The sequence below is a fragment of the Phocoena sinus genome, chromosome 10 (genome assembly GCF_008692025.1).
Source record: "Phocoena sinus isolate mPhoSin1 chromosome 10, mPhoSin1.pri, whole genome shotgun sequence".
In the NCBI taxonomy this organism is placed as follows: Eukaryota; Metazoa; Chordata; class Mammalia; order Artiodactyla; family Phocoenidae; genus Phocoena; species Phocoena sinus.
Window position 1 is genome coordinate 96,246,737 of NC_045772.1, and position 140,663 is coordinate 96,387,399.

Sequence of the window (140,663 nt, forward strand, 5' to 3'; positions counted from 1 at the left end):
CGGGGTTGGATGAAGCAGGAAGGTGCAAGGTTTCATCACCCTACTCAGGATGGCACACAATTTGGGAATTCCCTGGAGGTCCAGCTGTTGAGGCTCCACGCTTCCACTGCAGGGGGTGTAGGTTCCATCCTTGGTAGGGCAACTAAGATCCCGCAAGCCGTGTAGCATGGCCCCTCCCCCAAAAAAAGAATGGCTCACAATTTAAAACTTAAGAATTATTTATTTATGGAATTTTCCATTTAGTATTTTCAGACCAAAGTTGACCATGGGTAACTGAAACTCGGGAAAGCAAGACTGCAGATAACAGGGGACTACTGAATGTATATGTTGCAAAAGGATCGCCATGAGTCTAGTTAACATCCACCACACTGTAGTTACAATTTTTTTTCTTGTTTGTTTATTTAATTCATTGGCCGAACTGCAAGGCATGTGGGATCTTAGTTCCCCTACCAGGGATTGAACTACCAGGGATTCCCCTACCAGGGACTGAAGCGCAGAGTCCTAAACACTGGACTGCCAGGGAAGTCCCCAGTTTTTTTTCTTGTGATGAGAACTTTTAAGATCTACTCTCTTAGCAACTTTCCAAATACACAATACAGTGTCATTAACTATAGTCACCATTCAAATCCATGGGGTCCTCAGCCCTCTTGAGCAGCCTGACTTAGCCCAGCGAAGCCTCAATACCCAGGATCTCCATATCCAGAAGCTTCTGCCCCTCCCAATATAACATTTCCCCACCCTAAAAAAAACCAGGAACTCTTTTTTTCCAGCTTTTTAGACATATAATTGACATATTTGTAAGTTTAAGGTATAAAATATGATAACTTGATACATGTAAATATTGCAAAACGATTAGTACAATAACTACCATTTTTCATTTTGTGGTTATAACTTTCAAGATCTACACTATTAGAGCAGCTTTCAAGTGTATAATACAGTATTGTTACTATAATCACCATACTGTCCACTAGATTCCCAGAACTTATTCATCTTATAAAGGGAAGCTTCTATCCTTTTACCAACATCTCCACATTTCCCCCAACCCCAGCTCCTGTCAACTAATATTCTACTCTCTGTTTCTACAAGTTTGGCTTTTTTAGATTCCACATATAAGTGAGATGGTACAGTATTTGTCTTTCTCTATCTGACTTATTGCATTAGCATAACGCCCTCCAAGTCCCACCATGTTGTCTCAAATAGCAAGATTTCCTTTTTTATGGCTGAGTAATAGTCCACTCTGTGTGTGTATACACATATACATATATATACACATATATGTATATATAGTCCTTCCAATCCTTCCAATGATGGACACTCAGGTTGTTTCCATGTCTTGGCTATTATGAATTATGCTGCAATGAACATGGAGTTGCAGATGTTGCTGCAAAATAATAATTTCGTTTCCTTTGAACATATACCCAGAAGTGAGATTACTGGATATGATCATTCTATTTTTATTTTTTTGAGGAACCCCCATACTGTTTTCCACAGTGACTGCAACAGATTACTTTCCCACCAAAAGTGCTTAAGGGTCCCCTGTCTCCAAATCCTCACCAACACTTATCTCTCATCTATTTTTTCTGTGTTTTTGATGATAGCTATTCTAACAATGTGAGATGATATCTCATTGTGATTTAATGTACATTTCCCTGATGATTAGTGATGTTGAGCATCTTTTCATGTACCTGTTGGTTATTTGTATGTCTTTTTCTGGAAAAATGTCTATTCAGGTCCTCTGACTCAGTTTTTTTTTTTTTTTTTTTTTTTTTTTGGCTATGTTGGGTCTTTGTTGCTGTGCACAGGGTTTCTCTAGTTGTGGTGAGTGGGGGCTACTCTTCGTTGCGGTGCGCGGGCTTCCCATTGTGGTGGCTTCTCTTGTTGCGGAGCACAGGCTCTAGGTGCACAGGGTTCAGTAGTTGTGGCTCGCAGGTTCTAGAGTGCAGGCTCAGTAGTTGTGGTGCACGGGCTTAGTTGCTCCGTGGCATGTGGGATCTTCCAGGACCAGGGCTCGAACTCGTGTCCCCTGCATTGGCAGGTGGATTCCCAACCACCGTGCCACCAGGGAAGCCCTTTGCCTGTTTCTTTTTTGTTTGTTCTTTTTGTTTTTGTTTTTGCGGTACGCGGGCCTCTCACTGTTGTGGCCTCTCCCGTTGCGGAGCACAGGCTCCAGACGTGCAGGCTCAGCGGCCAGGGCTCACGGGCCTAGCCGCTCTGAGGCATGTGGGATCCTCCCGGACCGGGGCACAAACCCGTGTCCCCTGCATCGGCAGGTGGACTCTCAACCACTGCGCCACCAGGGAAGCCCCCTTTGCCTGTTTTTTAATCAGGTTATTTGTTTTTGTTTTTGCCATTCAGTTGTATTAGCTCCTTATATATTTTGGACATTAACCTGTTGCCAGATATATGGTCTGAAAATATACTCCTCCATCACAGAAGTTGCCTTTTCATTTTGTTAATAGCTCTTTTGCTGTGCAGAAGCTTTTTAGTTGGATGCAGTCCCACTTGATTTATGCTTTTGTGCTTCTGCTTTTGTATCACTTCCAGAAAATCATTGCCAAGACCAAAGTTATGGAGTTTTTCCCTATGTTTTCTTTTAGGATTTTACAGTTTCAGGTCTTACATTTAAGCCTTTAATACATTTCAAGTCAATGTGTGTGGATTGAGTAAGACAGGGCTGCAGTTTCATTCTTTTACATGTGATTATCCAGTTTTCCCAACGACATTTGTTGAAGAGATTATCCTTTCCCCATTGACTATTCCTGGCTTCCTGATTATAGTGCAATCTATTTCTCCCTTTAGAGGTGCGAGTACTTGCTTTTATATTTAGGTGCTCTGATGTTGGGTGCATTTATGTTATTGTTACATCCTCTTGATAAACGGAACCCTTTATCATTATATAATGACCATCTCTGTCTGCTTTTACAGCTTTTGAATTAAAGCCTATTTTGTCTCATATAAATATAAGACCCCTGCTCTCTTTTGGTTTCTATTTCCACGGAATATCATTTTCCATCTATTTAATGAGCCTATATGTATCCTTAAAGCTGAAGGGAATCTCTTGTAGCCAACATATAGCTGGGTTTTATTTTTTTTATTCATTCAGCCACTCTGCTTTTTTTGTTGAAGAATTGAATCCATTCACATTTAAAATAATTATTGATAGGTAAGGAATTACTGATGCCGTCCTATTGGTTTCTCGCCTTTTTCTTTTTTTTTAGTTCCCTTGTTTCTTTCTTCCTCTATTGTGATCTTCGTTTGTGAATTGATAATTTTGGATAATGGTGTGCTTTGATTTCCTCCTCATTACCTTTTGTGTATCTACTGTAGGTTGTTACTTTTTGGTTATCATGAGGCTTACAAAACACACTTATAACTAACAGTCAATTTTATTCTGATAACAACTTAATTTCAATCCTATACGAAAGCTTAACCTTTTGCTCTCCCTCCTAAATATTATGCTTTTGATGTCACAGCAGTACTTTTTTTATATTACGTATTCACTAACAAATAACACTTTGAAAGATTATTATGTACAAGAAACTACTGCCTGTGATTACATGTAAGAATTCATGTAATCTTCACAACAATCCTGTGAGATAGAGTCTTTATTAACATCCTTATTCTACAAAGAAGAAAACCAAGTTCAAAACTCATTCAAGGGGGCTTCCCTGGTGGCGCAGTGGTTGAGAGTCCGCCTGCCGATGCAGGGGACACGGGTTCGTGCCCTGGTCCGGGAAGATCCCACATGCCGCGGAGCGGCTGGGCCCGTGAGCCATGGCCGCTGAGCCTGCACGTCCGGAGCCTGTGCTCCGCAGGGGGAGAGGCTGCAACAGTGAGAGGCCCGCATACCACAAAAACAAAAAAAAACAAAAAAAAACTCATTCAAGGTCACCCAGCGAGCAAATGCAGTATTGTGAAGACAGGCAGTCTGACTCTGGAGTCTGCTCTTAACCTCCACTCCTTAGCAATCCTGGGTGAATGGTTTGGGAAGCAGAAGGCAACCTTGGAGCTGGTAGCAGAGCTGTTACTAAGGTTCTTTGGCGCCATCTGCTGTTGATCCAGGGTTGGCAGTAGCAAAGGGTCTGGATTCTCTCTAGCTGTTTTTTATTCCTCTTACTGGATCATCTGCATATGATGTTTTCTTCTTCTGTTGGATCATTTATTCAAACGAAGAGACTGAGATTAATTTGTTCTCACTTAAACTATCATCCCTTGAACTGGTTGATTAAACTGGGAAGAATTAAAAGGCAGAGGATGACGACTCCAAAATGAGCTCACCTTTCTTTGAGTTTTGGAGCTGGTCTGACCTCTGCTTACCTTTAACCTGATCCAGAAAACTTGGAATTACTTTGGCTTTGACAACCATCAGCAAGTAAGAGAACTTCAAATATATAACAGTGGTGGTAGTCATAGTTTTTTCTGCATAGTGGCGGTTCCCAGATGTTGTCAGTGGCATCAGCACATATATTTTTTGAACCAATGAAGACTGTGTAATCAAATTCAGAGGAAAAGTGATCTAAGCTCTGTCCTCTTCAAATTTTTCAAAATTATTTGAAAATGTTATCAAGTTAGATACACATTAATTCAACTTGAAACAAACAGTTTCTTTCTTTGTGACATTTGAGATTAAGCCAGCCAGCAGGCATCAGGCGTAGGTGTCCTCAAACTGCTAGGAAAGTTTTACTAGAATAGAACTTAGAGGAGAACAAAAGATACAGCCCTAGGTGGCAGCCTTTCGTCAAGACAAGGGGCCCACTGCCTTAAAGTGTAGGATAAATGTGTGATTTGCTAGAAATCCTAGGACAAGCTGTTTAAGTGTTTCATCCTGAGATTGTGGGTGGGGATTTTCCCCCTGACTGAACTATTTCTTTTCTCTTCTTTGAAACACAAGGCTGCCTGTAATGGCTAATGTGACCAAACTTTAATTATTTTCATCTATTGTTTGAACAACTGGGATTTTGTTTCCCTACATGAGGGCCCAAGAACATTGAAAGAAATGAGTGAGTAGAGAATCTATGATTTCGGGACCCCAAGGGAACTCCAGCCTTTGGATTCAGAAGCAGCATCTGCAGTGACTCTGTATTTCTGGAGGAAGAAATGGGTACATTGAGAATAGAAACTGAATCACAGGTACCAAAACCAAGATAATGGTACCAGATTGAGATAAAACTACTAGGTATAAAATAGATAAGCAACAAGGATATATTGTACAACACAGGGAAATATAGCTATTATTTTGGAATAACTTTAAATGGAGTACAATCTATAAAAATATTGAATCACTGTGTTGTACTCCTGAAACTAATAATATTGTAAAGCAACTACACTTCAATTTAAATTTTGTTTCTAATTTTAAAAAAAGAAATGATAAATTGAACAAAACCCATTTGGGCATTTACCACTAGAGGAAACTTTGATCTAGATTAGTTTGCCTGTCTCTAGAATATTCTTAAATTTAAAGGCCGGAAAGTGTCTCAATTGCTACGGATTCCTATTTAAGTTGATGTAAGAAAGACCATCAAGCAGTCTACATAAATCCTGGAAGAAATCTCAAAGTCTACTGTGGTAGATCACTGTAATATTGTCCTCAAAGAAACCATACTTCCTATATCCACATCTCTGTAATGTGTCACTTCTTCTCATCAAGAGACAAAGTCTATTTCTTCACACGCTTGAATGTGCATTTCACTTATAAGTTTGTAAAATACATGATTTGCCTTGACCAATAAAATGTGGCAAAAGTGAGATTGTGTGAGCCCCAGAGACTGGGTCATAAAAGGTCCTATAACTCCTGTTGGTTCTCTTTTGATACCCTGACACCACCAACCTGTGAAGCCCAGTCTAGTCTACTGGAGAACATGAAACCACCTGGAGGAGAATTGAGGACCTGTAGCCAACAGCCAGACATGTTATGCAGATACCTGGGACACTGCAGTCCTAGATGGAACATCAGATGAAGCTGGCAGTCCCATGAGGGGGCCCAGGTAAGTACAGCAGAATCACTCAGACTGCCAACTCACAGAATCATAAGAAATAATCAAGCATTGTTGTTGTTTTAAGCTACTGAGTTTTGGGGTGTTTTTTTTGCAGCCAAAGAAAATTAATACATCTCCCAAGAAAATCCAAATATCCAACCAAACTCTGAATGCTTTAAGTACACTAGCTCTTTAAGAAAAACTTTCCTATTTGGAAAACGAAAGTATAATCTTCATTGTCACCACTCTAATTTGCCCAAATATATTAATATCTCCTATGAACTAATAGTTCATAGGACTAAATATTAAAATGATGAGATTTTCTACTTGCAAAAGGATTTTTCAAATGAAACATTGACTTTCTTTGAATTACAAACCCCTTGGTTAAAAGTAAATGCCACACTGACAAAAAGGAAAAAAAATTAAATACATATGGATGTGTATAAAATAATAAATTCTTAATAAAAAATTAAACATTCTTATTCCCTAAAAAAAATTTTATCTAAAGTGTTTTTGGATGAGAATAAAAGAAATATTCCTTTGGTTTAATCACCTCAGGGTCCCTGCACTGTTACCAGAAAAACTACAGAAGAAAGGCAAATGGACAATAGGCTAATGATGAGGGATCACGAAAAGGCTGAAGAGAAACTAAAAATAAATACAAAAGATTCCAGGTCTAAATTCCTTTCAAATATATTGTTGCAAATTGAAAGATATCTTAAAACCTTCTTGTCCTAAAATTTAAAAACCAAAAAAATAGAAGTTATGATGGTAAAAATAAATATGAGAATTAAATTTTAATCCGAGTTCACTCTAATCAAAGTAAATTGATATGTGAATTTTAGACATACAGGATTTCTACATAGGTCTTTTTTTTTTTTTTTTGCGGTACGCGGGCCTCTCCCGTTGCGGAGCACAGGCTCCGGACGCGCAGGCTCAGCGGCCACGGCTCACGGGCCCAGCCGCTCCGCGGCATGTGGGATCTTCCCGGACTGGGGCACGAACCCGTGTCCCCTGCATCGGCAGGCGGACTCTCAACCACTGCGCCACCAGGGAAGCCCTGTTTTTTATCTATTATTTGTGTGAAAACTATTAAAACCTATTACAGTACAGTACTATACAGCCGACTGTGTTAGCTGGGTACCTAGGCTAACTCTGTTGGACTTACGAACACACTCTCAGAATGGAACTCATTCATATGCAGGGGACTTACAGTATTTGGTTCATTCAACAGGCATTGACTGAACTTTCATCTGTTGTGCAAACTGTGAGAAGTCAGAGGGAAGAGACAGCACGTCATGTCTAAGGAAGTGTATCAGTTTCATGATGAGGAGTTGGGGGTAAACGAAATGAGAAAAAAACAAGAAGCTATCACAGTAATTCACGAGAGGATGAACCCCTAAACAGAAGTAATAGCAAAAGTACAAAAACCAGGGCTTCCCTGGTGGTGCAGTGGTTGAGAGTCTGCCTGCCGATGCAGGGGACACGGGTTCGTGCCCCCGTCCGGGAAGATCCCACATGGCGCGTAGTGGTTGCGCCCATGAGCCATGGCCGCTAGGCCTGCGCGTCTGCAATGGGGGAGGCCACAGCAGTGAGAGGCCCGCGTACCACAAAAAAAAAAAAAAAAAAAGTACAAAAACCAGAAGACACTTGTGGGCTTTACTGAGGGGGCAGACCCTGAAGAGCTGGGTGACTAAGGAGTGTTACAGGAAAATGAGGAGGAGGAATCCAGACCCACTCATAGCTTTCTCCTAATAAGTCTCCAGGAGTGCACAAAATGAGGAGCCATGTTGGGGATGAAGTTCCTGTTTTGAATTTGTTGAATTTAGGGTAGCAGGGAAACATCAAAGCATAGGAGAAAGAAGATAAGTGTGCGATGTATCCAAAGCTGGGGCAGAGATCTAGGCTGGTCTGTTATCACCATTTAAATGGTAGTTACAGCCACAGGTGTGGATCAGGTCGTCAAAGAACCGTGCAAAGCAAGGAAAGGCCAAGAACAGAGCCTCAGGAACATCAGCACCTCAGGAGCAGGTAGACAGAGAGACACTTAAAGGAGACTGGGAAGCAGCTTAGGAGAGAAAATATCACAGAAGCAGGGGAGAGGATTTAAAGAAGAGAGTGGGAGACTTCTCTGGTGACGCAGTGGTTAAGAATCCGCCTGCCAATTCAGGGGACATGGGTTCGAGCCCTGCTCTGGGAAGATGCCACCTGCCGCAGAGCAACTAAGCCCGCGAGCCACAACCACTGAGCCTGCGCTCTAGAGCCCGCGAGCCACAACCACTGAGCCTGCGCTCTAGAGCCCGCGAGCCACAACCACTGAGCCTGCGCTCTAGAGCCCGCGAGCCACAACCACTGAGCCTGCGCTCTGGAGCCCGCGAGCCACAACCACTGAGCCTGCGCTCTAGAGCCCGCGAGCCACAACTACTGAACCCACATGCCACAACCACTGACGCCTATGCGCCTAGAGCCATGCTCTGCAACGAGAAGCCACCGCACCACAACGAAAAGCAGCCCCCGCCGGCCCCTCCCACTCTGACCAGCTCACGACAAAGGCCTTGCCTGACCACACTAACTGAAGGTGCTTATTTACTTATTTATTCCGTTGCTCCTTCAACTAGTACGTCAGCCGTGAGAGCAGGGACCTTGTCTGCCTTCTGAACTGCATCCCTGGTACCCGACAGCACCTGGCACGTGATAGGGGCTCAGTAAATACTGGCTGAATGTGATGTGGATTCAAGAGGTGCTTGGACCTGACCATGCAAGGAAAGCATCCTCTTGGACACCTTCACGCCACCAAACACAGACAAAGCAGATCAACCTGGAGATTTTGCTTAAACCAGAAGTTAGCTCAACTCCTAAGCCACTTACCCAGCCAGACTTTTTTCCTTCTTGTATCTCCACTCCAGAAACTGCTGCATCAGCCTGCCCAGCCCACTCCCAGGCCCGCGGGCCCTGCACCACTGGCCTTCAGAGCCCCAGGTGGTGGCAACGGATGCCCTCCTCCCTGTGATGTTTTCTTTTCTCTTCTTTTCTATGAAAGTATTACACACAAAGAAAATTTGTAAATTACAGAGAAGTATGACAAAGAAGGGGGGAAATCGCTCATAATCCTGATACATTTAACATACTGGGAACTTCCTTATTCTCTTTTCAAGGCACTTTCTTCTTGGGATAAAAACTGTAAAAAGTTTGCTAAACTTTTCTTCTCATTATATTGCTAGTATTTATTGTCATTGGAAATTGTTCCATAAATATAATTAAATAGCTTAATAATATTTCACTGTCTGGATAATTACTGAACCAGTTCTCCTTTAGACATTTTAAATTCTAACATGGCCATGGACATTTATCTCCAAACATAAATATTCATATTTTTAAATTTTTCCCCAGGGTACAGACCCATCTTGATATGTCTCTTGAGAGCTCCTGATAGAAACCAGGTAGAGCCAGCACTGAAATGCTGGCCTCTCAATGCCCTAAGCATTGAAGAAACTACAGAAGTCCTCCCATGTAATAATTCGTAATAAAAAATAGCAAACAATTACATCACACCCCATATTTTCCTGTATAGAAGTAACACAAATGTAAAAAATGCATGACTGTCAAACACCTGTCTCCTGCTAAACCATCAGTCCCATGAACACAGGGACCTTGACCACCTTATTCACAGACCTCGCATATAGTAGGTGCTGAGTAATTACTTGGTAGACAGATGGGTAATCAATGTACCAATGAGATTTGAAAGATAAATCGAGAAAAACTGTTGAACACCAACCTCCAAACAGCAATTCCCCTCCCACCATCCCAACTGCACACCCAGTAGCAGGACTCAAAGCCATGTCTGTTCCATTTATTCCTCATACAAATATTTTACAGTTTTATTTTTTAAATCATTTACACATATTCATACAAAGAAAAATAAATTTTAGGATGGAAACTTGGGACCACGGTAGTTTTAAAAAAAATCTGACCATTAACTACCTAAGACAAGGCAAGAGGCTTCACGGCCACTTCAGTCATTTCTGGGCTTGGTGCATCTCCCCAGCAGAATCCAAGCTGCTCACTCACTTACCCTCAGCCTTCACCTTGTGGAGGTGATATGGAGGAAGGGGATTTTTCGACCCTCCCCCCTACAAACATTTCAAGGACAGCAAAGGCTCAAGGTAACACTGAACCCTCTCTCTGCCAGGAATTTGGCAAGACTGCAATTTCTGAACCAACTTTCCAGAAGAGCTAGCTCAATTCCTACTCGCAGGTCTTTCTAAGAGGAGGGGGATGGCTGCACTCAGGACATTCCTCGTCCCACCCGCTCTGTCCTCCCTCCACAGGCCCCCAAGCCAGAGCCTTTGACCTGAGCCCATGTGGTCCCTTCGAGGCTCATTCCACAACGAGGCTTCCTCTCCCCACACCCAAACACTCTGTAGCAACTTAACCCCGGCAGCCCCTGAGGACCCCTATGGTAATGACGCCCATTACTGCGTGCAGCATTATCCAGGGACTCTGAGCTATAGCCAGGAGAGGTCCAAGAATGACAGAACTACGAGCACCCCTAAAACCTCAGCTCCGCTGAGCCAAACCAACATTTAAATCACACAGGCCAACTCCTAACACGTCCCACCCTAGATACAGTCATCACAGAGGTGCCTGATAGAACCTGCCACATACCACTGCGCGAGGAGGCTGGACTCTCATCAAGTCCCAGTAAAAGGAGAAAGGAGGGGGAGGACAGACGCTACAAATGTGGTAGACCCAATCAGAAATGGCAGCAGATGACAACCTGTATCTTTGGGTCCTTCCCAAAAAGCAGCACCAAGAAAGGGCGTGATGAGCAGAGCGATCTGGAGCTGCATGGACAGCCCCTGAATTACCAAGGGACTCCAACAACACAGCTCATCTTCCTACAATTATGCAGGAACTAGAACCCAGACTACCCACCCTACACTGAGGCAGCTCCTGAGAGGCAGTACCGCTTGTGGCCATCAGCCCACCCCCTTGGTAGGCCCATTTGGGGAGAGGGGATCACATCCAGAGCAGGCACCCCTCCAGGCAAACACTCGCAGGGCAGCCCATCCCACTGTCATTGGGGCAGGCCGAACATCGCTAGGAGGGTGGACAGATCCCGGGCATCAGCCGCCCCATAGGCGTTGCTCTGGCCTAACATAGACAAGGCTAAACGCAGGGTGCTCCAGATGTTCTCCGACATGGCACCCCCTTCGCCCCGAGGGCCCCGGCTTTTCCTCTGCATGTTCAGGGCCTCCAAAAAGTGTTCCACCGCCTCCCTGCAAGGGAGAAGAATGAGAGCTGGTGAGCAGAACACCAGTGGAAGGAGGTAGGTCAGCTGGCATGGGGAGAAAGAAAGCTGCAGCTCGCGGTCAAATAACAGGATCAGAGAATGAGGAGCCAGGGCCAAAGGCAGGGAGTTCGTTCATTCATTCATTCATTCATTCATTCATTCCTCAGTAGATACTCTCACCGGTGGGCCCCAAGGTTGATGCAGCTGATGCCCAGGTTGTAGCGGGACCGTATATAGCCAGGCTGGAGCTCAAGGGCCCGACGGTATGCAGCTACTGCTTCTTCGCTCTGGTTTCCATTGGCCAGGGTGGCCCCTAGCTTATTCCACAGCAAATAGTCCTAAGATAGGGATGGACAAGGGTTAGAAACAGGAGCCAGGCTCAGATCAAATTCTGCCTGATCTCCCCCTGGCTCCCCACTCTGTTTCTCTAACGCATGTTACGATTCCACTCCTGTCTCCACAGGTCACCGTGTGGCCACGACGTTGTGACCACGACATAACCACTCACCCCCTGCAGACTCCCCTAAGCCCAGACGACCCTAGACTCCCGCTCTTCTTTTCCCAATTCTCCCAAGGCAACCAGTACATGGAACACTGGAATGAAATATCCCATGACTCCAAAGGTCCCAACAAACGATTCCTCCATAATGTATAGAGTCCTGTCCCATCTCCCTTCCTCCCCTGAGGCTCACATTGGGACGAACGCTGAGGGCGGCTGTGAAACAGTCCACTGCCTTGTCATACTCCCCACTCAGGTTGAAGAGGACTCCCAAGCCACACTGCACATCAGGGTCAATGGATGTCGGGTCCAGGCGCACAGCTGCCAGGAAGAGCTCTTTCACTTCGAGAAACAGGGAGCTGGACAAGGAAGAAAAAAAAAAAATGCAAAAAAGCAGGTGGATGGATACGTCTATATTCCTACCCCTCCCAAATAATCCTTTCACTAACCAATCATACCCCCAAGATGCGTCCATCTATCCTCCTTCCAATCCTGAGTCTTCCATCCCACTCTTAGACCCTGAGCCTCAATCTATCCAAAATTCTACAAGCCAGGTCCTCCTTCTACTCGGGTTGCCACTCGTCATCCCAGGAGGTGCCCACACTCACTCGGACAACAGAGAGCCCAGGATGCGCTTGCTGGGGCCCAGTCCTGCCCCGCTGGCCCCTTCTTCCCCGGCTGCCACCAGGTGGGCATAGGCTGGTGTGTAGCGCAGCCAGTCTCGCAGGGTCTCACAGGCCTGCCGCTGCAGGGACTCGTTGGTGAAGCTTACAGCCAGCGCCATCAGTGCCGTCCGGTTGTCTGGCTTTAGCTCTAGGCACCTGCTTGGACAGAGACGGGCAGAGCTGGTCTCTGAGGTTGACACTGCGCCCATCAGCACCCCGGGAGCCAAGCCAAGCTTCAGAACGCAGAGGTACGTGCCAACTCCCTCAGTTAAGGTGCGAGGAATCCTCTACGGGTGGGTTATTAATAAAGTTACAGTCCTGAGAAAACGGAACATTTCAGCAGCCAAGGAACCAGCCAGGGTCCCACAAATAAAACCAAAAGCCGAGGAACGAATGGAGCCAGTTATCTCCAGGCTCACCCCAAACCTTAGAGTTTCATCATGAGAAAACACTCGTGTTAGCAGGCAGAAAGCAGAGTGGGCTCTGTCATTCTAAAGGTTACTCGTCGAGCCCTGGAACCATCCTGCCCGCCCCCCCAGTGTACTCACCGCCGCAGCGCGCTGGGACCAGCCTGCCCCCCCCCCAGTGTACTCACCGCCGCAGCGCGCTGGGACCAGCCTGCCCCCCCCCCGCCCCCCCCCAGTGTACTCACCGCCGCAGCGCGCTGATGGCTAAGAGCTCCTGCTCGTTCTCCGCCTGGGTGGTCCCCAGGTACTGCCAGGCCTAGAGAGGAGTTGCCAGGTTTCGTCACCCCGGTATTCACCTTCCCACCGCTGCTTCCTCTGCTCGCCCCACCCACCACCTCACTCTCAGAACCCGACCAGGCTGTCGCCCGGGCCCCAATCCATTGGCACCACCCTTAGGGGCCTCCCTCAAAACTGGAGGGAGCGGCTCTCATCTGAAGTCAGAAGAACGAGCTGCTCACCTCCATGTGCTTGGGGTCCTGCTGCACAGCCGCCTCGAAGAGCAGGACAGCGTTCGGCAGGTCCCCCTCCTCAAGTCGCCGCAGCCCTTCCTCAAAAGGCTGGGGGTGGTCACGCAGGGGGTTCTCCTCCTCAAAGTGGTACCCCTACGAGGAAGGGAAGCCAAGTGAGACCCCATCCCGGAGGGGGCCATCACAGAGTAGCAGGAATGGGAGCGGACAACCAAGACTAACGTGGAAAAGAAGCTGAAGGCCTCCAAAAAGGTATCCGGATAAATGCTGGGAAGTTCTCCATGTCATAAAGGAGATCACCTACGACCACAGTGAAGAAATTCCGGGTCATGTCCACAGCAACTGGAAAGCCAGGCAAACTCTGATCCTAAAATGAGCTGGGATTAAGCTCATTTTAGGAAGTTTTGATCAGCCGGTGTTTCCACATCCTTGATCTCTCATTACTGGACAGAGCACATTTCTTAACAGGATCTGCTTACAGTAATGAGATAAGTTCTCTTTAGCTGTTCAAGGGGCATTTCTTGTTATCCTGCAATAGTGTGATAATCTATAAAGGAAATGCAGTTTGGAGTCAGAGGCCCTGCTATTCAAATGTAACTCTTACCCAGCTCACGGAGTCCTGTGCACACTGACTGGACAGCATGTGTTCAAGCACTTTGAAAATTTTAATTTATTCCCCAGTTTCAGTCTTAAAAGTTATTAATATTAATCTGTATCTGACAGTAAATTAAAGCTAGGTTCCAAACTCCTGAGGGCAGAAAACGCTTCAGAAAGACCAGTCCTCTTCTAGCGGAGGCTTTCTCATTTGAGGGAAGCTTTGATGCTCTGTGCAGAGCTCTGTCCCCAGGGCTTCCACGTAGGCAGAGAGGCGTTAAGATAAAATGGGTCCCTAGTAAGCGTGTGACTTGGGACAAGGGAATAAAATGCTCCTTTTCGGAGAGTAGTGGTTACCATCACAAAACAATACCCCAGAATGAACACAAGATGCAAAATCCAGGGCAGGGCCCTTTCTAAACGCAGTTAAGGACAAATCAGAATGAAACTGTACGAGGTAAAGACATGAGCGCGGCCCTTCTTCACTACCATTGTGAAACTGCTCAAGAACCAGAAACGCTTCAATCTTGCCGGCAAAGTTCTAAACCGTTATAAGTAATCTGCAAATTATTTGTAACAAATAAAAATTAAATAATTACAATGGGGATTTAAGAAGAGAGACATACAGGAGATGGATGTGGGATACATGTATAAAAAGTGTATTCACGCTGAGAATAGGTAATGTTCCTGGGACACCTCCGTGCAACAGGAAAACTCAGAAGATAGGAAAGGACCCCAGAACAAGGATCAGCAAGGGGCAGAGGATAAATATTTCGTCACAACTACTCATCTCCACCAGAGCAGTGAGAAAGTAGCCACAGATGATATGTAAACAGGCATGGCTGTGTTCCAATAAAACTCTATTTATGGACACTGAAGTTTGAATTTTATCAATATATAATTTTCACAAATTATTACTTTTCATTTTTTTAAAACCATTTAAAAATGTTAAAACCATTCTCAGCTCACGGGCCATTAAAAAAAAGAAAAAGGTGGAAGGACAGATTTCCCATGGGCCACAGTTTGCCAGCCCCACCTAGACTATTAGAGTTCCACAAGATAAAGCCTTCTGCGTTCACCCTCGACTACTGCCCATCCTCAATCCATGTTTTAAGCCACCCCATAGGAAACAGATCATTGTCACCTATAACACAATTTCCTAATGAAAGTAATTCCTGCCTCTCAGAGCTACTGAGAGCATCAAATGAGAATATCTGCCACAGCCTTACCGAAAAGCTCAAAATACTATGCGTGAATAGGTAGTATCCTCAGCAGACAATGCAACAAATCAATTCCATCATGTTGCAGCCACAGGGTTCTCTAAGTATGCTCTTGTCTGTGTTATCTATCCTCCTTGAGATTTTATCAATTGCTGATCAGAGAGGAATTTTTCAAAAGTAGAATATTTGTATAGATGGAAAAAAAAAAAAAGAGTCCTCTGGAGGAACCTTTAACAACCCACAGGATGCAGGATAAGCTTGGGACCACTGCTGCATCTTAAAAAGTCTAATCCAAGCCATTCATCAGGTCTGATCCATCGTCTGGTCTGCTCAAAATTTCATAGGATCGTACTGCAAAAATAGGATCACTACTAAGTAGAGTGTGTCCCATCACAGAAATTTCTCCTTCACGCTAACAGTATACAGTATCATATCTGCTCCAGCTGTAGGTGTAGCCTTGAAAATTTAAGGATCATGAATAAAAAATACGACATTCAGATACCCATGAATTTACCTGATAGAGTCAGATCAACATTTGAAAAATTAAAAACAAGTACTATTGACATATAATTTATTAACAGTTTAACAAAAGGCAGACAAAATCTGGAACCTTAATGCAAATGTTTCCAATCCTAATTTTGCAATATCCCAAGGTATCAATGATATCAAAATAGGGTTCAAAGATCTAAAAACATAATTATGTTTTTAGGTTTTGAATTAAAGAATTTATTCCAACTATCATGTCATTGATACAGAAGTAAAAAATGCTAAGAGGAGGTGCTGCTCATATGAAGTCAGAGCTATGTCTATACTTATCAAAAACCAGGAAAAATATTTTTCTAATTATGTTTATTTATTTTTTGGCTGTGTTGCATCTTCATTGCTGTGCACGGGCTTTCTCTATTTGTAGCGAGCGGGGCTACTCTTCATTGCAGTGCACGGGCTTCTCACTGCGGCGGCTTCTCTTTTCGCGGAGCACGGGCTCCAGGTGCATGGGCCTCAGTAGTTGTGGCACATAGGTCAGTAGTTGTGGCTCACAGGCTCTAGAGTGCAGGCTCAGTAGTTGTGGTGCACAGGCATAGTTGCTCCGTGGCATGTGGGATCTTCCCGGACCAGGGATTGAACCCATGTCCCCTGCATTGGCAGGTGGAGTCTTAACCACTGAGCCACCAGGGAAGTCCCAGGAAATTTTTATCTAAACTTCATACCTTGCCATTTGTAAGTCGACCGGGCCTGTGCAACTTATCAAGTGTCTATTATAAATTAACAAAAGTATTATCTCCAGGTATTTCCTTCAGTTCTTCCTCATCACAAGTCTATAGAAGAAACTCTTACTATGGAAAAACCAGAGGATGGGGTCCCAAAAGGTAAGCTCCCTTTTCTATTATATCACAGAACAACTCTCAGAAAGTCAGGCTGGGATAATAAACAAAATCATCTTTTTCCTAGTACTAAGATTTTCATTGGTTTTTAAATCCTAGCCTTTTCTAAGTTATCTTGAACTCTGTTCTCTATCTTCGCAAGATCTACCTCCAGAATCCTGGCCCTCTAGTTCTAGCCCCAACCAGGTCTGAGCTGAGAAAAAGACACCACTGATCACCTCCCCAGTTCCTGTTTTGCCTTTTTCAAAACCAAGCAATCTCTCCCTCCCCAATCATGCTTCAACTCACAGCTCAATTATTACCCACATGTCCGAATGCCCCACAACCCGCAAGCAGATTTTTTTCACAGTGATACCCTGATATAACATATGCTTCTAAGGCAACAGTATATACTACATGCAAAATTCAATCATTCTTCACCACCGACTTCTGGGAAATTTTCTTAGCATTTGAATTATTTAATACAATTCTTTGAAAATACCCTAAATTGGGGGCAAGTGGTTAGTACCTACAGGAAGAGATCAGAATCTAAAATAAACTTGTGAGTTAAAAAAGTAAATAGATACTAAGGTGGAGGGCAGAGAGATGGCCTACCACCTACCACTCTCTACCAAAGGAGCTATCAATCTTCTTAAAATGTTTTCAACCAACCTCCAAAGCAAGGCTCCTTCCTCTGTGCTCTTACTGCATCGTGTGCAAACCTCTACTCTAGGTATTTTGTCGCTTACTGTTGTTATCTGACGAGGGCAGTCTATTATCATTAATTTCTATATCCCAAGAATAAAGCATACTCTCAATAACTGGAGGAGCGCAGGGGCAAGGGAAAAATTCAGGCTGCCTTTCACGGAAAGGGGCTCAAGAAAATAATTACTTAAAAGTGGGTACCCTTCAGATTCAGGATTAAAGGAGAGACAATAAAACAAGGAAATTCTGCAGTCTGAAAAACTAGTTCTTACCTTATCGTAGGAAGCAGAGGTGAGGTCGTCATAGTCAGAAAGCCAGGGGTGGGCCTCAGCATCCCGTTTGGCCATCTCCTCCAACTCCGCCTGCAACTTGTCCCAGAAATCGACCTCAGACTGTAAGGAAGGCAAGGCAGAGAGAGACAGAAGATTCATCGTGAGCACCCCGCCCCACCCTTAGTTCCACCAAGATGGAGTCCCTATGGCAGCAGTTGTTTAATGTCAATGTGTTTAAGATCACCTGAAGAGCTTCTTTTCATGCAGGTTCCTAGATCCTACCCCCAGATTCTGACTCAGCAGTCTGTGATGCCCAGGAATTTGCATTTCTCATAGGCAACCACCCCATCCCAAGCAATCCTGACAAAGAGAATCCAAGAACACTATGAAATACAATGTTCACCCATCTCCAATGTTAAGACACCCACTCTCTCCAAAGAAGCGTTTTCTCTTGGACTGGTTACACCTGTACTAGCTGCTCTCACCTCTATAGCTGACTTGGCTCGTTCAAACTCCATATCAAGAGCAGATGTGTTCACTGGTCTTGTGAACTGGTCAACCCAGGCCTCTGAAGTACCCTGTGACAAAGAAGGATGGTCATACCACCACCACCAACTTTCCACCCACTAAATGTCAACTAAATACCCATCAGACACCACCAACCTGGGCACTTCTGAGAAGAACGTTCTCAGAATCTCTTTCCCACCCACTCAGGACCTGGATGCTACCAAACAAGCTAGCAATAAGATCCCTTCCCCATCTGGGACCACTGAACACTGAACCCACGGCCGGGGGCACCAGCCGGCTCTGAGGTAGGACTGGGAGGTGACAGTGTCCTACCTGCTGCTGAATAAACTCTGCTGCCCACTGCTCTGCCTGAGCTCGGCCCGACCCTGCGCCGGACTCCAGGGACACCTGCCCCTCGCCAATCTGCCGCACGAATTTCAGGAACTGGGGCACAGAGACACACACAGGCCACTTGGGAAAGGACTTCCGGGTGTGCCCTCTCAACCACGCCCAGAGAAGCCTGCACTTACCCCTCCCCCTGACCATCTCTAGCTACAGACAAGATAGGCTAAAGACCCTGGAAAAAGCAGAGAGCAAAAAGAAAGGGATTTCTGGCTCGAGAGATCTGAGAAGGCACAGAAAAGACAAAGGGTTAGTAGGCAAGGAAACGAGGGCAAGAATACTGAAGAAGAGGCAGGGTCGTAAGTCTCTGTTCTCCAGACAGGGAGGAGTGGACCTCGGATCTCATCTCTTTCGCCTTAAACTAAACTGGGGTCAGAGAAGCAGGACTCCTGAGTTCTCAGACCAGCTCTGCTGGGCAAAGCAGCAGCGGGACGTGGCTCACCTCAGAGTTAGCCAGCTTCGGGTCATCCACCTTGGCCACAAAGTCGCTGGCCGTGTGCTGCAGGTCCTCCTCAGGCTGGTATTCATCATACCTGGGACAGGTGAGGACTCGCTCATTTTACACGTTTGTCTGCCACATCCTTCCCCACTCCCAGCCCATGGCAGTTACAGTTCTCATCGGGGAACAGAGAGGGTGACACTACTCCTCTCTCTGGTTGAGGACCTACTAATTTCAATTTACATTAAAGAAGGACATTTGGGCAGGAGTGGCAAAGCACTAGCTACGTGCTTTCAACTCTCTCTTTCCCAAACGTGTCTTTCCAGAGAGAAGGAATAGACAGTTGCAGGCTCCAAATTAAAAGGGGAACAGGGTGCATAAGATAAAGTTACAAACTTTTGGTAGGACAGTTAGGATTCTCGACTCGATTATATTTGAGACATAAATGAATCGGGGTAATAAGACAAGTGGAAACCTTAGAGCAGAAAATGAAGGGATTGCAACTTGGTTTAAGAATGTGGATAGAGGAGCTTGGTGGAGGGGAGCAGGAAAACTGTCCCACACTCCTTCCACAGGGAGCCACCCCGAGCGAAGTGGCTGGACTCACCAGCGAGCAGTGGCAGCTGTCCCCTCTGGTTCTCCCAGCCACAGCTTCTCCTCTGACTGCTCCAGGTATTCCTCAGCCCAGCGGGCCGGGGACACAGACAAAGGGTCTGCAAGGAGCAGAGAGGTGGGGATATCAGTGAGGGATCAGGAAAGGGAGAATATTAACTTAACCAAGTCAAAGCAGAATCCCTCAGAGACCACTGGTCAAAAGAAAATACTACTAAACTTTCAACATCCAACCTGCTCCCAAGGGGCCTAGGGCAGGTGTTTACTGAACTGGGGACAGGAGACCAAATAAGGAGGCTCAGGAGACAAGTAGGGACCAAACCCCTTTGTTTGAAGTGCAAGAGCCCTCACTAAGAAATAGTGGGCACTGGGCCTCCACCTTCCTCAAAGGTACTGCAGGGACCCGGCAGGGAACCAGGGGAGAACACAGGAGCTTCCATTCTTTAACCAAACCTTCGTCTGTCCTCCATTTACAGAGTTCACACCCTCCCAACAAAAGGAGCCTCCTAATTGGGAGACTGGGATCCACATATATACACTATTGATACTATGTGTAAAATAGATAACTAATGAGAACCTACTGTGCTGCACAGGGAACTCTACTCAGTGCTCTGTGGTGACCTAAATGGGAAGGAAATCCAAAAAAGAGGGGGTATGTGTATATGTACTGCTGATTCACTTTGCAGTACAGTAGAAACTAACACAATATTGTAAAGCAACTATACGCCAATAAAAATTAAAAAAAAAAATTATATTTCCTCCTAATATACCTACCAAGAGAATGTGAGAGGCAGAATGCTGGGCTAGAACTAAAGATACGTGAGTCCACTCTTCCCACTGGATTTTTTTTCATTATTTGAGATGTAACATGCAAACATGAAGGTACGTAAAGTGTACCAAACTTAGGTGAGCTGCTTCATTAATTTCTACCCGTGAACACACTCAAGCCACCACCACCCGGATCACGACATGGACCGTCTACAGTTCCCTCACAGGCTCCCGCAGGCCCGCACCCCCCCAGGATAAACATTATTCTGAATTCTGTCACTGTTGACTGCTTTTGAGAGCTATGTTTTTAAGTCTACTTCCAGAAATTATCTTAGCAACTCTCATGAAAAAGGGCACTGCTGCAACATCAGGATAAACATATCCAATGAGGGTGCTGAACTTTTCTCAACCTCCAGGACTTTGCTCTTTACTATTCTAGGGCCAGGAAAACAAAAAAGTAACGACACAGATTAGTTAAAGGATTTAAAGGGACCTAAAGAGTGAGTGCACGCAGAGAAGAATGGGTCGGCGTGTTCTTTCCTTCTGCTCTGCACCCATATCCTTACAAATGGTCATCCTGTCTCTGTCCCTAATTTGAAGATCTGTTACTGCTTTTAACACCAAGAAGGCAGGTTTACCTCCTCGGGATTCATATGCAACAGAACTTTCTATTCCATTTAACTGGGACTCTGCCTGAATAATTTCAACAAACTCATCTCAACATCTGAGAAAATAATGTCAAAATCTGAAAAAGAAAGAAAAAAAAAAAGATCAAGACTCACAGATTTCACCTGATCATAAATAATAAGTGATTTATTACTAATAAAATAAAAGATACGGTTGACAATATTTTTGATCACAGACTTGGTCTCTTAGTTTCGAGAACTCCTAACATTTATAACAAGATTTCCCTCACTTAGCTTTTACAAGCAACATTTCTCTTTCCTTTGCCCCAGCTAGACTGTTAGCTCAAGTCTGGAGACCTAATAAGGAAATGCTTAATACCCCATCCCATTCTGCTGAAAAAATACCCAGTCCCCCCCTCCTCACTCTCCAGTCACTCCCTCTCAGCTAGAGTGTTTCACGAAAGCATATTCTGGCCAAAGGTACTCCACAAATTGCAGAGAACATCATTTCTGTGAAATGCTCCTCTAAAGGACAAGCAGCAACAGAAAAAGTACAAAGCACCTGGACTTTAAAACAGACAAGGGGTAGTTTAGAAAAAAGAATCCCAGAGATGAGTCATCCTCAAATAGCTGTCATTTGGTATTTAGCCATATTGGCCACAAGACTCAGGATTTTCTGGCACTGGGAACCTGCTCCAACAAAGAAGTCAAAATAAAATAACCAAAAGAATACTACCTGGCCTTCAAAATACTTTTTGAGAAATTCTTACAGAAAATCGGATTCATCTGGATCCCTGTGAGATGGAAGCAACTAAGTCCTGCTGGGTGGGAGGGACTGTCCTAGGTCACAGAGACCAGAGAGTGGCAACCAACAACCTAGACACCAAACCTCTGATTCCCAGTGTTCACCTGGCCTAGGTTCTCACTGTGTGTTCATCTAGGCACATCTAGCCCAAGCTCAACAGTCAAAAACTCAGAACTTCCCACCTTTACCCATGGAAGTTTCCACATCCACTAAGTAACACAGTGATCAAGAATGCAGGTTCTAGGGTCAGGCTACCTGCACTCACATCCCAACTCCACCACTTATTCACTGTGAGTCTCCAGACAAGTTATCAACCCTCTAAGTTTCCAATTCCTTATCTATGGAGTAGATATAATAATAGCTACCTCACAGGGATTCTTATGAAGACCAGATGAGATAATGCCTATGCAAAGCACAGAGTAACGAATATTAGCTATTATTATCATTACTGTCTGCTCAAGGCAAATCCATACAAAAGTGGAAAACATCACAATGAGATTCTTATTCCTTTTATTCCATAGCCTCTTCCTCCGCCATCCAGGGCAGAGCTACTGCCAATCATCACCTGCCACTGCTGGCCATTGCCCTTCCTATCAAAGTACAGGCTTACCTCTCATAATTGTCATATGAACCCCACACACCATTTTAGCTGAGGCTGTCTAAACTCAAAACCCCTTAAAGATGCATTTCTTCCCTAGAGCTGAGCAATCACAAGATGGACAATTATTTGGCGCAGAAGACTGGGGTGAGAGGGAGAAGCGGAATTCCATCAAGACACATTTCAGACTAAAAAATGCACTTTATGTGGTACTGGAATAATTCTATATCTTGATTGCGGTAATGGTTATGCAAATCTACATATGTGATAAAACTATAAACATACAAATAAAGGCATGTAAAACTGGTGAAATCTAATAAGATCTGTGGATTGTACCAGTGGCAATTTTCTGTTGATATTGTACATAACTAACAAATGCAAAATGTCACCACCGGCGAAAACAGAGGCAAAGGCACACAGAACCTTTCTGTACATTTTTTTGCAACTTCCAGTGAAACTATATTTCCAAATACAACATTCAAACAAGAAAAAAACTAAGCTTCAAGGTTCCTTTTAAACTAGATTCTAGAATCCTAACAATGGGGAGTTAAAAATAATAAAGATTTAAAGAATATAACCTTCTCTCAACTTGCGGTCTACTTATCCACAAAGAAATAGGTAACCTATATCACCACTGTAATAGTATCAGCCACAAATGTTATGAGGCTAGTATCCATGGGTTCCACAGCCACAGATTCAACCAACTGTGGATGGAAAATATTCAGAGGGAGAGGGGCAGGGAAATTCTAGAAAGTTCCAAAAAGCAAAACTTTGAATTTGCCCCATGCTGGCGACTATTTACAAAGCATTTACGTTGTATTAGATATTATAATAATCTAGAGATTTAAAGCATACGGGAGGGTAGGTTATATGCAAATATTATGCAATTTTATATAAAGGACTTGAGCAATTTTATATATAAAATAGCAATTTTATATAAAGGACTTGAGCATCCAGGATTTTGGTAACCACAGGAGTCCTGGACCCAATCCCCTGCAGATACCAAGGGATAACTGTACTAGAATATCAATTCCTGTTAGCTCTTTCTCCCAGATCTCAATTCTCTCATTCAATAAATTCTGAAGGGCCACTACATACAAAGCAATATACTACTGCAATAGGACATTTATATGAAGGCAGATCCCACATAACTCAATATCCCTTTCCAGCTTTCCATATCCCTGCCTCTGTGAAGCAGGCACAGTTCCACAAAAATGTACAGAACAGAGGAAGAGAGAGATCTCCCAAAGACCATTTAACAGGTAAGACAGGTCCAACATGTTTTTGTAAAGTAGTTTTTCGTTTACAGGTTAAGGAAGATTTCAATGGCTCCGAGTATTCATCTAATTTTAACAAAAATCTCATCAATCTCAATGCTTCTAGTAGTGATGATTTTTTCCTGAATTATCAAAAATGACTGATGCCCATACATTATAACAGAAGTCTCCCTGCAATAAGAAACAGCACTTAAATCTAAGGTTTGTACAAAAAGCTGACTTTCAGTCTGGTGGCGGGTCTTTATTACAGCTCAGATTTTCCAATTGGGGCAATTCCACACAGAAGATTCTCAATGATAGTGTAATGATTCTAAGTATGGAGGCTGGAGTCAGACAGACATGAGTTTGCATGTAATCTCTGTTACTGAATGATTTCAGACAAAGTATTAACCCTTCTAAATCTCAGTTTCCTTGCCTATAAAATGGGGGAGGAATACCTACCTTGTATTTCTGTGAAGCTCAACTGGCTCTGAGAATATAAAGTGCATAGAAACCAAGAACACCTATTGTTCTTCCTTAAACTCCAACTTAAAGGAGGGAAAGGGAGTCATGATAAAAGAGACCAACAGCTTTTATTAAAGGGGAGTTTTAGTTGTTACGATTTGGGGGTTTTTCTCTTGTGTGTGCAGGAAGTCCTGTCTTTAGGAGAATAAAAATGATTGGGGGCAGGGGGTACCAATTAGGTCCCATCAATCACGTCATGAAAATTCAGAAACTACGATGATGTGAGCACCCTGAGAGGCCAGAATCTTTGCAACGTTCTCCCTTTATCTCTTTTGTGATTCTTGATTTCTTAAATTGGAAATAGGCTAACAGTGCTCTCTTTGAGAGCAATCAGGAAGAGTAAAGCGGAAGAGAATGCCCTTGCCCAGGCCTGTAATCAGAAAGGCCTGGGGGAGAAGAATCAGTCCCCCAGGATGCAGTGAGCACAGACAACTCAAAGAGGGAAAATTAGGCTGGGACCCTGAAGAGCTTAAGTTGCAGGCCTGGCAGTATAGCATAATGGGTAAGCCCACAGACTCTGGAATCATTCAAACCCAGAGTCAAATCCCATCTCCACCACTTACAAAGCTATGACTCCTTGGGCAAATTATTTAACCTCTCAGCCTCAGTTTTCTTATCTATATACTAGGAATGGTAACTACCTCAAGGGTTCTCAGGGGGATTAAATGGACAGTGCATCTAAAGCACTAAAACAAAGCCTAGAACATGGTTAAGTAAACATTAGCTCTTGTTATTAATTTTTATTATTATCATCAAGACCATATACTTCAGGCCTTTGAACTCCACAATTCCACTTTCCAAGGCTCTAACCCTGTTCAAGATGACTTAATGCCAGAATCCCAAGGGATGTGTTAAACATTTCTCTCCTCCTGGGCAACACTGCCATCCACCCAATCTGCGGATCCTCCCCACCAAACTACAGTACTAAAGTTCCAGATAACAAAGAAGAAAACCGAACTCCTCGTGTTCCCTCTCTCCTCAAAATCTCTTATCCAGTTCAAACTCACGCCTCTGTTTAATATAAGCTTCAATTCCCTGTTACCACCTAAGAGAAATCAGGCTCAGTGCCCTATAGAAAAGAGTCAAGAGTCCAGAAAGGTCATAAGCAGTTGAAATCACTCTATATCCTAAAATGAATGAGGGTAACAGCGTAGAACTTTGCATCACAGGCACCACTGTAGATCGTCCCATAAGAAGCCTCACCTGTAACTTCAGAGATGAACTCTTGGGACCAGTCAGTCTCATTGTAATCCTGAGTTACATCCACAGCGTCTCCAGCTGCAAGGAACTCCTGGGCCCAGTTCTCCGACAGGGCCAAGTCGGCCACACCAGGGGCTTAAGAGGGAGACAGAGAGAGAACTAAGGAAAATACCTATCATTCTATCATGCCTAAGGAACCCTGAGTGCACATGAAGACACTCTGTTCCTTTTGTCTCCTTCTGCATCTCAGTTCCTCAATACCAGCAGCATCTAAATACGGAATCCCCTTGTCCCTACCTGCACAGAAAATGGTGACCCCCGCCCCCCCCAACCCAGAACCAGACTCTGGACCCACCTCTCTGGGGTGCCTGGCGGAAGTTTGACTGTTCAATCTCCTGCATCTCTGCCAGGAGGTCATCCATCTTGAAGGTCTGAGGGGCACGGGATACAAGTGGTGCATTCTGGTCCTGGAGGAATTCGGCCACCAACTGTCAGAAGAGAGGTGATGAAAGGAACCCAGCAAGAGACAGGGGCCCATTGGATGAGGGATACTAACATCAAACACAAGGAAAGGGAAACACAGAAACTATAGATTTGGAAACACTCGAAGAATACTTAAAAACAAGCAGGAGAGCTGAGGCAAATCTCATTTGATCAGGGAAGTCCACAGACTGAAGTATGGATGAGCCCAGTTTAAAGGAAAAATACAATGGGCGAACGAAAAATGCGACAGAAAAGATTGGCAAATTTACCTCATCTTCAGAGGCTACCCCCAAAGGCTTAGAGACCTAAGACAAAAGAAAGAGAGGCAATATGGTACAGTGGTGACGACCACAGCCACACAACTCAGTTAACCCTGGGTTAAAATTTCAGTTCTTCCATTCATAAGGCAAGCCACAAAACTTCTCAAAGCCTCAGTTTCCTCATCTATAAAATGGCTGCCTTCGTCTATATAAAGACGTTCAATGTTTAATATAGTAAACACCCGTTGCGTGGCAACTATTATCATTTCCAACACAATAGAGACAGCAGTTATCCCAAAGTGTGCATCCGGACCCTCCATCCCAGGTCACAACTCGAGCTCTCCGCCTGAAGAACACTCACCGCCTCCGAGGCTGGGGCTCCTGGGGGCCAGGGGCCAGGCCTCAACCCCTCCTGCCGAAAGGCCTTGTCCTGGGTGAAGTGCCCGGCCAGCTTCATGAGCGGGTTGGCACCCCCGCATTCCGCCTCCACCAGCTCCCGCATCGCCATGGTGACCGCCGGCTCTCTGATGGGCAGAGGTTTGGAACTGAGGTCCCAGAGCCAAACCCTTCCCCAACCCACAACTCAGCCCGGACCTGGGGGAGGCGGTTTTTGGCCGCTGGCCACTCTCCACCCCTGCGCCTTCTGCTGCGGCCCCCACCTCTGCCAGGAGTCGGGGGGTCGCTGCCCTCCTGCCGCCCCCCTGGGCCTCTCCAGCGGCCTCCACGATTGCGGTCTCTGGCGGCGGGACAGGCGGCAGCCGCCCCCCACAAACGGGCCTGAACCCCAGGGGAGCGGGAGGACAATTCCGCAACTGAGCTGTACGGGAGCATTGGCCGGGCAAGGGAGAGGGGACACGCCGCGGGACCGTTAAGCCCAGTCCCCTACACCCGCAATCACCAGGCGAGCACTGTTGGGGGCCATTCCCTCTCCGTAAATCACCTGAGCCCCTCCCCCTGCTCGGCCGGTCCCGGCCCACCCATCCCGCGCTCAGAGCACCCAGTCTCCCCCACCAGGGTCGCTGCTCAAGCTCCGCCCCCCGCGACCCGCGAGGACACCGCAAGGGCTGCTGGAAGACCAGGAAGGTGTCCTCGCGCCCCCTCAGGGCCCGGCACTCACCACCGCGCGCGAAGCCGCACGACCAGCCGGGGTACCTGGTGCGGGCTGGAGGGGGAGCGGAGAGAAGGGGTTGGGGAGCCAGGGGCGGAGCTCGGGCTTAAAGGGGCCGTGACCGCCGCGCGACGGTCGCGGCCCTGCGGAAGCTGCTTGGAGGGGCGGGGCCTTAAGTCTGCGACGCAGCGTGATGGGAGGAGCCGTGGGTCTTAAAGGAGAAGTCTTGGAGCCTCGACTCTGCGAGCACTCGAAAGGATCGCGGGCGCTACGACTTGTTTGATGGAAAGCTCAAAGAAGAATGGAGCTAGGAGGGGCTTCCTGACCTTTGGGGGAAAGCCGAGCACGCAGATCCTGGGCTCAGATCATTCTGCCTCTTCCCGGGGGCGTATTGTGACCCAAGGGGATTCCCTCCCTTTCTGGGCCTCGGTTTTAGAGAAAGGCCTTAATGCGGGAGTGGTGGGGGTCAAATCCGGGGCCTTCCCCAGCCTTCTAGGCCTGCCCGCTTCCAAACTGCCCCTAGCAGGACAGCGTCACGGTCTCCATGGTGACAGAGGCCTGCCCCCAATCCCTCTGCCACATCTGCGTATTGGGGGAAATAGCACTGGATGACGACAAATTCCGGTTACTAAATTAGGGTCCAACGCATCCTGAGACCTCAAGCCGATAACCTACTGGGAAGGTGCACAGTGAGTCACTCCTCTCCCCTCCTTCCTCCCTCACCGCTGGTCAAGGTCACTGTGGTGGCCTTATTCCCACTGCCTCAGACAGGGAATGCACAAATATGATGCAAGAAGTGATCTCTAATCACGAAATAAGCCTCAGGCCCCACCATCTGCCACAGCATTGGCTCTGGTGTCAAACCTCAAGGACACTGGGAAACAAACCCTGAAATCTCACCTGCCTCCAAGTCCAAGGGTGTCCCGATGTCATGAAGAAGGAAGGGCAGGAGGTGCTCTGGGCTGCTGGTAGATGGGCAAGGACAGGTCTGTGCCAAAAGGACAGAAGTACCGTCCCAGCCTAGGGTACAGGAGAGGAGGCAGGTAGTCAGCAGGTGGCACCCTGGGCCAGGCTGGCTTCCTGGCTCTCCTGCAGATTTCACAGGTGGAGGCCCCAGGGGACCAGAGGGGCATGGCTGTGTAAGCTCCTCCCTGAAATGGTAGAGAAGCTGTTCTGACACCTCAGGGGAACAGAACAGCAGGGAAAACCTGAGACTGTGCAAAATTTCTCTTTTTCCTTACCTTTTCACCATGGATCCCAGCCCTTGCCTGTTTTCTGGTCTCAGCCCTGACATTGTAAAGCAAATACCTAGTACCTAGTAAACTAAACCAAGCCAGTGAGGAAAGGATGCGGTCTGGAAAGTGCTACTTTAAAAAGAGGATCCCTGGAGAGAGCAATGTTACCTGAAAGTATATGATACAGCAGAATGTCAGAAAATCAAGGCAACCAGATCCCAGTACCATTCAAACCATAACACATATATAACCTTCAGCTCTGCTAGGCGTTTAGTAACCTGATTAACAATAACTCACTATGTATGCCGCTTGTAGGAGAATCGTAACAATGATAATAACAGATGTTTATTGAATGCTTACTTAAATCCAGGCATCGTACTAAACATTTTATGTGCATTAACACTTTTAATCTTCATAATACCCCTGTGAAATAGGTATTGCTAATCCCAGTTCACAATTAAGACTTAGCCAAAAGTCACACAGCTAGGAAGTCAAAGTTCAATCCAGACATAACTCCAAATACCTATCCATTACAACACTGCCTCCCAGTCTTCCTTATAAGCCCTGGAGAGCTTTGGTCTCCTAGGCCATAGCTCTTCACAGAACCTGGCTCATAAGTCCAAGAGGGACTCTGGCACTGGGAAAGGACCACTAGATTTACTTGGGTATTTAATATTTATTGAAGTTCCAGATTTAAAACCTTAGAGTTTGTTAGTCCAGATTCAACTTTAAAGTCTTATTCTATTCATAACAAATATTTTTATTAAATGGATATAATTATTTTTTACCTTTTCTGTAATTAATATTTTATTTTACTTATTCTTTAATTAATGTTTGATAAATTCAAGTTTAATAAGTTAAATTCCTCCAATTTTTAAACACTTATACTGTATTTACTATGTGCCAGGCATTGTTCTAAAGCATTTTTCAAATACTGATTTATTTAATTCTCACAGTAACTTAATAACAACTATTAGCATCCCCATTTTATAGATGGGGAAACTGACACACAGAGAGATTAAGTGACTTGCCCAAGCTTATACTAGTAAGTTGCAAAGCTGGGACTTTATCATCAAAATTTGACACCAGGGGCATCAAATTTTATCTGTAAATGGCCAAGCAGAAAATATTTTTGTCTTTGCAGGCATACGTCTCTGTCACAACTACTCAGCTCTGCCGTTGTAGCATGAAAGCAGCCATGGGTGGTACGTAAAGGAATGACTGTGTCTGTGATTCAATAAAAATTTTTATGGACACTGAAGTTTGAATTTTATATCTTTTTTTTTTTTTTTTTTTTTTGTGGTACACGGGCCTCTCACTGTTGTGGCCTCTCCTGTCGCGGAGCACAGGCTCCAGATGCGCAGGCTCAGCGGCCATGGCTCACGGGCCCAGCCGCTCCTTGGCATGTGCGATCTTCCCGGACCAGGGCACGAACCCGTGTCCCCTGCATCGGCAGGCGGACTCTCAACCACTGCGCCACCAGGGAAGCCCTATATCTTTTTTTATGTTACAAAATATTTTACTTCTTTTGATTTTTTTCAACCATTTAAAAATGTCAAAACCATTCTCTGCTACGGACTGTACAAAAACAGGCAGCTGGACATAGTTTGATGATCCCTAACCTATACAACCTGCTCCCAGCGTTCCTGCTCTTAAGCATTATGCTAGACTTACCTTTTTGAAAAATAAAATTTAAAGATCTCCTTAAATATTTTAAACTACATGGCATTTAATATACATATTTTAAAACACTTTAAATGGCTGACAGGGCACACCACCCCATCAGGCAAAATCTTTCTAAACCCTTATTCAACCCTATAGGTCTAATAAATTTATAAACATTTATGAAATTATCTTAGTCCTCTTAAAATCTCAAGTCTAAAACTTTACTTCCCAAATTGAAGGCTCATACATTAGATTCTCTTAAAGATCAAACGTTTTAATTCATAACATTACTTACAGACATCTGGAGAGCAAATTTACTGGCTCAGGTAGGTCAAAATTACTGGGTTAAATTTTTAACCACAGTACAGGTACTTAAAGGGTCAGAGATTTGAGACCAAGACACAACACTTAGGACCTACATACTCCAAAGACGATGCTGTCTGAATCACAAGTGAACACTGTCAACCCATTTTTAGAGATGAGTTCTGTCTCCTGTGTCATGGATCCCCAAGGCCATCTCCTTCAACTGATAACAATACACAACTCACAAGTTACAATCTTATCTAGTTTTGTTTGTTTGTGTACGTGGGCCTCTCACTGTTGTGGCCTCTCCCATTGTGCGGAGCACAGACTCCAGATGCGCAGGCTCAGCGGCCATGGCTCACGGGCCCAGCTGCTCCGCGGCATGTGAGATCTTCCAGGACCGGGGCAGGAACCCGTGTCCCCTGCATCGGCAGGCAGACTCTCAACCACTGCGCCACCAGGGAAGCCCCTTATCTAGTTTTTATTATCTCATTTAGGTGCAGCTAATTTCTTTCACAGCTTCACTTGGGTAAATGAATGTCTTTACTTCCTAAGTGTTAAGTTACTTTGTAGCTTTTTGTTGGGAGAAAAGTTGGAAATGAGGAATCGCCTCATCTGATCTGATTCTTTAGGGGTTTTTGATGATGTTAAGAAGCAGTGTAATGGAAATATCCATGCTCTGGAAATTGCAAATCAAGGTACAGGCTTCACACATGTACACTTAGAGGGGCTTGTTGGTTATGATTGCCCATCCTCCTTTCACCCTCAGTTGACATCATTGGCAGAGACAGCTTGACAAGGGAGGAAAGCTGTACGTGAAGTGAGACACAGCAAATCCCAAAGCTAGGCTCATCTAAATACACATGGACAAAACTCACTTTGCTTTAAAAGTGTTCAGAGTAGTGAAATCTAGATTTACCCAGGTGTATCCAGAACTACCAGCGTGGTTTGGGTAAAACCCAACATACGTTTGGGTACCTAACTCCATCCCCTGGACACATAGCAGGGAATTCCCCCCAGATAGCAACAAGGACCATCATGCATATTCCCTTTATCCCTGCTTAGAGGGGAACCTTACCACTTTTAGCAATACAGGGAAGATTCAGTCTATGTCACCCTTACCAAAATCCAACTGGGAAATCTTTGATCCTTTCTCCCCGCAAAGTATGGACGGAAGGAAGGAAAAAAGAAATCAAGTTTATTGACGTGGGAGTATTTTTCCCAATGAATGGTTTTGCTCCCTTTTCAGGATTTTTCACAAAACATCTATAGCATACACAGATATACAATGTGTTTGTATGTTGATTTGTTTGTTGGGGGAAGACTTCTGCTTTGGGAAAGATGGCGTAGACTTGATTTTCTCTATTGCTCCCATTAAATACAACTGAAAGCCCTGGACATTATATGTAAAACAAACATAAGAAGATTCTGAAAGGTGGAAAAAAGAAAGTGGACTGGCTAGGACCTTAGGACCCAGGACACAGCATGGTAGTGAGTTCTGTGGGTTTCTTTTTCCCTCATACATCCCAGACTGGATGCTAGAGAGGTCAGCAACCTGGAAATACCAGCATGCACAGACCAAAACCAAAGCTCCAATAAAAGTTGGCTCTCTAGGGACTTCCCTGATGGTGCAGTGGTTAAGAATCCACCTGCCAATGCAGGGGACACGGGTTCGAGTCCTGGTCTGGGAAGATCCTACATGCCAGAGAACAACTAAGCCCATGCGCCACAACTACTGAGCCTGTGCTCAAGAGCCCACGAGCCACAACTACTGAGCCTGCATGCCACAGCTACTGAAGCCCACACACCTAGAGCCCGTGCTCCACAGCAAGAGAAGCCACCGCAATGAGAAGCTTGTGCACCGCAAGGAAGAGTAGTCCCCGCTCGCTGCACCTAGAGAAAGCCCGCACACAGCAACAAAGACCCAACACAACCAAAAATAAATAAAGTATAAATAAATTTATTTTTTTAAAAAGTCTGCTCTTTAGCCAAAAGACCAGGAAAGGGGTAGCCTACAAAAACAGAAACTTCCAGACAATAACCACTCTTCTCCAGCCAAACACCAACTAAAAAACTGTGGCCCCCCCACCAGCAAAGGCCAAGAAGGGAGCCTAGACTACCAACCTCAAGAAGCTATACTGAGACACCCCACCCTGAGGTGGTGTCAGAGAAGGCCAGGTAAGGAGCCCATCCCCACAGACCAGTAATGAGGCTCTCCCCCATTCCTGGCAGTGTTAGTGGAGACCACGTGGGATGCTGAAACTAACCCCCCTGCCCAACCCAGCAGTAAGGAGAAGTTCCAGCCCCTCAAGTGTCAGTGGAGGCCAAATGGGGAACCGGGACTTCTTCCTCCACATGGTGGTAATGAGGTAGTGCCCCTTCTTTCCCTGCAGGACTGGTGTACAAAATAAGCCATTCAAAACGGAAGGCTTAAATAAGAGCCAGGGTCTATAACAAAATGCAAAAATGTCCAGGTTTCAGTAGGAAATCACTCATCACACCCAGAACCAGTAAGATCTCAAACTGAATAAAAAAATGTCAACCAATAATCTCCAAAATTTACAAACAGTTCATGCAGCTCTATATCAAAAAAACAAACAACCCAATCAAAGAATGGGCAGAAGACCTAAATAGATATCTCTCCAAAGAAGACATACAAATGGCCAAGAGACACATGAAAAGATGCTCAACACTGCTAATTATTAGAGAAATGCAAATCAAAACTACAATGAGGTATCACCTCACACAGTCAGAATGGCCATCATCAAAAAGTCCACAAACAATAAATGCCGGAGAGAGTGTGTAGAAAAGGGAATCCTCCTTCACTGTTGATGGGAATGTAAATTGGTACAGTCACTAGGGAGAACAGTATGGAGGTTCCTTAAAAAAACTAAAAGTGGAGCTACCATATTATCCAGCAATCCCACTCCTGGGCATATATCAGGAGGAAACCTTGGTTCAAAAGGATACATGTTCATTGCAGCACTGTTTACAATAGCCAAGAAATGGAAGCAACCTAAATGTCCATCAACAGATGAATGGATAAAGAAGATGTACATATATACAATGGAATATTAGCCATTAAAAAGAATGAAATAATGCCATTTGCAGCAACAGGGATGGACCAGGAGATTATCATACTAAGTGAAGTAAGTCAGACAGAGAAAGACAAATATCATATGATATTGCTTATATGTGGAACTTTTTTTTAAATGATACCTCTGAACTTATTTACAAAACAAACTCAAAGACTTAGAAAAAATCTTATGGTTACCAAAGGGAAAAGGTGGGATAAACTAGGAGTCTGGGATCGACACGTACACACGGCTATATTTAAAATAGAAAATCCACAAGGACCTACTGTATAGCACAGGGAACTCTGCTCAATATTCTGTAATAACCTAAATGGGAAAAGAATTTTAAAAAGAATAGATACATGTTTATGTATAACTGAATCACTTTGCTGTACACCTGAAACTAACACATTGTGAATCAACTCTACTCCAATATAAAATAAAAATATTTTTTAAATGTCAACCAATAGATGCCAACACCAAGATGATAGAGATATTAGAATTATTTCCAGGTAGCCATGATAAATATGCTTCAAGAAGCAATTACAAACCCACTGAAACAAATGACATAGAGAACCTCAGCAAACAGATAGAAGCCATCAAATGAAAACTCTAGAACTGAAAAATGCAATAACTAAATTAAAAGCCCAGTGATGAGCTCAAAGGTAGAATGGATAGGTCAGAGGAAAAAAAATCCGTGAACTGGAAGATAGGACAATAGAAATTACCCAATCTGAACAATGGAGAAAAACTAGACCAAAAAAAAGGAAGAAGAAGAAGACAGAAGGAAAAACAAAAACAGGGCTTCCCCGGTGGCGCAGTGGTTGAGAGTCCACCTGCCGATGCAGGGGACGCGGGTTCGTGCCCCGGTCCGGGAAGATCCCACATGCCGTGGAGCGGCCTGGCCGCTGAGCCTGTGCGTCCGGAGCCTGTGCTCCGCAACGGGAGAGGCCACAACAGTGAGAGGCCCGCGTACCACAAAAAAAAAAGTGATCGTCCCAAGCAAACTAGTGTTCCCAGAATTTGGAACAACGCATTATGCAATCCAAACCCATATTTGCTCGGGTCCGTATTACCTCATCTTAAACTTTTGGGACCAGGTATGTTTCAGCATCCAGAACTTGGGGGATTTCACTGAGGTAAATGTAGTACATGCATTACAGCAGTGTATATGGATCACATACCTTCCCCAGCCAGGCCTGGGGCAGCCCCCTAGAATCAAGCACATTAATACTTCTTCTGAAAAAATATGAATATTTACTTTGAGATAAAGTCTATAAACAGTTTCACCTGTTCAGGGCAGGATGAATTTTGGCATCAGACTCATTAAAAACACTTTTGGTTTTCAAAATTTTGTGGACTTCAGGATGGCTGGTGAGAGATTGTGTGACTATGCAGCCAAAGCCCATAGTAAAGACTTAGAAGCAACTAGAGAAAATGAATAATAGGAGAAATATTGGTTTCTCGGTCAGGCTATGCTAGTGACTATGAAATTAAACTCTGTGGAAGGGATTCTCCAATCAGGAGGCTGATGTGGTGTAATGCTCACGTTCCATTGGCTCAGCCTTTCCGCCACCTTAATAGAGAAGGAACCTGAGAAGCGTAGTTTAGACTAAGGCCCCGAATGGGCTGGACTAAGGTTTGGTGAGCAGCTGGCGATCTCCGCACCACTCCACCCTTCTGGTCACCAGTGTCAGGCTATACCAGAGACTATGATATTAAACTCCATAGAAAGGATTTTCCAACACAGAAGTTGATGTAGCTGTTTCAATCTTCCAGTTTTCAGTTGTTCCCTCATGGACTCTACTGCAGCTGACTCCAGGCTCCATACTTAGAATCTTTACACTATCATTGAGAATCCTCTCTGTGGAATTGCCCCAGTTGGAAAAATCTGAGCTGTAATAAAGACCCGCCAACAGACTGAAACTCAGCTTTCTGGACAAACCTTAGATTTAAGTGCTATCTCTTACTGCAGAGAGACTTCTGTTATAATGTATGGGTGTTGCCAAATCTGGCTCCCTATGCATCGATGCCGAATAAAAATACGGAGACAGAGAACTGGAAGATAAGAAATAGAGACGCTTTTTATTTTCTTTGCCAGGCAAAGGGAAGACACAGTAGGCTAATGCCTCAAGAACTGTGCCACCCTCCTAGGGGGATCAGAGAAGAATTTATACATGGGGCTCTCAGTCCGGGGTATGTGGTAAGGATCAAAAGTGGTGAAGGTCTGGCATTTCTTTTCTTCTGCAAACTTATGGCCAAAGCTGGCATCAGGTGGCTCAGCAACCCGGTCTGGTGTCCCTGAAGTTATCGGCCCGTGACCTTCTTTCTGAAATGAAGAGTGCTACACGGGAGTGTAGGGGAAGAAGAAATGCCAGGTGCAAAGGGTAATTTGTATGGAGTCAGAAAGTAATCAGCTTGGTGAAGGACACGTCTAGCCACGAGTGTTTGTTAGTAGTAACAGCTAAAGAATAATCAAGATTAACTCTTTCAGGCCTGTTTACATTGCTTCCCCAGACGATTCATTGTCTCCTTATTTTCCTTGTTTATCAGAAAAGTCTCATTTCTATTTTTGCTGCAACATGGGCATCAGTCATTTTTGATAATTCAGGGAAAAAATCATCACTACTAGAAGCATTGAGATTGATGAGATTTTTGTTAAAATTACTTGAATACTTGGAGCCATTGAAATCTTCCTTAACCTGTAAATGAGAAACTACTTTAGAAAAAACATGTTGGACCTGTCTTACCTGTTAAATTCTCTTTGGGAGATCTCTCTCTTCCTCTCGGTTGTGTCCTGGACAGGAGCTCCCTCTTGGCACCCCCTGTCTTGTCTGGGCCATGCCTTCTCCATCTCAGGTTTCTTTAGATCCCGTCACTCTTTCTGATCCAACAACTGATACCAGCTCCACAAACACCCCATCATTGTGAGTATTCGCGATGTCTAATGCGTGTAGAAAAGACTATTTCCAGTTACCTGGGGTTTAAATTAATATTTAATTTATTAAAATTGTAAGTATAAAACATGGTTTTGCTTAAACCTTGAAATTCAACTTACAAATCCTGAAATTCTGTTTATAAATGTACTACATTTTAAAAAATTACTTCCACTTGTTCTTTGATGTTTAACTCAACTCGAACAGATTTAAATTTCCTTAGCAATTAGTCTCATCTACAAAGTTGGTAAAATTTCCATGACTGTTTTACACCATATTCATACACTTAATATATCTGATTTGTTCCCCCTCATGTACTTCAGTTGCCTGACAAGGTAGTATTTAAAATACTCACAAAATATTTCTTGTAACGTAAGCAACTCTTGTAAGTCTAATTACTTAATTTACCATGTTCTGCTGTTTGATTTCTCTTGAATGTTCTAATACTGTTTATAAGCTTTTGACTAAAAATCATAACTCTAAAATCAACAGATATTTCAAGTTGGAAACAACAAAGTTTAACTTAAATTCATACAGATTTCTTAAAATAAATTTATTTATTTTACCTATTTATTTTTGGCTGTGCTGGGTCTTCGTTGCTTCGCATGGGCTTTCTCTAGTTGTGGCGAGCGGGGGCTACTCTTTGTTGCGGTGCGCAGGCTTCTCTTTGTGGTGGCTTCTCTTGCTGCGGAGCACAGGCTCTAAGCGCGCGGGCTTCGGTAGTTGCAGCACATGGGCTCAGTAGTTGTGGCTCACGGGCTGTACAGCACAGGCTCAGTAGTTGTGGCGCTGGGCTTAGTGCTCTGCAGCATGTGGGATCTTCCCGGACCAGGGCTCGAACATGTGTCCCCTGCATTGGCAGGTGGATTCTCAACCGCTGCGCCACCAGGGAAGCCCCATACAGATTTCTAAACTTAAAGTTAACATCAAAATATTATGATTTACTTCACTGTCTCTATTCTAAATTCTACCCTTTCCCAGGAGAGTCAGTTTGACCATCGGGAAGGCTGAGGTTATTAGGTCAAAAAATTAGTGCCGTAGACCAGTTAGCTGTCAGATTGAAGAGCAGAGCGGGAGAGCTCAGGGCTTCAGGGCTGCATGCTGCAAAGTAATCCTCCTGTGAACTCCCTGAGCGCTCCCCAGGTGGAGTTACCTCTGCTGACCGCGGGGCGGGTTTTCAGCTGGACCGGCTCACAATTCACATCAGCAGGGCATCTTTTGCATTGTACCTTATCCCGCCTTGGGTAGAAGATCTGCTGCTGTATCCCCACCTAGATGCCAGCAAATTTCCTTCACTTATTAAGTCCTTTTGTATTTATCTTTCTTACCTGATCCTCTAGCCCTGTCGATGACCTCTCTTTTCTAAGCCTCTAATTAAGTGTCATCAGACCCACATAAACTTGCTTTTCCCTTTCATATCTGCCTGGCCTCCCAGACCGTGCACTCCTTCCACATGTATCTAGCCTGTCTTCAAAGACCATAGACCTTTCTTCCAGTGAAATCTACCTCTTCCTCCAGCTTAAGCAGCCTTGTATTTCTCCTTCAATTTTCACCTCTTTTATTCCAAGAAAGATTTCTCCTTCAATTTTCACCTCTTTTATTCCAGAAGAAAGACCAAACTTTATGTTGTTATTTTGTTGTTGTTGTTGTTTTTAAGCAGTTCTTTCTTGACTCCTTGAACAGATATGCTTGTTAGAATCACAATGTTCCAGACACTGACCTTCCTGATTGCCCTGTTGAGCCCTTGGGTTTGCAGTAAGTTCAATTTTTTCTCTATCTTCACAGGAAAATGATACATCCCCTATTAAATAAGGGATCCTCACTCCTTTTGATCTCTTCACTGGAAAAACATACCACCCTTGGTAGCTAAAACCACAGTCCAAAATTCAAATTCTTGGCCAAGGATTGTATAATTGACTAAAGGATTATAAAGGTTACAATTCCAGAGCCACCTTGCGATGGCTGTTGGTAAGCCCTGGGAGCTTGTGGATAAGTCCAAGGACCTGAGAGGCTGGCCTTTCACACTTCCTTCCCTTGTCCCTGACACAGTTCACAGGGACAGGTAGAGGCTGGTCACGCATGGCCTGCTTGGGCCTACACGAAGTTCACGGACACATGCTCAGGAGTGAAACTCGGCTCCTTTTGAGGTTTGAGGGTCAGCCTAAAAATCTGGCTGAAAACATGGCAGAACAAAAAGTTATTCCATCCACCAGTGCCTTACCTGGAAAGCCTTTGTAGCTAATATTCTGCCCATTTTGAGGTAAGACCAAAAGACCATATATTTGGTGAACTAGCCTCTATTTTTGCCTTACCTGTAGTGCCAGGTCACCTTTGCCCATGAAATCGGCACCCGAAAGCCTGTGAGCTCTTGTTACCAAGACCCTGTGGTGCTCCTAGGACAATGGTGCTTTAAAGGACAAAGGATGACCCTGCCTGAAAATGTTTCAGCTGTTACACTCCCTACCGGACTCTTACTCGCCCTCCCACCATGTTGCAATGGTTACGAAATTCCTGAGCACACCTGGGCGATGCCCATCTGGGCAACAGGACCTGTCCCAAGTAAGGAAAAGCATCTGCCCTGTCCCACTCCCACCTATAGAAGGAAGGTATATGTGCCTCGACCAATCAGTAAATGACATTTTCACCTCGGACCATTCCTTTGTTTTCTGGCTGTAAAAACTGATCAATAGCACATGTTCGGGCCCGACTCTCCCAGACTACTAGGAAGTCAGCCCGCTGTTCTGGCAGTGACCCTTTCCTCTAATAAATTCTATCTTCTTCAGAGCACAACAGACCCTAGCAGCTCCTGTTGGTAAGGCCCCCACTTATTAAAAAAATAACCTGGGGCTTCCCTGGTGGCGCAGTGGTTGAGAGTCCGCCTGCCGATGCAGGGGACACAGGTTCGTGCCCCGGTCTGGGAAGATCCCACATGCCGCGGAGCGGCTGGGCCCGTGAGGCATGGCCGCTGAGCCTGCGCGTCCGGAGCCTGTGCTCCGCAACGGGAGAGGCCACAACAGTGAGAGGCCCGCGTACCACAAAAAAAAAAAAAAAAAAAAGCATGGTGCTTAAAAATAACCTGTGCTTGTCTAAATCAGCCTGGTAACTATAAAAATAGTCAATCTCCTATGGACATTAGCCACGGTAAGCTTCCGTAAGCTGCCAAAAGGTAAAGAAAAACCCAGGCATGTCTGGCTCCAAAGCATGTGTTCAAAACCGCAAGCCCGCGCTGCCTGGGCTTCAGGGGGAAGGAGCTTTAGGGATCCTGCCATCCCCGAGTCTCTATGCTTTTCAAGACCCCATTGTCACCAGGCTAGGGATGGCTCTGTCCATCTCCCAATAATTAATGATAATGATAGCTCACGTGTAGTAAGACGATTCTGAGTTGCTTCAGAAAAAGTTATCTTATTGAAGCCTCACCCAAGCCTTGGAGTAAACAATTCCTTCTGATACCTGGCGAGCCAACACTTAGAGAAGCTAAAGACCAAGGCCGAACACTGAGTGCTGGGATTTGAACGCAGGTGGAACTGATAGCAAAGGCCTCCTGAACCCCTCCTCCCTCCTCCCCACCACCTCACAGTAGGAGGTGCCCTCTGTGCTTTGGGATTTCCTCCAAGCAGCAAGATGGTATAGGAAGAGTAGGGCCCTGAGTTGGCCTGGTGGCCTGTGGGGGGACAAAGCAGCAGAGCCGCTAAGTCACCTGGGCCTGGTACCCTGGGGCTTCGCTCTGTGGTCGTCTGCAAATTGTATCACCCTCTGTTCACCGTTCTGTGCCCTTTGGACTTATTCTCCCTCTCTGTGGCACCCGGAGCACAGAAAGACTCCTCTCCCTTCAGCAGCCTAACTGAAAATCAGGGCTTTTCACAACTGCTGCTTTTTCCCTTTGACAGCCTCTCCGCAGCCAATGGAGAGAAAGGGCAGGATAATCCCAACTCACCTGTTTAAGGGAAAAGACCACATCTCATGGGGATAGGGGAGGGGCTGCAGAGTGGGGATGAGAACTTCAGCCATTTGGGTCAGGTCTTTGAGAATGGATATTCGGGGCGGACGTTCCTTTATCCTGTGGATTAGAATCCTCGTCGAGGTGATAAATGGAATATTTATAAGTGGAACGGAATATGTACAAATGGAATATTTCCTGCCATATCAACAAACAAAGGATGTCACAGTCACCAATGATTGCAGCCCTCCAGCGTGAGCTGGTGAGCCCTGAGGAAACTCAGGGTGTGAAAATACGGGCCCCAGGGAGGTACGGTGCCTATCAAAGGAATGATTCCGGTGAGCCCAGACTCTTGCATCTTCCCATCCATAGAAAAGAGCTAAATTCCTTAACTTGAGATGTCTGGTTTTCTTTATTTAACAATAATCTTTTGACGTTCCCAATTACCTGCTCTTTGTTGCAACACTCCTATATGTCCTGGTTCCCCCCTCGCCTACCCGGAGCAGTTTTTCACAGTTACCTGAAACGCTGTCTCCCCGGCTGCAGTCCTCATTTTGCCCCAAATTAAACTGAACTCGCAACTCTCACGTGTGCCTTTGTTTAAGTCAACTGAGGCATCATGGGGTTCCCGTTCCGTTTCTGACAAATCCAGCTCCACCGCATCCCAGAGTCCCCATGCCCCACCCCCTCCCACCCACTGTTGCTAAATTTAAACCCTCATCTGTCCTTTTCCTGTAGCACGGGGGTATTTTAGGGAGCGACAGCGTGGTGCCGCAGTTGATGCCGTGACACCAGCGCTGTGAAAATAAGCGTGCCAGCTCCCCCCGTGGGTCAGAGGCGCCCGCCCGCCCCAGACTCGCAGATCTCCTTCCGCACCGTCTCCCTTCCTCCTGTTCCTCGTCTCTCCGAGAGGGGGCGCCCTTTGAGGGAAGCCTCGGCAGGACGCTGGGTGAGAAGAGGACTCGCAGGGAGGCGAGGTCCAGGACCCCAGAACCCACAGCGCACCGAGGAACACTGTGGATGCGATCTCAGTTCATTCTACAGACACCCGGGAACATCCCAGGGTCTGGGGATTTCACCTATCAACGCAGTCCAGAGGAGCCCTGAGGGGGCCCAGGGGACATACCTTGGGTGCCAAGGTGGAGATTAAAATCTAAGGGGAATAAGAGATCTTCTCCGCCCCCAGGGCAGGGGCTGGCGGCTGGGGAAATGCGAGTTTCAGGATTGTTGCTGATGGCACATCAGCCTGAAGGTTGCAGGGTGGTAGACTCCTGAACTGGACAGAGACCTGGTGTGTGAGCGCGTCTGTGTGTGTGTGTGTGTGTGTGTGTGTGTGTGTCCGCCCACCCCCTCGGCAGACACAAAAGTGAGCTTTCAGGTCTCCGCTCTCGTAACAGGAAGCAGAACGCGTTTAGTTCTTGAGCACTTGTTTACCGTCTCCGCCTCTACAACCCGGCTTCTCCCAAGGCCTAGTTTCTCCATCATGCACTTTTCAGGAAGCTCGTTAATTTTCACCGCAGAGAGTGGACTGCAGAGGAAAACAGCCTTTCAGTGCAAAAGAAAAGACTTGAGTGAGGCCAGAGGAGATGTTTGCTGTTTCAAATTAAATGGGAATAGGGAAATTGGAAACTCTGCCCAAGGCCTGGCATCCTGGGGCTTTGGCATCTTCTGTGAGGGACGTTGGGGAAGAACTTTCCAGGAGACCTTGAGCAACAAAATAAAAACCCATTTGGACTCCTGCCTGCTGCCCTTTCTCTGCACGATGGGGGATGGCATTCCTATTGCCTATTTCCAGTGTGTGGTGTGTGTGTGTGAGACAGAGACAGTGAGAGAGGAGGGTGGGCCCACAAGCAAGAGCAGTAATTTGGGGCATGTGTGGCTGCGGGGGCACAAGGGCTTCAAAGTCTTCTCCAGGCACCCACACTCCTGCTGACACTGACCCCATCACGACACGACCCCCCAGCTGTCACGCAGGGAGGGGTTGGCAACCATGGGCTGGCCTCTGGAGTGTCAACACTGACGGTGAAAAGGACGGACAGGAGGGACTTCCCTGGTGGTCCAGTGGTAAAGCCTCTGTGCTTCCACTTCAGGAGGCATGGGATCGATCCCTGGTCAGGGAAGTTCTGCATGCCTCACGCTTCAATCAAAAAAAAAAAGGGGAGGGACAGGAAACGTTACACCTATAAGACACAGTCAGTGCTCGGTGGTTCTGACCCTGGAGAGTGTCTGGAAAATGAATGCAGAACGGCGCATTTCAGAAGAAACCCCCGCGTGGTCCCAGAGACAGATGATCCAGGAAGGCTGGGAGCTGGGCAGATGCTAAGAGATGGACTCTGCACTGCTGATACGTGTGTACTCAAGAGAGGCACAGAGGGCCCTGCAAGCTCGCCCTCTCCCCCACCCGAGAGCTGGGGCTTGAACTTGAATGAAGACCCCAGCTCCCGAGTCTCAGCCACAGTGTAGGGCCTCCAAGGGCAAACACTTAGCTTTGGCTCCCCTTCATGGGAAGCTGTGATCCCTGAGGCCAGGGGTGTGTGAGCACTAGAGGGGACGGTAAGGGTGGGAGGGCGGTGAGCACCCTGAAATTTAAGACCGTAAATTAAAAGCTCTCTCTCACACCCCATCAGTGCTGAGGCTCCGGATGTCTGAAGGCTCTGCCCGTTGAGCCATCACTCTGAGCCTCTGAGCAACTCCGGGTAGAACAGGCAGGGCTGCCCCCCACGTGTTATTGCCACAGACATGGAAACGTGACCTTGGCATCTGCGGGGGCCCCTCCAGGAGAGGCTGCTGCAGGCACCTGCTGGGCCACCGCTGTCCTCTGTGCACTGGCCCCCCGGGCCAGAGGGCCATCAGGGCAGCGCCATTCTCCCCTCCTACCAATACATCTTTTCTCTATTTTCTTTTCTTTTTTTTTTTTTTTTGCGGTACGCGGGCCTCTTACTGTTGTGGCCTCTCCCGTTGCAGAGCTCAGGCTCCGGACGCACAGGCTCAGCGGCCACGGCTCACGGGCCCAGCCGCTCCGCGGCATGTGGGATCTTCCCGGACCAGGGCACGAACCCGTGTCCCCTGCATCGGCAGGTGGACTCTCAACCACTGCGCCACCAGGGAAGCCCCCGTCTTTTCTATTATAATCAGTCTGAGAGCTACACACGTCACCTCATTCATCCTGTATGGAGCCCCTACTGCACGCCAGGCCCTGTGAGTTCTGAGAATACAGCGAATCTGGTGGTGGAGACAGACGTGCACCACCACGTAGTAAGGAGGGCTGTGGTGGAGGCGTGAACAAGAGGTGCCAGAGCACAGAAGACTTCCTGGAAGAGGCAACGCTGGAACGAGGTCTTCAGTGATAAGGAGAAGATTGCTAGGCACACGGGGGGAAGGGCCACGCTAGACAGAGGGAACGGGACGTGCGAAGACAGAGGCGGGAAGGAGTAGGACAAGTTTGGTGAAGGACTAGCGGTTTGTATGACTGACACCCAGGTGTGCAGGGGTGGTGGCAGAGAGGGGCAGGGAGGTAGGGAGGGGGGTTGAGGGGCCTCTCAAGGTGTCGGGACTTGACCCTGGCAATGATATGGAAGTAGGGAAGGTTCTAGAAGGAGAGCTACACTTTATAAAAGTCACTCGGACCCAGAGGCGGGTGGAGTGGAGCAAAACACGGGAGGCAAGGAGAAGAGGTAGCAGGCAGCAGGGAGGCTCCTGCAATAGACCAGGCATGCATCGAAGACAGTATGATCAAGGCAGTGGCAGCAGTAGGGGAAGAGAAAGAAAAGACACATGCGAGAGATTTTAAGGGGTAAAAATGAGAAGGTTTAGTCATCATTTGGACATGAGGTTAAGGGAGAGGGAGAAATCCAGACTGGCTCCCAGGTTTCTGCTTAGGTAACTGGGAGAAAGGTGAAAGGGACAGGTAACAGAAGAGAGCAGAACCTGGGACAAGGTTGCCTTTAGGCACAGGATGTCCTAGGGGAACTGCCAATAGTAGTTGGGTGGGAGGTCTGGGTGGGAGATTAAGTATGGACATCAATACATGGCTAGTGGCTAAAGCCAGGGGGAAGAATGGGCGCCTGGCAGAAGTAAGACCAGGCACAGGTGGTGCATGCAGCGGGCCAGTAAGCTCCACTTCCACCCCACTGTGTCCATGAGAACCACAGAGAAGTAGGGGAAACATTACTGATACTCAAACACCCCATCCCACAGAAAGGAATTAAGACCTGGATCCCTAGTTTTTCCTGGGGCCGGGAGAGCACAGGAAGTGATGCTCCCCTACAGCACACTCTTCTGAAATAACCCCATCTGGTTCCCGCCCCTTACAGCCTGGGGGACATGTCTCAGAGCCCGTTCTGTCTTATTACAAACAGCAGGGCTGGGCTTCCCTGGTGGCGCAGTGGTTAAGAAACCACCTGCCAATGCAGGGGACACGGGTTCGAGCCCTGGTCCGGGAAGATCCCACATGCCGCGGAGCAGCTAAGCCCGTGCGCCACAACTACTGAGCCTGCGTTCTGGAGCCCGCGAGCCACAACTGCTGAGCCCACGTGCCACAACTACTGAAGCCCGCGCGCCTAGAGCCCGTGCTCCGCAGCAAGAGAAGCCACCACGAGAAGCCCGTGCACCGCAATGAAGAGTAGCCCCCGCTCGCCGCAACTAGAGAAAGCCCGCGCACAGCAACGAAGACCCAACGCAGCCATAAATAAATAAATAAATTTATAAAAAACAAATAGCAGGGCTGCCTGCACTCTCTCCCTAGACTCCGCAGGCAGGGCGCCCCGGCACCCCAGGCTGAAAATTCCAAGAGCTGGGGAGCTGCCCCAGCCCCCCAGGCGGAAACTTCCAAGAGATGGGGAGGGGTTGACAATGTCCCCCACAAAGACCCAGAGTCTGCGGCATTCCCTCAGTTGTCTATACTCTTCCCACAGGTGCTGAGGGAAGAAGACAGTGGGAAACAACCAGCCCTGCCCCTTACTTCAGCTCAGAGGCCGAAGGGGCCCCAGAGCTGCCACCCGCACAGCGCCCACCGGGGATCAGCCAGGCCAGAGGCAGCTCACCGAGCTTTTTTCTGGTTGTTTTATTTGAAAACCCTAGGGTGTGTCCCCTTCCTCAGCACACCCATCCCTACCCTAACCCCAAGACGTGACGATGCCACACGCACACGAGGCTGTGAGCTGCACACGGAACACAGGGGCTGCGCTCACGACGACATGAAAAAATATACATTATATATAATACACCCGGGGCCCCTACAAGCCAGCCACAGCCGGGTCCTGTAGGAAGGGCAGGGGCCGTAGGACCTCAGGCAAGGAGAGGAGGGAAGGGGGCCAGGAGGAGAAGCAGGGATCCCCAGAAGGAAATGGAGAGAGGCGGGCTCATAAAAGAAGCAGGGAAGGCCCGGCTGGGGGTCTGGTGGGGGTCTCCGTGGACAGGAGAGTAGGCAAGGGCAGGGTACAGGGTTTCCTTCAGTCCGCCCTACAACCCATACAGCGCGTGGCCGGCATGGGGAGAGACAGACAGGGGTGAGCGGAGGGGCCGGCGCCTACCGAAGTCTCCCACCCCGGGGGTGGGGGTGGGGGGCGGGGGGGAGGAGCCCAGAGGCTCGAAGGGGGGTGGGCTGGGGGAGAGGGTGAGGGGGCGGGCTCCGGTAGGGCCACGGGGTTCTGAGATTAAAGGATGACTCTTCCAAGAGCTGCTCCCTCTGGGTCTCTCTTCTCTCAGCGTGTCCTCCTCTCTCTTCGGGGGGGTGTCTGTCTCACCAGGGCGGAATCCTCTCTCTGTCTGGGGAGGGGTGGAGGCCTTAGTAGCGGTGAGGGGGGGTCTCGATGATGCGTCTCTCGTCGCTGCTGGGCGAGTCGGCTGCCTCGGAGTCGCTGCTGTCCTCGTCCTCCTGATGGCTGCCCGCAACGCCCGCCATGGAGGCCTGCCGGCCCTGGTAGGACTGGGGACGGCAGGGAGAGGGGGAGCTCAGCGGGAGTCCGCATGCTGGCAGTGCGCCCCAGCTGTGCCCCGACGCTGCCGACACGCCCCGCCGCCCCGCCCCCGCACACCTCCATGGGGTTCACGATAATGGTGAGAGCTGAGTCATCCCAGAAGAGGTCGGGATCCTTGGGGTCACTGGAGGCCCCCGGGGGCCCGCCGGCCCCCGAGATGCGGCGGTGCAGCGAGTGGATGCGCACGAGGCCCAGGACGACCATGAGCACCAGGAAGCCCACGCACACCACGATGATGAGGGTCGCAGCGCTCGGGACCACTGCGGGGAGAGCCAGGCGCACCTGAGCACACTCCGCTCAGGGGCGGAGTCGGGGGCCTGGGCAGCGGGACTCCCCGAGCAGAAGGCAGGGTCCATGATGGCCCAGAAGAGGGGTCTGCCCTGCAGAAGCTGGAGGAAAAGTAGAGTTGCCCCCGGGGAAGGGCAGAGACAGGGAGGGACAGAGAGCCTGAGGGAGGGAGATCTGCAGAGGAGGCAAGGGCAGGGGGAGGAGAAGGGCTCCCAGCCCAACGCTGTCCTGAGCAGCCCTGTTCTCAGCGCACAGAGGGCAAGGCCTGGGCCCTGCCGGGTCCTTCTGCCTGTGCCTTCCCCAGGGACCACGTAGTCCAGGAAGGAGGTGCCCAGAGCCCAGAGGGGAAAGGAGAGAGGCGGCCACACAGGCTTGACAGTGCAAGAGGAGAGAATGTTCTCCTGCATCATCATAGGAGGAGCAAGCTCCAAGCGTGGCCTGGCACCCAAGCTGGGCACAGGTCCAGGGCACAGAGAGCAGCCCCTTCACGCGCCCACCTGGACAGAGTTCACCCCTGCTCAGTGACGCCTCCCATCTCCTTGCGGGCTCGAGCCTCCTGGACACCTGGGGCCTCTGCTCCCCTCGGGGTACACCCACCTCCCCCTCAGCCCTGTCAAGCTTCTGGGTCCGCAGCCTCACTTTGAAGCCCGGGCTCAGGGGGCCGTGGACTCTGAAGGGCAGTGAGACGCAGAAGGGCGCGTGGACCCTCACTCGGACCTTAGAGCTGATGGCAGCAAAGCAGACGTGCAGGCGCAGGTACGTGCCCAGGAAGAGCTTGTGGGCACCCAGCTGGACCGGGCTCACTGTGCCCCGCACCCGCACCGGGCCTCTGCCGGCCTGCACAGCTGCCCACACCAGCCACCCGGAGACCTGCTCGCACGGCAGCATCGAAGGGACGCGACTGAGGGTCTCCACCAAGGCACAGGAGAGCCACACGTGCAGTGCCACCCAGCTTCCCGCCAGCTGGGCAGACCAGGAGACCCCCTGCAGGAAGGTGTAAACGCCACAGACCTGGGCCCTGAGGGCCACAGAGCCAACAGCCGTGAGCACAGCCTTGCCCACCTCCGGTACACACACACACACGCAAACACGCACACGAATTTACCCACAGCCTCTAAGACTCACATGCTGAAAGACAGAGCAGAGCGCAGGGAAGCACACAGCACAGGAACTCCCCACCCCTGCGGCACACCCACCCTCCAGCAGCACACACACACTGCCACGCGCTCCAGAGCCACCCAGGTGTGGGAGCACCCCCTGCCTGAGTAGCCATACTACCCTCACCCCTCCCTGAGGCCGCCCTGACGGCGCTCTGCCAGGTCGGTCCCCAGCCTGACCTGACCCATAGCCCACCTGGGGCCAACGAGAGCTGAGTCTGCTGAGCAGGCCAGGTGGGCTCCCGGGCACTGGCTCCGGGGAGAGACAGGCCTGGCTGGATGAGAATTTCTCAACTGTCTGGGGATGGGGGAAGAGACGGGGGAGGCAGAGTTGCCCTTTCTGCTCCTCTGTAGGCAACAGCCCCTCCCACGTCTTCGTGTCAGTGGGCAAGATCCGAGGGCAGTGACCCCACCAGCAGAATGCCCCTGTAGCTAAGCCCAGGTTCTAGAAGGAGCAGAAACCCCTCCTCAGAGTGGAGGCCATAGCAGGTGAACTTGCTCTAGGGGCACAGTGATGACAAGCCAAAGCTTCTGTTCTGTGCCTTAATCAAATGCATTTGCTCCTCTGAGCCCCTGGCCTGGTGAAGGGAGTGACAAGTTGACTGCCTGGAATAAGAAATGATCACAAGAAAGACAAAAGGCAGACCCTCTATCTGCAGACAGACAAGTATGGTTAGTTTCTAATCAGCCAGGAGGCCAGGGAGACGGGAGGATTTTTAAATTAGTTACAGACAAAAATCAAGAGTTTAGGAAGTACCATCAACCTTTCTTTCTACATTAGACCCAAGCAGTTGATTCTGGCCTTGAATGACCTCCAAGGACAACACGAAGGGGTGTTTTAGTTTTAGCCAGTGGCCCGTGTGAAACTCCTGGTTCCGTGCGATTGTGAGACAGGTCTGAAGCCCTGTCCACAGCCCCACGTGGAGCCCCCTTTCTGAAGAGCCTAGAGAGAAATGTCCTTCTGCTCTGGGTCCCCGGGCTTCTCCTGAAGCACTGGTTGGTCCCATCATAGGACTTTCCTAACTGCTCAGCTTCCCTTCTGCTTCAGCTACAAGGAAGCTCAGAGTCCAAATTCTGGCCATTCTAGCAACGTCGCAGCATCTCACAGCAGGTATTTTATGAACTGACTTATCCCTTGGCCTCATCGTCTTCTTTCCTCATTGTCCTTTCCTCCTCACTTCCAATTTCATTTTCTGTTTGTATCCTATTGCACTGCAGGTCTTTCCGCAAAGTCTCGGATACGTGTAGGTAACAAACCGGGAAATGGTTCCAAACTTGGCTTTACGTTGGAATCACCTGCGGATCTTTAAACACCCCTGATACCTGGCCCCCGACCCCAGACCTTCTGATTGAACTGGTTTGGGTATGGCCTAGGCACCAAGCGTTTTTACTGTTCCCCAGGTGATTGCGATGTGCATCAACGTTTGGGAAGACTGGATAAATGTTGTCTTCATCGCTCCTCTTACCCTTCTCAGACAGCCTCATTCTCCCCAAACACAACTCCCCCATACCACCCACCCACCCTCAGTTCTCAAACTCTCATTCTCCCCCACGTCCATCTACCCTTCTACCCTTCAAGGTCCAAGCTCAAGGTCTGAATGCACCACCGGACCTTCCCCGGCTGACTGTCCTGGTTCACACTGATCTCTCTTTCCTCATGCACTTGGGAGCTTCAGAGAAATGAAGCCCCTGTCTCGTTGGAGGGAATTCTATCTCTTACTCTTTTGCATGGTCAGAGTAATTTGAAATTGCAAAACCACAATCCTGTAATTCCACTCTTGCGGCTGGGAGGCAGGGGAAAGGGAGAGAACACCTTGAAGAGTCAGGAAGGGCACACAGAACAGGTTTGATGAAGTGGATCTCCTGATAAGCTCAGGAGATGTCAATCACCAGGGCCCTCAAGTGAACTATGAACTCTGTGTCCTACTCAGGCCAAAATCAGGGGAAAAGGCAAAAGCAGGCTGCAGCTGGGATCTCAGAGCAAGCAGAGAAAACAAGGGTGAGAGTCTTACCGAGCCCAGCAGCAATGCCAACCTGGACGCGCCTTGAGCCTAATCTGAGTGGCAGAACCCAGTATCCAGCCCCGAAGAGGCTGGGTGGGATGATTCCCAGTGAAAGAACTGGAGGAAGAGCTAGGGAGTTATGGCCCCAAAAGTCTATTTAACAAAAACAGGTTTAGTTCACGCACACACCTCTAAAGATTGTGTGAAGCTTCCTAGAACCTTTGCAACTTGGTTACGCCTTATACTCCCTCCTCACACATACTTCCATCTGCTTTGCTGTAGGAATCACAGGAAGAACACTTAAAAAGGCGTCTGCAGTTGTTTTCAGAAAGAGCAAGGATGAAGGGAGCCAGTCCCAGGGAAAGGGAAACACGAGAGACAGTGCAGTGGTGGCCACTGCCCAAGGAGAGGAAAACAGACTGAATTCCAGGGGTACCAGGGAGCTAGCCTAGGTCAAAGACATACTGGGAAGCCCTAAGGAGCTCCCCCAAATTAGGTGCAACTATAAAGTAATGAGACTTTTTTTTTTTAAAGCATCAAACATAAATGGACAGGGTATAGAGGGTGATGGTTAGAGCACGGGCTCTGGAATCCTGCTGCGCTGGATTCGAATCCTGGCTCCACCGTGTTTTTAGCTGTGTGACCTTGGATAAGGTACTTAACCTCTCTGGGCTTCCATTTCTTTGCCTTTAGAGGGGATAATTCTAGTACCTATTCCATCTGTTGTCTGTAATGATTCACTGGGTTAATAGGTGTAAAGCCCACAGGCAGGGTGCCTGGCACACCGACGTGTTCATTATTCTTCCAATTACATGGTTGATGTGTGAGCTGTCCTTTTAGGGTAGGGTTCAGTGACCATGACCTCCCAAGAAAGCATTTTTGGAACTCTTTAGGGAATTGCCTTCAGAGCTGAGATATGCCTTTTGACTTTTTAAAAAAGTGACAAATCTTTGCCCTTTGAGAGTTGGTTTTATGTTTACAAACACAGAATGCTATCCAGAGCCAACTCTGGCAAAAGTGGATGCTGAAGTTGGGTAATACTGAACTGGGCCAAAGGCAAGGTGTGTACCAAAAGGAACAAAAATAAATGCATCTCATAAATTGACTTTGAAAGCAATTCTCAAAAGGGATTCCAAAAATCACTTCCAGCAACATCAGAATCATTGCAGTTTTTTTTTTTCATTGCAGTTTTTAACAATGGGGGAAGAAGACTCATTTTATAATATTAGGTGTAAATATTAGGTTACAAAATAGTCTGATCCCAAGTTTGTTAAAAGAAAAGAAAAAAAACAGGCACAGACAAAAGTTGGCACATAATAATAACACCATATTAACAATGGCCAATTGTGGTGGAATTATGGCTGACTTTTCTTCTTTGTACTTACAGTTTCTAGTTTTTCTTATAATTAAGTAACTCTAAATTGTGAATTAGAAATTGCATCACTAGTAAACAATCATGGCCAGGGAATGAGATTGCTTTGAAGGGCAGCGCTCCAGCTGGATGTAATACTTGGCGTGTTTGCATATTTTGTTTTAGAAACAGTCTTATGACTTTATAGATAGCACATAATTGCACATGCAATGGCACCAACTTTCTCCTTGAGGATAGGAACCGTGTCTATCCTATAAATTTGTATTCTTAGTTGTATTGTGGACAGCGCTAGTACACAGTAGGTGCTTAATGCATACTTGGTAGCTTCACTATTGAGGATCCCTAGGTCCAGGGCTGACTTGATATTGTTGGGGGAGGGCAGCAGGAACAACAAAGGCTAAACCCACACTGACCATGATCCCAGGCATGAGTGCCCCTGTGATGACCCAAGGCTCGGACTCTCCACTAGGCAAAGTGAATGATCTGGGGGATAAAGGGATTGGATCACAGCCGTCAACTGAGTCAAGTTCCACAGGGAACAGAATCCATGGCTCCACCCCGTTCCTCCCCCCGCCCCACCCCCACGGCCCAGCGGTGGAGAGGAGAATGCTCGCGCCCACCCGCTCCCTCCACCCACCCGCCCAGCTGGACCCGCGCAGCCTTACGTACTGGAGTTCCGGTGGGAGCTGGCCAGACTGTGTCCGGCCATCTCAGGCGGGGGCTGGTGACCTCGGTGCAGGAACTGCTGGGAGCTGAGCATGTAGCTGGGGTGAGTGACCCGGTTCACGCTGTGCAGGACGCTGGCCTGGGGCGAGGGCGGGCTCATGGGCACACTCGCTTCTCCCCGCCCCTCCTTCAGCCCCCGAGGGCCCAGCTCTCCCCCCCCCCCCGGCCCCCAGCTTCCCCGCCGGGGCCAGGAGGCCCCTGGGCTGCAATTTCCATCCCCACGCACCAGCAGGTTCAGTCCGCCCCACCCCGGCTCCTCGCCAGCGGGGTTGGCTGTGGAGGGAAGGGGACCCTGGGTACCTCCACGACGAATTCATTGCTGGAGTAACGCCCATTCATTTCTGAGCAGGAAAGCCGGAACTTCCTGGCATAGAGGGCAGCCCCGCGTCGCAGCCGGTAACGAGCCAGCCTCAGGATCTCTTCATACACAGTGATGCCCTCCACCCCTGGCAACCAGGAGGCAGCTCAGGGCAGGAGCCAGCGAAGAGGCCTGGAGTCTCTCTCCCAGACTCCCACCAGCTGCCACCCCTCAACAGGGGTGCGACCCGAGTTCTCAGACGGAGAGATGCTCTCCTGCATCCCCACCAGCTCCGACTGACTGGGATAGAGTAACCGAGGCTCCATTTCTGCCTCCGCCCTCCTCTGAGGGCTGGGAGGAGGGATGGAGAGAAGGAAATAGGAACACCCTGCAGGACAGAGGGAGGTGGCAGCAGGGGGGAAACGGAGAGAGGATAACACAGAAGTTCTCGGTGAGGCTCTGGGAGGGAACGGAAACAGGAAGGAACTGACCGCCTCATCTTCGATTCTCCCTGATGGAGGGTCCTTCAGAGAGGATGAGGCTTCCCTGGGAAGCTACCAAAAAATCATTACCACCAGACGTTAAGAGATGAGCACTTGACTTAAAGCTATGCTGTGTCCATGAGATTAGTGAGACGCAAGACAGAGAAGAGGGCGAGTACCAAATGGCTAGAGGATTAGAAAGCTACTCAGAGGACTTCCCTGGTGGCACAGTGGTTAAGAATCCGCCTGCCAATGCAGGGGACACGCTTCGATCCCTGGTCCGGGAAGATCCCACATGCTACGGAGCAACTAAGCCCGTGCGCCACAACTACTGAGCCTGCGCTCTAGAGCCCGCAAGCCACAGCTACTGAGCCTGTGTGCCACAACTACCAAAGCCCACATGCCTACAGCCCGTGCTCCACAACAAGAGAAGCCACCGCAGTGAGAGGGCCTGCGCACCGCAACAAGAGTAGCCCCCGCTCGCCACAACTAGAGAAAGCCCGCGCACAGCAACAACGAAGACCCAGCACAGCCAAAAATAAATAAATAACTTAAAAAAAAAAGAAAGCTATTCAGAGACTGAGCCAAAGAAGAGTGGAGACCAAAGTGGAGGTGAGCTGGGATGGAGAGAGAAGCTGGGAAAGAACCATCAGGAGCCTAACCCCAGCCACCACCTCTAGGGACAATCCGAAAGCCAGAGGACATTCCAGGCAGGGAAGGTGCAAGGGGACACTTGGCCACATCCCTGAGCCTGGAAGGAGGACCCTCTGAGTTTCCCAGAGACTTGACTGTGGGGAGGGGCGCACCCAAGGAAAGAGGACAGGTTCTCGGGCCCCACTGACCGGCAATGGTGAGGTAGGCAGACGTGTTGGTGAGCTCCAAGCCTCGCTGCTGCAAGGACGCCACGTCCAAGAGCAGGCTTTCCCGCTCGGGGTCCAGGTCATCCCCCACCAGAGAAATCTCACAGCCATCCAGGTTGTGTACGATCTCATCCGACATGCGTGTGTCTGTCACTGGACAGGAGGCAGTCAGGATGTGGGTCAGAGCTGAAGGGCCCATCTCATGGCCACGCTGCCTCCCCTTCCGGGGTCATCCCCTGAGAGCTGCCAGCATCATTGTCCAAAACGTCACTACCCATCAACCTTCTGACACCCGGGGGTCTCCCGCTGGCTCTCGTTCCTAACAGTCAGTGGTTCTAGAAAAGTGAATGAGGGATGTTGCCGCTCCCATGGCCGGCCCCAGAGCTTCTCCTTCACTCTGGTTCCAGACACGGACCCCTTCTCTGGACACTGTCACTCCTCGAGGTCACCCTTACCTGTGCCCTGCCAACTCTCGTCCTTTTTGGCCTCCACCTGGTGAGAAATGGAGCAAGTGATTTGAAGATCAGGGAACAAAGGGACCCCCTCGGGTCCCTCGAAGTCCACAGCTGGGAGGGCAAAATGAGCAGTGCCACTCAGCAGGATCTGAGGGGCATCAGGCTGGAGCACCACCACGTAGCCCTCCACGTCGGGGATGGAGACACAGGATTCTTCGCTGAAGCACCTATATGAGAAGAGGGAGAGAGGCAGCCTGTGACCCCATCACCCCCTCCCTTATAATCTATATTCTGACCACCACTCTGGGCCTCCACCTCTACAGAGAGCACCCCGTGTCAGGGAGGGAAAGGGGAAGAAGGGGGATAGTGTCTCTGCACGACCATCACCCCCATAGCAAAGCCGGAGGGGGAGATACCCTTTCCAGGGAGGACACCACTGCAGGGAAGGGCCAGGGACAGAAGGTTAGGCAACCCTGACCTATGGGGATGATGACATCACCAATGCCCTACCCCCAAGACCATGGAACATCTATCAAACAGTATTTTACCAAATGAACTTACAGAAATATATATACATACATAGTTCTTCACCCAAGATGTTAAAAAAAAAAAAGTGTGTTTCAGTACAATATCTGGTAGATACGTGTCAAAAAATATTCAACAACAGGGCTTCCCTGGTGGCGCAGTGGTTGAGAGTCTGCCTGCCGATGCAGGGGACACGGGTTCGTGTCCTGGTCCGGGAAGATCCCACATGCCACGGAGCAGCTGGGCCTGTGAGCCATGGCCGCTGGGCCTGTGCATCCGGAGCCTGTGCTCCGCAACGAGAGAGGCCACAACAGTGAGAGGCCCAGGTACCGAAAAAAAAAGGAAAAAAAAAAAAAGAAAAAATATTCAACAACAAAAGTGGGGTGGGGGTGGGGAGCATATCAAAGGATGCCCTCCAAACTATAATTCAAAAAGATACATACATCCCTATGCTTATAGCAGCACTATTCACAATAGCCAAGACATGGAAACAACCTAACTGTCCATTGACGAATGAATGGATAAAGAAGGTGTGGTACATATATACAATGGAATATTACTCAGCCATCAAAAAGAACAAATAATGCCATTTGCAGCAACATGGATGCAACTAGAGATTATCCTACTAAGTGAAATAAGTCAGAAAGACAAAGACAAATATCACATGATATCACTTATATGTGGACTCTAAAAATACGACACGACCTATCTATGAAACAGAAACAGGATCACAGACGTAGAGCACAGACTGGTGGTTCCCAAGGGGGAGGGGGTTGGGGAGGGATGGAGTGGGAGGCTGGGGTGAGCAGATGTAAGCTTTTATACATAGAATGGATAAACAACAAGGTCCTACTGTATAGCACAGGGAACTATATTCAATGTCCTATGATAAGTCATAATGGAAAAGAATATTAAAAAAGAACATATACGTATGTATAACTGAATCATGCAGTACAGCAGAAATTACAACACTGTGAACCAACTATACGTGAATTAAAAAAAAAAAAAAAAAAAAGGATGTCCTCCTGCTTGGAGTGTCTCCAATTCATCCCCTCCAGTATCAGAGAAACACATTTCAGTAGGTGAGCTAATCTGACCATCTTGGACCTGCATCCACCATCCCATGAAGCCTCGCTGATCCTGGTACCAGACAAACCCTCCCTAGAGGACTGAGCCAGCCCAAACCAACAACAGCACAGCAGCTCGAGGAACACGCTCCCAGGATTGCCTCCAGCCAATCAATAATTCTCAGAGTGCTTGCTGCTTTGTGAAGCATTTTGTCCACATTCTTTCATTTAACCTTCTTTGGCTGCTGTTGCAATAGGGATAAGAAACCAAAGCTCTCGGGTCAAGCATCATGGCCACATAAGAAATACGTGTCCTGGGCCAGGCTTGAACCCATTCTTCTCATTCCAAGTCCACGATTCTTCCACTAAACCACAGCCACCATGTGGGTTTGCATTAGTCAAACTTATTTGTAAACAGGTGCCCCCTTGGAAGTCCCTGGTGGTCCAGTGGTTAGGACGTGGCGCTTTCACTGCCCTGGACCCAGGTTCAAACCCTGGTCAAGGAACTAAGATCCTGCAAGGTGCACGGCACGGCCAAAAAAAGGAAGTGGCCCTTGAACAAGCAGTCTTCACAGGGGAGGTGGTAATTCCAGAGCAGGGCCTGTGGTCCATACACCCGGGCTAACAGAAATGATTTTGTTGAAAGGACTATCACACATACTACCGAGCAGGCCCAGCTTGACTACTGTAGCCAGAGGGAGAAGGTGTAACCTCAGCGGATACCATGAACGCAGAGGCCCTGAAGGTACCAGACCCACAGTTTGCTGAGCTCTTGTGCCATAAGGAGCAGGACCTGAGACAGTCTGCACAGTTGTCCAGCGAGACCCGGATCAAACCCTCCTGGAAAACAACCCCAGCTAACTCTGGAAGCACAGACTCCAACAGACACTCCCATTGTGATGGGTGATCCAAAGGGGACCCAAAAGGTACTAGGGGGCTGGTCCAGACCCGAAGGACACTAATGAACTGGTCAAGAGATTAGAAATGGCACGCAAACCTTAAAACAAGAGCCAACGTGGTCACATCACACAAAACCCACGAGCGTCAGAGTGGAGAGGTTGTTTATGGCTAAGGATGGGAGTGGGGCATCTGGCAAGGGAGGGTAGGAATAACCAAGAGAAGTAGCAAGTGAGCTAGCCTTTGGAGGAGGGCACAAAGTTGACCCTAGAGTGGAGGGTGAGGAATACACGAAGGGGAGTAGAGGAACGTGAGGCAGGAAACGCTGGGCCAGATGGTCATGGGCTTTGAGCGCAAGTTTTGTGCAGTGGGCAGGAGGGAACCATGGATGTCTTCTTCAGCAGGGAAGTGTGAGGGTGGACATTCTGATTTCAGATCACTAACCTAGCCTCTGGGTAGAAACTGAACTGAAGTTAGAATACTAGAGATAGTCCACTAGTTAGGAGGCTAGAGCAATAGGCCCGATGAGAGGTAATGAGAGCTGCTGGAGATGGAAAAAGAGGAGACATGCCAGACGTGGGCGCAGAGCGGGATCTAGGTGACCTGGTAACCGATGGGGTGTGGAAGATAAAGACGGAGGAATCAAAGGCAATTCGGAAGCTGCAAGCCGGGGTAACTGCAAGGACAGAGACACCATTACAGAAGCAGAGAATTCAGGGGGAGGGGCTAGTTCAGGCATCGAAGTTCATTATTAAGCTTTAGCTCGTTTGTCTGAGGTGCTGCAGAACTTCTAGATGGAGCTTACAACAAGCAGGAAGAAATTCAAGAGCTAAGGAAGAGAACAAAGCTAGAGAAAAAGATGTGGTAGCCAGATGAGCTTTCCAACAATCCAAGAGATTAAAAGAAACAACAACAATTTAGGGGAAACCTGCATTGACTGAATGGCTGCATAAATCTGGCTTTAAATGGACAGAGGTCCGAGCACTGAACACTGGAAGCTAGGGAAGCCACATGGACCAGGGCAAGGATTTGCATCACAGGAAGGAAGGCGCCGCTGGGTATCTGTCTCTCCCTGTTTCTCTCTCTCTCTCTCTCTCTCTCACACACACACACACACACCCCTCTATATTTTCTCCTTCAACCTCAAGGAAGTGTTAGGGTAGCACTAACCACATGGTGGCCCTAAAATGGAGAAATGAGACTTCTCTCTCTTAACCTCATAAAGGAAAAAGGCTCCTTCCCTCTACTGAAGGAGCAACGTCAGGTTCCCAGTCCTTGGATAAGCCTCTTCCCTGGGCAGGAAAGAGGTTGGAGGAATTCAAATAAGACAGTCAACAAAGAGGGTGTCCACTCCCCCCTTGTGGGGTTGCCCCACGCAGAGCTCCACCCTAAGCCAGAAGACAGAGCCCTCCCTCTGACGTGACTCCTGAGCCTACGAAGGTGATGAAGCCATTCCTTGGTCCCTGAGGGATGCAGCCCTTCATACCTTGGTAGCTGGGTGAGAGCCCTCTAACAGCTAGAGTTCTGACTAGAACACGGTGGGGCGCATCCTTAGCGCAGATCTGCACCCACGTGACCTCAGCTGCCGTGGCCTTCAGCTCCCCGCCAGGACCACACCGTGGACCAGCAGCCCAATTCCCCAAAGCCCTGCCCCTGCCTTCCAAAGCTCTGGGAGGCCTGACAGTCATGCCCAGTCACTGTCCAGGGCTCAGAGCCCCCTCTCCTCTCCAAAGCCACCCATGCCAGGATAGGGACAAGTCAGAGATGTTTCTCTTCAGATAGCTTTTGGAGAAACTGAGGCAGAGCAGGGGAGAAGGGAACACAGGAATCCTGACCCTTACATTATGTGATCCACCCACTGGATGGCAGTAGCTCCTAAAAACTGCCCCATGAACATAATGCGGGGTGAAAATGCCTTCGTATAATAGTAGCCAGTGTTGACAGAACGGGCACTTCTCTGGGCATTTGATCTGGATTCTATCATTTATCCTCACAACATTTCCATGAGTTAGATTCTATTGTTATCCCTGCTCTATGGCATTTTCTCAGTGCTGAAAAGCTAGTAAGGGGCTTCCCTGGTGGCGGAGTGGTTAAGAATCCGCCTGCCAATGCCTGGGACACGGGTTCGAGCCCTGGTCTGGGAAGATCCCACATGCCGCAGAACAACTAAGCCCGCGTACCACAACTACTGAGCCCGCGAGCTACAGCTACTGAGCCCGCATGCCACAACTACTGAAGCCCGCGCACCACAACTACTGAAGCCTGCGCTCCTAGAGCCCGTGCTCTGCAACAAGAGAAGCCACTGCAATGAGAAGCCCGCGCACCGCAATGATGAGTAGCCCCCACTCGCCACAACTAAAGAAAACCCGCGCACAGCAACAAAGACCCAATGCGGCCAAAAATAAATAAATTTATTTTTAAAAAGCTAGTAAGTAAAAGACTCTGTGTCCATAGCTCTTATGCTTTCATGACCTCTCAATCTGTATTTTAAAATACCTAATATACTTAAACCTTGAAGTAATGCACAGTTTTTCATTTAAAGAATTCAGAATCCTTCACTTAGAACTCAAAAGTCAGCAAACTTTTTCTATGAAGGGCCAGACGGTAAATATTTTCGACTTTTTGTACCAGTCTCTGTCCCAGCTACTCAGCCCTGCCATCGTAGGGTGAAAGCAGCTCATTTCCATAAACAATATGCAAATGAGCAGCAAGCCAGATTTGATCCTGGGGCCATAGGCTGCCAATCCCCAGACTTAGATCATCCTGTTTGATCTTGCAAGAGATTGATGAGTCAAGCAACTAGAGGTCTTTGCCCAAGGTCACCCAGAGAATTAGTACTGAGTCAGAATTAGTGTCAGGTCTCCTGGCTCCCAATCCAGTATCCTCTTTACATATCAGCACAGAGACACAGAGATTAAAACCCCCCAAATCCTGGAGGTGTGCTTCAGTGGGAAGAGTCATGAACCCTTCATTGGAAAATCTGAGTCTGGTCCAGGCTCTTCTCCCAGCATTGCTGTGTCAATTGGGCAGGTCAGTTTTTCATCCCTGAAACGAGGGAGGTGTGCCTAGCCGTCGGTGGTGCCTAAGGCCAAGGAGTTCTGACACTGTCTGGCTCTGTTCCGTGACTTGCCCGCCCACCCAACACTCACTTGACGGCAGTAGTGAGGCGCAGGGGCCTGACGCCGGGCGTGGCAAAGCGCAGAGTGTTCATGTAAGCCACATGCTGTAGGGCACGGTTGAAGGTCTCCACATCATCCCCCTCCAGGGTGAGCAGGGACTGCGAGGGGTTCACGTGGACCTGGGCCCCAGACACAGACAGGGCTGAGAGCACGACCAGAGGCGGGAGAGGAAGGGAGCAGAGGTGGGGGTGGGGAAGGGCGGGGTCAGGGGCCATGCCTGGAGGGAGGGGGCTAGAGGAAGGGGCGATACCTTCATGCCTTTGCCCAGGCTCTCGAAATCCCTATAGTCCAGCCCCTCCCGACATGCATAGAGGCATTCGATGACCTCACGGCTCTCCAGGCGACCTGAGCGCACGCTGAAACCAGCCAGGTAGCCGTGGAAGTAGTGGTGGATCGGCAAGGGGTCTCCTAGGGCAGGAACACAGGGGCGGACCAGAGGTGAGAGGAGGCATAAGAAGAGGGGCCTGAGAGAAAGAGCAGCAGGCTGGAGAAGGGAGACGGGGAGGAGCCAGGTGGAAGCCAAAAGAAGAAAAGATTGATGAGCGGCAAGGGAGGCTAAGGGAAGATGGGACAAGGCAGAGCGAGAAGACAGAATAAAACCGGGGGTGGGCGGGGAGGGGGGGGGGGAGACGGAGGGCGAAAAATAGAAGCCACAGAAATGAGAAAATCTTCCGGCAGAGGCAGAAAGAGAAGGAAAGCAGGACCAAAGAGAGGAAAGCGGAGACTCAAGGCAGAAAACGAGGAGAGTGCGCGAGGGGGTCTTCACGGTGCATGCGGGGAGCACCGAGAAGGATGCGCGTGAGCTTCAGGGATGCCCAGCTCTCCCGGCCGCGTGGCTGCCTCCTGCCCTCTGCGCTCTGCCACGCGGAAAGCCAGCACGAGAACCCTCGACTTCACTCCGTGGGCAGGAAAGGACACCGGCGCCCAGCCCGGCTCCATCTGGCCGCCCTCTCCCGGGCGAGCCCGCCCGGCTGCGATGCTCGGAGGCTCTGCCCCCTGGTGGTGGGCGAGGCGGTGAACGGTGAGGCCGGGTAGGGCCATGCGGACGCGGGAGCGGGAGCCCTAAACTGAGATGCTAGCTCTCCGGCCTCCAGATTTCACACGCAAGTACCTGCTGTGGCGTCCGTACTGTTGTCGCCTCCCTTTTCCTTCTCTTTGTTCTTCTCCTCTGGGGGAGAAAAAGTGCCAGTGAGCTCAGGGATGTGTGGCCAGATTGACAGAGAGGACAGGGAGGTCTTCCAGGCGTTGCCCCTGCCCGTGTAGGACTTGAACCTCTCTGCTGAATCCCAACCCTCCTTTTGTCATGTCTGAGATTATCTCAGGCCTCTGTTATAGACAAACTCCAAATATGCTGCTGAGGAAACACAAGGGCTCTGGTACAACACACACACACACACACACACACACACATACACACACATACAGAGATACACTATACACACAAACCAGATGCACCACATACATACACCCACCACATATGCAAATACACCACACACACACACACACACACACACATACAGAGATACACTATACACACAAACCAGATACGCCACATACAGACACCCACCACATACGCAAATACACCACACACACACACACACATACACACACATACAGAGATACACTATACACACAAACCAGATACGCCACATACAGACACCCACCACATATGCAAATACACCACACACACACACACACATACACACACATACAGAGATACACTATACACACAAACCAGATACACCACATACATACACCCACCACATATGCAAATACACCACACACACACACACACACACACACATACAGAGATACACTATACACACAAACCAGATACACCACATACATACACCCACCACATATGCAAATACACCACACACACACACACACACACACATACACACACATACAGAGATACACTATACACACAAACCAGATACGCCACATACAGACACCCACCACATATGCAAATACACCACACACACACACACACACACATACACACACATACAGAGATACACTATACACACAAACCAGATACACCACATACATACACCCACATATGCAAATACACCACACACACACACACAGACACATACACATACAGAGATACACTATACACACAAACCAGATACACCACATACATACACCCACCACATACACACACATACCTAGATACACTATACACACAAACCAGATACGCCACATACATACACCCACCACATATGCAAATACACCACACACACACACACACATACACACACATACAGAGATACACTATACACACAAACCAGATACGCCACATACATACACCCACCACATATGCAAATACACCACACACACACACACACACACACACAGAGATGCACTATACACACAAACCAGATACACCACATACATACACCCACCACATATGCAAATACACCACACACACACACACATACACACACATACAGAGATACACTATACACACAAACCAGATACGCCACATACAGACACCCACCACATATGCAAATACACCACACACACACACACATACACACACATACACACACATACAGAGATACACTATACACACAAACCAGATACACCACATACATATACCCACCACATACACACACATACATAGATACACTATACACACAAACCAGATACACCACATACAGACACCCACCACATATGCAAATACACCACACACACACACACACACACACATACACATACAGAGATACACTATACACACAAACCAGATACACCACATACATACACCCACCACATATGCAAATACACCACACACACACACACACACATACAGAGATATACTATACACACAAACCAGATACACCACATACAGACACCCACCACGTATGCAAATACACCACACACACACACACACACACACACACACCCTCCCAGAAGGAAAAAATGAAAGAAACAGCTTAAAAGTTAGAAGGTTGCTGACTCTCTGCAGGGTTGCTGTCCTCCAGCAGGGGAGTGGGCTGTGGAATCATCAACACTGGGATGGAACAAAGTGGGAAGTGACTGAAGTTACAAAAAGAAAGATGCTGGTGTTGCCTGAGCAGGAAACTCCTCCAAGTCAGAGGTGATGACCAGTCCAACAGGAAGGACACCTGAGGGGCTGTGGTCTCCTCCCCAAGAGATCTTTCCCGGCCTCCCTGCCCAACTGCAGGGCGATGAGCTCATGAGGTCAGGCTGCCCTTTTGCTCCTCCATCAGCCACTGGAGGCCCCAACCATTGGCGGGACTTACCAGTCCAGCAGGCCCCAATCATGAGAGCAGGCTCCCTTCGGGGCGGGTGAATGAGACCATTGTCGTGGATGAGGGCAGGGTCGAAAGAGATGCCGTCGGCATAGAGTGTGACCGTGGGGAACTCGAGGTTCAAAGCATAGTGGTGCCACTCATCATCGCAGACCTGGGGGATGGGGAAGGGCAGGAACCTGTCAGTCACATCATCCCCAGGGAACGAACACGAGGCACCGCCCCACCTCCTGGGAGGCAGGGGACAGTCCCTCATAGTGCCTGTCCTATCAACAGGTCCTACTGGTGAATTGCTGCCCACCCAGCTAAAGGAGTAACATCCTTGCCCAGAATCTATCAGGCTCCAACCTCGTACCTAAAATTCCACTCTGCAGGTAAACCTTTAAAAGCATCAACTTTCCTAAGAGGAGTCCGTCAGCAGGTGCTGTCCATCCCGAGTCCAAACAGAACTAAAAGCTGTGGGTTTCTGTGCCGTTTTCTCCATCTCCATTGCCACCCAATCATTCAAGTCCCCAGTCTCTCTCTGTTACAGCAGTCTCGTCTGAGCACTTACACTCTTAGGTGTCTCCGAGACCTTCCTCCCATAGTTGCCAAAGGGATCTTTTTTTTTTTTTTTTAATCTTTAAATCACTTCTGAATTTAATGTTGTCAAACTTAGTATTCATTAACAACTCATTACATTTGAAAAGATTGGATTCTCCTCACTTCACAAATGTTCCCAAATATAAATGACAATTGTTGAAAAATCATAGCTAATTGCAAATTAAATAAATTACTTGTAACCAAATCTTTTCTGAAGCAAAATTAGAAAAATCCTTCCTATTTTTGCAACAAAAAAAATTTTTTTTTTTTTTTGGCTGCGTTGGGTGTTTGTTGCTGCGTGCGGGCTTTCTCTAGTTGCGGCGAGCAGGGGCTACTCTTCGTTGCAGTGCGTGGGCTTATTGCGGTGGCTTCTCATGTTGTGGAGCACTGGCTCTAGGCGCGTGAGCTTCACTCGTTGCAGCTCGCGGACTCAGTAGGTGTGGCTCGCGGGCTCTAGAGCACAGGCTCAGTAGTTGTGGCACACGGGCTTAATTGCTCTGCGGCATGTGGGATCTTCCCGGACCAGGGATCGAACCCTTGTCCCCTGCACTGGCAGGCAGATTCTTAACCACCGCGCCACCAGGGAAATCCCAAAAATTTATAGTTAATTTGAGAAATACATCCCAAATTTGGTGGAGGAGCACCTTCAAACTTTAAGATTTTTTTTTAATTGGAGTGTAGTTGATTTACAATGTTGTGTTAGTTTCAGGTGTACAGCGAAGTGAATCAGTTATACACATACATATACAAAGGGATCTTCTTACAGTGTAAATCTGATCAGGTCACGTCCCTGCTGTAAACCCTTCAAAAGACTTATAGGACAAAATCCAAATGACCCTAACTAACAAAGTCCACCATACAGCTGATTACTGTCCAGCTCTCCAACCTCAAGTCCAGTCTCTGCCCTTGTTCACTGTGCTCTAACTCCCTGGTCCTCTTTCCGTGCTTGCAATATGTCGATCCCTTTCCTGCCTCAGGGCCTTTGCATCTGCTCTTCCCTCTGACTGGAACTCTCTCTCACAGCTCTGTCTCATCCTTCAGGATGAGCTTGCATTTCACTTCTATCAGACCTTCCCTGAGCATCCAATCTAAAGTGAGTTCCCTTCTCCTTGCCTCCTATTCTCTACCTCAGTCCCTTGCTTCTTCTTTCACAGCATTTATCACAATTTATCATGTTTATATGTCTGCTTACTTTTTTTTTTTTTTTTTTTTTTTTTGCGGTGCGCGGGCCTCTTACTGCTGTGGCCTCTCCCGTTGCAGAGCACAGGCTCCAGACGCGCAGGCTCAGCGGCCATGGCTCACGGGCCCAGCCGCTCCGCGGCATGTGGGATCTTCCCAGACCAGGGCACGAACCCGTGTCCCCTGCATCGGCAGGCGGACTCTCAACCACTGCGCCACCAGGGAAGCCCCTGCTTACTTTTTAAAAATCTATCTCCTCAACTAAAATGTAAGCTCCATGAAGGCAGAGATTTTGTTCCATCTTAGACCCCATTGTATCCCCAGAACCTAGTAGAATGGCAGGGAATTGGTATTTACTAAATCTTTGTTGAATAAATAAGGGTAAGTAAAAGAAAAATAGAAAGAGGAATGTTACCAGTATTAGCAACGTGGGTGAAAGATCCAGAAGAAGGAAATGGCAGAATATCTCTTTAGAAGAGTGCCACAACAGGACAGGAATAAAGATGCAGCCATAGAGAAGAGACTTGAAGACACAGGGAGGGGGAAGGGTAAGCTGGGACAAAGTGAGAGAGTGGCATGGACATATATACACTATCAAATGTAAAATAGATAGCTAGTGGGCAGCAGTCACATAGCACAGGGAGATCAGCTCGGTGGTTTGTGACCACCTAGAGGGGTGAGATAGGGAGGGTGGGATGAAGACGCAGGAGGGAGGAGATATGGGAACATAGGTATATGTATAGCTGATTCACTTTGTTATAAAGCAGAAACTAACACACCATTGTAAAGCAATTATACTCCAATAAAGATGTTAAAAAAGATAAAAAATAAATTAAAAAATAAAAAAAGAGTGCCACAAAAAGCAGCTTTTGGAGACAGCCCTCAATTATCCAGTTTGTGGGTTTTCGTTCCCTTTTTCTCTCTCTTCCACTTCCTGCCTTTTTTCAGCCATTTGCTTACTCAGCCACTCCACCGGGGCTTACAAGAAAAACAGAAGGAGATGGAAACACAGTTCATCCCCACGGTCCCTGCGGTCAGCTTGGAAAATGAATAAAGAAGAGGCTGCAACTGTTGGCTCAAGAGATTTTTCTTTTCTTTTTTGCCCATTTTTATTTATCCCTCATAACCATGAAAATAGTGAGATTTATATACATATATATGTATATATATATGTGCATGGATATATAAATATACAAACACACACACACATATATATACTGCCTTTTAGTCTATAAAGGTCTATTACATCATTTAATCCTACAACAACCCTGGGATATAGAATTCTTATTATCCTCAACTCATAGGTAAAAAAGAAACTGAGTTGTAAACATATTAACCAAGATTTCATGGCTAGGAAGTTCCCCTAGCGGGACTCAAACCTAATCTATGTACCTCAGATTACTTATTTCCTCAATTACAGCATGCTAACTGCTTGAGAGTCAGGCATCTGCACTGGTAAGGTTCTAGATAAGAAACAGATGAAAGAAAACAAGAGGGGAAAGATGGTTGGTCGGGTTTGGTGTTCGTAGTAATTTGTTCCCTACTTCCTTTTAATCCAGGAGTGCTTTCTGCAAGAGACAAGCCTTGGAAAAAGAGAACAAGAAAACGGAGCCAGGGCGGGGGGCAGGGAGGTGTAAAAATAGTCAAGAACTGAAAGTGGAGATTGAAAGAAGGGACACAGGGCAACCCAGAAAATGCCCACCCCTGCCCTAGGACCTCCTCGCCTGAAAGCAAGTTACATCCACCCAGCTTTCCCAGGAGCCTGGCTCCGGCCTCACCTGCTCCAGCTTCCAGAGGAACTTGACTGGCCGGGCACTCTCCAGCAGAGGCCAGTAGAGAAAGGCAATTCTGCAGCCGTGGACGGTCAGCGAGTAGTGAGAGAAGCCGTCCTCTGAGGGCAGAGGATGGGGACAGAGGTCAAACACAAAGCATGGGCAAAAACAGCTTCAAAGCACCAGGAGGGAGGGGATGCCGGATTCTCTTCATCCCTTCAGGTTCTCTCTCTCTCTCTCTCTCTCTCTCTCTCTCTCTCTCGCTCAGGTTCTCTCTCTCTCTCTCTCTCTCTCTCTCTCTCTCACACACACACACACACACACAGAGTCCAGTGTCGGGCTTCTCTTGGGCACTCTGACTGGCCGAGGGGGGACACTGGCCAGCCTGCCCCCACTCAGATCTTTACTGGTCCTTTGGTTAATACAAACTTCATGGGCAACACTCCTTTTCAGGTCAAGAGAGATGAGCTCCGAGAAGAGGCAGAAATGAAAGAGCAGGTGAAGGCTGAGCCCCTCAAGAGGGCTGTGCTACTGCCATAGAGGGCAGAGGTGTCCTGGGGGCTGGAGCCCACTAGCCCTTAAAGAAGGAAGATGGGGTGGTGGAAGAGGAAGAATGGGGCACAGCACTACTCAGGCTGTGACGGGGGGCTTTAAGGGGAGCAGGTCTGGGGGGCAGAGTCTGCTACACGTGGATGCAGGGTGATGAGACAGCTGCAGAGGAGGGCGGTGAGCGGTTCCATCACTGAGAGCAGTAGGATCCCAGCTTGTCATGCTGGGAGTAAATCACAGCAATACGAAACCTAGCACTGCTCTCTTACAGATGAAGAGAGAGGAGTGACACGTCCACAGTCACAGACTGGACGGTGACAGAGGCAGGACAAGAAGCCAGTCTCTCCACACTCAGACGGGTGCCCTAGGGAAGGCTCACCGTTTGGGACAGTGTTACACACGATGGTTTCCTCTTCCTTCTTGCCCTTGCTGGGGGTTACACCGTGCTTCATCCACAAGGACAGGGTAAAATGGTCACTGAGGCTGTCCTGGGGCCCAGAGCCCAGCCCAGCGGTGCCACCCAGTGGCACCTGCACAGCTTGGGTGCCGTTGAACCAGTAGATGAGGCTGCTGTCCTGGCTGTAGTGCACCGAGAGGCCTGCCGTCCAGTTGGCATTGGGGCCGGGCATGGGCAGCAGATCCACCTCCCCAGGGGCTGCGCCTGCCGGAGCCCCAAAAGGCACAGGTGTCAGAGCGGAGAGGCAGCAGATGGGAAACAGGATATGCAGGCAGGGAGAGAGGGACAAGGAAAGATTTCCCACAGCTACGCTCACCGCCTCTTCTGGCCTTTCAGAGATGAGAAAGGAATGGCTAGGAATAGCTCTCCAGTGACCTCAACTCCACTCGTCATCTCTCCCTGCCATTGTCCCATAATGTATCTGGTGCCTCTCTCGGGCCACAATTATGCATCTTTGCCACCCACATATTTATGTGCTCTTTGGACCACAAGAGATAGCCACATGCCGGCAGATATATACATCTATGGATGGGCAAAGGAAGATGTAAGACAGATTCAGTATTTCTGTTTTTGGTTTTGGCCATAACGCACAGCTTGCAGGATCTTAGTTCCCGGATCAGGGATGGAACCTGCTCCCTCTGCAATGCGAGCGCAGAGTCCTACCCACTGGACCGCCAGGGAGTTCCCAAGACAGATTATTAAGAAAGAGGCAGAGGAGTTTCAGGCAGAGGCTGGGGGTAGGGGGCACAGGGGACAGGCCCGGGGAGCCGAGGGGAGCACACCCACCACAGAGTTTCCTCAGTGCCCGCTCTGAGTAGTTGTCACGGTCACAGCCCTTGGCCACATGGTTGGTCTGCAGCTCTATGGTGGCCTGAATGTTCCAGAGAGGTTCATCACAGGTCTCCAGGCGGATACCAGGGAACAAAGCCAAGCTCCCAGCGCCTGGTGCATATTCAATCCTTTTGTTCCAGCCTACAGGGGTGAGAGGGAGCTGGCAGTGGAGATGGAGATGGGTAAGGCAGCCCCTCCTATCCATTCTGCTCTGGCCACATCCACGGACAGTCTCGGGCTCCTACGAAAATAGCCAGCCAGGGTAGGCAGCTACAAGCCTTCCCCAAATATCCCTCCCCTGACTCCTAGCCTAACCCCTGTGGTTGTCAGAAGGGATACAAAGGGACACCAAGGTGAAAGATGGGTTACAAGACAGGTCCCAGAGTAGAGTTCCTCACCTTGCCAGCTGGGTTTACAGGTGGGCTTCACCTGGATCTCCACCTCAGCGTCATCCACCGCCCGCTTCTTCCCGCAGTCATAAGCCGTCACCGTAAACTTGTAGAGCTTCTCGCCACTGTACTGCAGCTTCTCCGTGTTCTCAATGTTCCCTGGGGTGGGGGTGGGGGATGGAGAGGGTCAGGCGCACTAGAGAAAGTCTGGGGAGGACTTGTGAGCCAATAGGGCAGCAGGTGAATTAGACAGCGGGAAGCTGGGAGGAAGGAATCTAGGGAAGGAGGCTCCACATCTGGGAAGGAGGGTGAGGAATGAGGATGTGAGGGACAGAAGTGGAGGGCACAGCCCCGAGATGTCCTGAGGGACACGGGCACCCAGGGCGGAGCAGCTGGGGTGGCAGGCGCCTCACCGTCGTTGTCGATGAGGAAGGGGGTGTTGGGCGTGAGAATCTCGTAGTAGCAGATCTGGCTGTACTGGGGGGAGCAGTCGCCATCGATGGCCTCCACCCGCAGGATGCGGTCATACAGCTTCCCCTCGGTCACGGCCGCGCGGTACAGCCGCTCCACAAACACTGGGGCAAACTCATTCACATCATTGACCCGCACGTGCACGGTGGCCCTGCAGGTGCCAGAGCGGGAGGAGGACGAGGAAAAGTCAGCCACAACTAGGAGTCCAGACAGGGAAGCAGAGCAGGCAGGACCAGCTGGTCCTGGAGCCCGGGGCAGTGGGCACGCTCATCCCCCCAGCCAGGGCACCAGGCACAGCAAGGGACAGGCACCACCGGGGAAAGGGTGACTGATGTACGGGGTGAGGAACGACCCCAGGGGATACCAGCGGCCAATTTTGATGACTTCTGTACAGAATGCTATAGGTTGGGGACAGCCACGCGAGACAGAGGATTCTGTGTCCAGCCGGTTGTTCCTTCATGAGAGTCAAATCCAATGGGATAATCAAGGAAGATGCAGGGGCTTCCCTGGTGGCGCAGTGGTTAAGAATCCACCTGCCAATGCAGGGGACACGGGTTCGAGCCCTGGTCCGGGAAGATCCCACGTGCCGCGGAGCAACTGAGCCCGTGTGCCACAACTACTGAGCCTGCGCTCTAGAGCCCGGGAGCCACAACTACTGAAGCCCAGGTGCCTAGACCCCATGCTCCACAACGAGAAGCCACCGTGATGAGAAGCCAGCGCACCACAACGAAGAGTAGACCCCGCTCGCCGCAACTAGAGAAAGCCCGCGTGCATCAACCAAGACCAAACGCAACCAAAAAAAAAATAAATAAATAAACAAACCTTCTTAAAGAAAAAAAGGAAGATGCAGAATAAAAACCAAATTAAAAGCAAACACATTCAGGGAAGTGGCATTTGTACCAGAGCCACAAGTCATCTGACGTGTGCAGTGAGCAAGCTGGCTGTGCCCCCTCCCCCGCCCAGGCCCCCGCGGGGCAAGCAGAGGTTGGGGAGGGGCTAAGCCCTTCATGCGGAGCCCTGCCCCCAGCCCAGATCCTGGCACCCAGGGCCCAGAGGCAAGGGTTCTGTCTCTAAATGGGAAACTGAGTCATCACAAGGAGTGGTTTATCTCTAGTGCCTCGCAGTGGCCCAGGAGTCCTGACTGCCCATCTTCCTCCCATTCTCAAAGGAGAAGTGAGCTGGGAACAGATGTCAGAGCCCTGGGCCCCAGCCTTCCTCCTGCCGTAGCCATCTCCTGCCCACCCGCGCCCACTGCCGTGTGTGCGCATGCTCTGTGTGTGAGTGTGGCACACGCTGCAGACGGTGGGTGTGTGCTGAATGTACCGTCCTCTTCCTCGTTCTCTCAGCGTCCTGACTCCGGGTATTGAGCCCTTTCAGTGTCAGGCACTGCAGCGCCTGCTTTTTATACAAACCATCTCCTTTCATCTCCACAGTAACCTGAAGAAGTAGGCATCACCATCACCCCATTTTACAGACAAGGAAAAGCAAATCCAGAAAGGCTAAGAAGTTGCCCAAGGTCATAAGAGGCAGAGCCAAGATTAGACCCCACTGAGTTCTACCACGTGCTTCTGTCCCCTTGGCTGAAGGCTCCTGGACGACAAGGCCCCGTCCCTAAACCCCAGGAGCAGAGAGGGGAGGGGGTAGATAGTCAGTGACGGCGAGGACAGAGGATGGTGAGGGGCCTGGGAGGAGGTGGGGGGCCTGCAGCAGAGGGCAGGGGACAGGAGCGTCCTCACTTGTGGGACTTCTTGGTGTTGGCCCCGTCGGGGCCCTCGCCGCAGTCATAGGCCTGGATGGTGAAGGTGTGTTCCTTCTGGGCCTCGCAGTCCACGGGTTCCTTAGCCCGGATCAGCCCTTCTCCTGTCGCCTTGTCCAGGATCACAGCCTCAAAGGGCACCCCAGACCCATGGAGCCGGAAGCCACAGATCTCGCCTGGCCAGAGGGGGAGGGAAGGACGCAGCTCCTGCACCACCTCCAGGGTCTCCTTCCCACACTCGCCAACCCCCCTCAGGCTCCCACTTCACCTCTCCTTCCAAACCCCTGTCCCTTCTCTTGCACATGGAAAAGCATTAATTATCAGACAATCAGCTCCAACCCCAGCTTCCCTGAGCGGCAACCTCTCAGAGCCCCCAGGTATGAGATCTGGCAAAATCTGACTGCGTTGACCCCCACCTGCCCACGTCCTCCTCTCTGGCCCCCTTTATTTTACCACCGTTCTTCGCCGTGGCCCGTTTCCTCCTGGAGTCTACTTCTTCCTCTCCCGCCACGTCCACACTGCTCTCCCTCCCAGGACCTCCCCTCTCCTCCCTTGCCCCTGCCCTCCCACCCACTTCTCTCTATCCTACCCGCCCCCCTCTGCCCCAGCCCCACTTACCTGCATAGCGCAGGGGGGCATCCTTGTCCAAAGCAAAGAGTGGTGGGTTCAGCAGAACAGTGTTGTCGTTCTCCATGACGATGCCCTGGTATTCCGCCTCGATCCATGGCTTGTGCTTGTTGGCTGCCCGCCCCCACCCAGGGAGAGGAAAGGAAGCACCTGTGAGCCGGCCCTCCACCTCCAGACAACACACTCCAGCATCACCACCCTGTCCAGCCCCTGCAGAAGCACCTACAGGAGAAAGGACTGAGGACAAGAAATCAACCATGAAGGGAGTCAGGGTCTACGGGAGGTCACAGGATAGACAGTTTCCATGGCCACAGCCTGCCCTGGGGGGGAGGGGGACTGCCATGTCCCCTGGGAAACCTGGTCAGAAGGTGGAGACTTTCTTTAGGGATTTCAAGAGCTAGAGTGTGGACACTGGGCCTTCAGGGAGCAGTGGTGGGCCATCAGAAGGCCCTGGAAAAGGGAAGAGATAGATTAAGGGCAGAGTTGAGGTTAGGAAAAGCAGACTAGAAGCTTCCTGAGATCCTGATTGTTTATCATCTCCACCACCACCACCCCACTTCAATCCTGATCCCTTCTTCTCCCGGCCAAGCCCCATCCTAAGGCCATTCTCCCAGAGGAGAGGGAAGAGGAGAAAAGAGAGAAGGGAAAATATATAGGACAGAGGGAGGAGGACAGAGAGAGGCAGGGATGGAGCAGAGGAATCAATGCTGAACGGCTGGGCCCAGCACAGCCGACGTCCTCAGGGATTATCGAAATGGCCTAGAAACACGACAAATCCTCTCCCTGCTTCTCACCCTCACACCCAGAGAACACACTCATAACCAACACGGTCCTATGTCCCCCAGAAGGCCACCAAACCCCACACTCCCTGAGCCCCGCTCTTATACAGACTCATGGCTGAGTCCTAATTCTCGCCTACCCCACCCCTCTTCCCTTCAGCCACCAGCCAATCCACAGTGGACGTGGGACTCACTCAGCCTCCAGATCTCCCCATCTGCTACCAGACTCAACTTAATCACGTCTCCTCCCCAGGACCAGTCTCCCGCCAGCCTGGCGAGGGGCTCCCTTCCCCTCACCAACGCCAACCTCCACTGCCTGCTCTGTTGAGTCCCATCAAGCCAACCCCTAAGCTCCCAAAGCACATCCACGATGGCCCATCAGCGAGACCTGGGCAGAGGAAGACATATCATCAGAGGGAAACTGAGTCTCCGAAAGGAAAGTCATCCCCAGTATGTCATGGTGAGCAAGCAATCCTGATTTCCATTCTTTCTTCCAGTGACATCCCCCAAAGCCTTCCGGTATCTGAATGCCGGCCCCTTCCTCGCCGAGGACCCACCATGACCCCCTTCTCTAGTGGCAGAGGAGAAAGCCACAAGATGGTGCCCAGAAGCCAGCACAGGAAGTGGCAGGAGGCTCGGAAGCCGGCTGAGGTCAGAGACTGAGCCGAGGATGGAGGGGCTGCGCACAGCTCACGCCCCACCCCACCCTTCTGCTGCCTTCCTCTCGGCCCCCAACACTCTCCTCGTGTCCATCTCCTCTCACTGACTCCTGGGCTCCCTGTCTTTTCCCTCCTGGACTTTCCCCTCCCCCTCTCCTCACCTGTTCTTCCTGGTTTCCCTTTCATTCCTCTTTCTCTCTCTTTTTTTTTTTTTGGCCTCCACCTTGACCCTGGTCCACCCCCTTCTCATCCCCTCCCACACCTCATCTCCCTTCTCCTTCTCCCTTCCCCTCTCACCACTCAATTAACAGTCCCAGACACCCACCTCTGCCCTTCCCTGCCCATCTCCACCTACTTGAGCCCTCGGCCCCCACCCCCTCCCTCCCTCCTGGTCCCTCGGACGGCCTCACCCAGCTGAATTTATCTGCTGTCTGCAGAGAGGGCAGCTCTGGTAACCCTCAGCCCAGCTGCATGCAGACGGAAGGTTATGGATGCAGAGGAACACGCCAAAACATACGTGCTCCGAATTGCTGAGCTAGAGGGAACAGTTTCTCCCCAGGATGGGATGGAGAGGAACCAGATGGATGTGCCACACACCCTCAGCCCCGGCACACCCCGGTGAAAACGGAGACCCGCCCAGAGATGTGTATCGCCCCTCAGGGGCAAGTCCTTCTGAGACCTGAGATAGCTCCAGGAGGGAGAAATTGGGGGAGGGGGAGAGAGAGAGCCCAGGATGGGAATGGGGACCAAATGGGAGCAAGAGAAGCACATGGGTAGAGATGGACCAGAGAGGAGGATGTGGGAAGGGGGATGCGAGGGAGAAGAGAAGGGGGCAGGTCTGAGAAAACGGATGGGAAGGGAGGTGGTCTGAAGAACCACCTGTCATGGGCCAGGGAGCCTTAAGGGCTCCTGCCCACCCCGACCGCCCCCCCCCGCCCTGCCTGAGACCCCTCCTTCAGTGCCCCCGCCCCCCGCCTCACTCACCTTTGTTGCAGGAGCTGGAGGGGAGCAGGGAACCGAGCAAGAGGAACAACAGCAGGAGGGTCATGGTGTGGCGCGGGCAGCGCCGGGCCCCGATCGCTCTCCCCCGGGAGCCTCAAGCCCGCGTATTCCACCTTGGGGGAGGGATGCAGGGGCTCTCCAAGGAGGCGAGGAAAGAGAGCAGGCAGCAGGGCAGAGACAGAAAGGAGCCTGCCGTCCACCCTAGTCCATAGAGCAGACCTGAGCAGCCCCCCAACCTGGGCGGCTGAGGTGGGGGACTGGCAGTGGCTTCTTCTTCGCTCTGGAGCCCCGCGTCCTGGCTCTCTCTCTCATGCCCACCCCATCCCCGCTACTGCAGGATGACGTCAGCACGGCCAGGCGAGGATTGATGGGGCCGCTGGCCAATCGGGTGACTGGTGGGGGGGCAGGTGCTGCGGGGGGGTGGGGGTGGGAACCAATGGGACCGGAGAGCAGGGTTGGGAGAAGGTGTTAGGGCTTTTTCCCCTGACTGCAATCTGGGGGGGGCAAGAGAACTGCGGGGGCTGGGGAGGAAGCTGGAAAGCCGTAGAGGGGGTGGGAAAAAAGAGGGCCATGGGGAGAATGAAGAAGCGAGATGCCCGGGGGTGGGGAGAGGAGACGTCAACGGAGACCTGAGGGAGGCGAGGAGGGACAGCATCCACGTCACCCCACCACCACCATCACCAACTCTGCATTAACCTCTTTTCACAGCTCATTCCATCAGCAAGTCCCTGCTGGGTGCCTCCTGGGAACCTCGCAGTCAAACCCACCACCTGACCCCGACCTATGCTAGCATTTCATTTCCCAGCCCCAGGTCTCTGAGGAAGCCACGGGGTGGGCAGCCGGGCCGTGGACCCGGCTCTGGGACCGGAGGAAGAGCGAGATATTTGCGCTCACCCTCCCTCACCCGCTCGCCCCAAATTTCCCACCTTAAACCCTGATGAACCAGCCCAGTTGGTTCTGAAGCCAGGGAGGCTGGTGGGTTCGAGAGGCAAAGAAGAGTGCGCGTCTGGGGGGAGGGGGGCAGGGAGTGCGGGGCGGGGCACACAGTAATTGAGGCGCACCGCCCCCCGCAATGGGAGTACATCTGGTAAGCGTGGGCTGGCCAACGACTGGGGACGCGGGTGGCTGACGGTACCATCAGTGACTCCAAAAGGAGAGGGGAACCTCTGGGTCCCAAGCCAAAGCGCGTAGAGTTCTCCCGAACAGCCAAGCGACTCCTCCCTCACCTTCTGCTCCAGCCAGACTTTGTCAGGCCGCTGACGGCCCCCTCTGCGGTTTCTCTGCTCCCCTCTTAATGCTCCTATAGGACAGAGTCTGGAAAGCCAGTGTCGGGAGCCCCAGCTCAGCGACGCTGTCTGAGGGAGCTGTAGGGGCCAGCGCTAGAGGATTTTCCTCACTGGGGCTCCCGGCCAGCTGGCTGTCCCCCCTTCTTTCCCCACCTCCTCCCCCCTCTTACCTTTCGGGATCCCCGACTCACTCCAAGATCTCAGGATATTGTTAGAACTCACCCTTGGGTGAGTCTGAAAGGGCACCCCCCTCCACCCAGCAAGACCAGCTCCCTCCCAGGAGAGGCTGCCTCTGGAGTCTCAGGACGGTTCCCAAACCTGCCAGAAATGGGCTGAAAGCCAAAACTGACCTTCGGGAAGGCTCAAGTGTAGCCTGACCGACAGCCCCAGATCCTGGTCCAGGTTCCTTCCTCAGGAAAAGCCGAGGTCAGGCAAAAACTTGCCAAGTCCCTGGCCCTCTGTGGAGCTGCAGACACCAGCCCCACACTCATCACCGGCGGGGGGCGGGGGGGGGGGGCGTCTGGCAGGAGCTCTTACTGCAACAGAGCCTCAGCTCTATAAAAACCCTGGTAGCACAGACCTTACACAAGCTGCCTCTGTGTGTGCAGAGGCTGGCCAGGAGTCTCCCAGCCCCACCTGTCAGATGACACCCCCTCCTTCCTTGCCCTGCCCCCTCTATTCTCCTGAAATCTTGACCTCCACCTTGGCCAACCTCACCGGCTACTACTGCTTTGTCTCGCAGCAGAACTTGGAGAGCTACCTGCAAGCTCTAAGTAACCGCCTCACCCCTCCCGAGCCCTTTCACTCCCGTTCTCCCCTCTCCCTTCCTGCCTCCAGTCCCATTGAGGAGGGGGGATGCGAGGGTCCGACATCGTGGAAGGGCTGGGGGTCGGGGGGCTGGGCTCCTCTTCTAGCCAGGGGCATTGCTAGGAAGGAGTAAATCCACAGTCCCACACCTAGCCCAGGGGATGCTCCCAGCTCCAGGCTGCTGCTGCGGGTGGAGGAGGCCCTGGCCAGCTGGCTCAAAGGACCCTTGTCCTAAGAAGACAGCCCCCGTAGACATCAACATGGCTCTGCGGGAGATCGCGCCGCTGCTCAAGCCAGACGAGGAGACTGACCATCGGGGCAGCCACGTGACAGTGAAGACCCTCAGCACCTTCCGAAACTAAGTTCTGGAATTCGAGGTGGGAGTGGAGTTTGAGGAGGACTTGAGGATGACGGAGGGACGGAAGCTCCAGGTACCTTTTCTCAGGCTGGCGGGGAGGGGGTGTGGATGGGCAGGGGGCACTTAACAGAGTGGGGCAAAATAAAGTGACCTTTCGCATCCAGAGCCGGGAAGTGATGACCACAGCAGGCTATGAAGTCCCTGGGATAGCAGGCTCCTGATGTCCCCCACCCAGCCCCCACTCCCTCCAACTTCTCCCCTGCGCCCTCTTAGCACCAGCCAACAGGGCAAAAGGGGCAGGTCACCCTCAGGCCAACGAGCAAACATGTGCTCACCCTCTAGCCTGTGACCCTGCGGACACCACAGTCTCTCTTCCCTCAGCCTCTTTAACTCCACTCTGGTGCAGTCCTTTCTGCTTCTTACGTGTTCCTTTTGGCCTCTTTTGCAGACCCTAGTTCCCCTATTAATCCCTTAAACTGGGAATTTCCCCCCAGTATTTTGTTCTTGCCCTTCTCTCTCTTGTCTGTATACTATCCACGGGCTAAATCATCTACACGCATGTGTTCGGTTACCATCTATAAACTGCCTTGGACACAGATCCTCCCGCCAGAGGCACCACCTGAGCTCCAGGGTGAAGTTTCAACTGCCTGCAGAATGTTTCCATCTGCATGCCCCAAGGTCAAACCCAAAGTTCTGATCTTCCTATTCCTGCTTTTATATTTACCGTCTCCATCAGTGTCAACGACCAGCAAGACCAAGTCATTACCTTGTGTTGGTCCTGCCGGCTGTTGTCACAGTCATTACCTTGTGTTCCCTTACCTCCATGCTCCCAACACGGGCACGCATGTGCACACACACGCATGCACACGTGCACCACATGTAATTGGTCAGGAAGCCTGTGTAACTTTTCTGTGCTGTCCGGTATGGTAGCTACTAGCCATATACAGATATTGAACATTTGAAATGTGCTATCGGTGTGAAATACACGCTGAATTTTAAAGACACCAAAAGAGCGTAAAACATCTCAGAAATTTTATATCGATGACATGCTGAAATTATAATATTTTGGAGATTTTAGGTTGAATAAAATATATTATTAAAATCAATTTCACCTGTTTCTTCTTGCTTTTCTAATGCGGTTACTAGAAATTTTTAAAATTATATCTGTGGCTTGCATTTAAGACCTACTGTACTTCCATTGAGCATCACTTGTTTACATGGCTCTTATCTGTTCCTTCCTAACCCTTCTCTTTGTCACCACCTTATTTCAGGCCCTCATTTCTCATCCGATGCCCAGTCTTGACCCTCCTCTAATCCACTCTGCCTACTGTAGCCACAAGGATCTATCTAAAATGTAAAAATGGGGTTTCCCTGGTGGCGCAGTGGTTGAGAGTCCGCCTGCTGATGCAGGGGACACGTGTTCGTGCCCTGGTCCGGGAAGATCCCACATGCCGCGGAGCGGCTGGGCCCGTGAGCCATGGCCACTGAGCCTGCATGTCCGGAGCCTGCGCTCCGCAACGGGAGAGGCCACAGCAGTGAGAGGCCCGCGTACTGCAAAACAAACAAACAAACAAAAATAAAATGTAAAAGTGACCACGACACTCCCTGACTTAAACCCTTTCAGTGACATTTTGTTACATTCCAGGTAAGGTTCATACACTCCACATTGCATCCAAGGGCCTCCACACAAACATACTGGGTTAGAGCCCCTCACAACTACCTACTCTTCTTTCTTACCTCTACACTGTTTCTATCCTTGCTAGAAAGTTCCCATCATCTCCAATCTAATTCACTGCCTTGAAGACGCACTCCCTCCCCACTCCCACCGTCAACAGTCTTGCCTGGTATCACAGATACCTACCAACTGTTCCTCTATCTGATCAAGATTCTGAGCTCCCTGGGAATTCCCTGGTGGCCCAGTGGTTAGGACTCCGCACTTTCACTGCCAGGGCCCTGGGTTCGATCGCTGGTGAGGGAACTAAGATCCCAGAAGCCGCATGGCACGGCCACAAAAAAATCCATAAGATTGTGAGCTCCTTGTTTAGGGGGGGCCTGTCCTATTGGGGGGCCTAACAATGGTGATTGGAAGGTCCAGGCCCACCCAGCTGTGATTTAGGGGGTTGATCCTTCATTCTCAGGGACACTGCAGCTGCCCTTGAGACTGAGAAAAAGGAGAAAAGAGATTCCCTGGTTGGCTCCCAACCAATCTCCCTTCTTTCCCCAAACCTCCTCCGGGTCAGCCAGAAGTGGCAGGGAACAAATTCTCGCTTCTTCATCCCCTAACCCCCAATTTCACGCCCCCCCATGATCGTGCTTCATCCCTGCTCTGCCCAAATGGTCACTGTCACCAACAGTGACCTTTAGGAGTGGGGGACGGGAGTCCTGGAAGGAAGGGACTGGAGCAAGACAGTGTCTGCTGGAGGCAAAGCAGGCAGCCCAGCCAGAGTGAGCTGGATGCATTTGGGGTGTCCTGCCCCCCAAGTCTTCCTTTATTCCCACCTTCCCCCATAGACCACTGTCACCTGGGAAGAGGAGTAGCTGGTATGTGTAGAGAAAGGGGAGGTCCCTGACCAGGGCTGGAGACACTGGCTGGAGGGAGACATGTTGTATCTGGTGAGCAGGGTGAGGGCTGGGAGAGGAGACGCAAGTGGGTGTGTCTGAGAGGGGGGCCTCCAGCTAGGATGCATGCCCTTACTCAAATCAAGTCAGTCTGCTACTCCAGCCTCACCTCTCTTCAAAGAAGGCAACTAAGGAGGGAAAACAGAAGCCCTGGAAAGAGTGGAGAGAGGGAGAAGTGGAATGGCCAAGGTGGGCCCTGGTTGTAAGTCAGACGCATGTCCGTAAATCATGACCAGAGACATGGAGACTTAGCCACTTCAGTTCCCTGACCCAGCTACCTTCCTTCCTCTGGGGTGGAAAGCTGAGGGTTTGCAGCAACGATACAATTCCCCATACATCGAGTACTCTAGCTGATGTATCCTGAAGGATTCAAAGGAGGTCAAGGACGTTGAGAAAGGGGCTCGGCTGGCAAGAACCTTCTCTGTCCTTATCATTCCTACTCTATCCCCAGGAAATGACTGCAAGGGATGCAGTGCACCAGCAGGTCTTCAGGAAGGTCAAGTAGCCGGAGAGGACCTGAGGGCCCCCCCGGACCACGGCAGTCCCCAGTCTCTTGTCTGTGTCCCCTTCAAGCCCAGATGGTCCCAGGTCAGCAGTCCCTTTCTCAGGCCACTGACCCTCCCTCTGCATCCCCCCTCCCTCCACCCCATGTTAATCTATAACTTGCAGCCCCCAGGCCAAAGCCCTTTCTTTCTCACACTCCACTGCACAAAAGCGACCACATATCCAGTTCAAGATCTGGCCTCCTGGATGAGAGAAACAGGCAAAGGGGAAAGGAGCCCAGAGAATAGCGGATCCCCACTCTCTTTCATTCATCTGGCCTCTTATTTTCCATCGAAGAACTCAACTTCATTTGAGCATTAATGGAAACATACTGGTGGACCTTCTGGAAAAGTGTGACTGGATTCAAGAATTTAAACAGGAGCTACTGGGAGAGGTTTTTGGTCCATTTCCTTGTCCTTCTTCTCGAGAAACCTCATGGGCTCAACAGAACCAGGCCCAAGGCATGGCCCCAGCCACACAGAGTTCAACAGACCACGTCGACCGACATCTAACGAGCCCTGGCCATTGTATGCTTGCATCCTACCTGTTGGGGAAGAGGGACGGGTCAGGGTGAGACATCTGTCCAGTGCTGGGGGAGGCTGGGAGCTTCTAAATAGTGACCTGGCCTCCACGTCTGCTTTGGGAAGGACAGGCAGCAAGAGCGCCAGAAGAGACTGAAAAGGGAAGCAGATGAAGGATACAAGGCTAAGGGCTAGAAAGATGAGGGCATGAAGGTGACAGTAGGTGTGAAGGCAACAGGCCTCTAGGACCCTCTGCCTACAGTCCAGCAAGGCTGCGGACAGAAGGTAAGGGGGACAACTGAAGACAGCACAGCCTCTCCCTTAGGGTCCCAGAATCGCAGCCCTGGAAAACAGCCCAGATGGGTAGGACCTGTTCAGATTCAGGGCCAGCTCCAGCCTCTGGTCACCTCCCTACCTCCAGGGGCCTTGGCTCTTTCAGAATAAAAGTCCTTCCTGTAGGGCAAGAGCAGAGAGAAGAGGGCTCAAGGTGGGGTGGGGACAGAGCCTGGCTGGGCCAGGGCTCGTTAGATGTCGGTCAACATGGTCTGTTGAACTCTGTGTGGCTGGGGCCATGCCTTGGGCCTGGTTCTGTTGAACCAACTAAGCAACTAAGCCCATGCGCCACAACTATTGAGACTGTGCTCTAGAGCCCGAGAGCCACAACTACAGAGCTTGTGAGCCACAACTACTGAAGCTCGCGTGCCTAGAGCCCGTGCTCTGCAACAAGAGAAGCCAATGCAATGAAAAGCCCACGCACCGCAACTAGAGAAAGCCCGCTTGCAGCAACGAAGACCCAGCACAGCCAAAAATAACTAAATACATTTTTTTTAAAAAAAGAAAAAGAAAGAATGCAGAGTGGACCTGAGCAACTTCATCCCTGCCCAACCTCTCCGCGGGGTCCCCAGCAGCGTGGGGAGGGCAGAGCAGCAGAAGCTCAGAGGAACTGGGGGAATCCTACCTTTTCCATTCCCAGGTGCGGTAAAGGTACAGGAAGATGCTCCGTGTGTATTCACCAGGTCCCAGCCACTCCGAGTTCACAGGGCATATCCAGGCCTCTCCCCACTGGACTGCTGTCTGTGCTCTGCATGTCGGCCCCTCGCTGGGATCTTGCCGGGAGCACAAAGGCCTCCATGGTGACTGTTGCACCCAAGCGGAAGCAGCCTCAGTCCCCCAAGACTCCTGTGACATGAACACCCACACCCTCCCACCTGCGGGTCCACATCCTCCACTGGACCACTCCCCTCCAGGAGCCAAAATCCAACAAGAGGCCTGGAGACCCCAGAGGAGGACGGAGCTGCTCCTGGGCACCTCCAAGGGGGTGGGAGCAGGATCCACCCAGATGCTGGAAGCCAGGGCTGCCATTTCCCCCGTGGGCAGCAGGGGGCAGTGCTCGCTGCAGTGGGAGCCAGAGACCCACCAAGTTCAGTCCTCGCTCCTCCAACACCCTGTTGGATATTTCGTCCCTGCCCCCACTGGACAGACAGACAGACACACACACACACACACACACACACACACACACACACACACACACCCCAATCCCAGCCCACATGCTCACCCTGCGAAGACCCTACCCCTCATTCAAATCTGGCTGCACCACTCACTGTTAGATGGAAGAGATGGTCACCAAGGGCGCCGACGTGTGGGTGATGAAAGGGCAGGGGGTAGGGGGGAGCTACGGCCCCGGATGGGTGGTCCCACCCCAGCCCTTCTAGGGACACACAAAGCTGTGCCTCCCAGGACCGTCTTTGACCTCATTGACCAGAGTCTGAGACCCCAGCAAGATGATCAAGAATCGAATATGTCTATTTCCACGTGAGCCAGAGTGACTGCACCCTTCTAACGCAGCTCCACGCCAGGCCCCTGCCCCCTCCCCGTCCGCCAGGCCCAGACAGCACCAAATGGTCACAAACAACCTTCCAGCCTGAACTCCAAATGATCCTTTAGCCTCGATTCTTTAGGTCGGTCCAGAGCTCTCTGCTCAGAAGAAACTGACCAACATGGACCAGAGGTCAGGATCGCTGTGTGCCCTGAAGCAGAGGACCCCATGCTGCCCGAGGACTCAGGCCCCACGTCCTGGTAGGGGCCCCAGAGGAGGCAGGAGTGACAAAGTCTAGCTGCGTATCCCCCTGTAACTGCCCCCTCACCTCAGCCGCCGTCTCCCGCATGCCCCCACCCCACGTGCCCAGACCTGCAGGTTGAAAGGGGAGCAGGAAATTCCTCACCTGCAGAACACAAAGGCATCCCAGGCAGGAGGTGATCCTGTAACACTGTGGGACCCCTATTGCAGCAGGGGACCCTTAGAGGCCACTGCAAATCCTAGGACGCCAAGAGAGAGCAGAGTCCTGGCCCCCACCCCACACCCAAATCTTATCCCCTAAGGAGCAAGAACCACATCTGGGCTATAGGCTTAATTACCCAACAATTAGTGCGAGGCCTGCAGCCCCCGATGTGGCTGAGGATGAAGACCTGGGTGGGAGGCCCCTAACTGTGTCTGCCCCTCCCTTCCTACCTCTCCCTGCCCTTCCTCAGGCTCTTCTTCCTCCTCTGGAGACTGATGTTTCTGCCCGGCCTGGGGACCACCTCCAGTACCCCCAGCCAGCTCTCTGGGATGTCTCCCCCAACCTCCCCCACCATAACACCCTCAATCGTAACAGCACCTGTGCCATCAGGATCCCCAGGGACTGACCTGGAGCTGTCCCAGAGCTGCGACCATGATCGTGGACACGCCAGGATGGGGGAGCCCTTGCAGGTCCAGCAGGAGGTGAAAGGTAGTGGGTGAGGAGACTTGATGGGAAAATCAAAGGGTTATCTGAAGGACTGTGACATAGCCAACCTGGATCTGCAAGGTGGGCAGAAAGAAAGAAACAAAGATGGTAGCCCAGGCCTCTGAGGCCAGGGGTGTGAGCCGTGGCCTGACCTGACTAGGGGCCAGACCAGCACCCATCAGGCCGTCCTCATCCTCCCTGAGATCTCAGCCAACAGGACGGCTCTGGGTCAGCTCTGCAGGCACCTGGGCTCCATGCCGAACACCCACCCTCACCAGAGGCCATTTAGCTTCCAGGGGCCTGAGATGGAGCTGACCTGTCACACTCACCCTTCCAGCAGCAACAGAGGGCCTCTATCTTCTCGAGCACTTGCCAGCCCACCGTCTGTCTGTGGGTGAGCCTCCTGCCTCCCCCGACCCAGTCAGGCCCGAGTCTCACTGTCCTCTGCACTCACTCTTGTTCTGGCCACCAGGAGAGGGTGCAGCCCTTAGGAGCCTCTGCTCTGTCCCCCGTGGGCAGTGCCCAAGCAGAAGGCTGCCGGCATAGCTAGGCCACCGTGTTCACGCATAAACCACTTGCCTCAGAGGCTCTAGATGAGCCTGAAATGGCATCCAAAACTGGGAGGGAATAATACACAGTGGGCAGGTGAGCAGGCTCCGTGTCAAACAGCTACCTCTCATTCACTGTGTGAACATATACAAGCCAGTAACCCTCAGTAAATGAGCTGATCACCCAAGGCAATACCAAGAGTACTCGCTTCCTGCTAGGAATTTTGTGAAGTTTCTACATAAAATCACTCAGCGTGGTACCTGGAATAGAGGAAGCACTAATGAACGTTAGCTGTCATTACTTTTATTATCCCTACCTCTTCACTTGATTGAAATTCTCTTAACTGGACACAAAGCCTTGTTTTCTACAGTTAAGGATAAGAACTCACTGCCCATGCCCTGGGGTCACACAGTTCTGATGTTTTTTTAATTTTTAATTTCCCACCTTTTTTCGTTTTTTCATTTATTTATTTTATTTATTTATTTTTGACCGCATCGGGTCTTCGTTGCTGCGCGCAGGCCTCTAGTTGCGGCGAGCGGGGGCTACTCTTCGTTGCGGTGCGCGGGCTTCTCATCGCAGTGGCTTCCCTTGCTGCGGAGCACGGGCTTCTAGGCACGCAGGCTCCAGTAGAGGCGCCCGTGCTTCAGTAGTTGTGGCTCACGGGCTCTAGAGCGCAGGCTCAGTAGTTGTGGCGCACGGGCTTAGTTGCTCCGCGGCATGTGGGATCTTCCCGGACCAGCGCTCGAACCCGTGTCCCCTGCATTGGCAGGCGGATTCTTAACCACTGCGCCACCAGGGAAGCCCGGTTCTGATATTTATACCAAAGTGTAATGACTGCTACTAGAGATTTAGAGACAGTAAAGACAGGTAAACATCTGGGTGTGATGGTTGTAGGAGAACTGTTGCCCCCACTGGGGCTCCACAACCAGAATCTCACTGCATCCTGTAGCGCCCCCATGCCCATGAGGACAAGAGTGCATCCCAGACAGGGTGCCCCTGCCGAGCCCTGCGTCAGCATCCGGGCGAGACCTCTACTCCTGTCCAAGGGCTGCAAACCCCAGAGCAGCAGCCACAGTTACCACCACCCTCCCACCAGCCGAGAGGAGGCTTCAGTGCAGGAGAGAGGGAACTGATGGGTGGACAGGGGCCCGGCCCCAGTGCGCTGTGGTGGCAGCTGTTCACGGAGCCACGAGGCTCCACCCCTGAGTCCCTGGTGGGCCTCTGCCCTGGTCAAGGGGCTGGGCCGCCAAGGCAGGGGCTCTGTCCAGGCCCAGCTTCTCCAGTCCCCAGGTGCACGTGCAGCCACCTTCCCTTGACCGCCTGCCTCCTCACCCTTCTTCCCCACGATGCCAACACCAACCAGTGCCCTCCCGGCCTGAGGGGCCTCCACCCTCCTCCCCCTGACCCCCTGCCGCAACCCCCCTCCGGCCCGTCATCCTTCTACACTAACGAGGCTCCAGCCATCCCTCCATTCGTGCCCCAGTTTGGGCCTCCCCCGCTCTCCCTGCCCCGCAGATGAGCCAGGAGGCCGAAGGGCTGCTTCACCGTCACCTGCCCAGTTTTCCTTCCACCTGCATATGTGTATCACTCATTAGTCTGTCTTGCACATCTCTTCTACGTACTGCATCGTCCGTGTGGCCTTTCATCCACGCTCTAGACGATTGTTGAGAGCCGGCCCTTCTCTCTTTCCCCCCTGCGTGGAACAGGAGTTGTGCATGGGTTGTCCCCGGCACGCAGGCAAGACAGAGCTAAGTCACTGCTATCAGAGCCACTGTCACGCCTCGCTGTGTGATCTTGGGCAAATTATTTCACTTCTGTGCCTTTGTCTCTTCCCAGGACTGCTCTGTTCGGCCTCAATGCTCTATAACTGATTTATTATCCTGCTTTCGACACCCACCCTTCCCCCTGGCTTCCTCTCTCCTTCCCAACTGTTTGCAGAAAAACCTTGCCCATGCCTTTGACCCAGCTGTAAGGAAACAACTAGTTGTCATTTTTTCGGTACGCGGGCCTCTCACTGTTGTGGTCTCTCCCGTTGCGGAGCACAGTCTCCTCCAGATGCGCAGGCTCAGTGGCCATGGCTCACGGGCCCAGCCACTCCACGGCATGTGGGATCCTCCCGGACCGGGGCACGAACCCGTGTCCCCTGCATCAGCAGGCAGACTCCCAACCACCGCGCCACCAGGGAAGCCCAGTTGTCATTCTTAAAGGGGGAGGTTCTCTGGAATGGAGACAGAACCCCAGCTCGGGAAGGGGCAGCTAGGTCACAAAGCACTCCCCCACTCCTCAGTGTGGCTCCCCTGTCCTCGGCTGCCATTCACCTCCCCTCCTTTCTTTGTGAGCAGCACAGATGGGACAAGGGGACACTGTTCAAATAAGGGTTTGTTAAAGTCTTGGAGGAAACAAAGGGAGCTAGAACAGAGTATTGTAGAATTCGATCAGCTGAGGTCCAAGTGCAGCCTCACGCATAGACTCCTTACTGTAGTAGGAAGGAACCGTGCTGGCCACAGCAGAACCAACCGCCTCGCCATTAGCAAGCCAGGCACATACACAGTATGTTTAAAGGGTCCTTTACTAAAAGCCTTTATTTCAGTCATGAGGGTCCACACAAAGCCCCCGGGGTGTGGGAGCTCTGGAACTGAGATCTCCAGCCTCTGAACTTGTCCCTTTGGACAATCTGCTGGTGGGGGACCACAGTCCTAGATTCTCGGGACTCAAGCTATGGTTACCCTCCCAAGGTTGGAAAGGGCATCCCACCTGGGGCTTCTCCTTCCTGCCCATCCCTCTCCTTTTCAACAGCTTCTTGGTCCTTTTTAACCCTTTGCTGTCCTCCTAAATCCCCACCTTCTCTTGTGTTTGGTCCCCTGTAGGTCATACTTTGATCTGTGCCGTCTTGCTACTTGATGGGGTGGGTGAAGGAGTATTTCAGATGCTAGGGATGAGATGGAGAGGATCAGAGCCTGACTTCATGTTACCGCATCTGAAATACAACCATACTTAGCAAAAATAACGTCCTGCTAGCTGATCTTCTGCAGTTGGTGTACTAACATTATCTATCTACTACTTCTGTGATAGCCAGCCTTCAAGACAGCCCCCAAGGAGCCCTGCTTCCTGGAATTCCCATCCCTGTGTCGTCTCTTCTCACATTGTATCAGGGTTGGTCTGTGTGACCAATAGAACATGGCAGCAGGGATGCTACATTACCTCCAAGGCTAGATTATAAAAGACACTTGGGATTTTCAGTACGACACTGTGCTTGTAGTTAACGCTGTACACTTAAAATTTTATTAGGAGGGTAGATCTCATGTCAAGGCCTCTTACCACAATAAATTTTTTTTTTTAATTTTAAGACATTTTGGCCTCCACTCTACTCTTTCTATCTTAGATCACTCTGGGGAAAGCCAGCTACCATGTCATGGGGACACTCAAGTGTCTTAGGAAGAGGGCCATGCAGCGAGGAACTGAGGCCCTCAGCCCTCAGCCGTGTGAGGGGACCATCTTGGAAGCAGGACCACCAGCCCCGTCAAACCTTCAGGTAACTGCAGTCCTGGCCAAGACCTTGACCGTGAGAGATCCTGAGCCAAAACCACACATCGAAGCTGCTTCTGGATTCGTGACCCTCAGAAACTACGTGAAATAATACATGTTTGTTGTTTTAAACTACTAAGCATACAAGTGATCTATTATACAACAGGTAACACATATCCTCAAACACGAGTTTCACCATAAATGACCCTCATCCTGTCACCATAGCCTCAATAACTGGCAAAAGGGTTGGGGGCAAGTGACTTAGGGAGATAAAAACCTGTCCATCCACAAAAAGATATGGCCCTACACCCAGTGTCATAGGCCCTTCCATCCTAGCTCTAAGCTCAGACACTTTCTGAGCACCCAGCACGGGGGCCCCAAATCTCAGCGTCAGGCCCTCTAGAAGTCTAAAGAGAATGGAGTTCAGAAACAGACAGGTGTCGCCTGTCCCTCCTCTTTGAGGCCCACCTGCTGGGCTACTGTCTGAGAACACACCTCTCCCCAAGATAATTGTTAAAAGGAACATCCAGCGTCTTCGGGTGATACCCCACCCCTTTCACCAGCGTGTGACCTTACTCTGTGGCTTCAATAGGACAAGTGCAGCAGAGTCCAACTCAATAAGCCTCATGTCGTTAGAGAGAGTGTCCATCCGGAGGCAGGGAGGATCTCTTAGCTAGAGTCAGATCCTTGCTGGTGGGAAGCTGACAAATTCTGCAGAGGACAGAGCGGCAGGATCTGAAGACCAGCAGCAACGAGGGGAAGGTGGTGTCCCGATATCCAAGACAGGGGAGAGCCACACCTGGACGTGGCTTTACCTCGCAGAGTAAGGAATCTCTGGGGTCCTCCCCTACTCTCCAGGACCAGCACAGTAATACCAGAGCCAGAGGTTTCTTTGCTGAAAAGAGGGGGGTGAAATGGAGAAACATCGGTGGAAGAAAACTTGGTGTGGATGCCAGAAGGTGTAGCCAAATCTGATGACTAGAAAGGAGAAGCCACCAAAGAAGTGTTTTAATGACTCTCTGTTCCACTGTGCTCTCCCCAACAAAGACTATGGGCATCCCCCGACCCCGCCACACTGTAACTTCTGCTGTCACCCAAGAGAAGCAGACCGCTCGCCAGGCCACATACACTACCACTGCCAGAAGCCCTATCTCCAAATGAAGACCAGAGGGGGTAGTAGCCAGGCCCCCAGCTAAGGACCAGCCAAGCTATCTCAAGGACACCGTCCATTTCTAAGGCTGCTCTCTCCGAAAAGAGGCAAGGTACCCAGCAGTGAGGGGCTGGATCACATGACAATGGCCAGGACTCTCACTGGGGAACAGTAAAAGGGGCAGGGCTACGGTGGGAGTGAACTTCACTCCCTCCCCCCACTGGCTCAGGAGAACAGGAAGGAGGCTCAGGCACCCTCTCCTGGACCATATGGCTCCACGGCCAACCCCAGCTCCTGGACGCGCCTGTCTACCATGGGCTGTTTTCCTCCCCGGGCACCTGCCTTGGAAACTCCAGTACCTGCCTGGTGCACACTCTCCCTCTCTGCCCCATAGCGTGAGCTCACGCACAGATACAGGTGGGTACCTCCGTGTGCCCCAGTAGCGAATGAGCAATGTGCCCTGACAGTCAAGGAGCCTGGGCTTCACCTTGAGGTTCAGAGGGCAAAGTCATTGAAGGGCTTTAAGCTGGGGAGGGCATGATTGGTGGATACTGTAGACAGATAGCTGACAGAGTAGGGAAGGTGGACAAGAGGGGCAAGGCTAGTGGCTGACCCGCCTTTGGGGTTGACTCAACCCCTCCCAACTATCCTTAACCTATGGAAGACAACCTGAAACCAGAGATGACTTGGGAATAGGGGAGGGAGCAGGACAGACCTAACTCCAGCAGAGTCACTCTTACCCCTAAATCCCTGGTCTGCCCACATCTCTACTGGCCATTAAGGACAGAAGCCCAGCTGACTCAGGCCTCCTCTGCCCCCTCTGCTCTCCACCCGGCTCCTGTATCTCTCCTCACCTGGTCCAGACGGGAAACTGCTCTGCCCCCTCAGCCCAGGGTCTTCTGAGGTTGTTTGGATTCTGAGAGAGAGGAAACTCCTCTCTAAATGCTGGGGTCTAATGAAAGCTGCCGAAAAACCTCCCTGATAGGGAAAACCCATCACTGCCCCTCCCCCACACCTCCACACACACACACACACACACACACACACACACACACACACACACCCCTCCCCCTCCATCCCTGCCCGGTTGGGTCCTTCTCCATGTGGGACAGCAGGTGGCAGCACCAAGGGGAATTTTAAAAATAAAAACAAAAATAAAAATCCAAACTCTGAAAATGAGTCTGTGTACTAGGTGCGCTCACGGCCATGTTCTCCCCCTGCTTTGTCTCCATTCCCCCATCGCAGCTTTGAAGACTGTCCCCGTCCCTGCCTCTGCCCTTTGCCCTCTTCAGTTAATGAAAAACACAACTCAATGAACCCAGAAGCAACCTCAGAAGGTGTAAGTGAGAATTGGAGATGAGGGGCCGAGTGAAGACAGCGGGATACAGATTGGTCCTGAGACATAAGCTCCCAGGGTTGAAAGGATCCGTGTGTGGCCTGAGCTCCTATCCAAGGACCAAGAGTTCTCCATTGATCACATGGATTAAAGATGCCCCCAGGGCTTCCCTGGTGTCGCAGTGGTTGGGAGTCCGCCTGCCGATGCAGGGGACGCGGGTTCGTGCCCCGGTCCAGGAGGATCCCATATGCTGCGGAGCGGCTGGGCCCGTGAGCCATGGCCGCTGAGCCTGCGCGTCCGGAGCCTGTGCTCCGCAACTGGAGAGACCATAGCAGTGAAAGGCCCGCGTACCGCGGATAAAAAAAAAAACAAAAAGATGCCCCCAGAGCAAGGTGTAGCATCATCTTCAGGACCCATGGCCTCATCCTTCTAATCTCGTCTGGCTGAGAAAAGGCTGTCTGGTCATAACGATCATTTTAAATACATTTATTTTGTAATTATCAAAAGGATTTAATAACACGGCAAAAATTTCACTAAACAGAGAAACATTTTTTAAACCATCCGTAGTGATCTACTCTAATAGACAGTTATCTTAGGCTGGTCCTGTGTTTTCTGTTTTTGTGGACATAGTGTACTTAGAATTTTGCTTCCTTTATTTTCTTTGTTCAGTCCTCTTACCTATCTTGGGGGCCTGCACACAGGTCAGATGTGCTTTTGCTCTTTAGGGGCTCACATTTGACTAAGGGAAGGGGGACAAAATAGATGACTGAAAGGCTATAAATTACCAACTGACCCAGTTTGCCTGGGACTGAACCAGTTTTAAGATGGAAAGCTCCATGTCCCAGACAAACCAGGACGACTTCTAATAGGTCACCCTACTAGAAGCAAGTCCCCCCAAATTAAACCGGGTCAGAGTTCAGAATTCCATTTTCACGCATATGGTGGCCTTTCAGCTCTACCTCGTTGCCTTTCTTTCCTTATTATGTTAATTTATTTTTATTGGTTGCGCTAGGCAACTGTTCTCAAACTGTATACCCTTAAAAAGTATTGAGGGGCTCCCCTGGTGGCGCAGTGGTTGAGAGTCCGCCTGCCGATGCAGGGGACGCGGGTTCGTGCCCCGGTCCGGGAGGTTCCCACATGCAGCCGAGCAGCTGCGCCCGTGAGCCATGGCCGCTGAGCCTGCGCGTCCGGAGCCTGTGCTCTGCAGCGGGAGAGGCCACGACAGTGAGAGGCCCGCGTACCGCAAAAAAAAAAAAAAAAGTATTGAGATCACTTATTCTCTCTTCTGCATCATTCATTCCGCCATTCAGTGCCTTTAGCTCAGCTTTCGTCTCTGCAAACAAATTTTCTAATTTTCCTTGCCTCCTTCTTAGAGTTTCTTGCTTCTTTTTACAGCAATCTGCTCTTCTGTCCGTAGCCTTTCTTAACGCCTCAGAGAGTGGTACAACATCGTAAATCAACTATACTTCAATAAAATAAATTTTTTTTAAGTATTGTGGACCCCACAGAGCTTTTGCGTATGTAGGTTATATCTATTCATATTCACTGTATTAGAAATGAAAACCAGGAAGAATTTAAAACACCAGGATACACAGCACACGTCCCGTTAGTTGTCTGGGGTGATGTCGTCACAGCTCATGTAGCCTCTGGTAACCAAGCCCAGGGTGCCCTCATGAGAAGGAAGAGAGAGAAAAAAGATGTCAAGGACACCCCCGGGGCTTCCCAGACCAGGCAGAAAACCACAGTTCTAGAGAGAAGAGCATCTAGCAATTGGAGTTAATACTGTATGAAGAAACCAGCCCCCAGGGTTTATGCTATAGTTTTCATGTATGTCACATCCACATATGTTATAAACCCCACGTTACGTTATGTCTTGCTTTAAACAGCTATATGTATTTTAAAGACATTAAAAAGAAAAAACTATGTCTTATATTTACCTACAAATGTACCATTTCCCATGATCCATTCTCCAGCTCTGCTTATCCACCTGGATTCCTGCCCCTCAGGCTAAGAACTGAAGCATTTTTTCCCAGAGCAGGTCTGCTCACGACAAAGTCTTGAAGTTTTCTTTTACCTGAAAATGCTTTCACTTCATCTTCAGACTTGAAGAATATTTCCACTGGAAAAGTGATTCTGAGTTGACAACTTTTTTTTTTTCTTTCAGTGTTCTAAAGATGTAGTGCCACTGCCTCCTGGTCTCTAAGGTTTTTGATGGGAAAGCAGTGACATTGAGAGTGTTGTTCTCTGCTTGCGGTGTGTCCTTTATCTCTGGCCTCTTTCAAGATTTCCTTTTTATCTTTGGTTTTTAGCAGTTTGACTCTGATGTGCTTTTTTGTTTACTTTCAATTCTGCTTGGAGTGTATGGAGTCCCTTGAACCTAAAGCTATATATGCCTTTCACAAAAGCTGGAAAGTTCCAGCCATTATTTCTTTGAACGTTTTTTCTGCCTCACCCTCTCTCTTCTCTCCTTCTGGGACAAGCAAAATGGGGCACAGTACTGTTCCACTATATTGGCTTTCTCACTCCAGAACATTGCAAATCTCTTCCACAACCCTCTTTCTGCTCTGAGGCTTCCTCCCTACCCTTCCTTCCAGCCACCCTGGCAGGGAAGAGGCAGGAGGGTTCTTTTGGGGGAGGTTCCCCAGCCTCTTTCTCACACTAAGCTCTCAGTGGCTGGTGGACAAACCTCAGAGCCTTGGGAAAAGCTCATCCCCCTCCATGAGTACGTTGAGATGACATTTTTTTAGTGCTGAAGAAGAAGCGAGTCTCTGATTTCAGTGGAGAGGAGGGGGTGAATTTCAGTGGCGATTCTAGGGGAGTATCTCTGTGTAGCTCATGGGAGCTTGGTGACTGAGGCACTGAGCTCAGAGCTGCTGGAAAGTGTTCCAGGTAACCAGGCCTCAGACTGGGTCATGGCCACAGAGACTGGGAGAGCGAGTGGGGCTAATGAGGAGGAAGGTCTCTTGCAGCACAGCTGCCATATTGAAGTAGGTACCAAGCACCATCCACTAAGATGACCGTATAACATTGTCCAAAGGGGAAACTATTAATAATTACACTGGAACAACCGGTGTAAACTAGGACTGTTCCAAGCAAACTGAGACATATGCTCTCCCAAAAGATGATCCTAAAGAGTGTTCTGGAAGATTGAGTAAAGTTAGTCCACCAAAGCTACAGAGAGGGGAGAGTCTATACGCTAACAATTTTGCGAGACCTATCAGAGTCCCTCAGGGAGATGAAACAGTGATGCAGAGGGAGCCCTCCTTCCGCCAGGAATTTCTTCAAATAAAGTGAATCAGGGTGGGCAGAAATAAATGCACAAGTCACCAGTACGGTGAGCGTAGATAGCGGTTAGATAGGTACAGGATGGAATAGCTATAGGGAAGCTATAGTCAGAGAGAAAAAGAGCACAGCACGTGGCCCCCTGAGCCTTAAGATGCCCCTCCCCCCCGGGCCGACTGCCGGGGGCCCACGCCACGGCCCCTCTTGTTCACTGGCAGGTCCTGGCTTTACACCCGCAGGTGTCAGTGGGAGGCTTCCTCTTCTGGGGCTCCATTTGCCTCACCCTTCTGCTGCAATCGCCCTGACCTAGACTTGTAAGGCCGTGAGGCCTCCCTCCCATGGGCCAAGCCATCCGCAGTTGGCCACCTTACGTGTTCTGACACCCAGGGAGAAGGCAGGACCTCAGACACGACTGTATCTCCAGATTTCCAACTCAAGGCAAGGTGGGGCAGCGAAGACCGGGCACTGCGAAGGAGTCCACAGAGGTGAATTCCACTCCCCGTCACGGGACTGTTTCTCCCTCCACCACCTCATTTCGATGGGGTCGGGGCCTGGTGTCCCTCCCATGACCATCGTTCCTCTCCCCAGAGCATCCAGCCTGGAAAAGAAGGGCAGAGACAGAGAAAACCATGGGCTAGGGGACAACTGATAGAGAGCCAGGACCATAAAGAAGTGGAAATTGAGTCTCTAAAATGGAGAACTTTAGGGCTTCCCTGGTGGCACAGTGGTTGAGAGTCCGCCTGCCGATGCAGGGGACGTGGGTTCGTGCCCTGGTCCAGGAAGATCCCACATGCCGCGGAGCGGCTGGGCCCGTGAGCCATGGCCGCTGAGCCTGTGCGTCTGGAGCCTGTGCTCCGCAACGGGAGAGGCCACAACAGTGAGAGGCCCGAAAAAAATATAAACAACCATCTAAAATGGAGAACTTCAAAGAAAATGGGCAACTGGCATGGCTCCACAGCTTGTACTTTGAGTTAAGCCTGGGTGTCGATGGGTGAGAGGTCTTCCCGGTCTCAGAGACATCAAGCCTCAGCTGGAGTAAAACTGTCCAATATTTCAGCTACCCCTGAGCCAGACGGCGAGTGGTGTCCACTCTAGAGATTTTTGAAAGGCCGTGCTGATGATCACTGCGTTTCCAGGGACTTTCTGCCACTCCTGAGCCCGGGGGTCACCCCCAGCCACAGCTGCATCGCCTTGCTTGGGCCAAGCCCGCACACTTGCCTTGAAGTCAAGGGACCTGTCTCCCCACCGAAGGTGAAAAACATAATGTGTTCCATATCCACTTAACTTTCTCTTTTCTTTACATTTTCAGCTTCTTAGGCCCACCTTTTTCTCCCTCTAAATACTCTGTAATGAAATGCTGGTACTTGGTTTTAAAAAGCAAGACCCACAAATGCTCATGAAATAAATCTCAGGGAGACGAGAGTAAAATGCCTCTTATCCTGGAGCTGCAGGAAATCATACATGATTGTGCTTCACGGGGTCAATTCTGATAAAGTGGTGAATCGAGAACATTCAGTCTCAATGGTGTGAAAACAGATAGTCCTGTTCTCTCTTCTGCTTCTGTCATCTTTGCAAGTGTAACTTGTACAAAGGGATCTTTTAAGATATTCAGACTTCAGAGATGATTGCTATAGGAGCACTGCAATATCATCTATAAACCTTAAAAGGCTGCAATTCGGGAATTCCCTGGCAGTCCAGTGGTTAGGACTCCACCCTTCCACTTCAGGGGGCATGAGTTCGATCCCTGGTTGGGGAACTAAGATCCTGTAGGCAGTGAGGTGCTGTCAGAAAAAAAAACTTGCAACTCTGGTTGGCCATTGATAACTTATTACTCTGAAAACAATACTTAAATTAACCAATTTCCAAAAAGCATAAGTACTTGTGAAACTATTGTTTGTTGGTTAGACCAGAAGTATACCTTTGGGACTCTCTTCTCCTCCTTTCTAGCATAAAGGTAAAATCCCATTACTCTGCTTGATTTTTTTTTTTTTTAAGAGTTTTCAACAGCTTAAGAGCCTGCAATTATTTGAATTAACAGGAGAAATCCCTGCCCTGTGCCTTACCAGGAGAGGCAGGAATCAGCCTCGTGGGAAGGGCTGGAAAAAGAAAGAAGGGGGACTTCCCTGGTGGCGCAGTGGATGAGAATCCGCCTGCCAATGCAGGGGACACGAGTTTGAGCCCTGGTCCAGGAAGATCCCACATGACGCGGAGAAACTAAGCCCATATGCCACAACTACCGAGAGCAGGGGAGCCCACGCGCCACAACTACTGAAGCCCGCGCACCGCAACAAAGTAGCCCCCACTCGCCACAACTAGAGAAAAGCCCGCACGCCGCAAAGAAGACCCAACGCAGCCAAAAATACAATTAATTAAATAAATTTTAAAAAAGAAAGGTGAGAAGGGGAAGCCGCAGAACCCTGAGTTCAGTTAACCTGAAGGGATTTGGAATTGGACTGTGACCTATAGCACCACTTCCCTGGGGTAATCATAAGAGAGACAAATGCTTTGACCATCATATGTGGGGTCCTCATCTCCGTGGTGACCCTGTTACTAGGTGACAATTAAAACTCCCAAGCCTGACAGCAAGCTACCTCCTCAAGTCAGAGGCTCCCAGGAGGATGGAGCTACATGACGCTTAGCAGAGTGGAAGCTCCAAGAGATTAAGCTTGGATGGAGGAGGATGAGAACAAGAACACAGAGACCTGGAGAAAGGGAAGAAAGCGATGGAGGAGAGGGAAAAATAAAGAGTAACGAGAAGCAGGGAGCAACTCCCAGGTACCCAAGCCGTGTCTGGGGCCCCAGAGTAGAGGTCACTTCATGAAATGGGGTGCGGGCAGTTGTCTCCCAAGCTCTCCCTGGGACTAAGGGTGGAGGAAAGATGCTCTAGAAGGAAAGAAACCCAGGGGAATGGTGCTTGAGAAGGAGCCTTGTCATTTGGGACGATCCAGAGCGAGGCTGGAAGGAGGTGCCTGTTGCTATCACAGGACAACAAAATATTACAGACGTGAACCATGTTAAGAATCTTTTGTATCTTTAGATTGCTCTCACTTATTGGATAGCTGTGTTTTGTTGCCTCGTGTAGGGTAGGGGAAGCATCCTACAGGAGGGGAAGAGGGGAAAGTCAGGTCCCAAAAATGGGCAGCAAAAAGTGCTTAGTAGGCTGCCCCGGTGGCGCAGTGGTTGAGAGTCCGCCTGCTGATGCAGGGGACGCGGGTTCTTGCCCCGGTCCGGGAGGACCCCACATGCCGCGGAGCGGCTGGGCCCGTGAGCCATGGCCGCTGAGCCTGCGCGTCCGGAGCCTGTGCTCCGCAACGGGAGAGACCACAACAGCGAGAGGCCCGCGTACTGCAAAAAAAAAAAAAATGTGCTTAGCAAAGTGATGGTGGGGCTGGAAGAAGGGGGGTTGGAAGGTTAGCACAGGGGAGTAAGGGAGGAAGCTGGCTAAGAGGCTTTCTACCCAGGTATTCAAGATTCAGCTACACGCACATCACCATCTCGTATCCAGGCAAGGCAGCATACCAGCCATCAGTGATGGAGAACCCAGCAGCCACAGTCCTGCCTTCATGCAGCCTGCTAGCTGGCCTGGGGGACGGTTTGGAAGGGCCCCTAGGGGTTCCCAGAGAGAATCGTTTTTTTTCACTCTATACCTTAATTTATTCTTTTTTACTTTCATTGGAGTATAGTTGATTTACAATGTTGTGTTAATTTCTGCTGTACAGCAAACTGACTCTGTTATGAATATACATATGTCCACTCCTTTTTAGATTCTTTTCCCATATAGGCCATTACAAGGTATCGAGTAGAGTTCCCTGTGCTGTACAGTAGGTCCTTATTAGTTATCTGTTTTATATATAGTAGTGTGTATGGGTCAATCCCAATCTCCCAATTTTTCCCTCCCACTCTTTACCCCCCTATAACCATAAGTTTATTTTCTACGTCTGTAAGTAGTTCTGTTTTGTAGATAAGTTCATTCGTAGTCTTTTTTTAGATTCCACAAATAAGCAATAGCATAGGACATTGCTCCTTCTCTGTCTGACTCACTTCACTCAGTATGGCAATCTCTAGGTCCGTCCATGTTGCTGCAGATGGCCTTATTTCGTCCTTTTTTATGGCTGAGTAATATTCCATTGTATACATGTACCACATCTTCTTTATCCACTCCTCTGTTGACGGACTGAGAGCGCTGGCGCGGGTGAGGAGCCTTTCTCAGCAAACGGCAGCCTTTGTGGGTGGAGAATAGGGAGGGAAAGGGTACACAGGACTCTGCGATGAAGCCACCACAAGCTAAGACCCTGAGCCCCAGAGGTGCGCAGAACTTCTAGACCAGGCTGGAGTCCACCACAGGACATGACCCTGTGACCTCCAGGGGTGCAGAGGCCGCCCACACCTGCCTGCACGCCCTCGCCTCCCCTCTCCGATCACAGTGGGTGTGCGGACTGTTGTGAGCCAGCTCTGTGGGCAGCAGGGTTCCCCAGTGGGCACTCCCCACCCCCTCGCTCATTGGTCAGAGGGAGTCTGCGTCCACAGGGAACAGTTTGCGGGTGACCTCTTAGGACAGGACTCCCAACCTCCACAAGGACTTCCTGGTCCCCTACCAAGCTGTGGGTGAGAGTCCCCCCTGGGTGTTCAGGGAGGGCAGCCCCTGCCCACAGACACGGCCCCGGGTATCTGCCTAAAGAAGCTTCGGCCTGGGCCTGCCCCCGGCCCTGCGCCGGCCTGACCCTGCTGGACCAGCAGCGTCCAGGGGTTGTGGACAGGATTCAAAGACTACCTAAGTGAGCGCCGCCAGCCATGCTTGGTGAGGAGGGAGGGGGAAGGAGGGGCTCCAGTCCAGGCTCACAAACTTCAGTTTCTACAAGAAGCGGGCTGGTCACAGAATGAGCCACCGAGGTCAGGGACGGAGAGGTATGGCCCATTAAAGGGGACAGCCTAACTCACAAGGAGCCATCCTACCGTGTGCGATACATGCACATGGTAAAAATTAAATAGTTTTAAATAGTGCAAAAGAGTCAAGAGTCAGTGCCCTCCCACCCCGGTCTCTCCTGAGGGCCAGCGTGGTTTTCGAGATGTTTTTCCCGAGTTGCGGTGGGTGAGCTATTCCTGAATCAGACAGCAGGTGGCGCTCAAGCCAGAGAATTAGAAAAAGGGAATTGCCGAGAGTTACTCAACGCGTTTCCAGTAACTGCTCCCTCCTCCCCCGCAGGGCCTCCTCCAGCCCCACTTCCTGTTCCCTGGCCCGGGCCAGGTCCCCTCAGGGCTCAGATGTCGGCTTCCAGATGCCCGGACTCAGAGCAGGGGAGCTGTCTCTGGGGAAGCCCCATTCCACTCGCTGCCCAGGCCACACGTGAGCGTGCCTGGAGAGGCTGGGGAGGCTGGGGAGGCTGCGGAGGAGGAGGATGGGCATGCGGGAGGGGACCCAGGGGCCGATGAATACGCACACGGCCTCCAGCAGCCCTCCCCGGGGTGCTCAGGCTCAACGCTCCAGACAAGACCCCGTCACCTTTAAATGTCCCTGGGGCTTACCTGGCGGTCCAGCGGTTAACACTCGGTGCTCCCACCGCAGGGGGTGCCTTTGATGCCTAGTCAGGGAACTAAGACCCCACATGCCATGTGGCTAGAAAAATAAAATTAAAAAATAAATGGCCCTCACTTGTACTCCTGTCGCTCCTTCAGACCCCAGGGGAGTCTGGCTGAAGCAGAAAGCAGCCGCTGCGAGGATGAGACTCTGCAGGGAGGTGGGCAATGGTGGAAAACTCACCTTCCTAGCGCGGGCTGACCAGGAGGCTGAAGGAATTGGGGTGACGGGGGGGGGGGGGGGGCGGCAATAAGCAAGTGGCCAGAGGTGCCCAGGCGTCAAGGGCTGAGGCCGCTGCTGCTGAGCCTTTCCCAGGCCTCTCAGCCCTCAGCACTGCCTGTTGCGTTCGTATCTCCGCAGGCTCCAGGCCACAGCCATGTGGTCCCATCTGCCCTCACCCACTCCCAGGTGGTGGCTGCTCCTCTGGGGAGTCCTCCAGGCTTGCCCCACGCAGGGCTCCGTGCTCTTGGCCCAGCCGCTGCCCCAGAAGCTGATGTCCCCCGGGTACCCGGAACCGTATATCAAAGGCCAAGAGAGCTCCACGGACATCGAGGCTCCAGAGGGCTTTGCCGTGAGGCTCGTCTTCCAGGACTTCGACCTGGAGCCGTCCCCGGACTGTGACCGGGACTACGTCTCGGTGAGCTGGGAGGGCCTCTGTGGAGGGAGCCTCTCGGCCTGGAGCCCAGGGGCAGCCGGCCCCGAAGCACGAGGCTTACCTGGGAGGCCAGGTGTACCCAGCGCACATCCTCCCACCGGAGGCCCGGTGCCGACCTGTGCCCCCTGCCGTCTGGGCTCCATAGACGAGGACAGGGCAGCAGGTCTGGCCCTGCCTTTGGAAGTCTCATAAAGGGACACACAAATACTGCGAATCCCTAGAGTCAAAAGCAGGAACTCACACATCAGTCATTAAAAATCCATCATCAAGTATGTTGAGTGCCTGCTCTGTCAGGCTAGGAAGCTGGACGTAAATATAATAAAAGATTAGGTGACTATGAGTTTCCCTTAGAGGCGCTGTGGCAAAACCTCACATATGACAAGGGCATTATTCAGAATAAGGACACTTTAAAAACAGTACTTTACGTTATCTTTTTTTTTTTTTTAATTTATTTTTGGTGGTGTTGGGTCTTCGTTTCCACGCGAGGGCTTTCTCTAGTTGCAGCGAGCGGGGGCTACTCTTCGTTGCGGTGCGCGGGCTTCTCGTTGCGGTGGCTTCTCTTGTTGTGCAGCACGGGCTGTAGGCGCGCGGGCTTCAGTAGCTGTGGCTCGTGGGCTCAGTAGTTGTGACTCACGGGCTCTAGAGCACAGGCTCAGTAGTTGTGGCGCACGGGCCTAGTTGCTCCACAGCGTGTGGAATCTTCCCGGACCAGGGCTCGAACACATGTCCCCCTGCATCGGTAGGCGGATTCTTAACCACTGTGCCACCAGGGAAGTCCCTACATTATCTTTTGGTTTAAATTTTATTTCTATCCAAATAATACATGTGCATAATTTTTTTTAAAAAAATCAGAGTACGCCAAGGCTTATCATCTCCAGCCTCCTCCCCCTGGCCCCATTGCTGCTCCCCAGGGCAGTCATTTATGATTCATGTAGCTGTTTCATCTGGTGTTTATGTTCAGAAATATAAATAATTTCTCTATTAACTTCCAGCTCTAAAAGATGAGGACTTAGCTTTATCTCTCTTCGACCTTCACCACCCACGTTTCCCCTCCCCCATCCTCTCAGTTTACCTCTATTAGCGTTTTTAGTTAAAACTATATTCATTTTTTACATCATTATGACTTTGAAGTACTCACATCTGTGCACCTGGTGTACAATTTCCTTTCTCCAGCTTTTGGATTTCCCAGCAGTCAATAACTACATAGTGTTTTGGGGGTTTGGGGGTTTTTTGTTTGATTTTTAGTTTGCTGAGTTCTCTCTGTAACAAATCTCCCCCAAACTCTCAGCCAGGAGAGTAAATCTCTTGACATCTTCAAGTACAAATCTCAGTCTCTCGGTCCTCCTTTGCGTTGGTGACATTCCACCCCATCCCACATGGGGTGACGTCCCCATGACTTATTTCTTCAGTCTCTTTGCTTTCTAAGCCTTCACTTGTCAAGGAGTTCCCTTTTCCCACCTTCCAGAGATTTCCTTTACTTGTCCTGTGTTGGAAGTGACTCTCGTCTCCTTCTCTTTCTTGGTTTACTCTCTCCTTTTGGAGGAGCACATTCTCCTCCAGAAAGGGAATGAGGGAACACATTTTAGAGGAACTTATATAGCCCTGAATGTCTTAGTTCTCCCCTCACACTTGGTGGATAGTTTATCTGGGTTACATTCTAGGTTAGAAGTCATTTTCTCTCAGAATTTTAATGACACTGTCTTCTAGCCCTAGTGTTGTTAGAACTCCTGAGCCTTAGTGTTTTCTCTCTAGAACTTTCAGCATATTTTCCTTATTACCATAATTCTGAACTTTCATCAGGATGTGCCTTGATGCAGGTCAGGTCATTCTGTACTCATTGTACAGGGTTCTTTTTTTGCGGTACGCGGGCCTCTCACTGCTGTGGCCTCTCCCGTTGAGGAGCACAGGCTCCGGATGCACAGGCTCAGCAGCCATGGCTCACGGGCCCAGCCGCTCCGCGGCATGTGGGATCTTCCCAGACCGGGGCACGAACCCATGTCCCCTGCATCGGCAGGCGGACTCTCAACCCCTGCGCCACCAGGGAAGCCCCTGTACAGGGTTCTTTTAATCCAGAGACTCTCTTAATCAAGACCTTTCAATTTGAGAAAGTTCTTGTATTAATTTTTAAATCATTTCCAGACATCTACTTTATTTTCTCCTTCTGGAACTTCTATAATTTCACTGTTGTTAGGTTCTGGACAGATTATCCAGTTTTGTTATCCATTCTGTTCTGTTTTCCATCTCTTTGTCTTTTTGTTCCACTTTGTGGGAGATCTCATTGTAAATCCCAACTTTTTAATGATTTTTTTTCCTGCTAACATTTTTTCATGTCTAAAGGTTCATTCTAATTATCTAAACGTGCCTTTTTGTAGAATCTTGTTCTTGTTTCGTAGAGGCAATATCTACTCTTTTCCCTCTATTGGAATTATTTTAAAACATTTCTCGGGCTTCCCTGGTGGCGCAGTGGTGGAGAGTCCGCCTGCCGATGCAGGGGACGTGGGTTCTTGCCCCGGTCCGGGAAGATCCCACATGCCGCGGAGCGGCTGGGCCCATGAGCCATGGCCGCTGAGCCTGTGCGTCCGGAGCCTGTGCTCCGCAACTGGAGTGGCCACAATAGTGAGAGGCCCACGTACCACAAAAAAAAAAAAAAAAGAAATTAAAAAAAAACCATTTCTCTGCTCCCTGTATTCTGTCTTCTTCACCAAGTTCCTTTATACCGTTCATTTGTTCTGGCCTGTGCTTTTCATGTTGGAGACTTTCCTGCAAAGTGTGATAATCCTTGGCTGTCCATTCATATTTAAGAGTGACGTGCAGAACGCTCTTGGATGCTCTGTGTGGATAGCTGAAATCTGTCAGACGACAGGTTTGAAAATCGGGTTATCCACGAGGTGACCCAGATGTACTGCTGGGGGCCTCCTGCACATCCACAGCAGAAGGGTGTTCTCTGGTGACAGCCGGTTTCTTCAGAGGAATCCTCCCGTCTCCTGCTTACGCCGGTTCTGACACCTCCCAGAGATCTGTGATCAGAACCTGCTGCTTTCTGTTGCCCCAGCCCAAGACTCGGGTTCCATGTGTCCATCTCCACTCCACCTTCCAAACGTTGTGGGCATCTCTCAGCAGCTATCACCTCCCCTCACCTTTTTGTCCTTGATAACATATCCATTTTTATCCCTCTGCTGTCCTATTAGTGGGATTTGAGGTGGGAGAAGAGATAAATGCATGTATTTATTTCTTCAGATTTAGCTGAAGTCGGGACTACACTTTATTCAACTCAGCCTATGTCTGTCGAACACCTACAGTGCCCTGTTCTCCTTAGCCTTGAATCATTTTAATCCCAGCCTGACTCTTCCCTTGTCACTGACGGAGTTCACGCTCAGGAACAGGATTGTTCCCTCCTTCCTGCTTCCAGAGTAAATCACACGCACGCACACGCATGCACGCACACACACGCACACACACACACACATCTCGAATGCAGAATTCAACACACTGTAACCTAGTTCATCTTTTGCCCGTCAGTACCCTCAGCCAGATTCTGGTCTCCTCGGTAGCAGAACTGTGTCTTAATTCACATGGTGCTGTATCCCCGGCACCTAGCACAGCATCTCCCACACAGAACATAATAAACAGCTGTTTGTCAAGGGAATAAAGGAAAGAATGAATGAAACCCAAGCTTGTCATGCGTGTAGGACACACAACACAGTGATTTCTGAGTGAGCGGGTATTTGGTGTCACTTTCCCAATGCTTTTCTGCACACACTGGGGAGCTGCCCTGGGACACAGGGGTGTCCTGGCTGGAAGGGGCCTCCACAGACAATTTTATAGGAGAGGAGACTAAGATCTGGGGAGAATGAAGGAACGAAGAGCCAGCAAGAACCCAGGATATGTGGATCAGTATGAAAGTCAGCAATAAAATGAGTTGAGCGGTGAGCTGTATGCCCGGGAGAGAGATTAAACATGAAGCGGTGGCCAGGGGAACTCCTTCCAAGGTGCCCTTCCTTGGGTTGGGGACCCCATAGAAAGGCATTTGAGCGGGGTTTTGATTTAAGTTAGGCAACAGTAGACAGTGTAACCACACCGTGTACATTTTGTGTCCTTAGATTCCATACCTTGCGGGGGCTTCATTTATAGTTTGTGGGGTAAGAGGAGAGACACTCCAAAAGAAGGACAACAGGGAAGGCCAGGAACCCCAGGGGCTCAGTCTGTGCAGAGGGTCTTCTCGCTTCTCAGATGTTGGCCACGGGAAGTTACTCAGAGAAGTGAAATGTGATGGAGGTGGAAGAAGCTGGACGGGAGGGACTTACGTCTGCATATTCATTGATTCAAATCTGTGATGCTGTAGGTACCAGGTTGAGCATCAGGGACTCAGTGGGGAGCAAAATAGATGTAGTTCCTGCCTTCTTAGAACTTATAATCCAGTTATTATAAGTTTCTATTTCAATTCTTGAAATATTGTGGGCTGTATGAGATAAGCATGGCAGGCTAAAGAAATCTGCTAGGTATCTGGTCATGGATGGAAGAAACCTGGGAGCCAGTAATGGAGCAGGAAGCAACTTGAGGAAGGCTCCACGGGGTGGTGCGGGGCTGGGGGTGCAGGCTGCGGCATGACCCTGTGACCACCTGTGGTGCAGATTCACCCCACGCCTGCCTGCCCCCCCCTTCAGATCACAGCCAGTGGAATGGATCCCAGCCGGTTCTGTGGGCAGCAGGGCTCCCTGCTGGGCAGCCCCCCTGGTCAGAGGGAATTTGTGTCCTCAGGGAACAGTTTGCGGCTGACCTTCCATTCACCCGCCTCTGAGGACAGAACCCCGGGCCTCCACAAGGGCTTCCTGGCCCTCTACCAAGCCGTGGGTGAGTGAGCCCCTTGGGGTGCAGGGAGGGAAGCCCCTGGCCCCCGGTACCTTGAAGTGACAAGTGGGAGCTGAGGCTGGGGGCTCGGGACACCTGGGCTCAGGCCCTTGCTGCCCGGCCCGCCCTGCTGGTGAGCAGCCCAGTCACAGGGGCACCCAGCTCAGCTCCAGCTCTTGTCTCCCTGCATATTTACAGGCCCAGCACTTGCAGATCATCTCGAGCCAAAAATTCAGATTTTTAAGTGAAATTCCAGATTTTCAAATGGTAACCCCAGGTTTTTTGAAAGATAATACATGCCCACAGTAAAATTTTCAAAAAAATAATCTTCCTCTAACCTCTGGCCCCTAATCCCTGGCTATTCTGTCCAGAAATGACTCTGTTCTCTATTTCCTGGGTATTCTTCCAAAGACATTCCAGGCCACTCAAATATAAATATTGTGGGCGTGTGTGTTGCTAATAGTCACACTGTTTTAAATTTGCCATTTTTCATTCAATGATTTTTTTTTTTTGGCCGTGCTGTGCAGCTTCTGGGGTATTAGTTCCCCAATCAGGGATCAAACCCAGGCCCCGGTGGTGAAAGTGCTGAGTCCCAACCACCGGACTGACAGGGAACTGCTTCAATGATATATCTTAAAGATCATCCCATATACATGTGGTTAGCATCGCCTAATTCTTTTTTTTTTGCAGTACACAGGCCTCTCACTGTTGTGGCCTCTCTCGTTGCGGAGCACAGGCTCCGGATGCGCAGGCTCAGCGGCCATGGCTCACGGGCCCAGCCGCTCCGCAGCATGTGGGATCTTCCCGGACCGGGGCATGAACCCACGTCCCCTGCATCGGCAGGCGGACTCTCAACCACTGCGCCACCAGGGAAGTCCATGCCTAATTCTTTTTAATGACCATACAATATTCCTTTGACGCATCCTATTTAATTAGTCCTCCACTGATAGGTGTTTTTCTCCCACAAACAGTACTGCTCTGAATATCTTCATATATACATCTTTGAGCACATATATGAGGATAAATTCTTAGAAATAAAAAAGTGAAAAACATTTGCAATTTTAATTTTGATATTGCTAAATTTCCCTACAAAAGTTTTGCTAATTTACAGTCCCACTAACCATATATGAAAATGCCTGTTTCCCATACCCTACTTTCACAGTTACTTTCAAACCTTTATAGCATTAACAATCTGCCATGAAAAATAATTCAAATAATAAAAAAAAAAAAAGAAGAAGAAAACTGTGCTGAGAATTCCCTGATGGTCCAGTGGTTAGGACTCGGTGCATTCACTGCCGAGGGCCCAGGTTCAGTCCCTAGTTGGGGAACTAAGGTCCTGCAAGCCATGCGGCCAAAAAAAAGGTTTTTTTTTAATTTAAAAAATAAAATTAAAAAAAGACCGTGCAGGTCAAACTAAATATGGCCACGGACCAGAATCAGTCCCTGGGTTGCCAGTTTGCAGTTCTGTTCTCTGTCCTATTGACCTCTGTTTCCCTTTAGGTATGAATCATAGTCAGCCCATCAGCCAGGCCAGTGGGGACCCTGAGGCCATCAACACACCTGGAGAAAGCTCCACTGAGATCCAGAGCCACTGCCAGGAGCCCTATTATCAGGCTATGCCCGCAGGTAAGTCCCCACCTGCTGAAGAACCAGCTCCTACCTGCCTCACTCCCCCCAAGAGGTCTGAAGCCTCCTTCAGCCCCTCCTCCCAATTCTGAGCCTGTTCTGTGCCTCCCTCATTTCACTCCCAGGGACACTCACCTGCACCGCCCAGGTGCCCTGGAAGCAGACACAGGAAAGGGAGGAGGTTCCTCGCTGTGTGCCTGGTAAGTGGGGACCTGTGGCACCATGACGTTGGCCACTTCCCAGACAAGCCTCAGCTGTTGCACAGGGCCTGTCTAAGGGCACAGGAGAGCCGTAGAATAGAAAGGGGGAGGTGAAGGCAGAAAGTGAGGCAGAAAAGGGGAACCAAGAAGGCCCAGAAAAGGAGAAGGAAGGAGCTCATCCCTTCTCCTTCGAGGATCAAGGGATAACTGGGAAACGAAAAGCCAGAAGGAAGCTAATCAGAGGGACAGATGAGTTGAAATAAGAGAAAACCCTCTTTTGACATGGTCTGCTTTAACGATACACAGAGAGGCTCTCTGTCCCCAAAATATTTCCCTACCTTAATGCCACAGCGCCAGAAGGCCCAGCATTTTTAAAAAAAAATTTTTGGAGATAAAATTCATATAACATAAAAATCACTCTTGCAAAGTGTACAATTCAGTAACTTTTAGTGTGTTCACCATGTTGTGCAACCATTACTACTTACTCTAGAGCATTTTCATCACCCCAGAAAGAAACTCCAGCTCTCCCTTCTCCCATCTCCTGGCAACCACTAACGACTTTCTATCTCTATGGATTTTATTCTGGACATTTTATGTCAATGGAATCATATAATAGCCTTTTGCGTCTGGCTTCTTTCATTTAGCATAATGTTTTCAAGGTTCGTCCACGTTGTAGCATGTATCAGTTCTCCATTCCTTTTCTTTTCTTTTCGTTTTTTTGGCCGAGCTGTCCAGCATGTTGCATCTTAGTTCCCCAAGCACGAATCAAACCTGCGCCCCTTGCAGTGGAAGCAGCGAGTCTGAACCACTGGACCGCCAGGGAAGTCCCAGCACTCTGTTCCTTTTCATGGCTGAATAGAATCCCACTGTACAGATAGACCACATTTTGTTTATCCATTCATAGACTGATAGACATTTAGGTTGTTTTCACTTTTTGCCTTTTATGAATATTGCCGCGGTGAGCATTCATGTACAAGTTTCTGTTTGAACACGTCTTCAGGTCTCTTGAGTATAGACCTAGGAGTGGAATTGTTGGTTCACATTCTAACTCTGCGTTTAACTTTTTGAGGAAATGCCACACTGTTTTCCACAGTGACTGCACCATTTTACATTCCCACCAGCAATAGATGAGGGTTCAGGTCCACCATTTTGGGGTTCTTTGGGGGGAGGGTTGGTTTTCTTAATATTGTGGCCCAGCCTAGTGGCCTGTGGGACTGTAGTTCCCCCACCAGGGATGGAACCGGCACCCTCGGCAGTGAAAGCACAGAGTCTTAACCACTGGACCGCCAGAGAATTCCCTCAGGTCCACCATTTTTGAAACCCAGTTTTTTTGAGTCAAACATGCCTTTCTAACCCAATCTGAGTACATTTCTCAGGTTTTACTCCTGAGCCACAGAAAGCTCTGGGGGCGGAGCCTGACATAGTGCTTTGGGAGGGGGAGATGTTAAAAATGGAGAAATGGGACTTCCCTGGTGGCGCAGTGGTTGGGAGTCTGCCTGCCAATGCAGGGGACACGAGTTTTGAGCCCTGGTCCGGGAGGATCCCACGTGCTGTGGAGCAGCTAGGCCCATGTGCCACAACTACTGAGCCTGTGTGCCAGCTACTGAAGCCCGCGCACCTACAGCCCATGCTCTGCAACGAGAGAAGCCACCGCAATGAGAAGCCTACGCACCTCAAGGGTAGCCCCAGCTCGCCACAGCTAGAGAAAAGCCTGTGCACAGCAACAAAGACCCAGTGCAGCCAAAAATAAATAAATAAATAAATAAACAAATTAATTTTTTTAAAAAATGGAGAAATGACCCAGAAACAAGGACAGGAGACACTGAAGACAAACTGCTTGCTTCACGATTTTGCTCAAAGAAGGTCCCACCAAGAGTCTAAAAAAGTGGCTTAGGACTGCCCTGGAGGCCCTGTGGTTAAGACTCCGCATTTCCACTGCAGGGGGCACCGGTTCCATCCCTGGTTGGGGAACTAAGATCCTGCATGCCTCGCGGTGCGGCAAAGTAAATAAATAAATAAAAATTAAAATTAAAAAGTGGCTTTAAAATGGCTGAGGAGGCAGGAGAAAGCACTTCACAGAAGTAGGTTTCCAGATGCAGCGGCTGGTTTTTCACTTTACCCCTCCTGTCTCCCAGTCTGCGGACGGCCGGTCATCCCCATCGCCCAGAACAGGGAGCCCGTTGGTGCCTCCAGAGCTGAGCTGGGCAACTTCCCCTGGCAGGCCTTGACCAGCATCTACGGTCGAGGCGGCGGGGCCCTGCTGGGCGACAGGTGGATCCTCACCGCCGCCCACACCATCTACCCCAAGGACGGTATCTTCCTCGGGAAGAGCCGGCGCGCGGAGGTGTTCCTGGGCCACACGAACATCGACGAGCTGCTGGAGCTGGGCGGCCACCCGGTGCGCCGCGTGGTCGTGCACCCAGACTACCGCCCGGACCAGACCCACAACTTCCACGGGGACATCGCCCTCCTGGAGCTGCGGCACAGTGCCCCGCTGGGCCCCCACCTCCTCCCGGTCTGCCTGCCCGACCGCAAGGCCCTGTACCGCCCGGGCCTGGCGGGCTACGTCAGTGGCTTTGGCGTGGAGAACGGCCGGTTGACCACGGAGCTGAAATACTCCCAGGTGCCCGTGGCCCCGAGGGCGGCCTGCGAGGCCTGGCTCCGAGAGAAGCGGAGGACCGAGGTGTTCTCCGGCGGTATGTTCTGCGCCGGGGACAGCACGCGGCCGCAGAGTGTCTGCCAGGGGGACAGTGGTGGTGCCTACGTGGTGTGGGACGATCGTGCCCGTCGCTGGGTGGCCACGGGCATCGTATCCTGGGGCATTGGGTGTGGTGAGGGGTACGGCTTCTACACCAAAGTGCTCAACTACGTGGACTGGATCAGAGGAGTGATGGGCGGGAAGGATGACCCCGGGGTGCTGAGCAGGGGCACCCACCGTGGAGCCCAGACGGGAGAGGGTTGGGTTGAGGACTGAACCCTGGGCGTGGGGCGGTGGGGACAGAGATTCCTATTCAGGTCACAGCTGCAGCAAACCATTGAGCCAGAGAAATCCTCCGCGTCCCTCAGCCCCCTTCTCACCCTCCACCTTCCTGCGGGTTTGCGCGCTACGCCCACACGTCTCCTCGAGTTTCCGCTTTGAGCTTCATCCCCCGGGACACGGCGTCTTCTGCACTCTCCCGAGAGACAGTCACCTCATCCTCCTGTTCAAGTGCCGTGTGGGAAAGTAGTCTCAGTTCATTTCTGAAACACTTCAAAGCCCCTGTGATCAACCTTCAAAGAGTCAAATAGTCTTGGCTTCACCTCGCACAACTCCTTGGCTGCAATCATAGTCACAGCTCTACGTTGTTCTGTATCTTCTTATATCAGGCGCTTCCCGTGTGTTACTTCACCGACTCCTCACACCAGCTTTGCAAAGGATGAGTTATTATCCACGTTTTACCAAGGAGGAAACTGAAGCTCAGGGAGATGAAGGGACTCTTCCAAACCCCACAGCTGATACAGGACGGCGAAGGCATGTCCTTTCCAGTACACCTCGACAGCTCTCAGGTGTCCTCAAGACCTACTGTATCGCCCACTCCCCGATCCCCGCATCCTTTTAGATTCTCCCTCCTGGGAATTCCTGCCTCGGTCCAGCTGACAACAGCTGGCTCACACTTTCCTGCCAGTCGCACTCCTGCAGACACCTCGGTGAGCCCAGCCCTGGGCTGGACGGTCCTGCAGGCACCCCCAGAGCTGCTGGACACCCCGGGCCATGTCCCCAACATCAAGCACACTGCTCTCCCTGAAAAGACCAACTCTTTAATTTTTAGTAAGGACTTGATGTCACAGTAAAAGACACAAGTAAAATACAGTTGTTCAAATGGAAAACATAAAAAGACACAAATAAAAAACAATTGTTCAACTGGAAATAAAGACAGATACATAAAACAGAAGAGAACAAATTTGCTAGACTTCAAGGTCGAGTTAGCTATATGGTTAAAGGTTACATTTATCTTTGAGAAAATAGCAGGATTCAAAGTTATACATACATGTGGTTTCTTCGATTTTTTAAACCTATACATAGTACAGAATATTCAAAATATTAATCTGAGGGTTTTTTAGTGGTATAATTTTGGCTGTGTTGTTTTCCCCTATGCTCCACTAAATTTTATTTAATGAGTATATATTAGTTTTATTTGTCTTATTTCTTTAATTTTTAAAAATTTATTTATTTATTTTTGGCTGCGTTGGGTCTCCGTTGCTGCACGCGGGCTTTCTCTCGTTGTGGCGAGCGGGGGCTACTCTTCGTTGCAGTGCACGGGCTTCTCATTGAGGTGGCTTCTCTTGTTGCTAAGCACGGGCTCTAGGCGCTCGGGCTTCAGTAGTTGTGGCTCACGGGCTCAATTGCTCTGCAGCATGTGGGATCTTCCCGGACCAGGGCTCAAACCCGTGTCCCCTGCATTGGCAGGTGGATTCTTTACCACTGCACCACCGGGGAAGACCCTGTCTTCTTTATTTTTATTATTGAGAACATGATGAGTTTCTCTCTGCCAAGGCAAAAAATATATACCTATACATATCTATATGTCTGTATCTATCTATCTAGATCTAGACATGTCTAGACATAGATAGATACAGGTAGATATAGGTACAGGTATATAGATATATAGATGTAAATATATCCACAGAGGGAAACATACCATTATGTTAAGAGAGAAAACTTTTTTCTCCCCAGAATCAAATCTTAAAAGGAATGATCAATATGTCTTCAATACTGGTTTGAAAACAAATGCTTGAGCAATCTTCACGTGGCTGTTCCTTCTTGCTGTCCTTGGTATACATCAAGGGTATATAACACAACATGTAAGTCGAGGTGATTTTGTATGGTTGGGCAGAGTGGGAATCCGACTGGGACTGAGCTAATGAGGTCCAAGCTTGTCAGTTTCCAGTCATGCTACGTGGTACCAGGACAGAACTCAGAATCCCTAGGAGGAATGGGAGAGTTTCTGCCAAGACTCACCTTCTTGGACCACCTCCTCTACCTGTATATCTGCCATCCTGCCCCGTGGTAAGCGCACAGCACACACATACTGCTGTCCAGATGCTAATGTGCAGTTTGCTAGACAAGATTCCCCTCCTTTCTTGCCTCCTGACATCCTCCTTATCCTTCTTCCCTACCTTTTGTCCTTCCTCACCTGACAAGGCCACGGATCATGCCGTGGATCGTGTCATGGATCAGCCCTGCCGGCAGACTCAGTCCTCGGCTCTGACGTATAAACCTGCTGGAGATCCTCCAACCCTCCAACCTGGCCTGATCTTGCCTCTCCCACATGCCTGCTCTCAAACTACATTCAGTGAGGACCTGGCCACTGCCTAGCGGGAAGCTGCCACATCTTCGCGAGCCCAGTGCCTGGGAAAGTGCCTGGCACTTTAAATAGGTAGCTTCCAAATGGATAAGTGAGCAGGTGGGTGGGTGGAGAGTTGGAGGGATTCATCTAATAGGGGAAACAAGCAGGATGGACTACAGAGGCCTGAGAACTCAGAGGCCTGTTCTGGATCTGCGTCTCCCCGTGGAGCACACCGCTATAGGGTCGCTGAGCCCTGGAGAGTTGAAGAAAGTCTTCCCCAAAGAGCAAAGGCTTAAAACAGGACACGATGGCCTGGAGGACAAGAGAGACGAGAGCCCTTTCTCCCTCCCGGGGGCCTGGCCTTCTCTCAGAAAAGACCAAGTCACTAGTGGTCGGTCTACAGCCACACTGTTTGCCCAGCCCTAGGCAGCTGGGACACTCAGGGGCTCAAACTCTTGACCAGTTTCTGAGGATAAGAGGATGTGTCTATCCTGTCCTCAGCTGCCCCTGCTTCTCTAAGAAACAAGTTCATTGGCAGGCCTGAGTTCACTGAGGTGGGGAAGGAGGGTCTTACAACTGAGCCCGGTGCTGCTTTGGGGTCACAGCAATCCTTGCTCTTCGTGTCACTGATGCGTGAAGTAGCCCAGGGCCCCAGGGCAACCGAACTTCATTCTCCTCTGTGCCCTCCTGCACTACCCTTCTCCAGCCCTTGTTCCTGTCACATCATCCTGGGCATTGAAACCCTGGCTGCTCCCAGACCAGGGCTGTCAGGCGACTAAGGACAGGAAGGGTCCAGGAAAGAGAGTCACCCTCAACTGCAATCTCCATTACCCTTTTGGTAGGAACCTTGTACAACAACATCAGACCCCAGGAAGGTCCCAGAAGAAAGAGGGAATTCCCATCAGATTTAGAAACGGAAGTCTGGGCCTCCAACCAAAGGCTTTTCTGTCCCTAAAAATGCAGACCCATCTCTAGACCTTCCCCATGTGGCCAGCAGGTGGCACCACCATCAGGGATTTCAAAACCAAAACTAAATGACACTGGAAACAGATTTTTTTTTTTTTTGGTTTTTGTTTATGCAAATAGTTCATTCCCTACAACATTCCTCCCGTAATGGTCCCCCCCTTTTCCCCCTCATTCCCTCCCCCTTCCCTCCTCTGCGTGACTCTGCTCTCCCTGGACACAGAGTGGATGAAGACGCTGTCAGGAGAGTCAGAGACCCAAAAACAGCCCTTGAGAAATGTGAGTAAGGCTAATGGGGACCAAGGAGGGTGGGAGAAGCCAGAGCAGAGAATCCTGGGCACGGGAGGCAACCCTGCCCCCAGATTTACTCAGGGAGGTGGGAACACACTTCCCCTCCGTATATACCTTACCCCTTCCAACGTGCACACATGCAAACACATACCCCCCGTCCCTCCTCCTGAGGGCAAGAGGAGACCTCAGACCCAGGAGGTGATGCCACCTTATCTTCCTCCTCCAGCTCCCAGGGAGCAGCGAGATGGGGGACCCACTCAGCCCTGGAGAGGCGTCGTTTTGTGCCCAAAACCATCTTCCATAGGTGGTTTCTCCCAGAGGCCTTTGCTGAGCCTCTGGGAGCCCTTTCGGAGAGCCGTGACTGGAAACCCTCACCCCCAGTTAACGGGTCCCAAGCCAGCCCTATTCCGGGAAGGGGAGGGGAGTGATGGGACAGAGCAGAGGAGGCTGGGGAGAGAGGTGGAGGGAGCGCGATGACCTCCGGACTGGACACCGCCCCGGGGAGTATGCACCAATGCGGCAGCTGCAGAGACCAGCCTCCGCACTCCGCCCGCCCCCGCCCCCCAGAACATCTCTGTGAGGTCTAGAATGGGCCGAGAGGAAAACGCCCGGCGGTATGACCATCCCCACCCCCTCCGCAGCCACTGCCCAAACTGCAAGGCTGCTGCACCCCTCCAGCCCTACAGATACCTTTTTTCTTTTTGGCAGGTGGCTCTTATACGTCCTGGTGCCAGTCCTGTTCTACAGGGTGGGAGGCTCCGTCTTCACCCCTCGGAAACTCTATGGGGAAGTGACCTCCCCTCTGTACCCCAAGCCTTACCCCGACAACTTTGAGACCACCACTGTGATCACGGTCCCCACGGGGTACAGGGTGAAGCTCGTCTTCCGGCAGTTTGACCTGGAGCCTTCGGAAGGCTGTTTCTATGATTATGTCAAGGTAGGGGCCCAGGTTGGGTGGGCAGAGGGAGAGCTGGGTGTCTCTGGAACCTGGGAACTTGTGTTCTGACCACCCTGTATAGGACCCCACCTGTGGACAAAGCCCCAAGCCTGTAAAAGCTGATGGCCAGGTGGGGGTTCTGAGAGCCAAGTGATGTCGTGGATGAGTGTCCACTGGTTTGAGAGCCCCTACGGGAGCACTGAGGGGAGAGACACAGAGGGAAGGTACGGGCCCCACTCTCAGGAAATGTACTGCCTACAGGAATCAGAAAAACCTTCCCCACCTTCTTACTTGCTAGCAGCCTTTGGGAAATCGCTGTGCCTCAGTTTCCCTGTTTCCATGGAGAGTATCACCTTGGCTGCCACCTCACCAGGAACGCAGGGACATGGGGAAGGGAGACGTTCATGGTGGTGGCTCAAGCATAGGCTTCAGCAAGGACAGGGAGTTGTCTCCTCACCTCTGTCATGACCAAGGGCGCCGTCCCAGTCCCATCTTTCTACATCCAATAAAAATGAGATTCTTGACTCTGGATTCGGGTAGAGCGCGCACACAGCCCATAAAATACTCTTCCAAGGAGACCTCCTGGAGGTTATAAGAGAATAACATGAAAATGAAACATCTTCCTAGCCCAGAGGACTTGAGACGGCAGTGTTGGAGGCGAGGGGTCTTGGTGGCAAGGGATGGTGAAGAATGAGGTTGGGGGAGGGATGCCTTCTGCTCTGGAGGGGTTAAGGAATCTGTGAAGAAAGAGGTAAGGGAAGTTCGGCCATGCTTGCTAAGGCTACCAGGCCCCAGGGGCTCACGTTCAGCTGAGTCCATCACGAGGCATGGCTGGACGTGAGTGGTTTGACTAAGGCGAGGTGGAAGGACAGAGCAGAAGGTGAAGCAGACCATCCAGGCTCTAGGGATGAAGGAATGATAGAGGCTAGGTAGAGGCCACCAGGATTCCAGTCGGGGGGCGGGCACAGGAGGAGATGGGTGTGAAGAAAGGTCTGAAACATGCTGGGGGTCATAAAAGGGGAGGGACGATGTTTGCGGGACAGGATAACGTGCAGAGTTAGCGGATGGAGATGCGGGGGACAGAGGAAAGGCACCTGGGGAAGCTTGCAACAGCCAGAACGCAGCAGGCAGAGAGCAGCTGGGGGCCGTCCAGCAAGGAGGCATGACAAGAGAAGGATGACCTTCACTGACCCTCCACGTGGGACGTGTCCCCTCAGCAACTGTCTCCCTACCCCACTGTCCTTCTTCCACCAGATCTCTGCCGATAAGAAAACCCTGGGGAGGTTCTGTGGGCAGCTGGGCTCCCCACTGGGCAACCCTCCAGGAAGGAAGGAATTTATGTCCCAAGGGAACAAGATGCTGCTGACCTTCCACACGGACTTCTCCAACGAGGAGAACGGCACCGTCATGTTCTACAGGGGCTTCCTGGCCTACTACCAAGCTGTGGGTGAGTGGCCCCCGTGCCCGTGTTCCAGGCCTCCTATTGCACGGGGGCCGGAAAAGGAGAACCTTGGCTCCAAAGAAGCAGGAAGCCTGGCCTTCCTTGCTTTTACCAAGAGAGCTTTTTCCAGGAGGGGGCTGTCCACCTGAGCCCTGTCCCCACTGGGCAGTTCCCAGAAAGCGTTAGAGGGGCCGCGGGAGGCCCAGGTGGCCAGGAGCTGGCTTTGTCTGTTTAGGCCTCTGGTGAGTGACCTCGCTGAGACTAGCGCCACCACAGAAGTCCCCTGGCAGGAGCTGAATCCTTCCTTCCGGAATCTCTTCCAGACCTGGACGAATGTGCCTCCCAGCTCAACTCGGTTGAGGAGAATCCCCAGCCGCTGTGCCAGCACCTGTGTCACAACTACGTTGGTGGCTATTTCTGTTCCTGCCATCCAGGCTATGAGCTTCAGAAGGACAGGCATTCCTGCCAGGGTGAGGTCAGGGTTGGGAGGAAGGGACCGAGCAAGGGCTCACCGGGCCAGCCCGAGTCTTCGGGTGACCCCCCTCCCGGCTTTGCTCTCACAGCCGAGTGCAGCAGCGAGCTGTTCACAGAGCCGTCGGGCTACATCTCCAGCCTGGAGTACCCCCGGCCCTACCCGCCCGACCTACGCTGCAACTACAGCATCCGGGTAGAGCGGGGCCTCACCCTCCAACTCAAGTTCCTGGAGCCTTTTGAAATCGATGACCACGAGCAAGTACACTGTCCCTACGACCAGCTACAGGTGCAGCAGACCTCCCCACCCCCAGACGCCCTGTCCTCTCCTCCCATCGCCACGTGGCTCTCTTACCCCTCCTTCCTGCTGGACCCTCTGGCCAATTGGTACAGCAATGGCCAGCATCACACATGAGTTGGGCAAGTTCCTACACAGCTGGCAGCTGGGTACTGGGGATCCCTTTTACCCTCCAGCTGAAAACATACAGAAAGCAGGATCCCCACCACCAGCACCACCGCCCCAGCCCCGGAGAAAAGTCTCTGAACTGGAGAGGTGACCCTCCCTCCTCCCCCATCAGATCTATGCCAACAAGAGGAACATCGGTGAGTTCTGTGGGAAGCAAAGGCCAGAGCCCATTGATACCAGCAGCAACTCCGTGGACCTGCTGTTCTTCACGGACGACTCAGGGGACAGCCAGGGCTGGAAGTTGCACTACACCAGCAAAAGTAAGACTGCCCGGGGCCCCTCGCTGGCCAGCAAGGGGGCAGGATGTAGTGGGTAGAAAGAAGGCCAGTGGCTCTGCAATAAATGTGCCCTCTGCTTTCCCCGACAGTCATCAAGTGCCCCCAGCCCAAGACCCTAGACTCGTTCACCATCATCCAGGACCTGCAGCCTCAGTACGAGTTCCGGGACTACTTCATCGCCACCTGCAAACAAGGCTACCAGCTCATGGAGGTAAGAGCCACAGCTGAGGGGAAGGAACTGGCCCAGCATCAGGAATAATTCGCACAGCCAGGCCCACAGCAGACTGAGGCTCAGCCCCAAGTGGAATCATACACGTTTGAGCTGGAAGGGTCACCTGGCCTGTTCCAACTTGACTGCTCTTTGGAAACACTTAGGATTTTAAAATACTGATGTCCAGGTCCCCTGCTAGAGCCTAGTCTATGGGTCTGGAGTGCAGCCTGGGCGTCAGGATTACTAAAAGCTACTCAGGTGATACCACTGCCCAGCCAAGTTTAAGAGCTACTGGCCTTGCCCAATAACTCATTGTAGAGTTAGGAACCAAAGAGGCGGGGGCGGAGGTGAAGTGCAAGGAGCGACTCAACAGTACCGGGATTGTGTACAGCAAGGATTACCACCAAACCCCCTTCCTCTTGCTCCAGGGCTCTGGGTTTGGGGATTTTGGTGTGTTTTTTTTTAAGACCTAACTGACTTTATTCAATGATTCATGAATCGGGCAGCATCCCACCTAACAACAAGAAGGGGCTTCTTTTCTGTACGTTGGTGGTCTTACCCCAGGTCCACCACCCTGTCCTCAGCTTTGCAGACTCAGGAAAATATGTGGTTTTCTCCACTGGTCAATCTCACAAAAGCTGGTAAATTAAAATGCTATTTTTAAAAAGCATGCGGTTGGAGTTAGCCTTGGCCGGGGACCTGGGACTGGACATCCCGTCTTTGTTTAATAGAACCACTTGGGAGACCTACTCTGAAACAGAGAAGAGACCTTTGGTTTGTCCTTCAGTTGTAGCAAAGTCACCGAACAAACATTCTAAGTGTTACTGAGTGTCAGGCAGTGTTCTGGATGTGGGAAGTACAGTAAAAAGAAACACATATTCACGCAGGCTTCGTGGAGCTTACCTTTGAATGTTGCATCAAGCTGTTAGCCAGGTAACTGCTCCTCGCTCCAGGAAGGACTCAGTGTCCTAGACCCCCCCTCTCTGCTCAGGTTACAACTCACCACGTCCTACGTCCCCCCGCACCCTTACCTTGGCATTTGTCATTCACATCATAGAGTTTAAAACAAGTCACACGGTTTCTCTCACATTATTTACGTTTCACTGGGACATCCTAATCCTCGTACACATTCTCTTGCAATCTGTTCCAGGGCGAATTATCTGGGATGACTGTTGATCTTAATAAAACTCATTCATTCTGTCCAATTACTTTTCATTTCAGAGGGGGCCATCTCCTGCCCTGGTCCCTGCCATCTGCTCACCTACGACAGCACTTAGCATATGTCAGCATCCTCAAGCACCCTTGAAAGTGGCTGGGCTGCGCTAGTATTTTAGGAAAGGCTGTTGCCCTTAAGAAGACTACAGTCTAGGGGCGATGAGGTGATGAAAGGTGTTCCAGAGGAAGAGGAACATGGTTCTACTTCAGGGCAGAAACTTTTGTTTCAATGCAGAGAACACACAACTGGGCTTGTTGTTTTTTTAATTTAAAATTGTGCGGTTCAATTGGACCTCAGTGGAAACAGGCAAGAATCTAGAGAGAGGATTATTGGGTCTAACAACTAGCCCTAGGTCTGACTTCCTGCTGTGTGGCTCATGTGTGCCCATGTGTAAGTCTGGTCTGAAAGGACTGGCTAGGAAGAAGGACCAAGGAGCCACGTCCATGGGTGCGAAGTTCTGAGGGCTTGAGAGATGACTTTGCATCCCTACTGCTCCCGTGTGGGCGAGGACAGGAAGGGAGCTGCGGCACCTCCTTGTACTAACAGCACCTCTATCTCTGATCAAACAGGGCAAACAGGCGCTCCTGTCCTTCACAGCTGTCTGCCAGGATGATGGCACATGGCATCGCGCCATGCCCAGGTGCAAGAGTAAGTTGCAACTCAGGGATGTGTCTCCCCCGAGGAGAAGGGAAGAGGGGTCTGGCCTAAGCATCTCCCCAAAAAGACCCTCCCCTGACTTATCCTTTGAAGCCTCTGGCCCATCCAGGAACCAGTCAGCCCTCATCTCAGCAGGACTGACAGGCTGTACCCAGGACTGAATTTCGTTGTATCCAGTTCTCGTACATCACGAGAGCCCCCTACTCACCATAGTTCCCGAAGGTTCTCAGCATGTTCTGCAGGTCCACTCCTGCTCTGTGGGCAGACTGCTCACCTTCCTCCCACTGAAGTTCCGGTACAATCCTTACCAGCTCTCAGACGGCCCTGTGTTCTCTCCAAGTCAAGGACTGTGGGCAGCCCCGAAGCTTGCCTAATGGAGCCTTCAATTATACCACCACGACGGGGGTGAACACCTACCAGGCCCGTATCCAGTACTACTGCCATGAGCCGTATTACAAAATGCAAACCAGAGATGGCAGAAGCCAGTCTGAACGAGGTAGGGACCCATGCAAATGGCAGTCTTCTCCCTCTTGTTGGGACATCTTCTGCAAATTTCTTCCAATAGAATCCCTACAGAGTGAATATTAAGATATTTATCCAGGGCACTGGCTTCAGAGGTACCAAGAGGCATCTAATAAAGCTGAAGAAGGAAACACCTGAGCTGATACAAAGAAAGACTTGAATCTCATAAGCAGCTTCTTCTCACCACCATCACCACCACCACCATCACCACCACTACTGCTACCATCACCATCACCACCACCACCATCACCACCACTACTGCCACCATCACCATCACCACCACCACCACCATCACCACTACCACCAGCACCACCAGCACCACCATCACCACCACCACCATCACCACCATCACCACCACCACCACTACAGCTTTATCAGTGAGACTTCCTCAGCCTTCTCCCCACATACCCTCTCAGGCTGCTAGGTTGTGAATTTCTGCATTGAGGTTTACTAAATTACTCTCAAGTTCATCTGTGGGTATCTTTAAAACTTTTTTTTTTTTTTTTGCGGTACGCGGGCCTCTCACTGCTGTGGCCTCTCCCATTGCGGAGCACAGGCTCCGGACGCGCAGGCTCAGCGGCCATGGCTCACGGGCCCAGCCGCTCCGTGGCATGTGGGATCTTCCCGGACCAGGGCACGAACCCACGTCCCCTGCATCAGCAGGCGGACTCTCAACCACTGTGCCACCAGGGAAGCCCGACCTTGTGCAAATTATTTAAACTCAGTTTCCTCATCTATAAGGTGGGGATAATGATGCATATCTGAAAGCCTCATGGTGGTGCTTAAATGAGATAACGCAGATAAAGTTCTGAGCAATGAGCACCGGCACACTATCCGTGATCAGAAAACATAGCTACCAGGAATTCCCCGGCGGTCCAGTGGTTAGGACTCCACTCTTTCACTGCCAAGGGTATGGGTTCAATCCCTGGTTGGGGAAGTAAGATCCACCCAGCACCGCCAAAAAAAAAACAACCATAGCTACCATTAACATCTACTACCCAGCACCAAGATGCAATCACTGATGGAAGTTTGATAAGTTCCTGGCAGGTTTTGTGTCTACTTTCACAGATGGGGATCGTGTTGAATATAACAGTTAAGCATTCTGATTTTTCCACTTAGCATTAAAACAAAAATATACGTATGGAGCCTCTTAACACTTTCAATATCCCATCCACGTATATTTGAACCTTTCCCTTTGATCCCTGACCTCTCCCTCCCGCACTTTGGTGCTCACTGGCCCCTGCCCACGACCTCCCAGCCTGAGCGCAGCCCCTCTCCCCTCAGGGCGGTACATCTGCACAGCTCAGGGCATGTGGAAGAATGAGCTGGCAGGAGAGAAGATGCCTCGGTGTTTGCCAGGTGAGTGGAAACGCTCCGCCGTCCTCTGTGGCCCTGGCAGCCCTGCAGGGCCTCAGAGGAGGCATGGCACAGAGGAGGGAGAGACGCTCCAGCTTGAAGCTGAAGGTAGACAGGGGGTGAGGGAGGAATCAGGAAAAAGCCGAGGAGACGCCCCAGCAGAAGGGCAGAGGGACCCAGAGAGCTGGACCTGTCCCGACATTCCTGGACTTTTCACTGAGCAGGTGGGAGATGAGGAATAAAAAGAAAAAGAGCAAAAGGGACTTCCCTGGCGGTCCAGTGGTTAAGACTCCACGCTCCCACTGCAGGGGGCACGGGTCCGCGGCGCGGCCAAAAAAAGAAAAAGGAAAAAAAGAGCGAGAAAAGCCCCAGGAAGAATAAACAAGAACGAGGAGAAGAGGCTGACCGTACACCAAAGATGGAAGGGAGGGAGGAGAGAGAAGAAAGGGGCCTGAGCTAAAAAGAGGGGACGAAGGGGAGGGAACAGACCGCGGTGCCGGGCGCTGACTTCTCCCCCCACCCGCCCCCTTCTCCTCCCCCCACCCGCCCCTTCTCCCCCACCCCGCTCCCTTCTCTCCCCCCCCACCCCACTTCTCCTCCCCAGTGTGCGGGAAACCCGTCAACCCTGTGGAGCAGAAGCAGCGCATCGTTGGAGGCCAGAAGGCCAAGCTGGGCAACTTCCCCTGGCAGGCCTTCACCAACATCCACGGCCGAGGGGGCGGCGCGCTGCTGGGCGACCGCTGGATCCTCACGGCCGCGCACACGCTCTACCCCAAGGAGTACGAAGCACAGGGCAACGCCACCGTGGACGTGTTCCTGGGCCACGTCAGCGTGGAAGAGATCACCAAGCTGGCCAACCACCCCGTCCGCAGGGTCAGCATCCACCCCGACTACCGCCAGGAAGAGTCCCACAACTTCGAGGGGGACATCGCCCTCCTGGAGCTGGAAAACAGTGTCACCCTGGGCCCCAACCTCCTCCCCATCTGCCTCCCCGACAACGAGACCTTCTATGACCAGGGTCTCATGGGCTATGTCAGTGGCTTTGGGATCACGGAGGAGAGACTTTCTCACAACCTCAGGTTTGTCCGTCTGCCCGTAGCTAAGCGAGAGGATTGTGAGAGCTGGCTCCGGAAAAAAAATAGGAAAGATGTGTTTTCTGAAAACATGTTCTGCTCTGGGGACCCGACTCTAAAGCAAGATGCCTGTCAGGGGGATAGCGGAGGGGTCTTTGCAGTGAGGGATGAGAAAAATGATCGCTGGGTGGCGACAGGCGTCATATCCTGGGGCATCGGCTGCAGCAGGGGGTACGGGTTCTACACCAAACTGCTCAACTACGTTGACTGGATCAAGAAAGAGATGGAGGAGGAGAACTGAGCCTGGAATTCACTAGGTCAGAATCCAAAGAGCAGGGTGTAAAAAAAGAAAAAAGATTATCTAACCAGCTGTTGACAACCACTAAGAATCCATATTAAAATCACTGATGCAGAAAGACACTGTGTGAAACAAACTCTCTTTTCTCTAACCCCATCCGCGCTCTTCCCCTAAAATAACCCAAAGGTCACCTTTATTCCCCGCCCCCCGCCCCAGGGTTGCAGAAGATATATTCCACAATCTCTAGTTATCATTGTTCTCTTCCATTTTTTTGTTTTGTTTTGTTTTTCTTTTTGTTTTTGCGATACGCAGGCCTCTCACTGTTGTGGCCTCTCCCGCTGCGGAGCACAGGCTCCGGACGCGCCGGCTCAGCGGCCATGCCTCACGGGCCCAGCCGCTCCGCGGCATGTGGGATCCTCCCGGACCGGCACACGAACCCGTGTCCCCTGCATCGGCAGGTGGACTCTCAACCACTGCGCCACCAGGGAAGCCCCTCTTCCATTTTTATAACCATCGGGTAATTGAATAGAACTCCTTCCAAATAAAATTTTATGAGGAAGCCCATTGTGTAAAATGAATTAAAAGGAATAAATGAATAAATAATAAATAAATGAATAAAACTTCAGGATAATTGTAGTTTGCCAAGTTTATTTCAGTTCATATCATAAGGTGTTTCAAATAAATTCTTGATTATGTTGCATGGAAAATTGAAAAACAAAAAGAACAGCTATGCAGAAAGTAAAAAGTCACATTTTCGTAGAATATTTTTCTGATTATAGAAATCATGGTAAAAGCAACTTTTGAGAATCCCAAAATCCCTCAAGCCCCTTCTGGGCTGGTGCTGTTTCAACTAGCGTCCTTCCCATAAAGTCCTCTTGGCTGCATTTTTTTCCCCCAGCGTGAGGAGCTGATCCACCAGTCCATTTTCTTCTGACCAAAGAAATGTGACAATTCACCTGCTTTTTTCAAAGTTAAGTCTTTTCCTGAGTTTCAGGTGAAGTACACATGTTATTCCCAAGCGACTTGCAACGCCGTACGATTGATGTCTTTTAAGCCACAATGAATGATTTTCTAGCCCTTCTAGGCCTTGATGATGAGCCTTTCCAGCTCCAAAGTCTCTGATGATGATTCACTTAAAACCCCTCCCTGCCCCTCACCCAGGGAAATGATCCTGTACTACAGCTAATGATGCAAAAAGACAGACCCATCCTACTGTCCAAGGCCGCAGCAATGGGCGGATCCTTTCACCAATACCTCGGCCCATCCGCGAGGGCAGAACCCAAATAGACTAAAGATTCTCTCTGGCAGGGATGGACTTCCTTTTTCTGTTATTTGTCAGATTCCAGGTTGATTTTTTTTCTACTCCTGCAATTATTAAAAAGAAGGAAAATTTCCACATCACAAGCATGTTTTTTAATATTTTTCCAATTTTTTTTTTTCTCTAGAGGAATCCCCCTTCTCCTGCCCAAAACTCTGTAGTCCAGGGTACACTGTCAACTCCATGGCACATGTAACGACAGGCAGGTAGGGGAAGGTACTTGGCAGGTGTAGAGTTAAGGAATAAAGTAAATGGCTTTATGCTGCTGGGTTGATTTGACACGATACTTCCAGTAGCTTCCTATTGTTGGGTTTTTTGGGGGTTTTTTTTGGCTGCGTTGGGTCTTCATTGCTACACACGGGCTTTCTCTAGTTGTGGCGAGCGGGGGCGACTCTTCGTTGCTGTGCGCGGGCTTCTCATTGCGGTGGCTCCTCTTGTTGTGGAGCACAGGCTCTAGGCATGCGGGCTTCAGTAGTTGAGGCACGCGGGCTCAGTAGTTGTGGCTTGCGGGCTCTAGAGCACAGGCTCAGTAGTTGTGGCACACGGGTTTATTTGCTCCGTGGCATGTGGGATCTTCCTGGATCAGGGCTCGAACCCGTGTCCCCTGCCTTGGCAGGCAGATTCTTAACCACTGCACCACCAGGGAAGTCCCATTTGGTTCTTCAGACCTTTTGATTAGAGTTCTGGTTACTTCATCATGTGTTAACCACCAGCCTAATGTCAGCTGTTGAATTTTGCCCTTTTGGTCCATGGAAGATCAAAGTCATTTCTTCATGGGCCACAAATATACCCCTTTTGGCTTCTGATAAAAACTGTTTTCCTGAAAGCCACGTGTCACATCAAACAGACCAGAGTGTCCCTGAACTCTTAATCTCAGGCCATGGCTTTCGTAAGACACCTTGTTAGGGCAATGGCCACCCTAAGATAGCTCTTCTGTCCTCAGTTTAAAAAATACTAATCTCTGCATAGAAAACAAACTTATGGTTACCAAAGGGGAAAGCAGGGGGAGGGATAAATTATGAGTTTGGGATTAGCAGATTCCAAACTACTATATATAACATAGATGAAAAACAAGGTGCCACTATATAGCACAGGGAATTATATTCAATATCCTGTAATAAACCCTAACGGAAAAGAATATGAAAAAGAATATATATATACTCACAAAATTGTAAATCAACTATACTTCAATTTAAAAAAAAATACTAGTCTCGGGCTTCCCTGGTGGCGCAGCGGTTGAGAGTCTGCCTGCCGATGCAGGGGACGCGGGTTCGTGTCCCGGTCCGGGAAGATCCCACGTGCCGCGGAGCGGCTGGGCCCGTGAGCCATGGCCGCTGAGCCTGCGCGTCCGGAGCCTGTGCTCCACAACAGGAGAGGCCACGACAGTCAGAGGTCCGCGTACAGCAAAAAAAAAAAAAAAAAAATACTAGTCTCTATTGTCTGGTCCTTTTTCACCACTAATCATTTTGTGGGGATGAGGAATTGTTTGTTTGCTCACTTGTTTGTTTTTCTGTTCCCTTGGAAAAAAGTAGAAGGGAGTCTTTGGGTCCCTCCTCACCAAGACGAGCTATAACATCTCGTTGCACAGTTCAATCCAGAGAAGACGTTGTTGCCTGACTTAACCAAAAGCACCAGGAAAGCAGATGAGCTCATGCTGAATTTCTTTTGTTTTTCTTTCTCATTGAGTCATAATACTGTATTATACAAATGCACGCTAAAGGAAAAGTCATCTTCAGGAGACATATTGAAATAATTTATACCACAAAATTTTAGACCGAAAGATCTTAAACAGCCAATTCTAACTGTTGTATGTGGATGTCTGAGTGAGGTTGGAGTACATTTGATGAATTTCAAAAACAGAACACGGTACCTTGTGTTGACGTTACGCTAATCCACAATACTCAGTAAATGTCAATTGGAAGAGAGGAGAGAAACTGAGTTCCCTGTTTTCATGACAATTAAATATTAGCTGCTAGGGGCCCGAATTTCCAGGACACAACAGCCCGTCGCACTCCCTCTCTATGGTGCTGAAGTCTTGATGTGGAATAAGCCAAGTCAGCGAGAACTGGGTTATAAACATGCTTTATTACTGGTAGATAGTAGACACTGATAATGATAAACTGCAAACAGGTAAAGGGGAAACAAAAATCAAGGGTGTGCCCCACAATGAACTGCAGAGTCAGAACTGGAACAGGAGGCAATCATCAGGAAAGAGGGCTCCCGGTGGAACAGGACAAGATAAGCGTCCCTTCCCACACTGTTGTCCACAGGACAGATTCAGGGGAGAGGACCCCAGGGACTCCAACTACACTGAATGACCGACACAACGACATGATCAAACCCCACCTCCAACCAGGTATCCCAACAATCAAGTTCTAGTTAAATCATACTCCCATGTCTTCTCTCAGTCATGGCGAAATAATGGGATTATTGTGAGGAACAGAAAGCAACAGATGTGTCACAGCCCGTAGAGAGGCTGGTGGGATCTGTGCGGTTAGCCTCCACTGGGGGCACTATTTTCCTGCATCGTCTTCACGATCCAGTCAACATAGTTCTTGACACGAGTGTAGATCCCATAGGTACCGCACTGGGGGCCCCAGGACACCAAGCCAGCGACATAGAATTTGGTATTCTCTTCGTTAGGGACCTGTAGAGCAAAGGCCCCACCACTGTCCCCTTCACAGCTATCAACACCCTTCTCACCTCCAGCACAGATCATGTTCTCAGTAAAAACAAAGGAATTTATATCTATTCCGGGATTTAGCCCCTTCAGCTCCCGGCACTTTGCTAAGGGAACAACAGGTAATTTTGCCCCTCTGAGGTTAATAACATGATCTTTGGTATTTGTTCGGCCCCAGCCTGAGATCAGCCCCAGATGTCCCACTGAGGGGTTATATTCTGAGGAGGTGCCTGGCAGGCAGATAGGGGAGACAGTGGGTCCCATTTTCACCGGGTCTTGCAGCCGCACCAGTGCAATGTCATTGTCAAAATTCTTCCGTATTTCCGAGGCATCCAGGACCTTCCAACCGGGATGAATAAACACTTTCTCAGCAGTGAGCATCTGGGCCTTTGCCAATTGTGAAGTGACCACTGAGGTAGATCCAACGTACATCACTGGGTCATGGTTTCCCTCCACGGTGTGGGCAGCTGTCAGCACCCAGTGCTCGTCAATGAGAGCCCCGCCGGCCCGGGGGTTCGGGAAGAAGACTTGCCAGGGGAAATTTTCAATCTTTGCCATGGAGCCTCCAAATATCCTCTGTTTTCCTATAAAGGGCTCACCAGGGACGCCACAGACTAGGGAGGAACCAAAACAAGATGGGAAGGGAGCAGGGTAGATTGCTGGCCCCCTGCAAATCCTACAGCCACTCAAACACTTGCTGGGCCTCAGCGTTCTCAGCACAACATAGCCAAATATTTGGTCAACGATCTCAGCGCCTGACTCATCCAGAACTGACCTAAGGACCAAACATCCCACTTTGCCAGTGCCAAAAGCCGGCTTGTGGGAAAGACTGGTTTAAACTGAGGCCGTGTGCAAATTACTGAACCCAAACGAGCCTCACACCATGGAAAGCTTAACTCACAGTGTGGGGAGGACACTTCACCCCAGGCTCGGCACATGGGGCCGGGGGCCCAGCTGGGAGCCAGAGCTGGGCAACCCTGTCCTCATACAGGTGTTAGGGGAGGCAAGCATTCTACCCTCCGCTGATGCCCAGATCAAACACTTATCACCTTCTTTTCTCAAGTCCTAATTGCAGCTGAGTCCCTCCTAGTAACCTGTGGACGGTTCTCTTTTTCCATCTTTCATCTCATCCCCCACTGACTGGATCCAGGTTTGATTGCTTTGCCATTACTGAATACAACTAAAACGGAATTTTATTTCAGATAAAGTTGGCTTTCCTAAATCCCTCACTACTCAGCCTGAATGGACTCTGAGTTGAACATAACAGACAGACCTGGGTTCAAAGCCTAACCATGTCCCTTCCTAACTCTGAACTTGCACTGAATTCCCTCAACTGTAAAACAGGACCAGTGACACCTACCCCAGAGCATTGTTGCAAAGACTTAATTGAATGAGATAATAGATGCAATTGTTTGATTGCATTTGATTACTTGATTGAGAGCTAGGTCGGTCCCTAGCTCTCAATCACACTGTTGTTACTGACAGGATGGTTATTATTATTCCGGCTTCGCCTGGGAGCCTTCTCCTACTCAACTCTGATCTCTATGCAACTCCTTATTCCTTTTATTCCTCTATATCTTGTTGTCAGATAGACTTTTAATATAATAACTAGGCTCTTCGAGTAGTCTTGTTTCTGAATGTTGAATCCTCACTCTCTTATTTCAGGCCCTGTTTTTAGCAATCCTAGACGCCCTTACTACATCTACATTACCAAATCTAACTGGCCCAGACTCTGACACCAACTGTCACCGGCTGACGTTTCTCTTTCCCGTCCGTCGGCCTGACAGCGTGGTTGATGAATTCCCCAAGGCCCTGGCAGGTCCACGGCCCAGCTTTGTCTCCACCTCAGTGAGCTAGACTCTGGCAGCCCAGACTGTCAAGTCCCTTCCCTAGAGGATTACAGCTACTTTTAGAAGGTGAGATCCATGCAACCACACCTGTGGCCGTGCCCTCTACACAAGCCTGAGCCCTGATTACCTGCAACACATTTTGGCAGCTCTGCGCCCAGCAGCTCGTTCACCCAGCTCCCGTTGCCAGCGCAGCGATACTCCTCTGGAACAGCACAAGGGACAGGGGACACACTCACCATCACATCTTCTGGAGTCTGTCCCCCCAACCCCTTTTTGTTCAGAGCCTTAGCACCTCTGGGATTTGAGGAGGCAAAATCAGATCAAACCAACTAGAAAAGAATCCTGAGAACATCCTCCAAACAATCTCTCTGGCCCCTATCCTGCCAAGGGAGGAGAAGGAACAGTCTCCAAAGCAGAGGGGAGAGGGTTACCGCAGAGGCTGGGAAAGTGCTTCAAGTGGGAAAAGAAATTAAATTAAATTAAAAGTAATGAAGTGGGACATATTGTGAGCCAACCAGACCTTCATCCAGCACCACCAAGGCCTCTCCATCGAGAAAGTCAGGCATCATAGAATAATGACTTGAAGCTGGAAGCATTACTCCTGTTCTACATTAAATAGTTGGTCAGGGGACTTCCCTGGTGGCTCAGTGGTTAGGGCTCCGTGCTTCCACCACAGGGAGCACCCAACCCAGGAAGACTGTGCTATTCACCCTCCAACACTCTCATGCTTTCTTTCTCTTTTCTTTAGTCAAAGAAACCTACCGCTTCTTTCATTTTCCATGTAGTAATATGGCTTCTCACAAGTGTAGCGAGTGACAGAACCAAATAGAGTGTTTTCTGGATCTTCGACTCTACCATGCCGAATGGGTTCGGGAGCGCCACAGTCCACGGCTATGAGAGGAAGGCAGGAGAGAGATGGTCAGGACGGCCACTTCCTCCCAGGAAGAGTCACTGGGCCAGTCCATCCTCCCAGCCGTGTTCCTCACTCCTTCCCCACTCCCCACAGCCATAAGCACACCTGGGATGAATCCCCCATGTCAGCCTCTCTGTGGCCATGGTCTCCGACTGGCATCCCTCAACACCCTAGCCCACTGAGTCCTGCCAGGTCTGATAGCCCCTTGAAAGCTACAAGGATGAACCTGGTTCTCAGTGGTTGGTGAGGCCTCTGAAGGAATGGACCCATATAATGCTATTAACTCTACCAATCTCATAGCCTCTTTCTTTGGAAGAAACCTGCTAGTCTGACAGGGATCAGATCAGGACTGGGACTCCATGACAAACCTCCCTTCAAAAACTCAATCTACTCTCTCACAAGCCTAAGAGGAAACCATGCATTTATATCTTAATGCACTAATCTTTCCATTCCCTTTGGGAGGAGAAAAAAAAAAAAGAGTCCCATTTTAAAGAGGTACATACGTTGACACCGCAGTTTGGAATTACTCCACTTTCCATTGCTTTGGCAAGTAGAATAGAAAGATGTCAAGCCAACACTTCCCTGGACAATAATAAACATCTCCATTAATTTATAAGGAGAGATATAGGGAATCAAAATCCAGAAATGGAATCGATCTCTGGTCTTGGATCAATGAGGAGTCCTCACCACAAGAAGCTTGGGGACATCGTAGCAGAATGACCCAAAACACCCAGGAGTTGGGGCTAAAAGACAACTTTGTCCCAGCATATCAGCCCCCCCTGCCCCAGGAAGACCAAAGTCAAAAAGGGAATGTCAAGCTGTCCAAGGATCTTCATGACTGACAAGGAAAGACTAAAGATCCTGAACGGTTCTCTTTATGGAGGAGGTGTTAGACCTTTGCTGGAGCGAGAACGCTCGGTAAATGATTAGACAATTCCAGTACGCTCTTCCCGACCTAGGGACAAGAGAGAAGCCTCTAACGGTGCTTTACCTGTACAACTTCAAACCCATCCACACAGGTTATCTTCACCACATCTTTGAACACATATTTCGCTCTATCAGGCTCCCAAAAAGAATTGGCAGTGACTTCTTTAGGACAAGGGATTGCTTGGAAAGGATAGGAAAAAACTTTTTACCAAATAGGAGAATCTCCATGATATTTACATCATTCTCACACTTTCTACAGTTGTTCAGTCATCCTCAGTCCTGACGCCCAGCATTCCAATATGGAGGTGTCTAAAATAATACGACAGGGAATGAGTGCCCTGGCAGTCCAGTGGTTAGGACTTGGTGCTTTCACTGCCGAGGGCACCTGTTCGACCCCTGGTTGGGAAACTAAGATCCCACATGCCACACGGTGCGGCGAAAAAAATTATTAATTAATTAATATGGCATTACTAATGAACCACCCCCAAGCTGTCTGCATTCACAGGTCCAGTTGAAAGATTCCTGGAAGTTGAGGCATTTCTAGCAACTACTGACAGGTTTAGGTCCTGCTGAGGAAGTGAAGTATTCTCAGGATACCTATCCATACAGCAATCTACCTGTTTTGATTTTACATTGTGCAAGGACTTTGGTACCACCAACCAAAGAGCAACTTCTAAGTTACTCACGATCTCCATGGTAACGAAATTTCCATCCCTTTTTTTGCTCTGTTTCATCAGTTTGGAAGATGATATTGAGAGCATTACTCTTGGTTTCAATAGTTAGTGGCCCAGGGAATCCATTACCACAGTAAGGACCAAATTGCTGGTTTCCTGCAACAAACTGAAGAGAAACAAAATGATGAAATCAGAAGAGAGAAAGAACTGAAATAGAAAGGCAAAATGGAAGGGACAAAAGTAAAATTAGGGCTTCCCTGGTGGCGCAGTGGTTGAGAGTCCGCCTGCCGATGCAGGGGATGCGGGTTCGTGCCCCGGTCCGGGAAGATCCCACGTGCCGCGGAGCGGCTGGGCCCGTGAGCCATGGCCGCTGAGCCTGCGCGTCCGGAGCCTGTGCTCCGCAACGGGAGAGGCCACAGCACTGGGAGGCCCGCGTACCGCAAAAAAAAAAAAGAAAAAAAAAGTAAAATAAAATAAGAAGGAGGGGAAAAAAAGAAAAGAAGGGGCAGAAAGCTATGTAATTTGTCTTCAAGGAGAAATCTCTCTGTGTGAGTTGGGAGAGAAGTTCATCATCCATCACGTACAAGTAAACTGTCAGCGCAGCGGCCCTCAGAATCAGCTGGTTCCACATCAAAATCTTCTCTCTGCATAGTCACCACCACTTGGAACCCCTCCTCCAACAGGATCTGATAGTCACACCTCGAGTTCTCTGGGTATAGACTGGGGTAATTGGGACTTGTGAGCTCCCCAATCGGTGTGGTGAATACATCCCCACTGCAGTTGACTAAGGGAGAAAAAGAGAAAAGGAGAATCAAATATAGAGTCAAGCAAAGGAGTCCCTGCCTTTTGCTGTGACGCTTCTCATGAACTGACAGTCCACAGTGACTGACTGTCACATTGATTGATTGCAGCCCACATGCCACAGTTTCATACCCAGCACATATCAGCAGAGATACCCAATACCTATTGGGTTTCCATCACTTTGCTGATGATAGAGCCTTTCACGGTTATGGAGAGCCCCAGCTTGACACAGGCACCTATCTCTCTTCTCCAATTAATTAACTTGACCCTGTAGGTTTGTCTTCCTCCACCCTTGTAGCTCCCCTTCAGTTTACGGGTAACTAAAAATAGATGCCAGACTTCCATGGTGGCGCAGTGGTTAAGAATCCACCTGCCAATGCAGGGGACACGGGTTCGATCCCTGGTCTGGGAAGATCCCACGTGCCGCGGAGCAGCTAAGCCCGTGCGCCACAGCTACTGAGCCTGCGCACCTAGAGCCCGTGCTCTGCAACAGGAGAAGCCACCACAGTGAGAAGCCCGTGCAGTGCAACGAAGAAGAGTAGTCCCCGCTCGCCCCAACTAGAGAAAGCCTGCGTGGAGCAGCAAAGACCCAATGCAGCCAAAAATAAATAAATAAATTTTTAAAAGGAAAGAAAGAAATCAGCTTGTAAACTATTAAAAAATAAAAATCGATGCCAAGTCAAGGCTGAGGCTAATCAAGATCGAAGGGTAGACAAGCCCCCTAGTGAAGCCTCAAGCCATTCCAAATCCCAGGGAACGTGCACCCTTCTTGATGCCAAGCTCACCTCCGCAGTTGCTCATATCATCATGGAGGAAGTATTCTGGTGGGCAGGAGCAGAAGTAACCACCAATGAAGTTGTTGCAGAAGTGGCTGCAAGGGGGATCTGCAAAGTCTGTGCACTCATTTACATCTACAAAGAGTAGAGAAAGATTGAGGTCAAGGACAGAGACCTAGAAGGAAGAATGAGGTTAAGCGCCACACTGCAAGGATAAGAAAAGTAGGAAGGGTCTGTTGCTTAAAGACATTCCATGAATCACATTTCAGGATGGTATTATTCTATACTACTCTTGTGAACTATGATTCCGGAGTTGCGCTCTACCATTGCACAGCTATAGGGGAACTCTCAGTGCCAGAGACCCTTGACCTTTCTCACAAACAGAGCGTTTCAGCTCCAGAGACAACACTCTGCAAGCTGAACTTGATAATATCTTCTGCAGGAAGGAACAATTAGTACATGTATTACTTTATATGCTGTTGGCCCTTCTGTCAAGTCTAAAACTACTGTGGCTTTATGAGATGTTCTGATTTCATTCTACCCTGGAGATAGCTGGAGACGCACACAGAATCTGAAAGTTTGTTTGCCATATGTTAAATGGGTTTGAATACCATACATTCCTTGTGTGAGTCTTCACAACTTATTTAACTTCCTTAGTCCTTACTTCTCCTATCTCTAAGTAGATATAATAACACCTAGTTAAAGAATTGAGGTGAAGATTAAATTAATATAGGTAAAGTTCTTAACACAGTGCCCAGTTCATAGTGGTTCTCAATAAATTACTGCTTATGATCTCTTTTTTATCATTACTATCGTCATCACCAGGATATGATTATGCATTTGAGTTTCACAAAAGCAATTCACGGAGGGATCCAAGCCAAGTCAACACTTCATAAGCGTTATAAACAGAACCCTCACTCCCTGCGTTGCTCAATGTTTGTCCGGCTTCTAATCATGTGGTTGGATCAATGAGGCACACAGAGGGGTGAGCCTTACCGACAGCAACGTAGTATGCAGCAAACCCAGTGAAACGCTCTTCGTTGGAGAAGTCTGACTTGAAGATCACCTGGAGTTTGTTGTATGGGACTTGGAACTCTTCCACCACCGGGGAGTTGGGATTCTTGCCGGTCCTCCGTCCACAGAGTTTCCCTTCTTCCAGGCCTCCTGACATTATCTAAGAGAAGAGTCAAAAGAAACTAGGAAAGGGTAATATTTTGGTATGGAGGTCAGAGAAAAAGGGACAGAGAGAATGGACCATTTCCCGTCTTAGGACTATGTGAGCGCAGCTCACTGTATGTCGGGGGCACCCCCTCCTGCATCCTCTCAGCCCACCAGCCCAGTCCCATCCTTTACGTGCTTATTGCAGTATACCTGCACTGAGTCATACGCGCAGTTCTCGGACAGCTCTATGTCCAGATGGGTAAAGTAAAGGTGGATCCCGTACCCTTCAGGAACTTCTATATCCCAAGACTTCTTTACTTCATTGGGGTATGCCTGAGGATAGTTGGGGGACAGGATCTTCCCATACATAGTAGGCTCAGCATAAACCCATGCCAAAAGTGAAAACAGGACAATGCACCTGAAAAAATAAAAAAGGCATATGGAGAGGTGGGTGACCCAGGTGCCAGCAGACAAGTGCAGGGAGAAGGGATGGGAAGGGCAAAGGGCACCAGCACATGGAGGAGAATCTTGGGTTGGAATGAAGGAAAAAGGCCTAGGTCAAAGCAAGCCCAGGCTTCAGATCTGAGACGTTTTCTTGAGAAGAGGAAGGGAATGGGGTCCACATACATCTCCGTAGACCCGTGGTCACTCACCACATCTCTGGCAATTGGTCCCTCCCTGGTGAGCAGCTCGTCTCTTGGTCCTGGCTCTCTGCACCTCTAGACTTTGGACCTAAAGCGGTGGCAGACCTGGCTGTATTTGTCTAACAAGCACACAGGCACCTGCTTGGGTGGTAAGGGGCCAATGTCACCTTGGTAAGAATAACACAGAGGTTCAACAGAGCCATATCATTAATCATCACTGGACGACACCCATCCTCTCACACTCGCCCTGGTTCTAGATTGAAACTACATCTTATCCTTCTCCCCTGGCTTCTCAGGACCTTCTCCCAGTTTTTCTCCAAAATAATGAGTAATTTCTCCCAGTTTTCTGCTTCCTCTGTTCTCCTCCCTCACCCTCAACACCCACCCCAGCCCCGACTTGGTCAGTCTCCCTCCTGCCCTAACAGAATAATATATATCCCCTTTTCCGCTCAGGATTTCAGGAGTCTTTCCCCATCATGACCATCCACCTATGACATGCCTCCCTCTTCTTTTGACAAGGATCCCCCTTATCACCTCGAACCAGCTCTCCTGACTGTGTATTATTGCATGCATTTCTCCCAATGACCACTGATGGAGGAATGAGCTTCTTTTCCTAGGGGAAGGCGGTGACCTTGGGAGAAGGGGTCTGAGACAGGGTTGGATGTGGAAGGAGAAAAGGGACAGCTGAATGACAAGAAACATGAAAGGAAAGGAAAGGTATTCCCTCAATTTCCTACCTTAATTTTCCAGTTTTTTTTTTTTAACCTTTACTAAAAAGACAAGCCATCTCCCCACAGTTCTTAGAAAAGTGTTGCCAAATATGCTTCTAACCCTGAAAACAGTGGTAGGTGGTGGGGTGACATGGGGGTGGATGGGGTCAACCTAAGAGAAATAAGTGGCCTATATTCTCCCTCTGGGTTCTGCTCTTTCCAGCCCTCCATCTTTGCCCAAAACCTTCCTATGTAAAGTTTTCTGCCTTCCTTTTTCCTCCATCAAAGCTCTGCTCTTTGATTTTAAGGTTTTTACCTTCAGAAGCTGATGGGAACAAGTGGGTCAGTCCTGTCTCTCTTGCCAGTGGGCGTGCCGGGCAACCCTGCCGGCTCCCAGGAAGAGCAGCATAGGGCCTGGGTGCAGGAACCTCCGCCTCCCTGTCCTGGTTCCGTTCCTGTGATTCTCTACCCCAGTGTGTATGTCTGAAATTCCCTGATCCTAACAAAGAGGGGGTTGGGAGACCATGACTTAGGGAAAGGGGAACTCAGCCTTGATCTTGGAGCTCCCTCTGCTTTTGAAACAAGAACTGCATACTGAGGCCTGAGATTCCTCTTTCCCAGGCCACAGGGGGAGAAAGAAGGGATTGGGGAATTTCACCAGTTGCCTAATGCTCTTTTTTAGCCAAAGGGTGTGTTACAGAGTTTTCGGGGAAGTCAGGTGATTTGTGGGAAAAGGAGGGTATTAATACTGTAGGGAAAAGCCAAACCCAGAAAGTCCAGCCCTCCAACTACGTATGAATCATGAATTATCAGAAATGCAGGTCATCTCTGCCTTTAAAGCAAACGTAATGGTTGGATAACGACTTATACCTAGATCCCAGATGCTGGGGGATGGTGCTTTTTCCTCTTCCTAAAATCCCCTCCACATCTTCACACATCTAAATGATATCCACCCATAAACCTGCAGTTCAGATACAATCCAGAGTCCTTTATCCATTACCCTTGGGTCGAGATATGCTTCAAAATTCAGAATTTTATGGCCTTTTAAAAGACAGTGCAGGGAATTCCCTGGCGGTGCATTGGTTAGGGCTCTGCGCTTTCACTGCCCGGGGCCTGGGTTCGATGGATCCCTGGTTGGGGATCTAAGATCCTACAAGCTGTGCACCAAGGCCAAAACAAAAAAATAAGAAAAAAAAAAAGAGAGAAAAAAAGAAAAAATTAATAATAAGAAGAATACAGCGCCAATGCGGTATACAGACCCAATACCCCAATATTAGGTAACATCTCCTCCTGTCCCTCCCCCCGCAAGGGGCTGAGATAACACTCCATCATCAAACATTAATATTTCTGCAGCTAAACAGGCTGATCTTCACAGTGAGTAGAATAACTAAAGTTATCATTTAGTTATCATTATATATTATATTCATAAATGACTTCACATTAGTTCAAATTAGGTTTTTCTGCCAAATGAGTTTTGGTACCAAAAAAAACCCCACTTTGTTTCCAGAGCCTTTTGGAATGTAGAGCTTCAGATAAGGGACCAAGGGGTGGTGGGCGTGTACAACTCCTCCACAGAGACTTCCCTGACCTCCCAGCTCTCCTTCTGTCCCTTGTCACTTTCTACCCCTGTCTTAGTGACTGAATTCCAACAGATCTACAGCCTCATCAAGTGAAGATGCTCCCTTAGCTTACATACACACCACTAGACATTTTTAAAGCTGCCAATTAAACTATGGTGTATGATTGATTATAAGACGCACCCGATTTCAGAAGTGTTGAAATGTGGGCAACTATTCTAAACAAACAATACTGGCTGTGTGGAGCCTGGCCTTCACCAGAACCATTTATCACATCTAACTTCTATTCCAAAGCTATTGATATGAGAGCAAGTTTTTAAGCACAAATATAAGCACTTGATGGCACTGTTCGGGCAATTAACGATTGCACAGGGGCTTCCCTGGTGGCGCAGTGGTTGAGAATCCGCCTGCCGACGCAGGGGAAAAAGGGTTCGAGCCCTGGTCCAGGAAGATCCCACATGCCGCGGAGCGACTAAACCCATGTGCCGCAACTACTGAGCCCGCGTGCCAAAACTACTGAAACCCACGCGCCTAGAGCCCACGCTCCACAACAAGAGAAGGCAGCGCAATGAGAAGCCCACACACTGCAACGAAGAGTAGCCCCTGCTCGCCCCAACTAGAGAAAGGCTGTGCACAAAAAAGACCCAACGCAGCCAAAAAATTCTTTTAAAAAAGTAAACATGCAAATAAATAAATAAAATGAGACTTTGTTGATACTGTGGTTGTGCTACTTCAAGTTTACAAAAAGTGGTGCCTTACTCTATCTAGTGTCTTGATGAGGTGACAAAAGAGAAATAGACATGTGAACTGTGTAATCACTAAGTTCAAAAGTCCTATTTTTTAAGGAAGCCTATTTGGTCTAAAATACTGGGGGCAGAGGTGGGAGTGAGGGGGATTATAGATGAAACCAAACTGCCCATAATTTGTAATTATTGAAGTGTTGGGTAATGGGAGTTTATTATATTATTTTCTTTAGTGTACATTTGAAATTTTCTGGGATGAAGAGTTAAACATAAATAAAGAAGGCTTGTTTTGTTAACATACAAATAAAAATGTGGGGACTTCCCTGATGGCGCAGTGGTTAAGAATCCGCCTACCGATGCAGGGGGACACGGGTTCGTGTCCCGGTCCGGGAAGATCCCACGTGCCGCGGAGCGGCTGGGCCCATGGGCCATGGCCGCTGGGCCTGCGCTTCCGCAGCCTGTGCTCCACAACGGGAGAGGCCACAACAGTGAGAGGCCCGCGTACCGCAAAAAGAACAAACAAACCAACAAAAACCAACTTGAGTGACAGGCACTGGGCAGTAATAAGAATGCAGTCAGTCAGCCAGTCCTTCAGTCAACATTTACTGAGTATCTACTATGTGCCAGGCTCCGCTAAGCTCCGGATGCACAGTGTACCCAAAATGACACGGTCCTTGCCCATATAGGAGTCACAGTCCAGTGTGGATAGTCTCACGTCAACCCTGATCCAGAGATTTTGTTATGAGTTGAGCATATCAGACCAAGTTCCTCCTTGCCTTTGGTTGCATTCTCTCCCAGGAAGCTCCTTGTGCAAGTAGATTACTGATACACTCACCTCGCCCATTCCCCAGAGAGAGCTGCGTAAGAATGAATCCCAAGTTAGGCTGGGACCACCATCCTCTGCCTCTCACTACACAGGTGAACTGACCCGAAAGTATGAGGCCACTGAGAGAAAATATGCCAAAACTACCCAGCAAATGTGTTTGATTTGCCTTATATAGTACTGGCCTACACAGAATTTTTTTAATTTTTTAATTAGCCACCAAGATTAAAAAACAGAAGGTTTGGGACTTCCCTGGTGGCACAGTGGTTAGGAATCCCCCTGCCAATGCAGGCAACATGGGTTCGAGCCCTGGTCCGGGAAGATCCCACATGTTGCGGAGCAGCTAAGCCCGTGTGCCACAACGACTGAGCCTGCTCTCTAGAGCCCGCGAGCCACAACTACTGAAGCGTGCGCACCTAGAGCCCGTGTTCCACAACAAGGGAAGCCACCGCAATGAGGCTCCCGTGCACTGCAACAAAGAGTAGCCCCGCTCGCCACAACAAGAGAAAGCCCGCGCGCAGCGACGAAGACCCAATGCAGCCAAAAATAAATAATAAATTTTTTTAATTATAAAAAAATACAGAAGGTTATACACACATGCTTCCAGCTTCTTTGAAGGAAACAGAATATCTAGCCTGCAGGGACTGACTACGTAACAACCATACCCTCCTGTGCTTTGCTTGATATCCTCCCTTAACTGGCTGCCCCTCCACCAACATCTTCTGTCTTTAGTGGAAGATGGTATTTAAGGTGATGGCCTGGGCCATTTCTGGGAGTTACTCAGTTTTCCTAGGCATCTCCCATATATACAGAAGGTATACATGTTTTTAAACTTCTGTTTTGCTTTCCTCTTATTAACCTGTCTTTAATTACAGGGGTGTCTCAGCCAAGAACCTAGAACACAGAGGGGAAATTACTTTTCCTCATCCATAGAAGTATTATATACACACTCATCCAGCTCCTTCTTTTTTTTTTTTTTTTTTTGCTGTACGCGGGCCTCTCACTGTTGTGGCCTCTCCCATTGCGGAGCACAGGCTCCGGACGTGCAGGCTCAGCGGGCGTGGCTCACGGGCCCAGCCGCTCCGCGGCATGTGGGATCTTCCCGGACCGGGGCACGAACCCGCGTCCCCTGCATCGGCAGGCGGACTCTCAACCACTGCGCCACCAGGGAAGTCCCAGCTCCCTCTTATTACAAGTGGTTGATTAGGAGTATCCAAAGGAGATATTTTGAGTATCTCTAATGCCGGATCACACCGTGGGCTATCAGTGCTCTCTTTACTACTGGAAATGGTCATTTCTCACAGTTTTTATTCATAAGTGTCATTTTGGATTTGTGTGCTTATTTCTCATCTTGGCTCTCAAACCATGTTGGAAAGCGTCGGGGATGTTTTTCAAGAGAGTTAGCGGCTTCAGTTCAATCATGTTGCATCAGGACCCTTTCTAAGCAATCTGACGCATCCTTTGCTCCATCACATCTCTTTGTTTTTCCAGGTGCACGGCATAGCGATCAGATATTTCTATACTTTACAAAATGATCACCATGCTAAGTTCAGTTACCATCTGTCACCATACAAAGTTGTTACAATATTCTTGACTACATTCTCCGTGTTGTAAATTTCATCCCTGTGACTCACTTATTTTGAAACTGGAAGTTTGTCCCTCTTAATCTCCCTCACCTGCTTCACTCATTCCCCTCAACCCCCTCCCCTCTGGCAACCACCTATTTGTTCTCTGTGTCTATGAGTCTGTTCCTGCATGTAGTTATATTTGTTCAATCGTTTTGTTTTTTTAATTCCACATATAAGTGAAATCATATGGTATTTGTCTTTCTCTGTCTGACTTATTTCGGTTAGCATAATACCCTCTAGGTCCATCCATATTGTCACAAGTGGCAATATTTTGTTCTTTTTAATGGCTGAGTAATATTCCATCATATATGTATATCATATCTTCTTTATCCATCCATCTATAGATGGACACTTAGGTTGCTTCCATATCTTGGCTATTATAAATAATGCTGCAGGGCTTCCCTGGTGGCGCAGTGGTTGAGAGTCCGCCTGCCAATGCAGGGGACACGGGTTCGTGCCCTGGTCTGGGAAGATCCCACGTGCCGCGGAGCGGCTGGGCCCGTGAGTCGTGGCCTCTGAGCCTGCGCGTCCGGAGCCTGTGCTCCGCAATGGGAGAGGCCACGACAGTGAGAGAGGCCCGCGTACCGCAAAAAAAAAAAAAAAAAAATACTCTAGACTTACTGATAAAACATTTGCATGCAGAGGGTGGGGAAAAAATCCAACAAAATTCAGAAGACTTCACCTCAGTGAAATTCTAGGAGTCCGATGATGTGGGGCATCTTGAGATATCCCTTCTAAGGTAAAGGATAAGTTGTTGCATCTGGCTCCTCCTACAATCAAAAAAGAGGCACAATGCTTGTTGAGCCTCTTTGGATTTGGGAGGCAACATAGTCCTCATCTGGGTTTGTTACAAGCAACCAAAATCCACTAGTTTTGAGTGGAGATTAAACATGGGGATACCCTATAACAGGTCCAGACTGCTAGGCGAGCTGCTCAGCCACTGGGTGCATGTGGTCCAGCAGATCCAATGATGTTTGAAGTGGCAGCGACAGATAGGGATGCTGTTTGTGAAACCGAGTCCTATGGTTCATTTATAATTAAAACTATTGCCTGGGTTTCTGTTCTTGTCTTTCTCATTCCTCTTTTGTTCCCTTTTGTCTTAGCCCATACCTATTTGACCACAGGCTAATCAATAAGGAGAATGAAGATCAGGTGACTGGAGCCACACTTTCCGACAAGCATCACTGTTTACGTGCTGTTTAAGTTATCTTCCAGGGCAAGATGGCCTCGACAGATCATGTTGACAGGGTCCTCTCCCCACCCAGGTCAACAGACCAAAGAGTGTAGACCGCAGGTGACTCAGGTGATTAACCCCAGCTCCTCTGTTCTTCCCCTTTAAAAGCCCCTAATTTAGAGACCAAGTTGGAGTGGATCTGAGACTTGCTTGGCGCCCTGCAATAAAATCCTTACTCTGCTACAGACACCCACTGTTGGGAATTCCCTGGCGGTCCAGTGGTTAGGACTCAGAGGTCTCACGCCGAGTTCCCTGATCTGGGAGCTAAGATCCCGCATGCCACACGGCACAGCCAAAGAAAATTAAATTAAATTAAATTAAATTTTTAAAATACCCACTCTCAGACTTTGGCTTTTTGTGCTGTGGGCACATGAGCCCTTTGTTCGGTTTCATCTGGAGCCTTCAGCAGGCCCCGGTGGGTGAATCGCAGGGCAGGCTCTTAGGATTTTGAAGCAAAGCCCTGCCATCCTCTGCAGATAACTACTCTCCTTTTGAGAAACAGCTCTTGGCCTGCTACTGGGCCTTAGCAGAGACTGAACACTTCACTGTGGGCCACCCAATTACCATGCAACCTGAGCTGCCCATCATGAACTAGGTGTCACATGACCCACCCATAGAGTTGGGTGTGCACAGCCGTATTCCATCACCAAATGCAATCGGTCCAAGCAGGCTCTGAATGCACAAAAGAAGTTACGTGAAGAAGTGGCTCAAATGTCCACGGTCCACACTCCCGCTACACTGCCTCCTCTCTCCAAGCCTGTACCTATGGTCTCGTGGGGAGTCCCTACAATCAGTTGACAGAGGAAGAGAAAGCGAAGGACTGGTTTACAGATGGCGTTGCAGGATACACAGGTAGCATTTGAATGTGGACAGATGTCCCTTTCTGGGACATCTCTGAAGAAAAGCGGTGAAGGGAAACCCCAGTGGGCAAAGCACAGATTAGTGCAACTTGCTGTTCTGTTTGCTTGGAGGAGAAATGGTCAGATGTGCAATTACGTATCAATTCATGGGCTGTAGCCAGTGGTTTAGTTGGATAGTCGAACACTTGGGAGGAACACAGTTGGAAAATAGATGACAAGGAAATCTGGGGAAAAGGTATATAGTAGGCCTCTCTGAATGGGCAAAAAGCATGAATATACTTTTGTCCCATGTGAATGTTCACCAAAGGGTGACC

General features: G+C 49.9%; 6 protein-coding genes across 16 annotated transcripts; 3 read left to right on the top strand and 3 right to left on the bottom strand.

Annotated features, from left to right (window-relative positions):
- Window positions 1–9,809: 9,809 nt before the first annotated feature.
- Window positions 9,810–28,254, bottom strand: PEX5 (peroxisomal biogenesis factor 5). Of its 5 annotated transcripts, none has more exons than XM_032645751.1 (16): window positions 28,008–28,254; window positions 26,361–26,523; window positions 26,009–26,044; window positions 25,612–25,744; window positions 25,260–25,391; window positions 19,474–19,579; window positions 18,870–18,960; window positions 18,359–18,469; window positions 18,004–18,096; window positions 17,519–17,638; window positions 13,358–13,501; window positions 13,085–13,155; window positions 12,376–12,588; window positions 11,961–12,126; window positions 11,449–11,606; window positions 9,810–11,254 (listed from the first exon to the last, which is right to left on the bottom strand). In XM_032645751.1, exons 2-16 carry the CDS (start codon window positions 26,505–26,507, stop codon window positions 11,053–11,055), a joined length of 1,923 nt encoding a protein of 640 aa, XP_032501642.1. In that variant the 5' UTR covers window positions 26,508–26,523; window positions 28,008–28,254; the 3' UTR covers window positions 9,810–11,052. The 5 variants fall into 5 exon arrangements, with proteins under 5 accessions (XP_032501642.1, XP_032501643.1, XP_032501641.1 ...); XM_032645752.1 differs by lacking the exon at window positions 28,008–28,254 and adding an exon at window positions 27,117–27,262 and having other exon boundaries at window positions 25,612–25,723; XM_032645750.1 differs by lacking the exon at window positions 28,008–28,254 and adding an exon at window positions 27,117–27,262.
- Window positions 28,255–45,846: 17,592 nt separating this feature from the next.
- On the bottom strand, window positions 45,847–74,179 carry CLSTN3 (calsyntenin 3). 2 transcript variants are annotated; one of them, XR_004351944.1, is made up of 19 exons: window positions 73,858–74,179; window positions 71,427–71,549; window positions 70,789–70,984; window positions 68,995–69,203; window positions 68,591–68,740; window positions 68,148–68,333; window positions 67,284–67,565; window positions 66,362–66,474; window positions 62,814–62,976; window positions 60,656–60,712; window positions 59,795–59,952; window positions 59,515–59,663; window positions 53,877–54,103; window positions 53,404–53,574; window positions 52,082–52,227; window positions 51,725–51,860; window positions 51,469–51,538; window positions 46,293–46,495; window positions 46,059–46,183 (listed from the first exon to the last, which is right to left on the bottom strand). XR_004351944.1 is itself a non-coding variant. In XM_032647131.1 (18 exons), exons 1-18 carry the CDS (start codon window positions 73,919–73,921, stop codon window positions 46,043–46,045), a joined length of 2,874 nt encoding a protein of 957 aa, XP_032503022.1. In that variant the 5' UTR covers window positions 73,922–74,179; the 3' UTR covers window positions 45,847–46,042. The 2 variants fall into 2 exon arrangements, 1 of the variants encoding a protein (XP_032503022.1); XM_032647131.1 differs by lacking the exon at window positions 51,469–51,538 and having other exon boundaries at window positions 45,847–46,183.
- A 1,625-nt stretch (window positions 74,180–75,804) lies between these two features.
- RBP5 (retinol binding protein 5) lies at window positions 75,805–79,450 on the top strand. The gene is given in 4 exon segments (XM_032646985.1): window positions 75,805–75,934; window positions 76,221–76,399; window positions 78,838–78,939; window positions 79,397–79,450. Coding segments are annotated over 4 exon segments (465 nt in total).
- Window positions 79,451–97,835: 18,385 nt separating this feature from the next.
- Window positions 97,836–109,686, top strand: C1RL (complement C1r subcomponent like). Of its 2 annotated transcripts, none has more exons than XM_032645342.1 (6): window positions 97,836–97,963; window positions 98,555–98,831; window positions 103,481–103,700; window positions 105,198–105,323; window positions 105,449–105,523; window positions 107,659–109,686. In XM_032645342.1, exons 1-6 carry the CDS (start codon window positions 97,896–97,898, stop codon window positions 108,495–108,497), a joined length of 1,605 nt encoding a protein of 534 aa, XP_032501233.1. In that variant the 5' UTR covers window positions 97,836–97,895; the 3' UTR covers window positions 108,498–109,686. The 2 variants fall into 2 exon arrangements, with proteins under 2 accessions (XP_032501233.1, XP_032501234.1); XM_032645343.1 differs by having other exon boundaries at window positions 103,514–103,700.
- A 613-nt stretch (window positions 109,687–110,299) lies between these two features.
- Window positions 110,300–121,150, top strand: C1R (complement C1r). Of its 2 annotated transcripts, XM_032645340.1 has the most exons (13): window positions 110,300–110,570; window positions 110,706–110,940; window positions 112,037–112,092; window positions 112,813–113,041; window positions 114,296–114,488; window positions 114,806–114,952; window positions 115,046–115,242; window positions 115,532–115,679; window positions 115,787–115,908; window positions 117,694–117,772; window positions 118,122–118,277; window positions 119,588–119,662; window positions 120,264–121,150. In XM_032645340.1, coding segments are annotated over exons 3-13 (2,118 nt in total). In that variant the 5' UTR covers window positions 110,300–110,570; window positions 110,706–110,940; window positions 112,037–112,090; the 3' UTR covers window positions 121,034–121,150. The 2 variants fall into 2 exon arrangements, with proteins under 2 accessions (XP_032501231.1, XP_032501232.1); XM_032645341.1 differs by lacking the exons at window positions 110,300–110,570; window positions 110,706–110,940; window positions 118,122–118,277; window positions 119,588–119,662 and having other exon boundaries at window positions 112,031–112,092; window positions 120,264–121,143.
- A 3,261-nt stretch (window positions 121,151–124,411) lies between these two features.
- C1S (complement C1s) lies at window positions 124,412–133,965 on the bottom strand. 4 transcript variants are annotated; one of them, XM_032646884.1, is made up of 12 exons: window positions 133,801–133,965; window positions 132,784–132,915; window positions 132,341–132,548; window positions 131,966–132,143; window positions 130,979–131,104; window positions 129,977–130,176; window positions 129,405–129,558; window positions 128,783–128,898; window positions 128,295–128,373; window positions 127,641–127,769; window positions 127,006–127,080; window positions 124,412–125,642 (listed from the first exon to the last, which is right to left on the bottom strand). In XM_032646884.1, exons 2-12 carry the CDS (start codon window positions 132,786–132,788, stop codon window positions 124,843–124,845), a joined length of 2,070 nt encoding a protein of 689 aa, XP_032502775.1. In that variant the 5' UTR covers window positions 132,789–132,915; window positions 133,801–133,965; the 3' UTR covers window positions 124,412–124,842. The 4 variants fall into 4 exon arrangements, with proteins under 4 accessions (XP_032502775.1, XP_032502778.1, XP_032502776.1 ...); XM_032646887.1 differs by having other exon boundaries at window positions 132,784–132,862; window positions 133,801–133,955; XM_032646885.1 differs by having other exon boundaries at window positions 132,784–132,941; window positions 133,801–133,945.
- Window positions 133,966–140,663: the final 6,698 nt, after the last annotated feature.

Coding starts and splice junctions, on each gene's coding strand:
- PEX5 (XM_032645749.1), bottom strand. CDS start 26,980: ATGGGTGGGCCGGGACCGGCCGAGCAGGGGGAGGGGCTCAG. Junction 26,045..26,360: donor GAGCCCCAGCCTCGGAGGCG/GTGAGTGTTCTT, acceptor CTTTTGTCTTAG/GTCTCTAAGCCTTTGGGGGT. Junction 17,639..18,003: donor GAGCCAAGTCAGCTATAGAG/GTGAGAGCAGCT, acceptor CCTTCCTTACAG/TCTGAGGTCGATTTCTGGGA.
- CLSTN3 (XM_032647131.1), bottom strand. CDS start 73,921: ATGACCCTCCTGCTGTTGTTCCTCTTGCTCGGTTCCCTGCTCCCCTCC. Junction 69,204..70,788: donor AACACCAAGAAGTCCCACAA/GTGAGGACGCTC, acceptor TGGCACCTGCAG/GGCCACCGTGCACGTGCGGG. Junction 59,953..60,655: donor CAGTACGGACGCCACAGCAG/GTACTTGCGTGT, acceptor TTCCTGCCCTAG/GAGACCCCTTGCCGATCCAC.
- C1RL (XM_032645342.1), top strand. CDS start 97,896: ATGCCCGGACTCAGAGCAGGGGAGCTGTCTCTGGGGAAGCCCCATTCC. Junction 97,964..98,554: donor ACTCGCTGCCCAGGCCACAC/GTGAGCGTGCCT, acceptor GTATCTCCGCAG/GCTCCAGGCCACAGCCATGT. Junction 103,701..105,197: donor GGCCCTCTACCAAGCCGTGG/GTGAGTGAGCCC, acceptor GTTTCCCTTTAG/GTATGAATCATAGTCAGCCC.
- C1R (XM_032645340.1), top strand. Junction 114,489..114,805: donor GGCCTACTACCAAGCTGTGG/GTGAGTGGCCCC, acceptor AATCTCTTCCAG/ACCTGGACGAATGTGCCTCC. Junction 114,953..115,045: donor GGACAGGCATTCCTGCCAGG/GTGAGGTCAGGG, acceptor TTGCTCTCACAG/CCGAGTGCAGCAGCGAGCTG.
- C1S (XM_032646884.1), bottom strand. Junction 132,144..132,340: donor GCGCGTATGACTCAGTGCAG/GTATACTGCAAT, acceptor CTCTTCTCTTAG/ATAATGTCAGGAGGCCTGGA. Junction 127,770..128,294: donor TTCCAAACTGCGGTGTCAAC/GTATGTACCTCT, acceptor TTCCTCTCATAG/CCGTGGACTGTGGCGCTCCC.